Below are 124,635 nucleotides of genomic sequence, written 5' to 3' on the forward strand. Positions count from 1 at the left end.
GCCTGCAGTAAAACGTAGCTGGCTGCGTCTGATTTTTTTTACGTTCTCCATGCAGCACACACGTACCCAGAGCCCTGAGGACTGTCAGAGGCAGGCCAAATATATTTTTTTCCCTTTTTTTTAAAAGGAAAGGCCCACTGCGTCAATTCAATGAATAATAAGTTTAATAACTGTGCTGTGGCCCTGCAAATGTGTCACAGAACTGCAGTGTTGCAGAGTTATTAACTACAGCAGAGCAGGGATTTCCCAGGCAGCAAAGAAATTGGCGCAAGCCTGCAGTAAAACGTAGCTGGCTGCGTCTGATTTTTTTTACGTTCTCCACGCAGCACACACGTACCCAGAGCCCTGAGGACTGTCAGAGGCAGGCCAAATATAATTTTTTCCCTTTTTTTAAAAAGGAAAGGCCCACTGCGTCTATTCAATGAATAATAACTGTGTTGTGGCCCTGCCTACACAATTCTGTCCCTGTAGTATTAATGCAGGGTGCAATGCTCTGCACAGCCGATTTTGAGAAAAAAAAAAATGCAACACTGCTAACAGCAGCCTGCACAGTACTGCACACGGTTAAATGTGGCCCTAGAAAGGACCGTTGGGGTTCTTGAAGCCTACACTCACTCCTAACACTCTCCCTGCCTAACCACCACTTCTGTCCCTAATGCAGGGTGCAATGCTCTGCACAGCCGATTTTGAAAAAAAAAAAAAAAAGATACACTGCTAACAGCAGCCTCCACACGGATAGATGTGGCCCTAAGAAGGACCGTTGGGGTTCTTGAAGCCTACACTCACTACAAACACTCTCCCTACAGCAACTCCAACACAACTGGACTTTCCCTCAGCTAACTCACAAGGCATCTGAGGCGAGCCGTGGGAGGGGCCGATTTTTATACTCGGGTGACATCTGATCTCCCCAGCCACTCACTGCAGGGGGGTGGTATAGGGCTGGAACAACACAGGAGGAAGTTGTAATGCCTTCCCTGTCTTTCAATTGGCCAGAAAAGCGCGCTAACGTCTCAGAGATGAAACTGAAAGTAAGCCGAACATCGCGTGGTGCTCGTTACGAGTAACAAGCATCCCGAACACCCTAATATTCGCCCGAGCATCGAGCTTGGACGAGTGCGTTCGCTCATCTCTAGTTGTAATCAGACTTGTAGCTACGGAGATTCAGAGTCAGCAGTCACAGAGAGGCCCTTCTTCCACATAGGAAGTGACGCTGTATTGCAGAACTTGCATTGGGGGCCCACAACCTTAATGACTAAAGGTTTACTGTGTGTTGGTGACATGTTGCAGTTCTAGTAGGAAATGCTATAAATGATAAGATCTCTGAACTGCTTTGCATATCATCACTATTTTACCCCCAGGATATTTGGGGCTTTCATTTGCTTGCTTTAAAAATTCTGTATTTTTTTATTATGAGCAGAAAAATAACTAAAAGTGTAGAAAAAATATGCATTTCATTTGTTTTTCCCACTGCAGTTTCTTGATTAGTAGTACAATTACATAGATTATGTTACCTTACTTCTCTGAATTGAGTATGTAGCCCACCGCCAGGGCTTGTTATGTTGGGGTGCGTTTTTACTTTCAGTAGCTTTTTTTCACAATCTATAACGTGTCATCGTCCTGTCTTTGTGTTGTGTCACTACACTTAACACCATAATTAATCCAAAAGGTTCACTATTAAAAAATTGGACACCTCAAGCAGGGACGTCACTAGAGTCCTATGAGCCAAAGGGGAAATACTGAATATTGGAACATCACCTCTCCCAGTGTTTGTTGCTTGAAGGAAAGGGTCACAGTGGCATTGCGAAGGTCTATAAAAATGTTTCCACTCTGCCCCCTGAAAGAAAAAAGAAAAAATATATATGTTGACACACATATATGGGGCAGATTTACTAATAATGTCTAATAATTATACAGGGTAGCCATGGACTGACAGTCTAAGGCTACGATCATATCTGTGTTAGGAACCTCTGTTTGGAGTTTACATCACAGATCTGTCACAAAATGCAGATAAAAAGTCCTGCATGCAGAACTTGTCCGGAAAAATCCTGGACAGCTGAAAGGAGACCAAGCGGACATGACTAAAGTCAATGAGTTCCATTTGGCACCATTTGGCTCCATCATAAGATGGATCCAATCGGTCAGGGAATTCTCCTTTTCTTCTCCCATAATGGAGCAGAAAAGTGGAACCCCTGAACACAATTGTGAACATAGCCTTAAAACGCGCCAGATTTATCACAGAGACTCTGCTGGATGATAGATCTGGTGCATCCAGTCTAACTGGTTTGTCTAGTCTAACTTTTACATTTTGGTCCAGAATGATGCATTTGGGCCAAGCACATTTCTGTGAAGCCATACCCCCTTTCTGCAATGCCATGCCCATTTTTCGGAAATAAAAATGTATGAAAGTGTCTAAAATATATCAGAAATATGCTGCAAAGCATGTAAAACAGTTTCCTGGTGCAATTTGAGCTAGGAAACTAGCAAAATGTCAATAGTAAATCAATTCCTATGTGTTTGTGGCCCCGATAAGTGATAACAGTATAGTTAAGTCCAGTGACTCGCAGGTGATGTTCTGTCTGATTAGGTCTTTCAGGTTTACTCTTCTTCTCTATCTAGCCCAGACCACCATGATGACTTCTTTCAATGATAATTCATCACTGCAGATTTTAATGCAGGGCCATTTTTGGATCCTCACGTATCCAGCGCATTCCCACTTCCATGAAGATGCTCAACCCATGTTGCAAAATAACTAATATTCAATAAAAATAATTAACCCTTTTTTCTTCTTAAACAAAAATTGTTTCTTGTCGCCATGTTCTGGCCCCCATAACCTTTTTAGCTTTCTGTCGATGGAGCTGTATAAGGGTTTGTTTTTGGCTGTATTGCCAAGTTTTTGTGTTTCAGGTTCTGATACGCTTTTATAGAAGGAAAAGGAGTTCAATCTAAAACAATTTTTTAAAATACCATAATTCGTCAATTTAGTAATTCATATAGTGATATTCCGTACACTTCAGTTATCAATAGAAACAAAGATTAAGTATTTACATCATCAATGGGCCTTGCAAACGTCATCTGTCCGGACATGAGTTGGGGAAGTCCAAGGAAGACAGAGAAGGCCGCTGGGAAAAAATCCCAACATTGCAACAGTATAGACTACAAAATTCAATAAGTGAGTATACATGGCTGAAACAATACAAAATACTGTCTGTAAATACCCATCTAAACATACTTTCCCTACAATCCACCCTTGGCTAGATGCACTGACTTTTCCTCCTCACGTTAGGGAGAAAAAAGTGCATCTTATAGAGAAAAAATACGGTACATTAGTGAACAAATCATACCACAAAATAAAATGTACGTTAAACAGTGTTAATACATCCTTATCATAAACCAGGGGCGTAACTAAAGGCTCAGGGGCCCTGATGCAAAAGGTGAGCTGGGGGCCCCCCTCTATCTGTATTTGTACCCGTACCCATACCTAAACCATGCTGCACAGAGACATAACTTGAAGCTTCTGGGCCCCAATGCAAAACCTGTAACAGGGCCCCCAACTATAATGCTTTATTCATAGTACTGGGCTACCTATATGGAGAAGAGAGGTCTTATGGGCCCCCTAAGGCTCCTGGGCCCGGGTGCAACCGCATCCCCTGCACCCTCTATAGTTACGCCCCTGTCATAATCTACCATTAAATATTGGGGACGAAATATTAATGGCATCCACTGTGCTTATAAATTAACTAACGCTCACCTTCTGACACCACGGTGTGTATTCATTCGTTAAACCTATTGTTTCATTGTATATGTCCGTGTCGCAACAGTCTATTGCTGCTCCTATTGTCTGAGCATCATTCTCTATATCAAGGGCAAACATACAGGGCTGATTCATTGCGCAGCATGTAATACTAGCCTTATTCTCCTTCATAATCATCGCTGCGTTTTCCCGGGTTGACATTTCCCAGTAATGGCTTATTCCGGTGAAGTTGGCACTTAGGACTTATACACTTGTCATATGCGGTACAAGTGAAATGATCCTGCTTTTTTGTTGTGGATCCATTGCCCGGGACCAATCCCACATTTTATCCGGCTGAGTTAACCGGACCTCCGTCAATTCTCCACCGGGGGTAAGTGCATTTGCCAAATGGACAATCAGTGCCGGAGATCCCAGTGATTGGATCAGTAGCAGCATCTAATAGGATAGACAACACAAAGTTACTCTGTGAGATGACACCGGTCTGCTGGGACATGCTCCCATTTCTCCTGTCCTGGTTTCATTACTAGTAACACATTATCTACGCCTCTAGCAATGATTTCAGCTGCTTCCGGAGGACCTCTGTCTCCCGGCTGCTTTACCCAGATCCTAGCACCAATATTTAAGGGGTAAGTAGAGCCAAAACCTTTATCTCCTCTCACAATCACTAATGTAGAAGCATTTCCCTTGGTTCCTTGCATTTTTGGTTTGGACAATACTAGCAATTGGACTATTCTGTCTTCCTTTTGAATCAATAAATCGTTATAGCCACTGTTTAGCAAAAAGACTTTAATCTCAACTTGATAATCTTGATCAATGTCTCCGCTCATTACTTGAATTACTTTTAAGGCTAGCCCTGAGTGTGGGGCAATTAAACCAAAATAATCTGGGAGCAACTGTCCTCCTCTAGCTGTTCAGATTGCTTTACCAACTGTTTTGACTAATTTCCTCCTAAGCCTATGAATGAAGACCTGCTGCTTGAGGTGTTAATTTATATTGTCCTGATGCTCCTTGTTCTGATTCCCAGTAAATTACAGTTTGGTTTGATGTGCAGCGGGCCCACAGCCGAGGAGATGGTGGGGTAAATAAGGGCCTTGTCACAGTGGCTCTACCATCTTCTCCCCTGGGGGTAGCTAGGGACCCGTCAAAGTCACTGCTGGGGGAGATCACAGGGAAAGTGTAACCAGAGGTTACATGAAATCTTCTTGTCACTCATGACGCCACCATTCCATCCTCTGCGGTGAATCTTGATGGTGAAATAAAATAGTCCACACACAGGGTTACTTTCTGGACAAACCAGGAACGGTCAGTAATGTCCGTTTGCTGTAACTTCAATAAAGTTAAGACTTACAACAGCAATTGTCAGACACAAAGTACACTTCTAGAAGATGGTATGACAGGGAAGACTTCTCGGAGCAATTCAGACAAACCACAGTCCCAGTTATCTGTGTGATCCCACTCCCAGCGACTCTCCTTCTCTCTCCAACTCCAACTACCTACTGATCAGCACTCACACTTCTGGTGCCTTTCTCTCTTAAGCAGTGGTCCTTCTCTCTCTCACAGTGCTCAGTGGTAGTATCAGCACATCCTAGGTAGATTGGATCCAGGCCAAGCAGAAGGGAATCGCTCAGCTTCTTCCATTCTCCACACACAGACCCATCAATGTCTGTGGGGTTCACTCGCTTGCAGACTCTGACTAGCACAGACCCAGACTAGACTCCAGACTCTCTTAGACTGCCTAATATAGCATCCTTTCCAATGCATATATAAAACATAGTCACATGACATACAACAAGATACATTTTCTAGACATAACCCAGATATTAACCTATTCAGTACTGCAGAGGTGCAATACACATAGCGAATGCACACTACACGTAAGACAAGACAAATGGCACGTGACAGACATATAACATTATGGAGGGGTCCGGCTAACTCTGGGCCACTACAGTTGCTACAGCTTTCAAGGGCATTACTGTTACATTAGGAGTAATCATTCTCATTAATGGAGTCTCTTGTTTTCTATTTGGTATGTTATATAAGATATTGAGCGCTCCATTTAAATTATGTCTCCACATTTTGTAGGTTCCATCTCTTAAGTTTCTAAGATGTTCTTTCAATAACCCATTCATCCACTCCACTAAACCAGCAGCCCGTGTATAAAATGGAATCTAAAAGATCCACTCAATATCGGCACAGAAACTAGTAATCTTGTGACCCATTATCACTTTAAATTTGTAAGGGAACTAAGTAATATAAAATTAAATTTTCCAATGTTTTTAATGTACTGTTCACATTTGCCATTTCACATGGATGCGCCAACATGTACCCAGAATACATAACCACAGCCATGCGTATATATACACATCCAGCATCTTGTGGCAAGGGTCCAATATAATCTACTTGCCAAATCAGATCAGGCAATTTACCTCTTGCTATTTGACCTCATACTACCTGTGGTCCAGGTCTTTGCTGTGAATGTTGGCACATGGGACATTTTAAAATTACTTCTTTTACCAGATCTAACCTGATGGGCACCCCTCGGGATTGTGCCCACTGATAAGTAGCTTTTTCTCCAAAATGTCCGTATTTTTGGTGCATCCAGTGAGCCAACACTAAACATTTGTCATCATCTGTATGGGGTTCTTCGGTGTCAGCAACTGATATTTTGAATGTCCACCAGCTATTGTGTTGAAGAGTCTCTCCAAGGTATCTGAAGCACAATGAGCATCAACATGAAACACAGACACATTAACTCTTTGTACAATTGCCATAACTCCTTTCCCTATACCTCTTTACTATACATTTTCCAATCATTTTGAGCCCATGTAGGAAGCCAAATAGTTAAAGGGGTTGTCCCGCGCCGAAACGTTTTTTTGTTTTTTTTTCAATAGGCCCCCCATTCGGCGCGAGACAAAGCCGATGCATGTGTTAAAAAAAAAAAATGTTCAGTACTTACCCGAATCCCCGCGCTCCGGAGACTTCTTACTTACCTTAGTAAGATGGCCGCCGGGATCTTCACCCACGATGCACTGCGGGTCTTCTCCCATGGTGCACCGTGGGCTCTGTGCGGTCCATTGCCGATTCCAGCCTCCTGATTGGCTGGAATCGGCACACGTGACGGGGCGGAGCTACGAGGAGCAGCTCTCCGGCACGAGCGGCCCCATTTAGAAGGGAGAAGACCGGACTGTGCAAGCGCGTCTAATCGGGCGATTAGACGCTGAAATTAGACGGCACCATGGAGACGGGGACGCTAGCAACGGAACAGGTAAGTGAATAACTTCTGTATGGCTCATAATTAATGCACAATGTACATTACAAAGTGCATTAATATGGCCATACAGAAGTGTATAACCCCACTTTCTTTCGCGGGACAACCCCTTTAATCCTTTTGCTATTGACTAAGAGTCTGTATACAAATTATTGTCACCTAATGATTCCTGCCATAACACACTGCACACGGCATACAATTCTGTATATTGACTACTTTTTCCTTCGCCTGTAGTGATTAACATTCTGTTAGCTACTGGCTGATATCCTACCGCTTCCTACACTCTATTATTTCCCTTTAATTAACAGTCATTCACCATGAAGCATCACTCTTGCGCACTGGCCAGACAGAATTGTCCCATTCAGTTGTTGTAGGCACAAGTACTCCGACATCCAGTAAATCCTTTGTTATTCACTAATCTCCTTATCCCTTCCTGAAATTATGTATTAATTCTGCTAATTACTTTGGAACTAGGAGGAATCTTTTTAACTTTTTCCACTAGCACTGGAGCTGCTTCAATATAGGATCTTACTTGTAATTGTGTAGATCTAGTAATTACATGACGTGGGACTCCAAACTGAAACTTACCATCCGGTAACTGCAATGTCATACCTCTTATTATATCAGCTCCAATAATGTCTTAAGGAATTGTGACTATCATTACTTTATACATTGCTGTGGGTAAATTACAACTTTTATGTGACATTTTAATATGTTCCGCATCAATACATTTACTATCTAATCCTGTTATAACGATCTTTTTCCCACTGAAATGTCTTTGGTTTCCATAAATTAAAGTGGCCTCCACCCCTGTGTCTATTAATACTTTGTGTGATTGTTCTCAGCAAGAGAAACCAAGTAATCTTGTAGCTATGATACCTTTTAATGGCTAACAAAAGTACATAATGTTATAGCGAGTTTTCGCACCTACTTAGGGTTCTTCCTCAGCCTGAGGAAGAACCCTAAGTAGGTTTGAAAGCTTGCTATAACATCATGTATTTTTGTTAGCCATTTAAAGGTCTCATAGCTTCAAGATTACTTGGTTTCTCTTGCTAAGAACATTCACATTTTGCTCTACTGGTTAACACGGTGCAAAACTCTTTTCCTATTTTCAATGTTTTTTACGCATTACTGATTTTTATTTTTCTAATTAATGGTCAGAATCACCTGGGGGGTCTATCTGTGTGGAGGGCTTGGCCAACAAGTCAATCATTATCATCATTTTCCTTTTTTTCATCTATTTCTGGACACCTGAAGAGGTATGCCCTTGAGGTGCTTGCTCTATTTTTTGAAGCAGTGCTTTCACATCAGCATAAAGATCCTCAAACCCCGTTGCTGTAGGTTGTGGCAGTGACACAGAAGGAAGGGGCCTCTCTCACTACGTGACCTACTACGTCCCCGCTGTGGAATTTCTGGATCTTTTACAGTTATCTTTTCATTTTGAGATTCTTGCTTGTTGAGGCTTTGCTTTTTATATAGATTCCACATATCATCATCCCATTTATCTGGATCCCAATTCACAATTGTAGAAAGAAAGCCTCAAGTATGTAGAGCTGTTCTATCAGCTAGAGGGGGCTGCTGTGAAGAGTCACAAATCTAGATTTAATTTAGTGAAACAAAGTCAATCCATTACTTTTCTATAAATTAACTTGTTTATTTCTTCTATGCTTTCCTTTCAAAGTAGATTTCAGACAGTAAACTGTGTAAATACCAAAAAAAACTGGAAAAACTGAGGTGTTCTAAAACTTTTGACCAGTAGTGCATGTTCATATAGATACAGTTGAATCCGATCCAGCGTTTTCTTCCAAGTCGCACACTGCCACCAGATGCTGATTTATGTAATTACTGCACACTAATGTATAGATCAACAACATGAGAAAGTATATGAAGAACATCTGATAGATAAGTGAAGCTTGGAGAGAATGTAAGGCCCCAGATTCCTCCGACATATTGGTATATGATGGAAACATTGACAGTGGGGGGGTGCTTGTAAATATGACTCACAGCTCAATCACAAGAGTCCTATTGTATGCACACCAGAAAGCTGGGGTTAATACACTGATAACTCTGCTCCATTGTGTACAGATAGCAAACAGACATACTGTATATTCATACACAGACCCTATTCATTCACACACTGTACACATACACATATAGTGAGTGACCAGGAATGGGGATGACTATGAACGGGGCTATACTGTGGGTCACTTATCACTGTAGATGTTCTTTCCTATGGTGGTCTTTCTTACTATGTCCCCTCACACCCGGCTGTCACAGTACAAAGGATAGAGAACTTGAAGTGGGGTGGAAAAGGTCTCAGTGGAACTGAAATTTGCCAATATGATTATGCCAGGTGCAGCAAGAATGATGAAAGCAGTTGGTAACTGCAAACAGGTATCTCACGTCTACTGATGGCACTGGGGGAAAGCTGCTTTTACATCTGCATTCAGAACCTCCATTTTGAGGCTCTGCCGCAAAATCCGGCAAAAAATGTTGCATAAAAAAGTTCTGCATGCAGGACGTCCTGTAAAATCCCGGGTAGCTGAATGGAGACCCAGTGGACACTATTAAAGTTCGTTTGGCACCATTAGGTTCCATCATAAGACAGATTGGCTCAACCAGAGAATTCCCCTTTCCTACTCCCATAATAGAGCAAGAAAACCGAACCTGAATGTAAATGAGAAAGCACCCAAAAAAAAGGGCATAACCAGCCTCTCAGAGCACAGCCAACTACTATGTAACAACAGCATATATTCAGGCAGAGTCCTTGGGTTAATTCTCTCCTCTCTGACAATAGCCCTCTCTCTGCTGGTATTTTACCTCTAGTTGGGTTCTCACTTGCTCAGCACTGTGACTTCTCACACACTCTGCTTTCCTTTGTGATTGCCACTTTGCCATTGCACGAGCCACAAATATTTGACAGCACTATGGATGATATGTATTAAAAAATAAAAATAAATAAGTTAGCTGTTTTGTATTGTTTTTAATTGTTTTTAATTATTCAAATATTTTAAGGGAGTGATGTAACCCCCATAATCAGGTGATCAAGACTCCTTACGGAGTGGAAACGCGTCCTGTGTAGCCGTCTGACTGTTTTTATGTAGCACTTCATTCAATAAAGGCTTGTTGACACTATCTCTGTGAAGATAGCATTTTTCTGCATCCACTATGGATGATGTCTATTTGGGCAATACCACCTCAGACTTTCATCTTCTGAGTCCTGGGGTAAGAGTTTGTAGGCCAAAGTAGAGTTGGCTTGTTGGCTCACTTCAGTAGTCCTCCCAACCAGCAGAATCTTACATTAGACATCCATGTCTGGCCTCTGGGCAGTAAACCCCCAACATTTCCTGTAGCCTCCTACCCCATCAGAGGCTAAGCTACAACTGTCAGCCATAGCGGTGGGATGAGCAGTGGCTCCCCCCCACACACACTAACAATTAGTATGGTACCCAGTCATTGGCTGACTGTTCCCAGAAGCTTCCAGCACCTTCCAGCGGATTTCTAGGGGTATTCTGGTGATGAAACAGTTTTTTTTCTCAGTTTTCACCCATCCATTACATGGGTAAAAACTGATAGATCACTGGGGGTCTGATTGCTGAGACCCGCATTGATCCAGAAAATGGGGGATTTGTACCCCCCCCCCCCTCCTTTTCTCAAAGTTCAAAATGCATTGTCCCATTTCTGTAGTGTCGTGGGGAATGGAGCCGCTGGTCGCACATGCGCAGCAGCGGCTCCATTCCCCTCAATGGCGCAGGCTCCTGTGTCCCTGCTAGAGACATGTACACAGGCTCCATAACAGCTACATGCTTTTCCACGACCATCTTGGATCTGGGGGCACCGAGTTACAGGCAGCTTCATTCCCCACTACACTACAGAAATGGGACAATGTATCTGGAACTGCGCTATAGTGAAGACACTGGTCCACAATTCTCAGGATCGGTGAAAACTGCAAAGAAAACATCCCATCACCAAAATACCCCTTTAACAGGTGACCAAGCCCTGCGATGGGGAACTTAGGCCTTATAGTGCTGTGTGTACACAGGTTCACATGTTAAAATTTCTGGAAGAGAGGGGAAAGCAAAAACACATAGGATCATCATTGGTGGGGCTGAGGAGTGCAGGGCCATTGAAAACAACATTTAATTGTGGGAAAGCACAGGCTCAGAGGGCATGGAAGAAGGGACAGGAAGGACCACTATTAGGGAGAACCAGGGACACAGATGACCGCTATTACTTGGGGGCAGGGACACATAGGGCCACTTGACTTGTGGGTGGTTAAGGATGGCAGGATGCACACAGGACCTGTATTATTTGGGGAGGGAAGCATGGGCACAGAGGACTACTTTTGGGGAGAAGCAGAGACACAGATGACCACTATTACTTTGGGGCAGGGGCACATAGGGCCACTATTACAAATACTCGGGGAGCAGGGGAATAGAAGACTACTATTACTTTGGGGAAAAACAAAGTGAACATGATCATATTGTGAGGGCACCAAGAGATAAGTATTACTTTGGGGGAACGCAGTGGGACTATGATTACTTTGGGTGGACACAGAACACAGAGGGACCACCATTTGTTTCTACATCACAAGTAGGAGCACTATTACTGTGGAGCACACACAGAATATTATTGCTTTGTGGGGGCAAAAAGGCATCATTTTTACTGTGTAAAAAGGAGAGCAGTTGGCATTTAGTGGGATGCAAAGGAGGCAATATTTTATTGGGAGGCACAAAAGAAATATTATTTTGTGGGGTTTGGGGAGGGGGGCAAGCTAAACTCTATGGGCCTTTAGCTATGCCTCTATTCACCTGCCCCCTCGTTTCCTCGCAGTCCATCCACCACTCGCGGCATTGAGCAGATTCCTTCTCCTAATTGTGTGCATGTGCAGAGATTGTTCTCCTCTCATGATATATGGACATAATTTGAGTTCATGGGGCTCATAGGACGTGACAGGTTCCCTTTAAGTTCAAAGTTTTTAAGGATTGGATGAATAACAGGATTATTTACCGTACAGATATATTTGTAGAAGTTGAGCTGACATTTTGTGATCCTCTTGTACAGGAATGTAAAGTACAGTCCAGGGTGCTTTATAAATAGCTATAACTAAGCTCAGCAATTAGATCTCAGAGGCTCGTTAGGGGGTCATATTCAGCGATGTACTGCAGTCGGTCTTCATATTGAAATACTGTACAACCAGGAGGAAAGGAACTGCCGAATTATATCATTTTATGAAGTGTGGTCCTAAAAATATACTAGATAACCACAAAAATAAGCGTCAGGAAATCTGGGATTATGGCCCGAGATGTTAGAAGCAATTCTTCTCAAAGAACCTGTCAACTATATATCATACACAGAGCACATTATACATCACCAGGTTATACTGAATGGGACTCATGGGTCCAGAATGTGTGATAACTAGAGATGAGCGAGCACTAAAATGCTCGGGTGCTCGTTACTCGGGACAAAATTATTGCGATACTCGAGGGTTCGTTTCGACTAACGAACCCCATTGAAGTCAATGGGCGACCCGAGCATTTTTGTATATCGCCGATGCTCGCTAAGGTTTTCATTTGTGAAAATCTGGGCAATTCAAGAAAGTGATGGGAACGACACAGCAATGGATAGGGCAGGCGAGGGGCTACATGTTGGGCTGCATCTCAAGTTCCCAGGTCCCACTATTAAGCCACAATAGCGGCAAGAGTGCCCCCCCCTCCCAACAATTTTTACTTCTGAAAAGCCCTCATTAGCAATGCATACCTTAGCTAAGCACCACACTACCTCCAACAAAGCACAATCACTGCCTGCATGACACTCCGCTGCCACTTCTCCTGGGTTACATGCTGCCCAACCCCCCCTGCACGACCCAGTGTCCACAGCGCACACCAAACTGTCCCTGCGCAGCCTTCAGCTGCCCTCATGCCACGCCACACTCATGTCTATTTATAAGTGCGTCTGCCATGAGGAGGAACCGCAGGCACACACTGCAGAGGGTTGGCATGGCTAGGCAGCGACCCTCTTTAAAAGGGGCGGGGTGATCGCCCACAATGCTGTACAGAAGCAATGAGAAATATAATCCTGTGCCACCGCCATCAGGAGCTGCACACGTGGGCATAGCAATGGGGAACCTATGTGCCACACACTATTTATTCTGTCAAGGTGTCTGCATGCCCCAGTCAGACCGCGGTTTTTTTTAAATAGTCACAGGCAGGTACAACTCCGCAATGGGAATTCCGTGTGCACCCACAGCATGGGTGGCTCCCTGGAACCCACCGGCGGTACATAAATATATCCCATTGCAGTGCCCATCACAGCTGATGTAACGTCAGCTGTAATGCAGGTGGGCTAAAAATTAATTTGATTACACTGTAGGCGAGGGCCCACAAAAATTGGTCTACCAACAGTGCTAATGTACCTGAGAAAAATTGCCCATGCCCAACCAAGAGGGCAGGTGAAACCCATTAATCGCTTTGGTTAATGTGGCTTAATTGGTAACTAGGCCTGGAGGCAGCCCAGTTAAAATAAAAATTGGTTCAGGTGAAAGTTTCAACGCTTTAATGAGCATTGAAACGTATAAAAATTGTTTACTAAAATTATATGACTGAGCCTTGTGGGCCTAAGAAAAATTGCCCGTTCGGCGTGATTACGTGAGGTTTCAGGAGGAGGAGCAGGAGGAGGAGGATGAATAGAATACACAGACTGATGAAGCTAAAAGTTCCACGTTTTTGATGGTGAGAGAGAACACTGCTTCCATCCGCGGGTGCAGCCTACGTATTGTTTAGGTATCGCTGCTGTCCGCTGGTGGAGAAGAGAAGTCTGGGGAAATCCAGGCTTTGTTTATCTTGATGAGTGTAAGCCTGTCGGCACTGTCGGTTGACAGGTGGGTACGCTTATCTGTGATGATTCCCCCAGCCACACTAAACACACTCTCTGACAACACGCTAGCCGCAGGACAAGCAAGCACCTCCAGGGCATACAGTGCGAGTTCAGGCCACGTGTCCAGCTTCGACACCCAATAGTCGTAGGGGGCAGAGGCGTCACCGAGGACGGTCGTGCGATCGGCTACGTACTCCCTCACCATCTTTTTACAGTGCTCCCGCCAACTCAGCCTTGACTGGGGACCGGTGACACAGTCTTGCTGGGGAGCCAGAAAGCTGGCAAAGGCCTTGGATAATGGTCCTCTTCCTGCGCTGTACATGCTGCCTGATCACTGCGCCTCCCCTGCTACCTGGCCCTCGGAACTGCGCCTTCGGCCACTAGCGCTGTCGGATGGGAAGTTTACCATCAGTTTGTCCACCAGTGCCCTGTGGTATAGCATCATTCTCGAACCCCTTTCCTCTTCGGGAATGAGAGTGGAAAGGTTCTCCTTATACCGTGGGTCGAGCAGTGTGTACACCCAGTAATCCGTAGTGGCCAGAATGCGTGTAACGCGAGGGTCACGAGAAAGGCATCCTAACATGAAGTCAGCCATGTGTGCCAGGGTACCTGTACGCAACACATGGCTGTCCTCACTAGGAAGATCACTTTCAGTATCCTCTTCCTCCTCCTCCTCCTCTGGCCATACACGCTGAAAGGATGACAGGCAAGCAGCATGTGTACCCTCAGCAGTGGGCCAAGCTGTCTCTTCCCCCTCCTCCTCATGCTCCTCCCCCTCCTCCTCCTCCTCAACGCGCTGAGATATAGACATGAGGGTGCTCTGACTATCCAGCGACATACTGTCTTCCCCCGCCTCCGTTTCCGAGTGCAAAGCGTCTGCCTTTATGCTTTGCAGGGAACTTCTCAAGAGGCATAGCAGAGGAATGGTGACGCTAATGATTGCAGCATCCCCGCTCAGCATCTGGGTAGACTCCTCAAAGTTTCCAAGGACCTGGCAGATGTCTGCCAACCAGGCCCACTCTTCTGTAAATAATTGAGGAGGCTGACTCCCACTACGCCGCCCATGTTGGAGTTGGTATTCCGCAATAGCTCTATGCTGCTCATAGAGCCTGGCCAACATGTGGAGCGTAGAGTTCCACTGTGTGGGCACGTCGCACAGCAATCGGTGCACTGGCAGATGAAACCGATGTTGCAGGGTCCGAAGGGTGGCAGCGTCCGTCTTGGAGTTGAGGAAATGTGCGCAGAGCCGGCGCACCTTTCCAAGCAGGTATGACAAGTGTGGGTAGCTTTTCAGAAAGCGCTGAACCACCAAATTAAAGACATGGGCCAGGCATGGCACGTGCGTGAGGCTGCCGAGCAGCAGAGTCTCCACCAGATTACGGCCGTTGTCACACACGACCATGCCCGATTGGAGGCTCAGCGGCGCAAGCCAGCGGTCGGTCTGCTCTGTCAGACCCTGCAGCAGTTCGTGGGCCGTGTGCCTCTTCTCTCCTAAGCTGAGTAGTTTCAGCACGGCCTGCTGACGCTTGACCACCGCTGTGCTGCCGTGCCGCGCGACACCGACTGCTGGCGACGTGCTGCTGCTGACACATCTTGATTGCGAGACAGAGGTTGCGTAGGAGGAGGAGGAGGGTGGTTTAGTGGAGGAAGCATACACCGCCGCAGATACCACCACCGAGCTGGGGCACGCAATTCGGGGGGTGGGTAGGACGTGAGCGGTCCCAGGGTCTGACTCGGTCCCAGCCTCCACTAAATTCACCCAATGTGCCGTCAGGGAGATATAGTGGCCCTGCCCGCCTGTGCTTGTCCACGTGTCTGTTGTTAAGTGGACCTTGGCAGTAACCGCGTTGGTGAGGGCGCGTACAATGTTGCGGGAGACGTGGTCGTGCAGGTCTGGGACGGCACATCGGGAAAAGTAGTGGCAACTGGGAACCGAGTAGCGCGGGGCCGCCGCCGCCATCATGCTTTTGAAAGCCTCCGTTTCCACAAGCCTATACGGCAGCATCTCCAGGCTGATCAATTTGGCAATGTGCACGTTTAACGCTTGAGCGTGCGGGCGCGTGGCGGCGTACTTGCGCTCGCGCTCAAACAGTGGCGCTAGCGACGTCTGGACGCTGCGCTGAGAGACATTGCTGGATGGGGCCGAGGACAGCGGAGGTGAGGATGTGGGTGCAGGCCAGGAGACGGTAGTGCCTGTGTCCTCAGAGGGGGGTTGGATCTCAGTGGCAGGTTGGGGCACAGGGGGAGAGGCAGTGGTGCAAACCGGAGGCGGTGAACGGCCTTCGTCCCACCTTGTGGGGTGCTTGGCCATCATATGCCTGTGCATGCTGGTGGTGGTGGCTCTCCAGCTGATCTTGGCGCGACAAAGGTTGCACACCACTGTTCGTCGGTCGTCAGGCGTCTCTGTGAAAAACTGCCACACCGTAGAGCACCTTGACCTCTGCAGGGTGGCATGGCGCGAGGGGGCGCTTTGGGAAACAGTTGGTGGATTATTCGGTCTGGCCCTGCCTCTACCCATGGCCACCGCACTGGCTCGGCCTGTGCCCATACCCTGACTTGGGCCTCCGCGTCCTCGCCCGCGTCCACGTCCTATAGGCCTACCCCTACCCCTCAGCATAGTGTATTACCAGTAGTGCAGAAACAGAACGCTGTAATTAAATGTGCCACTTATTGGCCTGTGGTTGGAGGCTGACTTCGCTTACGGAACGCCAGGAAATAATTTTGCGCAAGCCTGCTGAAACACTTAGCGGGCTGCGTATGAATTAGGAGGACAACTACCCCCTGCAGAGACCCAGTACACTGAGAACAGTCACAGGCAGCCCAAATACATTTTTTTCCCCAAATGTTTTTGCAAAGGCCCACTGCCTATATTCAATAAATATGTCTTCTATCCCTGCCTCACAATATATGTCTTCTATCCCTGCCTAACCACCACTTCTGGCCCTGGAGTATTACTGCAGGGCGCAATGCTCTGCACGGCCGATATACCAAAAAAATAAAAGTGCAACACTGCAAAAAGCAGCCTCCACAGTACTGCACACGGTTAGATGTGGCCCTAAGAAGGACCGTTGGGGTTCTTGAAGCCTAAAATACTCTTAATGCTCTCCCTATAGCAACTCCAGCAAGACAGCACTTTCCCTAAAGTATGTCAGAACGCATCTGTGGCGAGCCGCGGGAGGGGCCGATTTTTATACTCGGGTGACACCTGATCTCGCCAGCCACTCACTGCAGGGGGGTGGTATAGGGATTGAACGTCGCAGGGGGAAATTGTAATGCCTTCCCTGTCTTTCTATTGGCCAGAAAAGCGCGCTAACGTCTCAGAGATGAAAGTGAAAGTAACTCGAACATCGCGTGGTACTCGTCACGAGTATCGAGCATCTCGAACACGCTAATACTCGAACGAGTATCAAGCTCGGACGAGTACGTTCGCTCATCTCTAGTAATAACGCAAGGTGAACTTCTTCCTCTTCTATAGAATTGTCCTAATTTAAACTGTGCAGATATTGGATATATTAAATGGCATCTGTTCAGTAAGTATTCCCAAAGATCCAATTGCACACATCTTTGGAGTAATTTATGCATTAAGTATTAAAAAACATACATGAGTGTAATAATCCCGTAGCAGTAGCTCTTTAGGACGCTGGTTATGGAACATGTGCCCTCTTTGAGCACCGAAATGCGTTGCTTGCTGTCCTTGTCATTGGAATAAAGGATCATACTTATATCCTTGCTGGACCTGGAGATTACTTTACTGCACAGGAGTTGACACTTCTCGGAGGGGGCTTTTTGCTAGTCATACCCCCCTCCTCCAGAGTAGGTGCCGTTCTTGTTTACAAGCTGCTTCTCTCTATCTGTGCATTCGGTTCTTGCCACATATCCTTGAAGCGCAGGGGAATCTTTTATTAACAGTGCTTTGTGATAATAAGAGTATAGGCAAAGAATATAATACTACAGAATTGGATCTCCCACCCAAAGCAGCCCCCAAGGTTTATTGTTGACCAATGACAAACAAATACATTTGAATAAAATGATCTCCTGGGGTGGAAGTCCATCCTATAAATATATAGAACTATTGAGTCCAATAATAGATAATATGCACCCTAGCTCTAACACTTTGAGATGCTAGGTTTTTCTCCTTGAAAGAATGGTTTATTTTTGTGGTCAAGAATAGAAAGTGTTGTTAAAATAGTTTATAAGAGAGGTTATTCCAATGATTTCTGTGTGGGTGCTGGGTGTTCGGGAATGGGCAGTTGTTGGAATGGTTTATATGAGGGTGCTGGGTATTTAGTTGCTGGTAGGGGTTGGTAGAATGGTTTACATGGTGGTGCTGGAAATAGGTAGTGGTTGCTAGAAGGATTCATCTTTTGCACCTTGTTCTGTTTATTCTAAAATAAAGGAATTTTAAATTCAGAGAAATGGGGTTTAACATTGGAAATTTCCTCTATTGTTCCTGAAATTGTAGAACAGTCCTCAGACTCATTCCTCTGAAAAGGTAAATACATTCTGAGATATTATGAGATAATGAGACATTGCACAAAAACAAACAGGTCACAACCTCACATCCGTTCCTCTCTTCTTGGTGATCTCATATACGTCCTTGTCTTCTTGATGACTTCACATCTGTTCTACTCTTTTTGGTGACTTCCCATCCGTCCTTCATGATAACTTCACATCCATCCTTCTCTTCTTGATGACTTCACATCTGTTCTGCTCTTCTTGGTGATCTTGCATCCATTGTTCGCTTCTTGGTGACATCACATCTGTTCTTCTCTTCTTGGTGGCTACTCATTCCTTCTTCTCTTCTCGGTTATCTCACATCTTTTCTTCTTTTCTTGGTGACCTCTCATCCGTTCTTCCCTTCTTTGTGATCTCGCATTTCTTCTTTGCTTCTTGATGACTTCATAACCGTTCACCTCTTCATGGTAACCTCACAATCATTCTTTGCTTCTTGGTTATTTCACATCAGTTCTTCTCTTCATGGTGACTTCTCATTCCTTCTTCTATTCTTAGTGATCTTACATCTGTTCTTCTCTTCTTGGTGATCTCACAATCCTTCTCTTTTTGGTGATATGAAATAGACAGATTTTCTGATGGACTCCTTGGGTTATAGGCCGTCACTTTATTGTGTTATTGCAGTAGACTTTTTCCTGAAGGCAACTTTTGTACTACAAACTTTGTGGATAGGAGAATGTCCTGCAGGGAAATTTGGAAAGTGTGCAGTGCCATGGCAGATTTTATTCATCCCATGATAAAATAGTTTCTTCGCATTTCAAAAGAGCATTAATATGAGCACTGTATACAGACAACGGGATGCTCAGAAAGGAATCTGAGAGGCCAACTGAAGTACCTGGTACAGTAGCTTTACTTTGCACTGTCTGTGCTCTTGTCGTCTCGGGTAAGACTAGTGTAGTCAATGGACAGCATACAGTATACACATAGTACATTGAGAAGTGTCAACAAACTTGAGTCAGTGTTCCTTCATAATTGTGGATAGTTGCCTGCTGATAACAAATTGTCATAGATCATGGACAAATGGTAACAGAATTTTTGGAAAATGAGACCTTTTATAAATGTGCCCCAAAATAGCAGATTTTATAATGCTTAGAATAACCCAAATATACTTTCCTTTTTGTTTTCTTTTTCCTATTTTTTGACTTGTCTTCTCGTCACTCCTGTCCTCATCTTTCCCTCCTCTTCCACATCTCCTCCTCTTTTTTATATTTTTCCAGTTTCTTTTTTGTTATCTTCTCTTCCTTGCTATCATCCTCATTACCCTCCTCTCTCCTACCTTCACCCCATTTTTCTATCATTCTCCTCATTTTTTCCCTTATCTACTCCTTCTTGTTTTATACCTTCTTCTCCTCTACATCTTTCTTCTCTTCCTCCTTTTTTCGTCTTCTCTTCTTTCTTGTCCTCATTTGCTCTCTACTTTCCTCCACTATCTTCTTATCAACTACCTTCTTTTTACTTTGTCTTCTCCTCATTATCTTTTTCTTCATACCGCACCTTTTTCTTCTCTCCTCCTCTGTCTTTTTCTATGTTGTTTTGTCTTCTCTTCCACCTTTGCTCACTCACTTACTCCAGCTACTGCCCTTTTTATCTTTCTTAGGGCGCCTATCCACTTGCGTTGCCGATTTTCGCACGTGAAAAACGCGGCGTTTTCGCGCGTTTTTTGCGGCGTTTTTGCGCGTTTTTCGCAGCGTTTTTTGCTGCCCTCAAGAGCAATTAGTATAGAATGTGTACTTGTCCATCTGGATGCATTAAGAGAAAAATAAGGAGACATATGCAACTCTCAGTTCCTATGTGAAAAAAACCCCACGAAACGGAAAAAAAACCCCAGATGGACAAGTACACATTCTATACTAATTGCTCTTGAGGGCAGCGAAAAACGCGCGAAAATCGACAACGCAAGTGGGTAGGCGCCCTTACACTGTATTTTTCATTGTCTTCTCTTTTCTTTTCCAACTTATTCATTTTTATTTCTGTATCAATCCATACAAAGGTGAAAAAACTCACTCACTGACTCACTGACTGACTGACTCACCACTAATTCTCTAACTTCCTGATGTTGTACAAATATGAAATTTGGCATGATCATTCTTTAGGTCCTAAATAGGAAAAGTAAAGGGGTCACAACTCGAAAATTCAATGCTAAGTACAAAAGTATTGGCGCCCCTGTGTATTGTACAAAATCTAAGTCTCTAACTTCCAGATATCGTACAAATATAAAACTTGTTGTACAAACGTGAAAGCTGTGCTGTGATTGGTTGTTATAAATTATACCGCTGAGGTAACATGAAAGCTGCGCTGTGTTTGGTTGTTATATATTATACCGCTGAGGTAACATGAAAGCTGCACTGTCATTGGTGGTTATGTATCATACTGCTGAGGTAACATGAAAACTGTGCTGTGATTGGTTGTTATATATTATACTACTGAGGTAACATGAAAACTGCACTGTGATTGGTAGTTATATATTATACCGCTGAAGTCAAATTAAACTTGACTTCATAAAATTTTCCATGCAAGCACCACGTAAATACCTGCATCAAATTAACTCGGCCGAGGTCGGGTATATCAGCTAGTGTACCCTATAATATACTGAAAAACCTAAGAAAAATTCTAAGTGGGAAAAATGCCAGTGTGCTATCTTTTTTTTTTTTTTGTGGGTGGTAGGGTCATGTTTTTATGGCATACATACTGCATAATAGCACGTTAACATGTTATTTAGTCATTTAAACCTTCACTTATTATGGACCTAGAGGTCCAATGGGCATTCTTATCAGTGACTGACAGGTATCTATGACTGCATTAAGGTGGTCCCAAGACATAAGGGGAAAAAAGGGCCAAATCATTTTTCAGGAAGACGAGGGAGGCAACAGGGAAGGTTATAACAATTATATTTCTTATAATAGCTGTGAGTAATAATGGATTCAGAACCTTCATCCTCTACAGCTACAAGTGGTGTAAGTTCGACGCAGAAAGACAAGATTTTTCTGATTGGATATATGTCCCATCAAATTACTGGCAGTAAGCTGCTATCCAATGATCAAGTTTTACACAGTCTGTTTTACAATAAACTCTGACTTAAACTAGAAACAAGCGATGTTGCGAGGCTCACAATCAAGGAAGTTCTATTTTTTTTGGCAGAAGCTAAGATAACTACCAAACATTTGAAAGATTGCATTGCGAAGCTTGAAAAACTTCACGAGGAGTGGAGAAAACTGCAAAAAATGCAAACAGAAGTGTAAGCCAAGCTCAAAGTTAGAAAGTGGAACTTTTTAAGTCAAGCCTTGATGACCTGTTTAATATTACACACCAGGATGTGCTGAAGAACACAAATGAAGAAGACAGACAGTTTTTGCTCCTTCTGAGATAAAAGGGATGTACTGGCTGCATGGGAGGAGTCGATACAAAATTCCTACGAGCAGAAGAACGAAAAGCAAAGAGAAAAGCAGCTGAGATGGTCAGACTGGAAAAATCAAAACTGAAACCTGTAGCTAAGTCTAGATTGTAGTTAAAATTTAGTAGCTAGTACCTATTTGGATCTATTTTTTGTACATACCCAGCACCTTGGTACCTTTGTACCTAAATAAATATGCTTGTTGTTCTTAAGTCACTGTTTTTATTTATGTTTCTAATTGTTTTTGTCATTTTATAGAAGATGTAGAATTTTTTTTTGTAGTGCTTCAGAAGAAGAGGAATCACATCAAATCACATGTTGGAGGAGGGGCAAATTTTTTTTTGTATTCACAAAGGGGTCTGGAGTAAAAGGGAAGGCTGGTCATTATGTCATGTCTGCTGGGTGCACCGTGCTTCAGCACGGATGCAAGGATGGTTTCGCAACCAAACAGGATTTGCTTGAGGAGGTTGGAGACTACTACATCAAAGAACACCGGTGGACCAAAGGGATGTAAACTGTGTACTGGACTCATGGGCAGACATAACATAAGGACTGACTACCAAAACATGCACCATACATATCTACAGACGTAACAGATAGAATTGCTATAAAAGTACAAGGCATTAGTTTGTGAATTGGCCAAGTCACTTAAGCCTATGAGCCTACTTCAAGGCTCCTCGTTGTCTTGTGGGTCCCTACCTTAACAAGACAACTACCAAGTGGAACCTGCCGGCATGTAGGGCAATAGTCCCCATGCTGGAACCTAGGGAAGTACCTCGCCTGAGATGGGAAACGATCTTCAGCAGGACAGGACTTAGCTCACACCAACATGCCAGGAATTTGCATGCGACACAGAACAAGACTGTTCATGCACCTTGTCTGGCCATCTGCATAGACCCAATGAACACATCCCTGTCCACACACACAGAACCGGACTGTCCACATCTCATGTCCGTCCACCTGCACAGACAAACAGGAATCCTCACTGTTCACACAAACACACACAGAACAGGACTGTTAACACCTCATGTCTGACCACCTGCACAGACACAGAACACGACACTGTTCACACAAATACACAAGCTTCTGCATTTTCCTGTATTATATGTAGGAACTTTGGTTTGGATTCCCTATTTGGCTGTTGCATCACCGTTGGTCCAACCCAGAGTGGTTTTCTGAAAAGTGCTGCTGGTATATTCCTTTACTGATTTGCAGTCTGAGTTCTGTCTGTAGTCCTAAGTTTGTGTCTGGATTCTGTTTATGCTATTTGAGCTCTGCATCTGTCTGTGCATTTGTTTTCTGTCAGTACCCATTCCTGTTCATGGTTTGCCCTTGCTTTGGCCTGCATCTGTGTGCTTCTCTGTCTGCTGACAGCCCCTCCATTTGCTACCTCATCAGTGGTTGTCAGGCCTGAGGTTCCAGTGCAGGGCCGCCCTTATCTGGGCAAACACCATGCTTGTAGGTAAGGGTCTGCCATTCCCTCTACAGCCAAGGGCCGGACTCCCTTTTCCTCTCTAACTGAGCTGCCAACCATGCCAACCATACCGGGACCTGTCCAGACTTGGTTGGTTGGTCCAGTAGACCCATATTCCTTAATACACATATAGAACAACAGATTCTAGCAGCACTACCTGACAGTACTTCCCCTTTAAAAAAGGGATCTCTGGACTTTTGGGGCATAAAAAAGAATTAGCCTCTCCTCCAACAGACTCACGTTGCAAGACTTACAGGTACATAACACAGGGTTCTGACGCTAATGGTAAGGCTGGTCATTTTATTCATTCTGTCTTTTCCCTCTCAGAGCTGGGTGTTAGGCATGTTTAGTCTAAAGTGTTTCTCTCACTTTTCCTGAGGATGGTCTGGACATCTGTATTCCCTGTCTGCATCTTATACAGACCCTCTTTCCCCTGCTCTTTGACAGGTGTGGCCTTCAGTCATCTGATGTCTTATGTGTGTGTTTAAGTGGGAGATGCCTGACACTGTTCCCTGTATGTCAGTTCAGCATCTGACTCTTTCTGGATCAACAAAACTAGATGGACATTGTCTTCATTCGGCCTTACAAACTATGTTACTATGTATCATGCTCTACCCCTGCAATAGGTGCGAACATACTATGGGGCAGTGATGGCGAACCTTTTAGAGACTGATTGCCCAAACTGCAACCCAAAACCCACTTATTTACCACAAAGTGCTAACATGTCAGGGGGTGGGGCTTATCATAATATATGATTTTACCACCGTCGTTCTAAAAAGTACCGGGCTGTTTCAAAATAGACAGCGTGCAGATTTTAACTGCTTTTTGGATGTGGAAATGCTGCAGAATGTCCTCAGTAGAAATTTCTGTGGAAAATTCTGCAGCATTTCCGCATCCAAAAAGCAGTCAAAATCTGCATGGTCTATTTTGAAACAGCCCTGCCTATTTCCACCACGTGTAAACATACCCCAGCGGTAATAGTGACCCCCCCTAGCGATAATAGTGACCCCACAGCAATAATCGTGACATCCCACACCGACCCCCAGTATAATAGTGACCCCCCCAGCTGCCCGCCCCCCAGCAGTAATAATAGTGACACCCCCCCAGACGTAATATGAATGACACCCCCCAGAGCGCCCCCCCAGCAGTAATAATAGTGACACCCCCCCAGCGGTCCCCCAGCAGTAATAATACACCCCCCAGCATACCCCCAGCAGTCCCCCAGCAGTAATAATGCCCCCCCCAGCGGTCCCCCAACAGTAATAATGCCCCCCAGCGGTCCCCCAGCAGTAATAATGCCCCCCAGCGGTCCCCCCAGCTGTAATAATGCCCCCCCCACAGCAGTAATAATGCCTCCCCCCCAGCAGTTATAATGCTGCCCCTTCCCCAGTGGTCCCCCAGCAATAATAATGTCCCCCCCAGCGGTCCCCCAGCAGTGACGTCACAGTGTGCATCGGGATCAGCGCAGATAGCAGCACTGATGAGTCAATGCCTGCAGGGGAGCCGCGTCCCCTGCAGGCATTCACTAATATGGTGACCGGCTGATGGCAACGCGTGCCAGCAGGGAGGGCTCTGCGTGCCGCCTCTGGCAAGTGTGCCATAGGTTCACCACAACTGCTATAGGGTTTTATACTCATCTTTCCTGAATGTCAACTCTGATGAATTATGATACTAGAGACCACAAGGAAAGTAAGGGACTAATCACTGGTGTCTGGAAGAATTTCATGTAATTAACATACAATGTGGGATTCATTTCTTTCTGTCGCCTCAAAGATTGTAGAGAACAAAAGGGGCATTGTCAGTATTCCAGGGGTGAGCGGGCCACAGTTCACTGAGGCACACAGATAGAGGAGAATGTTCTCTTCTAACATGAAGTTATAGAGAGAACTTGTGTAATACTCGTATACTGGGTTACAGAAAAGATTGATATGTCTGCCTAAAATGTATCTATTGCATCCACTAACTCATCTCTGCCTATGTTTATAGTGGAAGTATGTCTTTCTATCTCTCTATCTCTCTTTATCTCTATCTATCTATCTATATATCTATCTCTCTATCTCTCTATCTATCTCTCTATCTTTATCTATCCTTATCTATCTATCTATCTATCTATCTATCTTTATCTATCTATCTATCTATCTATCTATCTATCTATCTATCTATCTTTATCTATCTATCTATCTATCTATCTATCTATCTATCTATCTATCTATATTTATCTATCTCTTATCTATCTATCTATATTTATCTATCTCTTATCTATCTATATTTATCTATCTCTTATCTATCTATCTATCTATCTAATATCTATCTATTTCATATCTATCTATCTATCTATCTATCTCTTATCTATCTATCTCTTATCTGTCTATCTCATATCTATCTATCTCTTATCTATCTATCTCTTATCTATCTATCTATCTCTTATCTATCTATCTATCTATCTATCTATCTATCTATCTATCTATCTATCTATCTATCTCCTATCTATCTATCTATCTCCTATCTATCTATCTATCTATCTATCTATCTATCTATCTGTCATATCTATCTATCTCATATCTATCTATCTATCTCCTATCTATCTATCTCTTATCTATCTATCTCTTATCTATCTATCTATCTATCTATCTCATATCTATCTATCTATCTATCTATCTATCTATCTCATATCTATCTATCTATCTCCTATCTATCTATCTCTTATCTATCTATCTATCTATCTATCTATTTATCTATCTATCTCTTATCTATCTATCTCTCTATCTCTTATCTATCTCTTTCTCTATCTCTTATCTATCTCTCTCTCTATCTCTTATCTATCTATCTATCCATCTATCTCTTATCTATCTATCTCTCTAGCTCTTATCTATCTATCTATCTATCTATCTATCTATCTATCTATCTATCTATCTCATATCTATCTATCTATCTATCTATCTCCTATCTATCTCCTATCTATCTATCTCTTATCTATCTATCTCCTATCTATCTATCTATCTATCTATCTCATATCTATCTATCTATCTATCTCATATCTATCTATCTATCTATCTATCTATCTATCTATCTATCTATCTATCTATCTATCTATCTCCTATCTATCTATCTCTTATCTATCTATCTCCTATCTATCTATCTATCTAGCTATCTATCTATCTATCTCTTATCTATCTATCTATCTATCTATCTATCTATCTATCTCTTATCTATCTATCTCTCTATCTCTTATCTATCTCTCTTATCTACCTATCTATCTATCTATCTCTTATCTATCTATCTCTTATCTATCTATCTCTCTAGCTCTTATCTATCTATCTCTCTATCTCTTATCTATCTCTCCAGCTCTTATCTATCTATCTCTCCAGCTCTTATCTATCTATCTCTCTATCTCTTATCTATCTATCTCTCTATCTCTTATCTATCTATCTCTCTATCATCTATCTCTCGTCTATCTCTCTATAGGCCATAATTGGAGTTCATTCTTCCATAGGCACTTATAGTGCTTATTCTCCCTATTAGTAACTCTGCTGCCCATACACGTCAGATACTCATGATGACGTGAATGGTGACATGAAAAGCATGTCACCGCCCAGATGGTCCATCTCCAGCGCTAAACATGGGACATTTTGGAACCACAAGGCACATGTAAAAGCTAGCGGAGCTGCATCAGAGAGGGAGAGCAGACCACCAAAAGACCTGAAGACCTGAGGGAGAGGATGAGGGATGAAGCACCTGGTAGCACATGGGAGATAAACAATCTCCCTCCCCTCAGTGCTTAACATTGTGGCGGCATTGGCAAAGATTTACCATGGGCGCTGCAGACAAGAAGCAAAACAAGCAGCAGCAGAGGATTCGAATACACGTGAGTCAACTACAATCCCCGGTTTTGTGAGAGGTAAAATCCCTGGCCTGGATGGGGGTAAATGGACGCACGGCATTGTGCCATGCTAGCGTTCCATGGTTAAATAATGGCGCCATGGGTTTAAGCTAGGCCTTGCAAGGGTTGATGAGATATGTGATGTTTGTGTTATGTATAAAGGGTTATGTGTGATATTATGTGGACTGGATATACTGATGTGTAATGTATTTGATGTGATGTATATGATGAAGGATGTGTAATGGTGCGGTGAGGTGCATGACAGAGTTGCAGCATGGATTTGAACAGAGTGATGCCTGACGCAGGGATTGAACCACCTTTATTGATGTGACGCCCTCTAGATATTTTAATGACGTCTATCTCTTGTGCAGAAAAACTCTGCTCCTACGGGGAGCATCAGAGATCACAGCCTACGTCCATCATAATTATTATTATATGCGGCAGTTAGACCGGCTTCACACGGGGGAAAAAATCGTGCGAGATTTGTGCATTGCGAGATGCACAGATCTCAAACAAATATGAACCCTATTCTTTTGAATAGGGTCATACACATGAGTGATTTTTTTCCTGTATAGCAGGATATTTCCTGCGATACTATGTGGGAAACACATTGCAGCATGTTCTGTCTGGTGCATGCTCCTGCGTCGTACTGCCCATTGCTTACAATGGGGCCGACAGCAGCATTGTGAGGTCTCTCATTGAAAACAAAAGTTGGGCCAGGGCCATGTCTACCATTATGTAGCACCCACTCTTCATGTTCTAACAGTCTGTAAACATCTACAAAGCGAGGAGACCAATTTCAGTGCCGCCTGAGGGTCTGTAGATCTCGAGCATCCAATATTGACCATCATCCATGTCCCTTGGGCACATGTAATTCTCCAGATTCTTTGAATCTTTTGATGTTTATATGTACTGTAGATGGTCAGATATTCAAAGTCTTTGCTATTTTATGTTGAGGAACATTTGTCTAATATTGCTCCAAAATGTTTAGACGCAGTTTATCACAGATTGGTGCACCTCTGACCATCTTTACGTCTGAGAGACCCTGCCTCTTTAACATGTCTTTTTTATATACAGTCATGTAATATAGCAGGAAATTAACCCTCCATCTGTTTTTCATTACTTCCACTTGCTTTTCTAGCCTTTTTGTTAATCCTGCCCCAGCTTTTGTAAGATTTGCTGCCAAATTGAATCCCTTTCACCTTCTGATATGTTCTATGTTCTATTGTGAATAAAATATGGTTGGATGAGATTTCCAAATCATTGAATTGTTTTTTTTTTCTTTGTTTGTATTTGATTTTACACATTTTGTTTTGGAATTGGGGTTGTACTTAGTGAAGCCACTAGGAATGACAGCAGTTCTTTGAGTTCTTTCTTTGTACTGGCACTGATGTGGTAGCTGTAGTCATCCCACACAAGGAGTCTTTCAAAAATAAAACTGCCCATACTCTTTTTGCAGCTACATAATTGTCAGCTCATCATCCATCCATTCTTGGAACAAGTAATGACAGCATCTTTGATATCTTGTAGCTTGTTCACCTCACGGATGCCATGATGAAACAAAAAACAAACAAAAAAAAAACATTTTAGCTTGTTCCGTCATCTTTTGCAGCAAGAATTACAGTTAAATGTTCTCTCTTGTGGCCAATAGTTTTTACAATAACACTCCTGGAACTTAATGGCTTGACAATAACATTTCCAGGCATGTCAAACCACACTGCTCTCTCATCCATAGCAATAATATCAGAGTCTTGAATATGTTTTGACTATCAGTAATCTGACACAAATATTACAAAGGACATGGGTTTCTCTATTGGTCTTCAAGAATTTTTTGGTCCAATGTGGTCCTTCATAAATCTTTCTTCCTGTTAGCAACAAATGTCTCTCTATGGTTGGCGTCTTCATAAATAAATGATTGTATCAAACAATTGCTTAGCCTTCGTCATATCATTTTTCTGGATACATGAATCGAGTTTTTTCTCTGATATGTGATCCATATGAAAAAGCGATCATCGAGAACATTGCTCACCTTTTTTGATCTGTCACCTTCTAGTTGTTTCATGCTTCAAAGCTTGAAGACTGTTGTACTGTTTACGCCATTCACGAATGAGTTTTGAATCAACTTGAAGATAATGTGTTGCCTGTTCACCTATTCATGCTCTCTAGCATAGTCCACAGCATGAAGCTTGAATGACACATCGTAAGACCGCTTTGATGTTGTAAACTGACCATCAGCACTGTTCAAACTGACCAGGGACACTAACAGCAGAGAATCTAAGACCGTGATTGCTGATCCTTTCCCGTTTATGCCATGTTGAAAGTGAGGCCTGTTATGACCGAAAAAAGGTAATTTCCTGCTACATGACAGGCGTGTATTTGAGACCAACAGCTTGAATAGACATAGGGCTCGGAGTCTACTGCATTTTTCAAAGCCACTGGTATAATACATTACCCAAGTTTGTTTTGCAGATATCAGCTGTTTGCCAGGTCCTATTTTCAGATTTAAACCATTTTCAAATGTCATGTTCCTGAGTCCATTTGCCAATAGCGCCATTCTCCAGTAGACACCGGGCCCCAAGTCAGTTTTGCCATACACCGCCATCCTCAAATAAATGCTGGCTTTGTAAGTCTGTTTTGCAGAACTGGTTTGGAGACCTGGTGGTTATTAAGAGAACAGACCCCAAAGTCAGACGTTTATTAAAGTCTGGTGGCTATTAAAGGTAGGTCTTTATTAGAGGTTTTATGGTAACTTACATTTTAAAAAGGCAGGGTAACAAATGGTGGGTAGAGCCTGGCATTTACAAAATGATAAACTAGAGTTATTCAACTAAAGTTCGCATGTAAGATGAAAGGGAGAGAGGTGATGATTGAGGACATCATCAATTAGGCTGATGGACGTAAAGTGTCTACATAGCGAGACATACAGCCAGGGGCAATGTTAACCCATGTGTTAAAGTCCTCATCAATTTGAATTCCCATATTTTTCTGTATCTGTCATTTAAAAAAAAAAAAATCCCAAACATTTGGATCCATTAGACTGTGATCCAGTTCAGAGAAATGGCATCTTGGAGTAAAGTTTTCTGTTTAGTTTCTGCAATGTATAAGCCTTCAGGGCACCTTCTACACCTTACCTTGTACAGCAGATTGGAGGATGCACAGGGGAAAGCTTCAGTGACTTTATAGTCCAGTTGAGTGTTGGGTATGTGGATGGTGTCTGTTGGTAGAACTTGTGTACAAGTCTTGCATTTTCTGTTGTTACAAGGTAAAGTGCCAGTCTCTGATGGTGATGAGAAGGTACTTCTGACAAGGAGATTCCTTAGGTTTGGTGACTGTTTGTATGAGAGGAGAGGTAAATCCGGGAATATTTCCTTATGTTTGTTCTCTTTGTGGAGTATGGGTTGGATATCAGTAGTGATTTTTCTCAAGATGTTCATCTGGGGTTTGTATGTGACCATGAGGAGCACCCTGCTGTTCTCTGCCTTCTGTTTGTATTCTAAAACAGAAAAGTGTACTGAGGGAATTTATATTGGAGAAACAAAAACAGAGACTACAGTCCAAGATGAATCCGCACAGTCATACAATAACAAAGAATGTTGTCCCATTCATGTCTGATGTAGGATTCTAGCTGCTCAACAGTCCTGGGTCTTCTTCACTGGATACCTTATTTCATAATGCGCCAAATGTTTTCTATTGGTGAATGGCCTGGACTGCAGGCGGTCAGTTCAGCACCGTGACTTTTCTGTAAAGCCATGCTGTTGGAATGCATGCAGTGAGTAGTTTAGCATTGTCTTACTAAAATATACAAGGCCTTCCCTGAAAGAGACATTGTCTGGATCAGAGAATATGTTGTTCTAGAACCTTTATATACTGCTCAATAATGATAGTGCCTTTCAAGATGTGTAAGCTGCTCATACCGTAGACAGTGATGCAACCCCATACCATCAGAGATGTAGGTTTTTGAACTGTGTGCTGATAATAAGCTGATCCTTCTCCTTTTGAATCCACAGAACATGGTGTCTGTGATTTCCAAAAAGAATTTCAAATTTGGATTCATTTTACCACATTTGGCCATTTTCCATTTTGCCCCAGTCCATTTTAAATGACCCTTGGCCCATAAAAGACGCTGGCGTTTCTTGATTATGCTGATATATGGCTTTAATACAAAGCTTTGACTTGAATTTCTGAATTGCACAGTAAACTGTGTTCACTGACAATAATTCCTGGAAGTATTCCTGAGCCCATGCAGTGATTTGCATTACAGAATCATGTCTGTTTTTAATGCAGGGATGCCTGAGGCCCCGTAGATCTTGAGCATCCAATATTGACTGTCAATCTTGTCCCTTGTGCACATTAATTTTCCAGATCAGTTTTTCACAGATTATTGAACATCCGACTATCTTTGTTTCTGAGAGACTCTGCCTCTCTAACATGCTCTTTCTATACACAGTCATGTTACGTTGTAGAAAATTAACCCTCCAACCGTTTTTCATTATTTCTATTTGCCTTTCTAGCCTTTTTTTAACCCCGTCCCAGCTTTTTTGAGATGTGTTGCTGCCATGAGTTTCCAAATGATTATTTTTTTTTAATGAAATGGAAAAATGTCTCACTTTCCCCTTTTGATCTGTGTTTTATATTCTATTGTGAAAAAAAAAATATGGTTAGATGAGACGTCCAAATCATGGCATTCTTTTTTTCTTTCCATTCTACACAAATTTTTTGGAATTGGGGTTCTACTTAGTGCAGCCGAGTTGTATTTTTTTAATTCTTTCTTTGTACTGGCTCTAATATGGTAGCTGTAATCATCCCACACAAGGAGTCTTTTTGAAAAATAAAGTTGCCCATACACTTTTTGCAGCCACTTAATTGTCCGCTCATCATTCATCCACAGGCACACAGTAACAACTTAACTGTATACACCCATGAGGAACTATTTCTCACAGTTTAATGGATCTAAAAGTTTTGTTACTCAAAGAACGTCCATTTTATATCAGCCCAATTAGGCCTGGTTGTATGACATCTATTTTGTGTGCAGTTAGATAGTGTTGATAATTTTTCAGGCCCTCACCTACTTCCTCCCCCCTGCCTGCTGGATGTTAGCATTTAGAAAGATAATTGTAAAACTTCGCCTTAGCTGTGATGTAAATATGCCCCTCAATTCTCCTTAAGTCTCCTGGCTCCAAATGCCTGCTTAGTTAGAATTAGCATTGCTTGATTGCTCACCTCTTAATGGAGTCTCAGTAAGCTCATTCTTCGAAGATAAAAGTTCTCCCAGACGTTTAGGCACCAACAGTCAAATTAAAGGAAAATCTGTTAATAAAAATTCTTGGTCGTGTGAAGGTCCCAGCCCAATATGAATTATATTTTCAGAATATAGTGGGCTAGCTGAACAAAACACATAGACATATTGAGATCCGAAGCCCAGAACACCCCAAACGGCATATCCATGTACCTGGGCATAATTTACGTGTCATGCTTAGTATTACTGAATAGATAAAATCATGACCAGAAATATGCCAGGCACAAATTCCCAATCTTAGGATCTTCTGGGAAGATATGGGAACATTTGGGAATTATTATTTTTCCACAAGGGATGCATGGCCCCAACCCTTCTGAATGACATCAGAAGGGCGGGGGAGGGTGTGTTCTGAGGGATTCTTTATAATTCGGGGCTCCACAGACCCCTGTTGTGAGACTTTAGAGATATGCCTTGGCGTAAGGCTGCTCCCATTGCTTTAGTGACTCTGCACGGATCAAAATCTTGGGCCGGACATTCCAAATCTGGTATCTCTCTTTAACTTTTCTCTTTGTTTTATTTTAAAATACTGTCTTGTTGTGTATACCTGTATACACTTATACTCCTGTGTATCAACCCTTTTGTATATCCTCTGGAAAAAAAATAAAAAATATATATATATATATATATATATATATATATTTGCACTGCCAGTCTTTTTCTTGAATAAATCTGCTATTTATTACTTAAGCCTTGTCTGTTTAAACCATAAACTCTGAAGATTGTGTTCATAATTCATAGTCTGGGTCCCAGCTTCCCTGAACAGCTGGTGGTGGCAGTGTGTGTATGTGAGCAGCATTGTATCCTGCTGGAGTCTCTTAGGCGGGATCAGGGTGTGATTTGTGCTTTCGGTCTGCATGTGGCAGGATCCCGTGAAAGCTGGTTACAAATCCACCTGTAGTCTGGCGACTCCACACTTGCAATCTCACTAGAGTGATCGAACGAGGCCCGGCCGTGACACGTGGTCATAGCGATGAGACGCTCAGAATAGTCGATTTGTGACAACTCAGTGATAGAGGCAGGATCTGTCGGGTCGCCGCTCTCCCATCCGTAACAGTCACTTCTCTCCCTTTCATTTTACATACAAACCATAGTCCTACACCTCAAGTTAATCATCATGTAAATGCTGTACTCTTCCTACCATTTGTCATCCTGCCTTTTTAAATGGAAATTAATCCCACTGTATCTGTTCTGCTGTGTATAAATGTTTTCTCAATTATATTCTGACCAGCTTGATGAAGAGGGCTAGGCAACCTCAAAAGCTTGTATATATAATGTCTCTGATTAGTCAATAAAGGTATCATCTCTTTAACCATTTTGTCTTTTTTATACAAAAGTATTGATATTACAAGGATTGGTCTGGCTAATACTGCACCACCCTATTTCTGTAGAATGATAAACTCCAAATTGTTTGGAAATGGCTTTATAACCCTTCCTATAAGATCATTACTTATGTCTTAATACATGACTGAATGCTCCAGACCAGCAAACTGCCAAAACTTCTGCTTTTATATAGGTGGTCACACTTGCTGATGATCAATTACTTAAGGGCATTCGATTAGTAACATCTGGCTGCTTCTTATCTTGTTAATTCTTAAGGAAGCAATAAAGATGTACTTAATTTTTCACACACTGCTTATGCATTTTGGCCTAGTTTTAGTTAAACAATGACACATTGTATTTTGTCATGTGTTATCTATCTATTAGAGATGAGCGAGCGTACTCGGAAAAGCACTACTCGCTCGAGTAATGTGCTTTATCCGAGTATCGCTGTGCTCGTCCCTGAAGATTCGGGTGCCGCTGCGGCTGACAGGTGAGTCGCAGCGGGGAGCAGGGGAGAGCGGGCGGGAGAGAGGGAGAGAAGGATCTCCTCTCCATTCCTCCCCGCTCTCCCCTGCAGCTCCCCGCTCCGTGCCGGCACCCGAATCTTCAGGGACGAGCACAGCGATACTCGGATAAAGCAAATTACTCGAGCGAGTAGTGCTTTTCCGAGTACGCTCGCTCATCTCTACTATCTATCTATCTATCTATCTATCTATCTATCTATCTATCTATCATACTAAACCTGACTTAATTCTGCACCTGATGGTCATCCGCTAATCCTGCTGAACCAATATTCCCCTATATTTCAAGGAGTAGTCTGACACTTCTCTACACTTAGGGCGCCCACCCACTGGCGTTTGCGTTTTCCGCGCGTTTTTCGCGGCGTTTTTTGCCGCGTTTTCGCGGCGTTTTCGCGGCTTTTCCATTAATTTCCATTGACTTTCATGGGTGCATTAGGAGAAAAATAAGGACACATATGCAACTGACAGTTCCTATGTTAAAAAACGCAACGCAACGCAAAAAAAAAAACGCCAGTGGACAGAAGTACATTCAATTCTAATTGCTCTTGAGAAAAAACGCAAAACGCAAAGAAAAAAAAATCGCCAGTGGGTGGGCGCCCTTACATTGGCTATATGGGCGATGTACAAGGGAGGCCTTATATAATATATAATACCATATCTAATAATCCACTATTTGTATATGACACGTAATAAAATACAACACTTTCCTGTAACTCTTTTATTTGTATTGAATATAATAATAAATCCAAAAGCCGCAGTTTATATAGAAATTAGCAAAATCACAGCAAAATTTATAAAGCCACTGGATGGCTGCCCCCTTCAGGTAGTGTTGGTTACTACATTTTATAGATTGAGATTGGCATTATCATCACACATGAAAAGAACATATTAATTTTTAATCTGGCTATTCACATGAGTGATTTTTCTCTGCAACCAAGCTCATAGGGCTAAAAGTAGGTAACAGATGCCCTTTACGTTTTACATAGGACTGCAGACAAATTACTGGTTGTCTTTATCACAGTATGGATGAAAACAGGTGAAGAAACTCAGAGATTCAGCTCTGCTACATCAGTATGTCCATTACGTATATGGGGCACAGCTGCAGTATTCAGTGTATTATATAGTAGGTGAGGGTATATGTTCTTTATACAAGCAGGTTATAGACCCCTATATAGAAAACCACGTCCCACCTTAGATTTCCTTGTTATATCTATCTCTGGGAAAGATGGTAAAAATCACTATTGTTCCTAATATCACTCTGAAATGTGAACCCCCAGCTTTCCTGGACATGTGAATAGTAGACCTGGTTCTACAGTGATACATCCCTCATAGCACTGGGAAAGTTGAGTGACAAGTAAGGTTACAGTTTCCGCTGGGTTTTGACCCAGACTTCACCATTCAGGCCATTTTTGCATCTGCATCAAAGACTCCAGCACCAATGCAGCATGAAATCCCATTCACAATAGCACAACATGCTGCGCTATTTCATCCGGGAAACTTTCTGCTCACATGCCAGAAGTGAGTGGAAACCCCTTAAGGCTTATTGACATGGGCTATTTTAACATCTGAGTTTGGTTCATGTTTGAAACTAATGGAACTTGGACCCAAAGTCAATATGTGTTTCACATGCGCCTTTTTTTCATAGACCGGTAGTCCGTGTTAAAAAAGTTGCAACGTGTCCTATTCTGAAGTGATTCTTGGACCAAAATCCCCTTTTCAAGTCAATGGATGCCTTTCGAAAAAACAGAATCCATGCACTTGGCACCTATGCGCATTGCATTTTTGCATTCACCCATTGACCTCCCTTTATTTGATGTACATAGAAAACGGAGGACATTCGCGCTTTAAAAAAGCAAATATTGAACAAAAATTGATGTAAAACACATATACACTCGCAGTGAACTCGGACAATGTTTGCACTCGCCCGTGTGAATATTGCCTTGTAGTTAACGGGGTCTGTTTGGTGCTGCCTGGATCCGGCATATGCTGAATCTGGTAATTCTAGTTTTCTAGTTGTTGAGCTCCGAGGTTTGAGCCAAACAATGGAAAGCATTAACGCTAGTGTGAACCTATCCTAAACTAGGCAGCTTTGCCATTCATTAGCCGAGGAAAGCTGGGTCACCATATAGAAACAGTAATGCAGGTGACATTGGTTGTCACCCATTGTGTTCTGTCTAATGGATGGCAATCCTCCCAGGTTCCCTCATCGCACTGTTTAACTAAGCAGGTTTTGTCATGCAGAAGTCTGGAAAAGCTGAGTGACAAGCAATATGGCTGCCATTACAGCCTCCAGTGTAGGTGGTCACCTAGCTTTCCCAAATTACTGAATAATAAACCTTAGAGAGGCATAACTAGGGAGTTTTGCCTTTTATTAGTGAGTGATCTGCCGTAGGGGCCATAGGATTTGTCACCCAGATTGGGGTACTCTTTGTATCTACTTTTGGGTTACATACAATTTGCTACCCAGCTTTCCCAGAGACAGAAACAACATCAAACAGTGAAAGGACGACTCAAGAACTTGACAGGGGGTGTAAGTGAGCGGTTATGTCAGATGAGGGTTTGGTCATTCGACCTTCATGAAGACTTTAATTCATGACCTTGAAAAGCCAAATCGTGGTTGCGGACAGCAGGTATAAGCTGTAATGGAGAGTGGCAGTCCCGTCCGTACAGGTGATCTTCATAGAAAATTTCAAACCCCCAAATGACCCTTCCTCGTGAGGATTCTTACAAAGGTCTGGGCTGCTGCAACCTCGCAAAGCTGTTTTTGCTCCTAGGGGTCAAAGGATTAGAATGTGTTATATAGCAACCCTCTGAGGCAAACGGTTCATCACAGCATGATAAGGCCTCCTTCACATGAGCGTCATTTTGGTGCTCCATTAGCCGTGCTAAAAAATTGTAGTAATGGAGCACAAAATTGCATGTACAAAAAATAGCCACGACCAAGTCACAGCTGTTCTTCGTGATTTTATCATCCATTCACACGCCTAGCTGGAGAGCAATAACACCGCAGTCCCAATATCCCTCGGTTGGCAGAACTAGTCTAAATGCCTCAACTAGAGGCACCTGTCATTGTTTAGCAGCGCTCACCGCTGCTAAAGTCCCTCCCCCTCCATTTTTCGGACAGCTCCCGGAGCCTGCCATAGGAGCCTATGGAGTCTCATCTGTTGGGCAAGTCCTATCGTGACGCAAAAGAAATTTCAGCATTGAAATAATTCGCCTATGTGCCATCTTTGGAAGTGCGATTTGTTTAGCATGTCAAAAAAATCGTTCATATAAAGGAACCTATAGAAAACCATTCATTCCAATAGGCACGATTTTTTTTTATGTGCCTACTTTGCATCAAAATGACGTTCGTGTGAAATAGGCTTTAGGCTATCCTCTGTTATCAGAAAAACTGGATGACAACCCATATGGTGGCCATAATAACTTACATGGATTTTCCAGACTTGGAAGCTCTCAGTAGTTACAGTGTGACATATTTCCATCTGACTTACCTTGGCATCATAGACAGTCCTGCTATTCAGGAGTCTGGCAAAGTCGGGTTAGAACAACTTGAGGAGCGGTAATGGCAGATCCCAGAGAAAATCTAATGATCAGACTCTCCCAGACAATTGAATGGCAAGTTTGTTGTGTAATGAGGGCTATAATTAATTATAATATAAGAATTTTATGCGCTGTAATATACAACCTCAATTCCAAAATCGTTGGGACACGGTGTAAAATGTAAATAAATGTTAAGAAAAAAAGAATGCAATGATCTGGAAATCTCATCTAACCATATATTATTCACAATAGAACACATATTGACTAAAAAAATTGACTAATTTAGAAATTGATGGCAGCGAACGGGCAGAGGCATCTGAGGAGTTGCGAACTAGTTGATTTTTGTTACTTCTGTAAGTAAATTTTTTGATCCCCCATTAGAATGTGCTCCATGCCTGGCAATGCAGTCCAGTGTGCTACTTGTGCAGTGTATGCGGTCCTTGATCAGCCGATCGAGGGTGCATAGTGTTGTGCAAGATGCATGCATGTTACTCATTCGGAAGCACAAATCGTGGCTCTAAATGAGCGACTGGCAACACTGAGATCCATTGACAATATGGGAAGGAGTTTGCTGCTCACTGAGCAGGCATTCGCTGGGGTAGAGGTGGGGGAGGATGGTAGTTCGGAAGAGCAGGGGAAGCAGGCAGCTAGCTGGGTGACAGTTAGAAGGGGTAAAGGGAAGAGAACCAGGGAGGCTAGTCCTGAACTCGTACATCCCAATAAGTTTGCAAAGTTGGCAGATATGGGGGGTGCCATTATAGGATTAGCCCTGCTGCAGCATGACATGCCCTCTGAATGCCAGGGAGATGACTGCTCTAGTAAGAAGGAGAAGAGGAGTGCAGGGCAGGCTAGACAGGTCATAGTGGTGGAGGACACAATTATAAGGGGGATAGACAGGGCTATATGCCACACAGACTAGGATCGTTGAACGGTGTGTTGTCTTCCTAGTGCTCGAGTTTGGCACATTGCGGATCGGACTTACAGATTACTAGGAGGGGCTAGGAAGGATGCAGCAGTCATGGTGCACATTGACATGAACAAATTAGAGGTCAATGGAGGACCCTCAAAAACGATTTCAGGGATCTGGGATCTAAACTTAGGGTGAGGACCTCTAGGGTAGTTTTCTTGGAAATACTACCTGTATCACTAGCCACACCAGAAAGGCAGCTGGAGCTTAGGGAGGTAAACAAGTGGCTCCAGAGTTGGTGGAGAACTGGGTTGACTTTGCTGTTGGCTACAGGCTTTACTGTAGGGACAGGCTGCATCTCAGTTGAGAGGGTGCAGCTGTGCTGGGGAAGAAGATGGCTAGAAGGTTGGAGGAGTGCATTTCTAAATTGCACGGCAAACTGTGTTCATTTCCAATAATTTCTGAAAGTATTCCTGAACCCATGCAATGATTTGCATTACAGAATCATGCCTGTTTTTAATGTTGTGATGCCTAAGGGCCCGCAGATCTCGAGCATCCACTATTGACTGTCGGCCTTGTCCCTTGTACACATTAATTTTTCCAGGTCTTCTAAATCTTTTGATGATATTATATACTGTAGATGGAAGGATATTCAAAGTCTTCACTATTTTACGTTGAAGAACATTTTTCTAAAATGGTCCCACAATTTTTAGATGCAGTTTTTCACAGATTGGTGAACCTCTGACCATCCTTACACATCGTTCCAAATTTTTTTGAATTGAGATTGTCTGTCCATGTCTTAAGGTACCTTTATATAAGGGGTGCAGTTTGTTATTGTTTTGATGTTAAACCTAATTTTAGTGTTTGTCACAGTACTGACTTTTTAAGAAAAGGTGGGAACGGAGGAACAGGACTCTGAATGGGAACTTTTCAGAAGTGGAAGAGACAGAGGAGCTAAGAGTGTTGACAGAGAAAGAAAGGAGTCTCTCTCGTGTTTTGCGCTAAGTGGCAATTGCGGTCCCTCAGTTCATACCATGTCACAGGACTTTTTTGACTGTTTTCACTTTTGGATGTTAGCCATATCCAGGCCGAATTCGGTTACCTATAAACTCTAATATTTCAGGTTTCCTCATATGCTTGGTAAAGGGCATTTGAGCCCAAAATGTTGCTTTGCGTGAACATCTACACTGTCCAAATAAATTTTATGAGCATTCAAAAAAACTACAGTGTGTGAGGTCCAACCGTTTATTTCTGATACCGATAGAGTCTATACATGAGGAGAAAGGGACCATAACCTCCCTTATTGAGCTGGGACTAGCACTTTCCACTCCAGGGCCATGTCAGGCTGTGATTGATCTGAAAACCCGGGAAAGCCCCAAACCAATTACTTGTACCCCTTTACATTTACACAGGTCAACTATCGGTTGAATAACTACACAAAAGAACAAATTCAAAGGATAGTCGTTCAGTGTAAATATGGAAACCAACAGGGTGATGAGTAATAAGTCGCAAGTAGTTTTGCTTCAGCTTAACGAAAAAAATAAGCATTTCTGTCCTTGTGTTCATGTCCTTTTTATTTTTTCCTCTTGTTACTTACTATAAACATTGCATCTTTTTGTATTAAAGCTTAAAACTTTAACAAGTTCAGTCTCTTAAACATCTGAATTTCCTTACAATAAAACAGTCAGTGGTGGCAGCATGTATTTTTGGGATGTGTAGGACTGTTTTGTGGTGTGATCTATGCTCAACCTAGCAAGGAGTTAAGGGTTAAAGGAGTGAATGTTCAAATTAGATTTCCTCCAGAATCTCAAAAAAACATAAATAAGTCATTAATAGAATTATTGAAGACAACTCAAGGAGATGGTAATAAAATGATGTTAGAAGGGTTGGAAGCACGTTTCTAATATTCAATTCCTACATGGGGCTTTGGAGGTGGATAGTTTATGGGAAGCTCATATTTTATGATATCCAGGTACAGTCCTGCCAAGACCTTCCTTCTCATTAAATTTACATTTTCCTGCACTACGTGGTGTGGACTCTGAAATCATAAGGGTGATGAGAGGGCATATAATTACCTATAGGGACATGAGGGGAGAGAGGAGTCTGGGGACACACTGATGTAATCACAAAGACTTGTAGGCCAAGATAGGAGGCCAGACTGCAGCTCCAAGAGTTACCAATCTTCAACTTCAGATACTTACCTGAAGTTGTTCCAAACTGAGAGATGCATTTTGTCTCATTTCCAACACAGTTAATGTACTCATCGGATTCACAGGGATAGTCTTGAAGGCCCTGGCATGTCTTGCAGACAACACCATTCAAATTGGTGGGTGCAGGAGGCACTGACAATGTAGAAACAAAGAGATTGACAGTTCAGGAGAAGGGGAAAAAAAAGCGCTAAATAAATGCTGGATAAATAAAGGATAAGAGATTCAAGACCCAAAAACCTTTATTGTCTTTCCTCAGCTGTGGGGGGAGTCATCCACAGCCATAGTCAGTTTTAGTACTTAGAGCAGTGTTAACTGTAAATATGCTCTAGCTGCAAAAGGAGACTTACACATAAACTCTGGACTACCACTTTAGGTCAGACCCTAGGCCAGATCCTGGCTCTGATAGTGTTGGAATATTGGTTCAATTTGGATAATACTCTAAGGATATCATAGCCTTATCAATCAGGTATGTCTAATTATCTGTAAAGTACCCTGGAGAAGAATATCACATGAAACAAGATGGTGTTTCATGCCTCTCTTCTGTAGCATCTTTATTGCATACATCTTATATTGCAAATTTAGTACTGTCAGGAGCTGATCACGAGCTTACCTCGCCCTGTCAACATCCAATCACAATATAATAAGCATTTAGTAGTGAATCATAGAAAAGGTTATGGTTTCTGCACATTCAAGTATCTATAGTGGCACATTCAGAATTCTTAACAGTGATGTTCTACTACAAGGACATAAAATAATAAAAGTGAGATAATGAAACCTTGAAAGAAAACATCCAGTACATAAGCTAGGAATAATTCCAATACATCTAGAGGCATGACTACAAATACAAGGACATTTGTCTAGTTAAAAAGAACAGTTCATTATTATAATCTGTATCTTTCTACTGATCACTTGTTGATCTGTGGTGACACTGAAGAAGTCATGGGGACAATGTCACACCAGCCTCTTTCGCCTGGCATTATATAGGGTGACAGCTTTTTTCTGCTGCGGAGCTCAATTTGGAATAAATGTTCGAAGTTAAATGAATGAATCTTGTTTTCTGTATAGTCCCAACTTTTTCCACAGCGATTTCAGGTAATTTATTCATTAGTGCCTATCACGCTGGGTACTCATTTTACCAGCCTCAACCTTGAGCCAGCTACCTGAACCATGCAGGGATTGAACTTGCAACCTTCAGTTCACGAGCGAATGCTTAGAACTGCATTTCTGCTGCCTTAACATTCTGCACCACACAAGGCTCCTTTTTCTGAAACATCGCAGCTAGAGATGAGTGAGCATACTCGCTAAGGGCAATTGCTCGATCGAGCATTGCCCTTAGCGAGTACCTGCCCGCTCGGGAGCAAAGATTTGGCTGCCGGCGGGGGAGAGCGGGGAGGAACGGAGGGGAGTTCTCTCTCTCCCTCTCCCCCCCCCCCCCCTGCTACCCCTGCTCACTCCCGCAACTCACCTGTCACCCGCGCTGGCAGCTGAACCTTTTCTTCCGAGCGGGGAGATACTCGCTAAGGACAATGCTCGATCGAGCAATCGTCCTTAGCGAGTATGCTCGCTCATCTCTAATCGCAGCATTTCAGAATAAGACATACAGGGGCAAACTGTGCAAACCTGTCACAGTTTCATGCTGCCCGTAGTTCGTGCAACATGAACCTGGTGACAAGTTCTCTTTAAATAATAATCTCTTATCTCCTAAAAATAGCATAGAAGTTGAAACTTTAATTTCAGGAAAATCAAAGGACAAGTAAGTCTTCAATCCCCATGAAACCCATGGTGAAATATGCATGTGCAGATGCCTGAAAAGAAGGTCTGTGCAGTACATCACCACTGATGTAGCTGATGACATACTCATACACACCAAACATTGAAGGCTCATGGGTTCTGGTTGTGACGTCAGCGGAAATTATGGATATTTGACAGCTCAGACCCATGACCATCCAGTGGATCAATCATGGGACAGTTTTTTCATGACATTTCATGGTATGTCATTGCAATAGTTAAACTGATAACACATATCAGTCTTATACAAAAACTTTTCATAGAAATGAAACCACAGATTTTTATAGAAAATGGCTAATTCAGAATGAATTACATTTAACTCCCCATGACCACTGAGGGCATTGATGCATCAGAAAATTCTGCGCTCGTCCCTGGTGGTCCGGTGTTGCCAGAATCAGTATTTTCTGCCAACTTTGAGCTAATTTCTATGGGTACTTTCTTTATGTACCACACTTCACTGAAAATAAGACTTACCACGAAAATAAGCCCTACCATGATTTTTCGGAGAGGCCTGAAATATAAGCTCTAATCTGAAAATAAGCCCTAGCTGCATTACATTAAAAAAAAGGAATACTTACCTAACAGACTTGATCCAGGTCCTTGTGCTGCTGTCCAAAGCTCCGCCCTGCCGTCTTTGTTACCCACAGAAGATCACTAAAATTCCACCTCCAGGAATCGATGGCTCTGATTGGTTCTTTAATGCTGCTCAGCCAATCAATGCAGCACTTGAAGAACCAATGTGATGGCTGTGATTGTTTCATTGAGCGCTGCATTAATTGACTGAGCAGCGGTCAAAAAAACAATTACAGCCATTGCATTGTGGAGGTAAGATTTATGAATTGGCCAATCTATTCCATGGCTCAGCACATCGGAGCTTCAGAGAGCAGCAGGAGGGACCTGGACTGAGCCTGCTAGGAAAGTATAATAAAACGTCCACCAAAATAAGACCCAGTGCCTCTTCTGGGGCAAAAATTAATATAAGACAGGGTCTTATTCTCAGAGGAACACAGTGGGTAAGCCTACTTACATATAGGGCGGGAAGGCATACAGCGGTCTGTGTAACAGCAGGTGGTGCTGGCCACCATCCTGCTGAGAGGAATACTCAAACTGCCAGATATTGAGCACTGAGAGCGTGTCCCACATCCTCTGACAAATAGTTTTGATATTTGGATACCACCTGCAGAGAGACATAAAGTGAAATGGTGATCCTGATGGTCATGAAAAGAATTCAGCAATGTGGGGGGTACTGTGTGCCATAATAATAACTGTACATCTCAGTTTTCCTAAAACGGTGCGCCAACCCTTGGCATAGACAGTCTTAAATGGGTTTTTCACTGAAAATACTATTTATGACCTATCCTCCGGGTTGTGTAGTGGCCGGTGCTTGTAATTGCAGCCTGGGGTCACATTGATTTCAATGAGAGCTGCAGTTACAAGCACTGGCCACTGTACAAGGGTCAGAGCAGCAACTTCCACTCCAACCCCTGTATATCCCGACATTGTCAGTCAGCAACCGATCAGCTAACCTATCCTGAGGATAGGTCATCTATAGTATTTTCAGTGGAAAACTCCTTTAGAGGGAGACTGTCAACAGGTCTGACATTACAAAATTGCTAACCGCTATTTGTAGGGATCAGGGAACCATTCTAAAGCATACTTGTGTGTATGAGCCTGCAGAAAGATACGGTTTAATCCCCAGAGCCGCAGCAAGTGCCCGCGGCTCTCTCAACTGTGCCGCTAAAGAACTATGCTTGCCAGATCTCCTGATTGGAGGCTACAACTGTCAATCAGAGCTATGCAGAAGCTTGATTGAGAAACCGGGTATTAAGGGGGTTTTCCAGGAAAATGCTATTGATAACATATCCTCAGGATAGGTCAGCAATAGTTGATTGACTGGAGTCCATCGCTTGGGACCCTAACCGATCAGCTGATTAGGCGCCCGCTATCAGTGCTGCTACACACAGGAGTCAGAGTAGAAACTGCTGTTCCAACCCCTGTGTAGTGGCTGGTGCTTGTAACTGCAGGCACATTTCTCATTAATATTAATTAGACCCCAGACTGCAATTACAGCCACTGGCCACTACACAGAGGTTGGAGCCAAATGCTTCCACTCCAACCCCTGTGTATTGTAGCCCTGACAGTGGACACCCAGGAAGGCGGGAGGCAGTTGAGTGCAGACAGAGTTGAAGAGGGGGTTCTGCTTTCTAGATGATGTAGCACCGATGCGACTGTGTGCAGACTGCCTCCATGTAGGCCTGTGAATGGGCAAAAAGCCTTGCCCACTACCTGAATGTTTTTGACTGTTCTGGGCACTTCAGGCACTCTACAACAGGGAATTGTTAGCTGCACACTGAGTTCAGAGACGCAGCAAACAAGGGAGCAGCGTGAGAGCAAAGCAGCAGAAGAGCCTTGCAGAGGCAGCTGATAGCTAAGAGCGATGTGAGTGCTGTGGAGCAATGCAGGGAAGAGGCCCTGATCACCAGGGGCAGAAGATGCAGAATCCCCCGCCATAGATGCTAATCTCCCGCTCCGTCCTGCCCCCTCCTTTTGCTGACAGGAGATTTTCGGCTAGCGTTTTATCGCAGCACAATTGCCGCAATAAAATGCTCGTGTGAATAAAGCTTTCTGCTGATATGTAAAGGGGCGACATCTCAAAGATTTGCCATTTTTGGGGGAACTTTAAAAAATGTGCACAAAGTGTATGACAATAGTGCAAACTGTTATTTACTTTCCATATAGCGATAGCATTGTCTACATACCTATTGAGGTCAGGGCGTACTTCGATATACAGGCATCTTCTGAAGGAGCACAAACGTCGGCAGTTCCTGAACACGGAGCATCAGTTGCTTCAACGCATTGTATACAAGAGAGGGAATAACCTGAAAGGAGATGGAAACACAGAACTTTATAATCTTCTTGTTCAAAACTTTAGTAATATTTAGAGATGAGCGAACGTACCCGTCCGAGCTTGATACTCGTTCGAGTATTAGCGTGTTCGAGATGCTCGTTACTAGAGGCGAGCACCACGCGATGTTCGAGTTATTTTCACTTTCATCTCTGAGACGTTAGCACGCTTTTCTGGCCAATAGAAAGACAGGGAAGGCATTACAACTTCCCCCTGCGAAGTTCAAGCCCTATACCACCCCCCTGCTGTGAGTGGCTGGCGAGATCAGGTGTCACCCGAGTATAAAAATCGGCCCCTCCCGCGGCTCGCCTCAGATGCGTTGTGACATAGCTGAGGGACAGTGCTATCGTGCTGGAGCTGCTGTAGGGAGAGCGTTAGGAGTTAGTGTAGGCTTCAAGAACCCCAACGGTCCTTCTTAGGGCCACATCTAACTGTGTGCAGTAGTGTGGAGGCTGCTTTTTGCAGTGTTGCACTTTTTTTTTTTTTTTGTATATCGGCCGTGCAGAGCATTGCGTCCTCAGTCTGCAGTAATTTTACATAGTATAGGGCCAGTAGTGCTGAGGCAGGGACAGTGAAAAAGGTCAAAAGACGTATACTGTCTATATAGGCATTGGGCTTTTCCAAAAGAATTTGGGAAAAAACATTCTATTTGGGCTGCCTGTGACCGTCCAGAGTTTACTGCGTCTCTGCTGGGGGTAGTAGTCCTAATTAATACACAGCCAGCTAAGTGTTACAGCAGGCTTGCGCAAAATTCTTTCCTGGCTCTGCGTTGGCCGTTACATCACCGCTGTCATCCTGTCCAGAGGGAAACAGTCTGCAGTAATTTTACATAGTATAGGGCCAGTAGTGCTGAGGCAGGGACAGTGAAAAAGGTGAAAGACGTATACTGTCTATATAGGCAGTGGGCTTTTCCAAAAAAAAATTGGGAAAAAACATTCTATTTGGGCTGCTTATGACCGTCCTGAGTGTACTGCGTCTGTGCTGGGGGTAGTAGTCCTAATTAATACGCAGCCAGCTAAGTGTTACAGCAGGTTTGCTCAAAATTCTTTCCTGGCTCTGCGTTGGCCGTTACATCATTGCTGTCATCCTGTCCAGAGGGAAACAGTCTGCAGTAATTTTACATAGTCCAGGGCCAGTAGTGGTGAGGCAGGGACAGTGAAAGAGATATACTGTCTATATAGGCAGTGGGCTTTTCCAAAAAAAATTGGGAAGCAAACATTCTATTTGGGCTGCCTGTGACCGTCCTGAGTGTACTGCGTCTCTGCTGGGGGTAGTAGTCCTAATTAATACGCAGCCAGCTAAGTGTTACAGCAGGTTTGCTCAAAATTCTTTCCTGGCTCTGCGTTGGCCGTTACATCATTGCTGTCATCCTGTCCAGAGGGAAACAGTCTGCAGTAATTTTACATAGTCCAGGGCCAGTAGTGGTGAGGCAGGGACAGTGAAAGAGATATACTGTCTATATAGGCAGTGGGCTTTTCCAAAAAAATTTGGGAAGCAAACATTCTATTTGGGCTGCCTGTGACCGTCCTGAGTGTACTGCGTCTCTGCTGGGGGTAGTAGTCCTAATTAATACGCAGCCAGCTAAGTGTTACAGCAGGTTTGCTCAAAATTCTTTCCTGGCTCTGCGTTGGCCGTTACATCATTGCTGTCATCCTGTCCAGAGGGAAACAGTCTGCAATAATTTTACATAGTCCAGGGCCAGTAGTGGTGAGGCAGGGACAGTGAAAAAGGTGAAAGACGTATACTGTCTATATAGGCAGTGGGCTTTTCCAAAAAAAATTGGGAAAAAACATTCTATTTGGGCTGCCTGTGACCGTCTTGAGTGTACTGCGTCTGTGCTGGGGATAGTAGTCCTAATTAATACGCAGCCAGCTAAGTGTTACAGCAGGTTTGCTCAAAATTCTTTCCTGGCTCTGCGTTGGCCGTTACATCATTGCTGTCATCCTGTCCAGAGGGAAACAGTCTGCAGTAATTTTACATAGTCCAGGGCCAGTAGTGGTGAGGCAGGGACAGTGAAAGAGATATACTGTCTATATAGGCAGTGGGCTTTTCCAAAAGAATTTGGGAAAAAACATTCTATTTGGGCTGTCTGTGACCGTCCTAAGTGTACTGCGTCTCTGCTGGGGGTAGTAGTCCTAATTAATACGCAGCCAGCTAAGTGTTACAGCAGGCTTGCGCAAAATTCTTTCCTGGCTCTGCGTTGGCCGTTACATCACCGCTGTCATCCTGTCCAGAGGGAAACAGTCTGCAGTAATTTTACATAGTATAGGGCCAGTAGTGCTGAGGCAGGGACAGTGAAAAAGGTGAAAGACGTATACTGTCTATATAGGCAGTGGGCTTTTCCAAAAAAATTGGGAAAAAACATTCTATTTGGGCTGCCTGTGACCGTCCTGAGTATACTGCGTCTGTGCTGGGGGTAGTAGTCCTAATTAATACGCAGCCAGCTAAGTGTTACTGCAGGCTTGCGCAAAATTCTTTCCTGGCTCTGCGTTGGCCGTTACATTACCGCTGTCATCCTGTCCAGAGGGAAACAGTCTGCAGTAATTTTACATAGTATAGGGCCAGTAGTGCTGAGGCAGGGACAGTGAAAAAGGTGAAAGACGTATACTGTCTATATAGGCAGTGGGCTTTTCCAAAAGAATTTGGGAAAAAACATTCTATTTGGGCTGCCTGTGACCGTCCTGAGTTTACTGCGTCTCTGCTGGGGGTAGTAGTCCTAATTAATACACAGCCAGCTAAGTGTTACAGCAGGCTTGCGCAAAATTCTTTCCTGGCTCTGCGTTGGCCGTTACATCACCGCTGTCATCCTGTCCAGAGGGAAACAGTCTGCAGTAATTTTACATAGTATAGGGCCAGTAGTGCTGAGGCAGGGACAGTGAATAAGGTGAAAGACGTATACTGTCTATATAGGCAGTGGGCTTTTCCAAAAGAATTTGGGAAAAAACATTCTATTTGGGCTGCCTGTGACCGTCCTAAGTGTACTACGTCTTTGCTGGGGGTAGTAGTCCTAATTAATACGCAGCCAGCTAAGTGTTACAGCAGGCTTGCACAAAATTCTTTCCTGGCTCTGCGTTGGCCGTTACATCACCGCTGTCATCCTGTCCAGAGGGAAACAGTCTGCAGTAATTTTACATAGTATAGGGCCAGTAGTGCTGAGGCAGGGACAGTGAAAAAGGTGAAAGACGTATACTGTCTATATAGGCAGTGGGCTTTTCCAAAAAAAATTGGGAAAAAACATTCTATTTGGGCTGCCTGTGACCGTCCTGAGTGTACTGCGTCTCTGCTGGGGGTAGTAGTCCTAATTAATACGCAGCCAGCTAAGTGTTACAGCAGGCTTGCGCAAAATTCTTTCCTGGCTCTGCGTTGGCCGTTACATCACCGCTGTCATCCTGTCCAGAGGGAAACAGTCTGCAGTAATTTTACATAGTCCAGGGCCAGTAGTGGTGAGCCAGGGACAGTGAAAGAGATATACTGTCTATATAGGCAGTGGGCATTTCCCCAAAAATTTGGGAAAAAACATTCTCTTTGGGCTGCCTGTGACCGTCCTGAGTGTACTGCGTCTCTGCTGGGGGTAGTAGTCCTAATTAATACGCAGCCAGCTAAGTGTTACAGCAGGCTTGCACAAAATTCTTTCCTGGCTCTGCGTTGGCCGTTTCATCACCGCTGTCATCCTGTCCAGAGGGAAACAGTCTGCAGTAATATTACATAGTCCAGGGCCAGTAGTGCTGAGGCAGGGACAGTGAAAAAGGTGAAAGACGTATACTGTCTATATAGGCAGTGGGCTTTTCCAAAAAAATTTGGGAAAAAACTTTCTATTCGGGCTGCCTGTGACCGTCCTCAGTGTACTGTGTCTGTGCTGGGGGTAGTAGTCCTAATTAATACGCAGCCAGCTAAGTGTTACAGCAGGCTTGCGCAAAATCCTTTCCTGGCTCTGCTGTGCGTTCCGTAAGCGAAGTCAGCCTCCAACCACAGGCCAATAAGCGGCACATTTAATTACAGCGTTCTGTTTCTGCACTACTGGTAATACACCATGCTGAGGGGTAGGGGTAGGCCTAGAGGACGTGGACGCGGGCGAGGACGCGGAGGCCCAAGTCAGGGTGTGTGCACAGGCCGAGCTCCTGATCCAGGTGTATCGCAGCCGACTGCTGCGGGATTAGGAGAGAGGCATGTTTCTGGCGTCCCCACATTCATCTCACAATTAATGGGTCCACGCGGTAGACCTTTATTAGAAAATGAGCAGTGTGAGCAGGTCCTGTCGTGGATGGCAGAAAGTGCATCCAGTAATCTATCGACCAACCAGAGTTCTGCGCCGTCCACTGCTGCAACTCTGAATCCTCTGGCTGCTGCTCCTCTTTCCTCCCAGCCTCCTCACTCCATTACAGTGACACATTCTGAGGAGCAGGCAGACTCCCAGGAACTATTCTCGGGCCCCTGCCCAGAATGGGCAGCAATGGTTCCGAATCCTCTCCCACTGGAGGAGTTTGTCGTGACCGATGCCCAACCTTTGGAAAGTTCCCGGGGTCCGGGGGATGAGGCTGGGGACTTCCGGCAACTGTCTCAAGAGCTTTCAGTGGGTGAGGAGGACGATGACGATGAGACACAGTTGTCTATCACTCAGGTAGTAGTAATTGGAGTAAGTCCGAGGGAGGAGCGCACAGAGGATTCGGAGGAAGAGCAGCAGGACAATGAGGTGACTGACCCCACCTGGTTTGCTACGCCTACTGAGGACAGGTCTTCAGAGGGGGAGGCAAGTGCAGCAGCAGGGCAGGTTGGAAGAGGCAGTGCTGTGGCCAGGGGTAGAGGCAGGGCCAGACCGAATAATCCACCAACTGTTTCCCAAAGCGCCCCCTCGCGCCATGCCACCCTGCAGAGGCCGAGGTGCTCAAAGGTCTGGCTGTTTTTCACTGAGAGTGCAGACGACCGACGAACAGTGGTGTGCAACCTTTGTCGCGCCAAGATCCGCCGGGGAGCCACCACCACCAGCCTCACCACCACCAGCATGCGCAGACATATGATGGCCAAGCACCCCGCAAGGTGGGACGAAGGCCGTTCACCGCCTCCGGTTTGCACCGCTGCCTCTCCCCCTGTGCCCCAACCTGCCACTGAGATCTAACCCCCCTCTCAGGACACAGGCACTACCGTCCCCTGGCCTGCACCCACACCCTCACCTCCGCTGTCCTCGGCCCCATCCACCAATGTCTCTCAGCGCACCATCCAGCCGTCGCTAGTGCAAGTGTTGGAGCGCAAGCGCAAGTACGCCGCCACGCACCCGTACGCTCAAGCGTTAAACGTGCACATAGCCAAATTTATCAGCCCGGAGATGCTGCCGTATAGGGTTGTGGAAATGGAGGCTTTCAAAGGTATGATGGCGGCGGCGGCGGCCCCTCGCTACTCAGTTCCCAGTCGCCACTACTTTTCCCGATGTGCCGTCCCAGCCCTGCACGACCACGTCTCCCGCAACATTGTACGCGCCCTCACCAACGCGGTTACTGCCAAGGTCCACTTAACAACAGACACGTGGACAAGCACAGGCGGGCAGGGCCACTATATCTCCCTGACGGCACATTGGGTGAATTTAGTGGAGGCTGGGACAGAGTCAGAGCCTGGGACCGCTCACGTCCTACCCACGCCCAGAATTGCGGGCCCCAGCTTGGTGGTGGTATCTGCGGCGGTGTATGCTTCCTCCACTAAACCACCCTCCTCCTCCTCCTCCTACGCAACCTCTGTCTCGCAATCAAGATGTGTCAGCAGCAGCACGTCGCCAGCAGTCGGTGTCGCACGGCACAGCAGCACAGCGGTGGGCAAGCTTCAGCAGGCCGTGCTGAAACTACTCAGCTTAGGAGAGAAGAGGCACACAGCCCACGAACTGCTGCAGGGTCTGACAGAGCAGACCGACCGCTGGCTTGCGCCGCTGAGCCTCCAACCGGGCATGGTCGTGTGTGACAACGGCCGTAACCTGGTGGCGGCTTTGCAGCTCGGCAGCCTCACGCACGTGCCATGCCTGGCCCACGTCTTTAATTTGGTGGTTCAGCGCTTTCTGAAAAGCTACCCACGCTTGTCAGACCTGCTCGGAAAGGTGTGCCGGCTCTGCGCACATTTCCGCAAGTCCCACACGGACGCTGCCACCGTGTGCACCCTGCAACATCGGTTTAATCTGCCAGTGCACCGACTGCTGTGTGACGTGCCCACACGGTGGAACTCTACGCTCCACATGTTGGCCAGGCTCTATGTGCAGTGTAGAGCTATAGTGGAATACCAACTCCAACATGGGCGGCGCAGTGGGAGTCAGCCTCCTCAATTCTTTACAGAAGAGTGGGTCTGGTTGGCAGCCATCTGCCAGGTCCTTGGAAACTTTGAGGAGTCTACCCAGATGGTGAGCGGCGATGCTGCAATCATTAGCGTCACCATTCCTCTGCTATGCCTCTTGAGAAGTTCACTGCAAAGCATAAAGGCAGATGCTTTGCGCTCGGAAACGGAGGCGGGGGAAGACAGTATGTCGCTGGATAGTCAGAACACCCTCCTGTCTATATCTCAGCACGTTGAGGAGGAGGAGGAGGAGCATGAGGAGGATGAGGAGGAGGGGGAAGAGACAGCTTGGCCCACTGCTGAGGGTACCCATGCTGCTTGCCTGTCATCCTTTCAGCGTGTATGGCCTGAGGAGGAGGAGGAGGAGGAGGAGGAGGATCCTGAAAGTGATCTTCCTAGTGAGGACAGCCATGTGTTGCGTACAGGTACCTTGGCACACATGGCTGACTTCATCTTAGGATGCCTTTCTCGTGACCCTCGCGTTACATGCATTCTGGCCACTACGGATTACTGGGTATACACACTGCTCGACCCACGGTATAAGGAGAACCTTTCCACTCTCATACCCGAAGAGGAAAGGGGTTCGAGAGTGATGCTATACCACAGGACCCTGGCGGACAAACTGATGGTAAAATTCCCATCCGACAGCGCTAGTGGCCGAAGGCGCAGTTCCGAGGGCCAGGTAGCAGGGGAGGCGCGGAGATCGGGCAGTATGTACAGCACAGGCAGGGGAACACTCTTTAAGGCCTTTGACAGCTTTCTGACTCCCCAGCAAGACTGTGTCACCGCTCTCCAGTCAAGGCTGAGTCGGCGGGAGCACTGTAAAAGGATGGTGAGGGAGTACATAGCCGATCGCACGACCGTCCTCCGTGATGCCTCTGCTCCCTACAACTACTGGGTGTCAAAGCTGGACACGTGGCCTGAACTCGCGCTGTATGCCCTGGAGGTGCTTGCTTGACCTGCGGCTAGCGTCTTGTCAGAGAGGGTGTTTAGTGCGGCTGGGGGAATCATCACGGATAAGCGTACCCGCCTGTCAACCGACAGTGCCGACAGGCTTACACTCATCAAGATGAACAAAGCCTGGATTTCCCCAGACTTCTCTTCTCCATCAGCGGACAGCAGCGATACCTAAACAATACGTAGGCTGCACCCGCGGATGGAAGCATCGTTGTCTATCACCATCAAAAATGGGGACCTTTTAGCTTCATCAATCTGTGTATAATATTCATCCTCCTCCTCCTGCTCCTCCTCCTGAAACCTGACGTAATCACGCCGAACGGGCAATTTTTCTTAGGCCCACAAGGCTCGGTCATATAATTTTTGTAAACAATTTTTATACGTTTCAGTGCTCATTAAAGCGTTGAAACTTTAACTTGAACCAATTTTTATTTTAACTGGGCTGCCTCCAGGCCTAGTTACAAATTAAGCCACATTAACCAAAACGATTAATGGGTTTCACCTGCCCTCTTGGTTGGGCAGGGGCAATTTTTCTGAGGTACATTAGTACTGTTGGTACACCAATTTTTTTGGGCCCTCGCCTACAGTGTAATCCAATTAATTTTTTGCCCACCTGCATTAAAGCTGACGTTACATCAGCTGTGCTGGGCACTGCAATGGGATATATTTATGTACCGCCGGTGGCTTCCTGGGACCCACCCATGCTGTCGGTCCACATGGACTTCCCATTAGGGAGATGTACGTGCCTGTGTATACTTATAAAAAACTCGAGCCTGACTGGGGCATGCAGTTTGGGCCGAAGCCCACCTGTATTTAATCAGACGTTAGCTCTGCTGTCCAGGGCACTGCAATGGGATATATTTTTGTACCACCAGTGGGTTGCAGGGAGCCACCCATGCTGTCGGTCCACACGGACCTCACATTAGGGAGTTGTACCTGCCTGTGTATTAAAAACCCCGGTCTTACTGGGGCATGCAGTGTGGGCCGAAGCCCACCTCTATTTTATCTGACGTTACCTCAGCTGTGCAGGGCAATGCAATGGGATATATTTATGTACCGCCAGTGGCTTCCTGGCACCCACCCATGCTGTCGGTCCACACGGAGTTGTAACTGCATGTGTCCACTTCTAAAGAACCCCAGTCTGACTGGGGCATGCAGTGTGGGCCGAAGCCCACCTGCATTAAACATGACATTACCTCAGCTGTGATGGGCACTGCAATGGGATATATTTATGTACCGCCGGTGGGTTCCAGGGAGCCACCCATGCTGTGTGTCCACAGGGACTTCACATTAGGGATTTGTACCTGCCAGTGTCTATGTATTAAAAACCCCGGTCAGACTGGGGCATGCAGTGTGGGCCGAAGACCACCTGCATTTAATCGGATGTTACCTCAGCTGTGATGGGCACTGCAATGGGTATATTTATGTACCGCCGGTGGCTTCCTGGGACCCACCCATGCTGTCGGTCCACACGGAGTTGTAACTGCATGTGTCTACTTCTAAAGAACCCCAGTCTGACTGGGGCATGCAATGTGGGCCGAAGCCCACCTGCATTTAACATGACATTACCTCAGCTGTGATGGGCAATGCAATGGGATATATTTATGTACCACCGGTGGCTTCCTGGCACCCACCCATGCTGTCGGTCCACACGGAGTTGTAACTGCATGTGTCCACTACTAAAGAACCCCAGTCTGACTGGGGCATGCAGTGTGGGCCGAAGCCAACCTGCATTTAACATGACATTACCTCAGCTGTGATGGGCACTGCAATGGGATACATTTATGTACAGCCGGTGGGTTCCAGGGAGCCACCCATGCTGTGGGTGCACACGGAATTCCCATTGCGGAGTTGTACCTGCCTGCGACTATTTATAAAAAATCGCGGTCTGACTGGGGCATGCAGACACCTTGACAGAATGAATAGTGTGTGGCACATAGGTTCCCCATTGCCATGCCCACGTGTGCAACTCCTGATGGAGGTGGCACAGGATTGGATTTCTCATTGCTGCTGTACAGCATTGTGGGCTATCGCCCCGCCCCTTTTAAAGAGGGTCGCTGCCTAGCCGTGCCAACCCTCTGCAGTGTGTGCCTGCGGTTCCTCCTCATGGCAGACGCACTTATAAATAGACATGAGGGTGGTGTGGCATGAGGGCAGCTGAAGGCTGCGCAGGGACACTTTGGTGTGTGCTGTGGACACTGGGTCGTGCGGGGGGGGAGGGGGTTGGGCAGCATGTAACCCAGGAGAAGTGGCAGCGGAGTGTCATGCAGGCAGTGATTGTGCTTTGTTGGAGGTAGTGTGGTGCTTAGCTAAGGTATGCATTGCTAATGATGGCTTTTCAGAAGTAAAAATTGTTGGGAGGGGGGGGCACTCTTGCCGCTATTGTGGCTTAATAGTGGGACCTGGTAACTTGAGATGCAGCCCAACATGTAACCCCTCGCCTGCCCTATCCGTTGCTGTGTCGTTCCCATCACTTTCTTGAATTGCCCAGATTTTCACAAATGGAAACCTTAGCGAGCATCGGCGATATACAAAAATGCTCGGGTCGCCCATTGACTTCAATGGGGTTCGTTATTCGAAACGAACCCTCGAGCATCGCGAAATTTTCGTCCCGAGTAACGAGCACCCGAGCATTTTGGTGCTCGCTCATCTCTAGTAATATTGTATGGGATGTTCACATGACTAATTATCTCCCTACAGATACAGTAGATGTTGTACTGACCCTGAGTTACATCCTTTATTATACTCCAGAGCTGCACTCTCTATTCTGCTGGTGGAGTCACTGTGTACAGACATTACTTAACCTGTGCTGATCCTGAGTTGTGTCATTTACAGCACAAGATAATCACTCAAGATAAGCGATCACCTTGCGCTGTCATCGGAGGATGCAGAAGACAGGCAGGGTTTCCCCGCTTGTCTTCTGCATACAGCTGTTCCCCGCTAGGAGCGCCCGGCTGTTATACAGTAGAGCGCTCCCAGCGAAGGATGCACAAGACAAGCATCTTGTCTTCTGCATCCAAAAGTTTTCTGCTGAGCTGCACCCACTTTTCTGCTGGTGGAGTCACTGTGTACATACATTACTTATCCTGTATTGATCCTGAGTTACATCCTGTATTATACTCCAGAGCTGCACTCAATATTCTGCTGGTGGAGTCACTGTGTACATACATTACATTACTTATCCTGTACTGATCCCGAGTTACATCCTGTATTATACTCCAGAGCTGCACTCACTATTCTGCTGGGGGAGTCACTGTGTACATACATTACTTATCCTGTATTGATCCTGAGTTACATCCTGTATTATACTCCAGAGCTGCACTCAATATTCTGCTGGTGGAGTTACTGTGTACATACATTACTTATCCTGCACTTATCCTGAGTTACATCATGTATTATACTCCAGAGCTGCACTCACTATTCTGCTGGTGGAGTCACTGTGTACATACATTACTTATCCTGTAATGATCCTGAGTTATATCCTGTCCTGCTGTAAGCGTCCACCCTAAAGGGTTAAGATTGCCCTGGAGATGAGAAATCTGGCGTTGTTATCACCTCTAGCAGCCAGTTTGCAAAACTGAACCCATATATTGTCTTCTATTTGTTGTGCTTTGATTGGCTTTCGGGAGATCACATGTTTAGAAGGCCCCAGAAAGCAGGAGGAGAGTGCAGGCACTGAAGTGAGGCTGCAGGAGCTGCTGGCTGTGCATAAAGGGTGCAGACAATACAGAGATCACAGTGAGATCTGAGTTCCTCTGGGGTCACAGAAGGACCTTATTAAAGAGACTCTGTCACCATCTTTTCGCACCCCTCTCTAAATGCAGCAATAGGGAGTGCCTGTCACACTGATTACAGTGATATGCGTGATGTGGGGATCTGTGCAGTAGTTTTGGAGAAACTTGTATTTTATCAGTAGCAGCAAATGCATAGAGGACTACGAAAAATTAGTCCTGGATATTCATGAGCTTCAGGCAACCTCCACCCGCCCTCCAGCCAATGATTGACAGATGGCTGCTTATTACTGTGTATAGAGAGAGCTGCCCATCATTGGCTGGAGTGGGTGTGGCTAGCCTGCAGCTCATGAATATGCAGGACTAGTTCTGTGTCTAGCTGCTACCAATAAAATACAAGTTTCTCCAAAACTACTGCATAGATCTACACAGCAGACATATCAGTGTAATCGGTGTGCCGGGCTCTATTGTATAGTGCACTTAGTGAGCGCTGCAGAAACATGCTGACAGAGTCTGTTTAATTACAAAAGGGGGACAGCATGGTCTATAACTTACTGAGGTGGTCCACTGTGACCCTGCCACCTAAGGGCCGTAGTCAGTCTACCTGGAAGTCTCTGTCTGTCTCATTCACACTACTTCAGTGCAGAGAAGGACTCAGATACATCAGCAGACATGTAGCAGTGATTCTTTCAGTCCGACATGCAAGGATCCCTTGATAATTATAAGCGGATCAGAAAGTGTCCCAGTGGGGGACGGGGGGGGGGGGGGGGGGGGAACCGAAGTGTATCCATTTTGAAAAAAAAAAAAGTTTTACAAAGTATCTATTTTGTATGTGTTTTACAAAGTATTGCTTAAGAATCTGATCAACATATCCGGCTCTCAGCTCTCAGCCACCCACGTAAGATCTGAAGAAGAACACAGCTCAAGCTACACCCTGGAACTGGACTGCTGTGCAGCGAGAACACAAGATCACATCCTGTAAAAGTATGATAGTGTATCGTTATAAGGGGTGTAATTATAGAGAACCGGTGGGACGAGGTTGAGCAACACTTGTGCTTTTGTTTTTAAACTTAAGTTCTTAATATGTTAATATGATGACTTTGATTTCTGTCTAGCGAGGCAGGAAACAACATGAACAGGAACGCCGTCACTTGTTTTTGAGGTACTATATAACTTTGGCTTATTGGGGGAATAAAGAGAACCATTTTGATATATACATCTTCAATGGTGTGACTTCTTCGGCTCTGCAAGCTCACATATCATATTGATTTGAACACCCGAGACATACATAAGGCCCATTTAGACACAACGATTATCGATCAAAAGATGTCGCTAAAGCAGCCCAAGATGAGCGATCACCTTGCGCTGCCAGCGGAGGATGCAGAAGACAAGCGGGGTGACCACGCTTGTCTTCTGCATCCAGCTGTTCCCCGCTCCAAGCGCTCATCTGTTATACAGCCGAGTGCTGGGAGCGGAGGATGCAGAAGACAAGCAGGGTGCACGGAGCGCCCAGCTATTATACAGCCGAGCGCTCCGTGTCGGGTATGGAGAACAAAGCTGGACAGCTCTGTTCTTTATACCCAGCACATTATCAGGGAGTGGGATACAGCTAAAACAATAGTATCAGCTGTATCCCGCTGTGAATCCCTGATAAGACTCATCCTTGTGTTTCAGCACGCTGAAAGACAGCAATGAGCGGAGGCTTAACAAAAACTGCACGATGTCAGTGCAGTTACACACAACGATTGTCGCTCAAAAGATGGCTTTTGAGCAAATTTTGAGCGATAATCGTTGTGTCTAAATGGGCCTTTAGACGTGTAGTAATTGTGCTAACCCCCAATGGGTTGTCTATCAAATACAGGATGGGTCCACCAAGAGACGCTCTTTATAACTGCTCTCCACTTTATCTGAGAAAGGAGGATGCTGAAGAAGACCTCCTCTATTACCCCAGAACTCCCTATTAGGATGAGTGAAAAGACTGCAGAACCCTTTAAAGGCACATATTAATAAATGATAACAGATAGATATGATTAGGGCTGAGCGATTCGGCCTTTATAGATCATTCTTGATTCTAACGCCAATTTTTCTTACTGGCAAACAAAGCTTCTGCACAAATATACCCATGTCGAGCCGCTCTTAGGCCCCATATGTCATCACCTTTACTTTAAAAAGGGACAGTTCTGCTAATATATTGCTATGTATGCAATTCTCTCTCGTAAAGGAACAGTACGGTCGCTCACTCTCTCGATATATCCGAATTGGCCCCCTTCTTTTTCAAATGAAACATCTGCCCCTGCATTTCAGATAGCTGGTGGTCCGTGTAAGGGACTGGCAGGTCACCACAAGTTAAAGGGCTATTCCAGTGAAAACACATTTTTCATCTATGCTCCCTCACCTGATTACTTGTTATACTCGAGAGGTCTCCTCTGTGTATTGCACTTACTTCCCTGCAGTGCAGTCCCCTGCCTGATGCTTATCAGATACCATCTTCATAGAGATTTTAAAGGGGTTTTCCAGGGAGAATACTATTGATAACCTGAAATCAATGCGAGCCATGGCTGCAGTTACAAGCGCCAGACACTATATAGAGGCTTGACCCACAGACCTCCGCTGCTTCCACTCCAAGCTCTATGTACTTGCAGCGCTGACGGCATACCCCAGTGACGGACCCCAGCCAATCAAGTATTGGTGACCTATCCTGAAGATAGGTCATCACTAGTATTCTTCCTGGAAAACCCCTTTAACTTTCGCTTTCACATCAATCCCATGATGCATCAGCACAGCACTAGCCAGATGCTGTACAATTTCTGCCTGCTGGGGGGACAGTTTAATTATTATTATCTTCCATATTCACCTAAATAAACTACAGAGCATAAGCATCCAGTCAGAAGGATGAGCTGTCACTGTGATAATCAGGGGATCTCGTCCTGTTGGAAGATCAAACCTGAGATTTCCTGTTCCAGCTGTGTCAGAAGCCATATTTGTAGGGTCCGGGTACAAAATCCCGTGAATTGCTTCCTCATGGAATAAGAAGGGTCCATAGACTTCCGTACAGGTTATAGCACAAAACACATTCACCTTAGCGGGGGCTGCACATACTCACCACATAGACAGGTAAGTCCCCTCTCCAAGACTCCGACTTTATATTTAACTGAGCCCAAAAGATGGAAGGCAGCTTCATCATTAAACACTAAAGACTCCATGAAACCATCGCTTGCAGACAATCACAAAAAGAATGTTGCTTCGCTTTGTCGTCCGGTTTCAGGTCGGTAACAGTTGCAATCAGTAGAGATAACATTGCAAACTATTCCGCATAATCTACCACACAGTTGGCGGCATGATGTCCAATTCTCTGCTTGCTCTGACGGATTTCGTGTGAAACTTGCACAGACGCGCTCCACCGTTTCCTCGCTTGGTGGACAGATGGTTGATTTTTCCCTACAGATACAACCTTTTTTCTTAAAATTGGAATACCACTTACAAGTTATGCGCCCACTCGGTGGATCTTTACTAAAGATGAGCGAACACCAAAATGCTCGGGTGTTCGTTATTCGAAACGAACTTCCCGCGATGTTCGAGGGTTCGTTTCAAATAGCGAACCCCATTGAAGTCAATGGGCGACCCGAGCATTTTTGTATTTCGCCGATGCTCGCTAAGGTTTTCATGTGTGAAAATCTGGGCAATTCAAGAAAGTGATGGGAACGACACAGCAACGGATAGGGCAGGCGAGGGGCTACATGTTGGGCTGCATCTCAAGTTCCCAGGTCCCACTATTAAGCCACAATACCGGCAAGAGTGCCCCCCCCCCTCCCAACAACTTTTACTTCTGAAAAGCCCTCATTAGCAATGCATACCTTAGCTAAGCACCACACTACCTCCAACAAAGCACAATCACTGCCTGCATGACACTCGCTGCCACTTCTCCTGGGTTACATGCTGACCAACCCCCCCCGCACGACCCTGTGTCCACAGCGCACACCAAGTTGTCCCTGCGCAGCCTTCAGCTGCCCTCATGCCACGCCACACTCATGTCTATTTATAAGTGCGTCTGCCATGAGGAGGAACCGCAGGCACACACTGCAGAGGGTTGGCACGGCTAGGCAGCGACCCTCTTTAAAAGGGGCGGGGCGATAGCCCACAATGCTGTACAGAAGCAATGAGAAATATAATCCTGTGCCACCGCCATCAGGAGCTGCACACGTGGGCATAGCAATGGGGAACCTATGTGCCACACACTATTCATTCTGTCAAGGTGTCTGCATGCCCCAGTCAGACCGGGCTTTTTAATTCATAGACACAGGCAGGTACAACTCCCTATTGTGAAGTCCCTGTGGACCGACAGCATGGGTGGCTCCCTGGAACCCACCGGCGGTACATAAAAATATCCCATTGCATTGCCCAACACAGCTGAGGTAGTAATGTCGTGCTTAATGCAGGTGGGCTTCGGCCCACACTGCATGCCCCAGTCTGACTGGGGTTCTTTAGATGTGCTTTCAGATGCATTTATAATTCTCTGTGGACCCACAGCATGGGTGGGTGCCAGGAAGCCACCGGCGGTACATAGAAATATCCCATTGCATTGCCCAACACAGCTGAGGTAGTAATGTCGTGCGTAATACAGGTGGGCTTCGGCCCACACTGCATGCCCCAGTCAGACTGGGGTTCTTTACAAGTGGACACATGTAGGTTACACTCCGTGTGCACCTACAGCATGGGTGGCTCCCTGGAACCCACCGGCGATACACAAAAATATCCCATTGCATTGCCCAACACAGCGGATGTAACGTCAGCTGTAATGCAGGTGGGCTAAAAATTCATTTGATTACACTGTAGGCGAGGGCCCCCAAAAATTGCTGTATCAACAGTACTAATGTACATCCAAAAAATTGGCCATGGCCAGCCAAGAGGGCAGGTGAAACCCATTAATCGCTTTGGTTAATGTGGCTTAAGTGGTAACTAGGCCTGGAGGCAGCCCAGTTTAACGAAAAATTGGTTCAAGTTAAAGTTCCAACGCTTTTAAGCGCATTGAAACTTTTAAAAATTGTTCAGAAAAATTATTTGAGTGAGCCTTGTGGCCCTAAGAAAAATTGCCCGTTCAGCGTGATTACGTGAGGTTTCAGGAGGAGGAGCCGGAGGAGGAGGAGGAATATTAGACACAGATTGATGAAGCAGAAATGTCCCCGTTTTGGATGGTGAGAGAGAACGTAGCTTCCATCCGCGGGTGCAGCCTACGTATTGCTTACGTATCCTTGCTGTCCGCTGGTGGAGAAGAGAAGTCTGGGGAAATCCAGGCTTTGTTCATCTTGATGAGTGTTAGCCTGTCGGCACTGTCGGTTGACAAGCGGGTACGTTTATCTGTGATGATTCCCCCAGCCGCACTAAACACCCTCTCCGACAAGACGCTAGCCGCAGGACAAGCAAGCACCTCCAGGGCATACAGCGCTAGTTCAGGCCACGTGTCCAGCTTCGACACCCAGTAGTTGTAGGTGGCAGAGGCGTCACGGAGGATGGTCGTGCGATCAGCTACGTACTCCCTCACCATCCTTTTACAGTGCTCCCGCCGACTCAGCCTTGACTGGGGAGCGGTGACACAGTCTTGGTGGGGAGCCATAAAGCTGTCCAGGCCCTTAAAGACTGTTGCACTGCCTGGGATGTACATGCTGCTCGATCTCCGCACCTCCCCTGCTACCTTGCCCTCGGTACTGCGCCTTCTGCCACTAGCGCTGTCGGCTGGGAATTTTACCATCAGCTTGTCCGCAAGGGTCCTGTGGTATAGCAACACTCTCGAACCCCTTTCCTCTTCGGGAATGAGAGTGGGCAGGTTCTCCTTATAGCGTGGGTCGAGCAGTGTGTACACCCAGTAATCCGTTGTGGCCAGAATGCGTGCAATGCGAGGGTCACGAGAAAGGCATCCTAACATGAAGTCAGCCATGTGTGCCAGGGTACCCGTACGCAACACATGGCTGTCTTCACTAGGAAGATCACTTGCAGGATCCTCCTCCTCCTCCTCCTCCTCCTCCTCCTCAGGCCATACACGCTGAAAGGATGACAGGCAATCAGCCGGTGTACCGTCAGCAGCGGGCCAAGCTGTCTCTTCCCCCTCCTCCTCATCCTCCTCATGCTCCTCCTCCTCCTCCTGTACGCGCTGAGAAATAGACAGGAGGGTGCCCTGACTATCCAGCGGCATACTGTCTTCCCCCGCCTCCGTTTCCGAGCGCAAAGCAGCTGCCTTTATGCTTTGCAGGGAATTTCTCAAGATGCATAGCAGAGGAATGGTGACGCTAATGATTGCAGCATCGCCGCTCACCACCTGGGTAGACTCCTCAAAATTACCAAGGACATGGCAGATGTCTGCCAACCAGGCCCACTCTTCTGAAAAGAATTGAGGAGGCTGACTCCCACTGCGCCGCCCATGTTGGAGTTGGTATTCGACTATAGCTCTACGCTGTTCATAGAGCCTGGCCAACATGTGGAGCGTAGAGTTCCACCGTGTGGGCACGTCGCACAGCAGTCAGTGCACTGGCAGCTTAAAGCGATGTTGCAGGGTGCGCAGGGTGGCAGCGTCCGTGTGGGACTTGCGGAAATGTGCGCAGAGCCGGCGCACCTTTACGAGCAGGTCTGACAAGCGTGGGTAGCTTTTCAGAAAGCGCTGAACCACCAAATTAAAGACGTGGGCCAGGCATGGCACATGCGTGAGGCTGCCGAGCTGCAGAGCCGCCACCAGGTTACGGCCGTTGTCACACACGACCATGCCCGGTTGGAGGCTCAGCGGCGCAAGCCAGCGGTCGGTCTGCTCTGTCAGACCCTGCAGCAGTTCGTGGGGCGTGTGCCTCTTATCTCCTAAGCTGAGTAGTTTCAGCACGGCCTGCTGACGCTTGCCCACCGCTGTGCTGCCACACCGCGCGACACCGACTGCTGGCGACATGCTGCTGCTAACACATCTTGATTGCGAGACAGAGGTTGCGGAGGAGGAGGAGGAGGGTGCTTTAGTGGAGGAAGCATACACCTCCGCAGATACCACCACCGAGCTGTGGCCCGCAATTCTGGGGGTGGGTAGGACGTGAGCGGTCCCAGGCTCTGACTCTATCCCAGCCTCCACTAAATTCACCCAATGTGCCGTCAGGGAGATGTAGTGGCCCTGCCCGCCTGTGCTTGTCCACGTGTCCGTAGTTAAGTGGACCTTGCCACTAACCGCATTGGTGATGGCGCGTACAATGTTGCGGGAGACGTGGTCGTGCAGGGCTGGGACGGCACATCGGGAAAAGTATGATACCTTTGAAGGACTCCGTTTCCACAACCCTATACGGCAGCATCTCAAGGCTGATGAATTTTGCTATGCGGACGGTTAACGTTTGAGCGTGCGGGTGCGTGGCGGCGTACTTGCGCTTGCGCTCCAACAGTTGCGCAAGCGACGGCTGGACGGTGCGCTGAACTACACTGGTGGATGGGGCCGAGGACAGCGGAGGTGAGGGTGTGGGTGCAGGCCATGAGGCGGTAGTGCCCGTGTCCTGAGAGGGGGGTTGGATCTCAGTGGCAGGTTGGGGCACAGGGGGAGAGGCAGGGGTGCAAACCGGAGGCGGTGAACGGCCTTCGTCCCACCTTGTGGGGTGCTTGGCCATCATATGTCTGCGCATGGTGGTGGTGGTGAGGCTGTTGGTGTTGGCTCCCCGGCTGAGCTTTGCGCGACAAAGGTTGCACACCACTGTTCGTCGGTCGTCAGGCGTCTCTGTGAAAAACTGCCAGACCTTAGAGCACCTCGGCCTCTGAAGGGTGGCATGGCGCGAGGGGGCACTTTGGGAAACAGTTGGTGGATTATTCGGTCTGGCCCTGCCTCTACCCCTGGCCACCGCACTGCCTCTTGCAACCTGCGCTGCTGCTGCCCGTGCCTCCCCCTCTGAAGACCTGTCCTGTGTAGGCGTTGCACACCAGGTGGGCTCAGTCACCTCATCGTCCTGCTGCTCTTCCTCCGAATCCTCTGTGCGCTGCTCCCTCGGACTTACTGCCCTTACTACTACCTCACTGCAAGACAACTGTGTCTCATCGTCATCGTCCTCCTCACCCACAGAAAGTTCTTGAGACAGTTGGCGGAAGTCCCCAGCCTCTTCCCCCTGACCCCGGGAACTTTCGAATGGTTGGGCATCAGTGACAATAAACTCCTCTGGTGGGAGAGGAACCACTGCTGCCCAATCTGAGCAGGGGCCCGAGAACAGTTCCTGGGAGTGTTCCCGCTCCTGAGCATGTGTCATTGTAGTGGAGTGAGGAGGCTGGGAGGAAGGAGGAGCAGCAGACAGAGGATTCGGATTTGCAGCAGTGGACGGCGCAGAACTGTGGCTGGACGATAGGTTGCTCGAAGCACTTTCTGCCATCCACGACAGGACCTGCTCACACTGCTCATTTTCTAATAACTGTCTCCCGCGTGGACCCATGAATTGTGCGATGACTGTCGGGACGCCAGAAACGTGCCTGTCTACTAATCGCGCAGCAGACGGCTGCGATACACCTAGAACATGAGTTCGGCCTGTGCTCACACCCTGACTTGGCCCTCCGCGTCCTCGGCCGCGTCCACGTCCTCTAGGCCTACCCCTACCCCTCAGCATGCTGTATTACCAGTGATTTGATTTCACAGGCAGGAAATAAATTGGCGCAAGACTGCAGGCCAAATATAATTTTTTCCCTTTTTTGAAAACGAAACGCCCCACTGCCTCTAGTGAATGAATAATCTAAGTTTAATAACTGTGCTGTGGCCCTGCTAATGTGTCACAGAACTTGAGGGTAGCAGAGTTATTAACTCTGGCAGAGCAGGTATTTTTTTCCCAATTAAGGAAAGCAAATGGCGAAGCCAGCAGTAAACCGTAGCTGGGTGCGTCTGATTTTTTAACGTTGTACACGCAGCTCACACATGTCCACAGCCCTTAGGACGGACAGAGGCAGGACAAATAGATTTCTTTTCCCTTTTTTTACACCAAAAGGACCCACTGCGTATATTCAATGAACATGAGAAGTTTTATAACTGTGCTGTGGCCCTGCTAATGTGTCACAGAACTTGAGGGTAGCAGAGTTATTAACTCTGGCAGAGCAGGTATTTTTTTCCCAATTAAGGAAAGCAAATGGCGAAGCCAGCAGTAAACCGTAGCTGGGTGCGTCTGATTTTTTAACGTTGTGCACGCAGCTCACACGTGTCCACAGCCCTTAGGACGGACAGAGGCAGGACAAATAGATTTCTTTTCCCTTTTTTTTACAACAAAAGGACCCACTGCATATATTCAATGAATAATAACTGTGTTGTGGCCCTGCCTACACAATTCTTTCCCTGTAGTATCAATTGAGGGTGCAATGCTCTGCAGAGGCGATTTTGAGAGAAAAAAAAAATGCAGCACTGCTAACAGTAGCCTGGACAGTACTGCACACGGTTAAATATGGCCCTAGAAAGGACCGTTGAGGTTCTTGAAGGCTACACTCACTCCTAACACTCTCCCTGCCTATCCAACACTTCTGTCCCTAATGCCGGGTGCAACGCTCTGCAGAGGCGATTTTGAGAAGAAAAAAAAAAAGGCACTGCTAACAGCAGCCAACACACAGGTATTACTGGCCCTAATTAGGACCTTTGGGGTTCTTGAAGCCTACACTAACTGCTATTTCTCTCCCTACAGCAGCTCCGGTACCAGCAGCACTGTCCCTCATCTAACTCACAAGGCATCTGAGGCGAGCCGCGGGAGGGGCCGACTTTTATATTCGGGTGACATCTGATCTCCCCAGCCACTCACTGCAGGGGGGTGGTATAGGGCTTGAACGTCACAGGGGGAAGTTGTAATGCCTTCCCTGTCTTTCAACTGGCCAGAAAAGCGCGCTAACGTCTCAGGGAAGGAAGTGAAAGTAACCCGAATACCGCATGGTGTTCGTTACGAATAACGAGCATCCCGAAAACCCTAATATTCGCACGAATATCAAGCTCGGACGAATACGTTCGCTTATCTCTAATCTTTACCAAACTTTGCTCAAAAATAACCAATAACAGACTGGACTACATGAAAATCGAGTACATAAAACGTTCTCCAGTCTACGTTGGCAGACATTTTGTCTCCTGGCAATAACTACGTCAGAATAAAACTTTTTGGACCTCATTTAACAAAACTGTCTAGCAGTAAAACTGTCCTTGCTGCCCACAGCAACCAATCACAGCTGTGATTGGTTGCTATTAGTAACAAGGGCAGTCTTACTGTTAGGGTATGCTCACACGGGCAGAAATGAATGGGTTTGTAATACCAAGCCTAACCACTGTAGTGAGAATGGAGCTGCCTGTTTCCTGCAGAAAAGTACATCCACCCAGAAAACAGCTTATTGGTGGAGGTCCTGAGTGACAAATTTCCGCTGATCTACTATTAATGAATTATCCTGAGGATAGGCCATAAATAGTTTACTACTAGACAATCCCTTTAAGCCATTTTCAATTCTGTATCAAAATTTGCACAGCGGCATGCAGATTCTGATGCAGAATTTCCTGCTGTGCATGTTGTGGCCAAATTCCACCCATGAGAAAGTTCCCATAAGCAGCATTCTGTTCACAGGGATTGGAGAGCAACCGTAGTCATATATAAGCAGGGATTGAAGAGCGCGATAACGGTGAACACATGCACAGCCTCTTGGGAGAAAGCATGAACTCTGGGAATTGAATCTATTCTGACTTCTCAAATTCACACTTCTCCAAATTACAATACAAGTGTTTTTCTTCATATAGAGCTCAAAACTATGTTATATAGAATATTATTATGTCATCCAAATAGGGCACTACAAATTCATCCAGAAGATATTGAAAAATATCACTGATAAAACAGACATAGCTGGGGAGCAGGCAAGCGGGGCATGTGCCCCGGGATTGGTGAGGAAGGGGAGGTGCCAGACCAGCCTATAGTCAAAGGAGGCAGTCAGTTCTTCGTAAACAGCTCAAAACTTGCTTCCGATGTTACTCAAGGTGTTCAAAGAATATTAGTATGTCATCCTAATAGGGCACTACAAATTCATCCAGAAGATACTGGAAAATATCACTGATAAAACAGAGACATAGCTGGGTAGCTGGCAGGTGGGGCATGTGCTCCGGGATAGGTGGAGAAAGGGGGGTGCCGGCCCAGCCTATAGTCAAAGGAGACAATCAGTTGCAGGAAATCAGAGAAAGTCTGAAGGACCTTCCATGTAATAATCATGTGACCAGTTTGGAGAAATTGAAGGACTTTTGATGACATTATTATCTTGTGATCAGTCACGTGTGGGAGGAGTCACACTCCAAGCTATGCTATGGGTTTCTTGCAGTCTTTTCAAAAGGAAATAAAGAGAGATAGGTAAGAGAGATCTAATATTTGTGCGGGGGCACGTAGGAAGACACCATTACTAAAAGTAAAGTAAACACTCCACTAAATGTCATCAGTTTAACTCAGGAAGAAGTGTAGAATCACTTTAAAAAGATTAAAATAGACAAATTGCTGGGTCCTGACGGCACCCCCAGGTTTCAAGGGAATTAAGCAATGTGATAGACAGGCCGTTGTTTCTTATATTTAAGGACTTTATAGTAACAGGGTCTGTTCCATTGGATTAGCGCATAGCCAATGTGGTGCCGATATTCAAAAGGGGGTCAAAAAGTGAACCTGGAAAATACAGGCCAGTAAGACTAACTGTGTGGGCAAAATCTGGGTAAAATGCTTGAAGGCTTTCTAAAAGATGTTATCCTGCAGTACCTCAAGGGAAATAGATGTATCCATATCAGCATGAGTTTATGAGAGATCACTCTTTTCACAGTAACAGACTAAAATATAAGTTCTTTATTAGGGGTATATTAAAAAAACATAAATGGGCTAACACACAAACAAAAAATTATATAAACCAAAAAAAATCAGTTACTTTTTGGTATACCACTGGCGTCCACTCAAAGACCGGATATGTGTGTGGGGCCAGATAGCAGATCAGTGCTACAGGTAAGTGATAGGAAGAGCTTAGTCACTTCCAAAAATGGTAAAGATCATGCAGCATCAAGATTTGGAGGTAAGGTGCTCCTCCAACTTGATATTGAGATGCTGCAGTGATCCACCAGAGTGATTGCTGTCTTAGACAGTATCCAACATAGGGACGTGTCAGTATCTCAAACTCTTTGGCATCAATCACGGGCAAAGAGAAAAAGTTTTCCTATAATAAGGATTTTTCACAATCAGACACTCATAGTCGGAGTGTTAGAATGAACTGTGCTCGACGCGTTTCCCCACAATAGAAAAATGTGGTTCATCAGGAGCTCAGATGGGTTCGACAGGCATTCGTATAGCACTGTTTATAGTAATGAATTAGCAAACGATATTTTAAAATGAAGTCAGATAGTACAGATAGTGCAATGACTTAGAGGCAATCTGTATGATTGCTCAGTATATTAGATGCATAGAAGCAAAATTGCGTATTCAGGCATCAACTAAAGAAATACACGTGCACTCCCAGCATTAGTATGCAGAGTATGGTCTCTCTGCTTGATCTTAGTTGATGGGAGCTTATCAGTAGGAGGTCTGAGAGATATTGGCTCAATATATTATGAAAACTGCAGCCAAAGTATAGGCTCCCTGGGTAACAGAGAGCTATAAAGCTGAAACTCTGGATGCAGTATCAGCTTGGCAGTTTAAATGATAGCCCAGTGTCATCAGGACTGTCTCGTCTAGATGATATAACGGAGATAAGAGGAGGATGTTAGGTATATAGGAAAGTGGTCACCATATAAGTGTGGCCGCCTCTATAACCAAACTAGACTTCAGACCCAGGCTGAAACTATAGGCTTAATTTTAAATAGTATAAAGAGCCTCCCTGCATGCTACCAGGTATAAGCCAGCAGCAGGTTTCTCTGATCTACTCCTTCCTACAGAAGATAGTTGTTATGCCCATGCATCAAAAAGTCAAAAAACACCAAAAATAAATAAATATATAAATAAAGAGGTAAAGCCTGTGGCTCTGATGGTGAGCCACAGGAGTAATGCAGGAGTGTATGTGTCAGCCTCTCATATACTGATTACTGGACCGCCTTGATGGGAGGAGAGTAATAAGTGAGCCAATCAGCGGCTCACAAAAAAATAAAGGGGACCCGACTATGCAAATATCCATGCTGCAGCTCTAATCAGAGTGTTTAAGATGTGAATCCACAGTTGCAACATGCTTATCAGCATATTACCGGCAAGAGGGTTAGATAGACCAGTGCATAGCGGTGTCTGATCGCTCACCGCTATGCCAGATTGTTCAGAGATTATGCTAGTAGCTCCTACCGACATAGGAAGCTACTGTGCATGTGTGTGACATCATCACATGGTCACGTGATCGCCAGAGTGGTCACATGACCGCCAGGAAGGTCCTGGTGGCACCAGAGATGGAATGCAAGCCCTATATGGACCGGAGGGCAACCACAGCAACCTGAGCCAGGATTCAAAGTTTAGAGCTGCTAAATAAAGGTGTATTTGCAATGTCTGTACTTTCCTTTATGTATTGTAGTTTGTTAAGGACAAATATAGATGGTACCCATTATGAAGAAGTTCTTTCAGGTAAATATACACATCCAGTAGTATATAATGGTACTTAAATGCAGAATAAATATAATGCCACACAAATACATGTTTAGATGATCTGATATCAAATATGGACACCATAATAGGAAATACAGGCTGAAGGAGAACATGGAACGGTCTAATCGGAGGAAAACATATTAATAGATCTTTATCCGGGGAAAAAAAGCACAAATGCTGTTTGAATTAATCCAGGAAACAATTAAAGCATAGACTTTCATTGAGACCGAGTGGATTCAGACTGTTCATACGAAAAATCCATGCCGCTTCTTTTTGTAACAGCCGCTGGTCCACATTTCCCCTTCTCCCATGTGTGCGTAGCAATTCTATGCCTTGAAATTTTAGCGTATTTGCATCACCATTATGCGTTGACCAAATATGGTCCGCTAAAGGTGTAGATTCTCGTCTTTCTATGTTTCCTATGTGGCCAAGTATCCTGCGCCGGAACTGCTGTATCGTCTTCCCTATGTAGTTTTTTGGGCAGGGGCAGGTGGCCATGTAAATGATATTACGAGTCTTGCAGTTAATAAAGTCTTGGCACTGGAAAGTCTGATTGGAAACAGCACACGTGAAAGAATTAGCTTTTAGAATGAAGGGGCAAGCGGCACAGGTATGGCATGGAAAAGTGCCTACTGGTCTGTTTTGACCTAACCAGGTCAGTCTGGATTCGTCAGGATGTAAATGACTTTTGACGAGATGATCTTTTAAATTGTGGCCTCGTCTGTAAGTAATGCATGGTTTCATAGGTATGTGATCTCTGATACCCGGATCATTTTTAAGAATGTCCCAATAATGAGATAAAATCTCTCGTATCTGCACCGAAGCTGTATCAAAGGTGCCTATCACTCGTGAAGAATGTTCAACAGCCCGTACTCGTGGTGTTAGTAATGTAGTGCGAGGCTGTTGAGATGCATATTGATAGGCTTTCATGACTACGTCCTCAGGGTACCCCCTTGTTGTAAAGCGTTTCATCAGTTTTTTACTTTCTTGGAAAAAGGAAGCTTCATCTGAACAATTACGGCGTAGACGAAGGAACTGGCCCTTAGGAATACAGCGTTTCAAGAGTGTAGGATGGTAACTCTGCCAGCCCAATAGACTATTGGTCGCAGTCTGCTTCCGGTGCAAAGTTGACGAGATGGTGCCATCCTCGTTCTTAGAGATCCGAAGATCAAGGAAGGGTAATGATGTCGGGTGGATGTCACTAGTGACACGTAGATTTAAGGTGTTCACATTTAGTGCATCCACGAAGGTCTCCAAGGATGAGGGAGTCCCCTTCCATAGAACGAGGATGTCGTCTATATAGCGTAACCAGAGGATGATATTGTCGGACCAGAGTGGATTATTGTAAATGACCCTTTCCTCCCACCAGCCCCGCTACAGATTAGCATAAGATGGGGCACATGGCGTCCCCATCGCTGTACCCCTGAGCTGGTGGAAGTACTCGGAGTCAAACACAAAATAATTGTGCTTCAAGATGAATTCCAATAGGTCAACGACACACTGGTTATGGCTATTGTAATGTGCACCCCTTTGTTGGAGAAAGGAAGACACTGCTGTCAAACCGCCGTCATGAGGGATGGAGCTGTACAATGCTTCGATGTCTAATGATGCTAAGATGACATTGGGTTCGATTGTAATGCCATCAAGAATACGCAGGACGTCCATCGTATCTCTAACATACGATCTCAATGAGAGGACGTATGGGCGCAAAGTTTTGTAGTTTGGGTCTTTTTTATTTCCAAGAAAGCCTGTTACAACAAGTTTAAATGAATTCCAGGCATTTTTTTTCTTCCATTTTCATTTTAGTGACAAAGATTTCATCTTTTAAAAGTTTTCTCATGTCAGGCCCAACAAACACTCCCTCTTTCAGCTTAGCATCTGATAGACCAGGAAACTGTTCACAAAGATACTTGAAACACTCTCCTTCTTTGTGTAATGCTTTCACAAACTGTTTCATTAGTCCCAATTTGATATGAAGTGGTGGAAGTAAGATCTTCTTAGGATCCACTAAACTTTGTCTTTCAACATTTTTAACTCCAGGAATAAGAGCCTTTCTGATTGGCCAGGTCTGCTTGACATAGTGTTGTTTCCTGTCACGGCTATCCCATTCACAGAGGAAACATGGAAACTTTGTGTAACCACTTTGTTGACCTAGTAACATGGAAATAACTTTCAAATCCCCACAAATGGTCCATTTATGGTCAGAGCAGCTGAGCTTATTAAGAACAAACCCAAGATTTTCGTAGCATTCTTTCAAATGGACTGAGTGTCCAACAGGCACAGAAGCATATTGGTTACCATTGTGAAGAAGTACGGCTTTCAAACTCCTTTTTGACGAATCTATGAAAAGTCTCCATTCCTCTGGGTCATACGTTATGTTGAACATTTCCATGATTCCAGGTACATTGTTGCAGAAAACTAGTTCACCCTCTTGTGTAAAAAAAGGTACAAATTCCTTTTCTCTAAGTCGGTACCATGAAAATGAAACACCGGAGGCTAACATATGTCTTTCTTTAAGTCTAGACCCTAACACTTCCGCTGAATCCTTTGGTAGGCCCAGATCTCGTACTAAATTGTTCAAGTCTGATTGAGAGAAAAGTTCAGGGTCATTGGTACCTGGATCATAGCTGTCATCATTATCGCTGCTACTATGTGACATTTGGTCTAAATCGTCTAAAATATTGTCCAGGGTATCCGGAGGTGAAGGAATAGGCAAGTCAGGTCCATGAGGAACAGGGCGAATAGCCGAACGTATGTTGGTTGGGTATGAAATGTCCTTCCTGTTTTTTAAATTGAAACCTTGCACTGAACAAGAACAAAAATAACAGTCATCACTGGGATTTTTAGGCTCTCTCCAAACCATGGGTACTCCAAAACGAAATTATTTCTTCTTACCTTGAAACCATTGTCTCAGTTCTTCAACACACACAGAACACACTATATGGGGAGCCCAAGATTTATCTTGGTCCCCTAATTTCATACCAAAGTATGCAAAATACACCTTCTGAACAAAATTAGAAATGTTCCTTTGTTGCTTCTTGACGGTATAAGACCCACAAATATAACAGAAACAGTTAGGAGAGTTGACACATCTTCTAGTAGCCATTTCTTCAAAATACCGTATCACAAAACTGTTTGATGCGTACACCACAGTGGCTGGCTCCACACTGAGTCACTGACTGCAGTCAAGGTCACGCCTAGCAGACAGTTTAGATTCATTGTCGTACGCGTGCCGAACCTGAAAAACCCTGAAAATAAGAAAATTTCAGGTGAAATTTGTGACTTATCTAGGGGTGATGGAATTTTTTCACTATTTTTACTGTAATCAGCCAAAAAAATACTGTTAAACCCACTAATTAAATATGCTACAATTTTTTCATCGCAGACCTGTGTAATCGTTGTGTCTAAACAAGGCTTAACTATCTTTGATCAAAGATCAAGTTGATTTGTGAAAGGTCAGCAGGCTTTGGACAATACCAGAAGGATCCTAATCCTTGCAAACTTGATTGAATCCACAAAAGACCCCATGTTTCTTCTTGCTCTGGATGCCGAAAAGGCATTTTACCATATAAATTGGTCATACGCTTTTGCAGCTCTAGGCGAGATGGGTTTTGGTGTCCCTTTTCTGACAGTCATATCCACATTGTATCAAACTCCTTGGCACGAGTCTGCACTAATGGTGCATTATCAGATGACTTCAAAATTACAAAAAGCAGATCTTCATATTATCTTTAGAATCTGTAGCCCAAGGCCTCAGAGAAAATACCCTTATTAAGGAATACAGATTGGAGACTGCTCCAAGCTAATATCATTATATGCAGATTATATCATTCTGACGTTAACCATCTCTTGATAAAGCTCTGGAGTTCATAAAAGAGTTTGGACTTATATCTTACTACAAAATAAATAGAAAGAAATCTCAAGTCTTACCTATAAATATCCCAGATTATTTGCTATACTATCTACAACAAAAACATGGCAATATGTAGGTATAAAATACCTGGGCATATCAGTTACTGGTCTACGTGAAAAACTTTTTTTGATCCTATGTTGAAAGTATTGCGGGAAGACTCCCAAAAACTCGAAATATCATGGATGGGAAGAATCGCTACCTTCAAAATGCTTTTACTGCCAAAAATTGCTTATTCTGCACCCCCCCCCCCCCTATTGATCTACTATGATGTTTTTTCACGACCATGAATAGAATCTCAATTTGTTTGGGTGAAATGCAAACATTCGCCAACCAGCACCGTACTCACTAAGGTCAAATGGATAAGAGGCCTAGGCCTCCTAGACATTCACGACTACTATCACTTGTTTCTCAACTAGCCCCATAGTGGAGGTCTGAAAACCAAAAATATTGGGTCCATAGTGAACATCATTTAGCCTCCTCTATCTCAATCAGTTCCCTTGTATCATTTGCCTTTACTATCTTATCTCTCTCAACTAACTCAAACTTCCTTAAAAGTTTGGAAAAAAATTCAAGATCAGTCAAAACCACAAAGCGCTCTCCTGAAAGATTACATCACCCAAGATTTGCTGCAATACACCATACCATACCTAAATATTTCAAATTGGAAGAATCTCTTGTTCTGTTTGAGAAGCTCAATATCACCTGGCCCCAGGGAACCAATACAAATATCTGTAAATACAACATTTCCTACATATACATAAACCTCTACTTCTCTGGGGCAATTCAAATAAATTTCATATATTTTCTAAGGGAACTAAAAGATTAAATCCTACAGTATATATGGATTATTACATGATTGTGCCAAGTTCTAAAAATATTCTCTCTGAAAGAGTGGGAAAGGGAGTTGGGCAACAGAGAATGGAAGCAAGCCTTCTATCTGACCCATAAACCACTCAAGTAGAAATATTAATGAAAATCACACAAGGATGGCACTATACGCCAACCTGTCTTTCCAAGATATACTTGAGAATTGTGTCGGCAAAGGACTTGTTATTTGTATAGGGTGTACTTGCTTTCATGGAATTTATTTATTGATGGTTGGCAAGGGCGAGTGCACTCAGAATAGTCCATCCATGAGGTATCGTCCCCTTTCCTCTCTCCTCCTGTATGTGACAGTATTATCTTGTGTCAGGATAAAGAGAAGCCCAGACTTGTGCATCTTCTGCTAACAGGACAGGTTGATGAACACTACCTTAGATCCGTCAGTGTGGTACTTAGAAACATGAGTAGACCACCTTGGAAACTTTACTGAGGTGGACACAAAAAAGCTCTTCAATAGGAATAGCAGGTGGTGCTATTCTAAAATTAGTCCTCCTCTGCTGTTATCTACTCTGTCTCTATATAGATGTCCGACTAGATGGACCGTGTGCTCTCCTCTTACCATCAGTGGACAGATGTAGCCAAGTTTATCCTGACAGTGATAACGTCCTGCAATAAGTTATCTTATCATAAGCTATTGAAAAACTATTGTTATCCTAACACAACCAACGCCTTTGAAAAGCTATTGAAATACCAAATTAACTGTGAAACAGAACATTATCTTAATTTGTTTAGACTCATGTTAAATTTGGTTGCCTCTCTACATAGATGGACCATGTGCTCTGCTCCAGCGCTGTATAAATGGGTTATCCATGGATTTTGACAAGTCGAAAGTCAGCTTCAGGAGACATGTGCACTATCCATGTGTTTCTCCGCTGCTAACGGGACATGTGCCCATTGTTGAGCCCTTTGGATTTGGATATGGTTTATTTGGACACTTTTGAGGAGAATATTCTAAAAACTGTTGCTGGATTCCAAGCCAGCCCCTGCTCCTCTTTAGTCGGACTTGGCAATGGCTTAGCCCTGAGAACGAGGGTGCGTCTGTCACGAACTTTATGTTTGTTGTTCAAAATGTTAAAGCAAGCAAAGCTCCAAAGATTTGGAAACCATCTGTTTTTCATGTTGTGCAATGAAACCGTTTGCAGCATACTAATGAGAACTATCTCCATGTATCGACACAAGCCACTATTGATCATAGTGCAGAATTATATTCATTACCAAGCCTATGGCCCAATAGCAGGTCGAGGAAATGGATTCCTGAGCCCATCCCATGGAGAAGGATATAGCTGATGTGTCATTGGCGATACCTAACAGAGTCTGTAAATAGGCTCAAGCTCAGATAAGACCCCTTTCCTCCACACCTATTGGGAGCCCTGATGCTACCAGGGGACTCCCTCGTTCAACTGATGCAGTCATCAGGATAGGGTTCCTGCCGTAGCTCCACCGCTGACGGACAATATTGTGAATATCAGGGGATACCTCCTCTCTCTCTCATTGCTATGAATGCAGAGTAGGAGCCAATGGGAGCAGCAGCTGCTCTTCCTATATAACCCCTATCCGCCACACCTGCTATAAGTCCTGATGTCACCAGGGGGCTCCCTCTTTCATCAGCTTGGTGGTTCACAAATATTTCGAGGGAAATGTTAAACCAAAATCCTCAAAGTAGAAGGAACAGGATGATATGAAATTCTGTAGCAGCGCTTTATGCGATAACAGAAGCTCAGCAGTAAAAATGAGGACACGGCGCCCACAGAAATGCAACAGCTGTTTGGTGACACATGACACTTTCTCTAGCCTTCACACCCCTACAGGACTAGAGCTTCATTTAAATGCAGGCCCCTCGTTATCTCTTAGCAACATATAAAGAATACAAACACCCTATAAGGAACTTTAAAAACTTATTTCACCAACGTGCGCAGCTCATTTCTCTCATTCAGACCTAATCCCACCCAAAGCATTCGTTTTGCTGAACCCTTTTGCCTCCTGCTGAAGTGACATTTGATATCCGTCTCCTCCACTTTCAGGACATTCCACCTTTTCAATTGCTGTAAATCTCCACACTTTTCTATCACTTTCATGTTTTTCTTTCACAGATTGGATTAGTCCATTCTAGGGACAATGGCTCTTAAATGTTCAGCCAACCACTTGTATAGACAACGTTCAAACTTACCTAGAGAAAATGAACCATAAGGACCAAAAATCACATAAATGAATAAATCTTATTTGTATAGCGCCAACTCATACCGCAGTGCTTTCATGTAATTTATTTATTACCCCCCAGCAAGCTGGGTATTCATTTTACCGACCTCGGAAAAATGAGTTAACCTTGAGCTGGCTATCTGAACCATTGAGCCGCCATGCCATTGCCTCTTCCCTTTCTTCCTGGAGCTAAGCGCCACCCCATCCTGCCTCCCCCCATTGCTGGCTGCGGATCCCCTTTCATTGCAATCAGCTGTAGGGGAGTAGAGAGGAGGTGAGCTGACAAGGGGAAGGGAAGGGGCAACAGCATGGCGCCCACGGCGTATATGCGCCGGGACCCATGCCAACTGAACGGGTGCACAAACGTTAGATTTGTGCGCCCGTTCACGAGTTTTTACACTTCACATCGTAGCGTATATCGGCCAGCCGTGAAAACGGCAGCCAATATACGCTTGTGGCAACAAAGCCTAACATACAGCAAGAGATTGCAAAACATTGTAGAAGCAGATCTATTGCAGCTGACTGAGATTATCCAAAGCATCAACATATACCTTTATCCAAAAATCAAAAGTGGCTGACTGCTGCAAGCAATAGCAGACAAGTTAGGATCTATAAGCTATATTTGCAAATCCATGTCGTTACTTGACTAGATGATGACAAGCTCCATGTTATGTCATCTTTTGTCTATGTCCAGCTGTTGGAAGTATCAGTCTATATCTAATTTTATGATCTTAGGATAAAGGTATGTGTTGATGCTTTGGATAGTCTCAGTCAGCTGCAATGGATCTGCTGCCACAATGCCTTGCCATCTCCTGCTGCATGTAAGTCCCCCTGCACTCGGGCAGAAGTTTCGCGATGGGATTTGCCACAGAATTTCCGCCCGTGCCCGCTGTTGTAGGATTGCATTAGAAAATGCAATCCTATGCAGACAGCCACGATTTGACCGCGTGAAATACGTGCAGAAAAAAAATCGCGGCATGTCCTATTTCTATGGGAGTCTTGGATAGGCCTGCACAGAAACGTCACTAGTGACGCGCCGGCTCCGCTCTGCGCATGTGCTGGTTGGCCGGCAGCCGGCAAATAGCAGAACAGAGTGAGACGCCAGGAGGAGGTGAGCCACAGTGGTCACTGCAGGGGCACGGCTCGCATCCCGCTGTGAGAATTCTCGCAGCGGGGTCCAACCCGGCAGTCTGCAGGAGGCCTAAGGGTGGCTTCACACGAGCGTACGCACACACAAAAACACGCTTGTATTTGCAACAATGCATTCCCTATGGTGTGTTCACATGTCCGTGCTTTACAGGCGTGTGCCTGCAAAGATAGGACATGCGTGCACCATAGGGAATGCACACTTTGTTTTCAATGGAGCCACGGCTGCTGCAGGCAGCTCCATTGAGAACAATGGTCTGCTGGCACCCCTGCATTCTGCTTCAGGGAAGGACTTTACATATAAGCCTTTCTAAAATGTTTCTTTTTCAGGGAAGGGCTTATATGTAAAGCCCTTCCCTGAAAAAGAAACATTTTAGTGTAAATAAAATAAAAAATATACTTACCTGTCCGCAGAGATCCAGCCTTCAGAAGGGGGCCTGCTGTCACATTAGCATAAGGATCATAATATGACAGGGGGCGTGGTGCCTGTCACTTTCCAAAAAGGGGGCGGTTTGACGAGATATATGTTAGTATTACTACTCACATCTCTAATTTTAATCACTTTTAAGTACACATTCTGCTAACAATAAATGCAGAAAACGCACGTAAAATGACCAATCGCAGCCATTTATTTTGAGTTTTTTTCTTTATATCTGCTTCTAACAAGTTTATTTTTCGAAGTAGTATTTCGTCTGAAAGAAAACCCTTTTTTTCCTAAAAACAGGGTCTTCTTCAATTAGATTCCAATTTCTAAAAATACTGGACTTTATAACTTGCGTCAAGGGGCTGAATCTGAAAGTAAAAACAACACGCATTTTTTACCCCTGTGTTGTCTCTTTCTTCTTGTTTTCAGCAAATCAGAGCGGTCTTTCTTTAGACACTTTTTCCATAGCTTTATCATCCAAACTTCTAGGATATCCTCTATTTATAAATTGTTCCTTCAGCTCACATCCTTTCCGTAAATAGTTATTTTCATTACTATTCAATCTTCTCAGGCTGCCTGCACACAACCGGGTCGGATTCCGCTTGCAGGATCCTGCAGCATAATCCAACCCTGTGCCTGACCGGTGACCCCCGTGTACCTGTCCGGGTTCTTCTTATTCTGTACTGCGGATGTGCTGGCCGTCTCGCCGGTGCTCATGCGCAGTACAGATAATGTTGCACCATCGCTAGACGATGACGTGGATCCCACGACCTTTCTGCAATGATGATTGTGGAAGAGCTGCGGGTCAGATGGCTTCCATTGACTTAAATGGGAGCCATCCGCATGGAATCCACCTTCAAATAGAGCATGCTGCAATTCCCCCCCCCCCCCCCCCCCCCCCCGCAAGTGGAAAATTGCAATTGATTACCACTTATAGGCAGGAAGAAATGTTTTTCCATAGCATGCTATGGAAAGTATTTGCTGGGGAATCCGGAGGCGGATGCCCGCTCCAGATTCCGCAATGCAAATTTGTCCATGTGCAGGCGGCCTTAAATGTAAAAATTGCTCGTATGGTACTGCCTATTTTCCACAAGTAAGACGGTAGCTGCTATATCGCAAATATATGTTCTTTGTAATTGGTTTCTTATAACCTTCTGTGCACAAACCCTCCTCCACAAATGTCACCGGGACCTCCAGAAATTCCATACTGCCATCACTAATTTCATAATCAAATACTTTTCATTAAGATATTTCATAAAATCTTTGAATCTGGCTTTTTCAGCATGGACTCTTTGCCTGGTCCGATGGCTTGATAAAGACCGATGTGTGGCCGAAACGTTGCCTGAATTGGCTACATGGATCAATAAAGTTCTTTCTTTTTTTGAATAACTGATTGCACTCATATATGCTGCCACACATACATATTCTGGATGACATCTAGGTTGCTAGTTCACAACCTTTTGTGGCTATTGCATTGCTTGTACTGAGGAGGTTCCTCCCTGATGGGAGTTTTTTTGTAATCAGTGAGTGCTGCGGGCTTCTAGTATTTCTGTTAACTTGAACCCGCCCGATCAATACATATGTCCTCTATAAATTGCAAAAAAACTTTTAAATAAACTGCAAACCAATTTTGTAAAAAAAAAATTTTCTATAAACGCCAAAAATAAATTAGCGTAAGTGCCAGAGACTGACAATCCCATCGCTGTACTCGCTTTTTCATTGTACTAGGTATTACCGAAAGTAAAATAATTGTGTTAAAACAAAATGTAAAGCGTAAGAAACAAGATCATCAACACTTTTGTCTGTTCTTTTTTCCAAAAATACCGCGGACACTTCCGTTCCTTCTTCATGGAGTATTCGTGTATACCAACATATCCGTTTGGTGAGTGCCAGTTGCTTCTATTTCAAGTTTGATACCACTATACATTCCTGGGACCACAAACCCAGCAGGAACCATCCAGACCACCTATTAACATCAACTATATGCCACTCTATCTCAGTCGCTCACAGGCCACCATTATAACTGCTCTTAAAGTCCTTGAACCTACCAGAAATACCCACAACCTACCACCATAGTACAAGGTTGTAGGTACAGTCTCCAGCAGCACACAAGAGAACCCGCAGCCAGGTGGGACCAGAGAAGCCAAAGGATGCACAAACCGCAGAGTGGGGAGCCCCAACCCTTGCCCCCTAAGTGCAATATTTCCAAGGGTTGTTCTGCAGCAGCATATACGGGTGCCAAACAGATGTGATGAAACCTTTTATTCCTCCATACACAAATACAGCAACGTTTCAATCACGCCATGTGATCTTTCTCAAGCCTCCCTCCATATGTGGGGCATATGTTATGAATGGAGGCTTGAGAAAGATCACATGGCGTGATTGAAACGTTGCTACTGCAGAACTACCCTTGGAAATAGTGCAAGGTTATGGTTTTCCTGGTTCGGTCAGTGGTGCCAAAGAGGGGAAGCAGAGGATTCCCCACTGCCCATATTAAGGAACTTATTTTCCCCCATGCTTCTGTGCTCCTAACACCCTTTATAGGGGAAAAAGAACAGCTTCATGGACTGGAATTATCTTCATAAACAAGCCTGCAAAGACCAAAAAGTAGCATAATTCCAGACATACTTCCAATGCCAAAATAACCAGAGGGAATCAATTTATGATCAGTTAGCATAACATACAATTAAACTGACTGTAAAGGATAAAGACAAACGCAGGAGTGGAAAGAAAAAAGTGAGCTTTATTATCCCGTGGAAACGGTTTAAAACGACCACCATCAGTACATGGTTGAGCGTGGCGGAATAGATGACATGTAGCGTTTCTTGGGTCAAAACCAAACCCGGTCCGTCACCATTTCCTCCATTGCTGGTCTTTGTCAAGCAATGGACAAGTGAGAACTCTTCTGAAATCTACATAAGGCAGTCATGCGTTTCATGCCGTTTCTCAGTAAAAAATTACCATTTCTCAGTGTTGTTCATTTGCATACAACATTGCGCTGTATTCTACCTACAACCTAGCAGTTTACATCACTGAAAACAACAGCATCATGTGTTGCAATGTGATTTGTCTAAATTTCTTTCATAATTTGCATCTTGGCCTGATGTTAAAAAAACGTACCTGTTGCCGGGGATTTACCATGCGATTGGCATGGCTGATTTATTTTATTTTGCTGATTGTATTAGTTCACTTGTGTCATTTTTCTCATCAATATACTTTAATTGGACTTCGGTTCACCAACACCTTTCGGCAAATCGGGTGACAAAAGAATGGCATCATTGGTTTTCAAAGGCAACAGTTTCGGCATCATCCCATGAAAAGTGGATGGTAAGCAAGTCCTCTATAAATGTAAGGTGATCTTTTGCCTTTCCCACTGATGCTTCACATTTTTTGGATTCCGTGAGATAGTGATTCTTGCCTGCCTTGTCTCAGGGAGGCGAAGAATGTGTGCAGCAAATCAGAGTCGGCAATCGATGACTGGGGAATAGAGCGGCCATCCAAGAGCAGCAGCAAATTTCTTTATTAGTAAACAGATTGTGATAAGTGACCTTGAACAGGCGACAAAGGCATTGCTGTTGGAAAACATCAGGTCGCTGGTTCATACGTGTGGCCGCTTTCCATGCTTCGGATGTATATAGCGCAGTTGCGACCACAATAGTATTCGGAAGTCATATATTCAATTGTAATGGGAGTGAGAGAGTAGCCGATATAGGATGTGGATGTTGGAAAGTCAACCAAGCCTTCACGATACAATACTGGATATCATGTTCGGCATCCCCATCTTTGGTGATTGCACGGCCTAAGTATGCATTGACCTTTTGTAACCACTGTTGTTGGTTGCCCATGACTGAGGCATTTGTGAATTTGGCGTATTCAACTTCCATAATCTGTGTCTCCTCACAGTGAGGCTTTATTCCCACGAGCGTATATCAGCCGCCGTTTTCACGGCCAGCTGATATACGCTACGATGTGAGCTGTAAAAACTCATGAACAGGCGCACAAATCTATCGTTTGTGTGTCGGTTCAGATGTCATGAGCCCAGGCGCATATACTCCGATGCCACCATGCCGTTGCCTCTTCTCCTTCTCTCCCCCTCGCCAGCTCACTTTTTCTCTTCTCCCCGCTGGCTAATTGCAATGGGAGGGGAGGGGGTGGAGCTAAGCACTGCCCCGCCTACTCCCATTGCTGGCTGTGGACAAGGGGCGTTGAGGAGGCGGGAGCTTAGCTAAGGCTGGTTTCACATTTGCGTTGGAACCTCCAGTCAGAGGTTCGTCCGCAGATCTGGCTCAAAATACTAGAAGCCAGGCAGCTGCAAGGAAATGGAACGGACCCAGTTTTAGTCAATGGGGTCTATTTAAGCACTGTTCGGTTCTGTCCTGAGATTGAGCCATTTGGCTGCAGGAATTCCGCTTTTCTGGTCTCCAAATGGAGCAGAAAAGCGGATCTCAGGCATTCCCTAAGACCTCCACAGTGAATATATGTTCTACTAGAGCTTCGCCCAGCCTCACCCACCAATGAATTGTTTTTAACTGCTTTTTCAAGTAATTAACTATAAAATAAAATAATGTGTAAAGACAATTTACAGGTTACTCTTACACAACATATATGGAGCATACAGTACACTGACAAAAGTATTGGAACCCCCACCAATTCTGTTCTGTCAGTCGATGGTGTGATGATGTATAAGATTTTGTACCTAGAGACTAGAGATGAGTGAGCATACTCACTAAGGGCAATTACTCGATCGAGCATTGCCCTTAGCGAGTACCTGCCTGCTCGGAAGAAAAGATTCGGCTGCTGGCGGCGGGCGGGGAGCAGCTGGGGAGAGCGGGGAGGAATGGAGGGGAGATCTCTCTCTCGCCCCCCCCCCCCACCCCCCGCTCCCTCCTGCTCACTGCCGCAACTCCTGCAGGAAAAGCATTGTCTCACCTTGCCTGGACAAGAGCTGTGCTGTGATGTAAATAACCCCCCATTCTTTCTCTCCCACCTGTGTTTGTTGGGTGGTATTAGCAAGAGGATACAAACCATGCATGTGTTAATTAAGTTTTAGAAAAACCATTCTTTTATTAACTTCCTCTTCCAGACTAGCTGTGGCTAAAAGAATTCATATTGGGGGAATCTTTAATAAGAATATTTGGTCATGTGAAGGTCTCAGACAGATATGAATTAGATTTTCAATCGGGTGTCCCAGCCGGACAAAACGCATCCACTCACGGTGTGTTAAAGGGGTTGTCCCGCAAAATGAAGTAAAGGTAAACACTTCTGTATGGCCATATAAATGCACTTTGTAATATACATCGTGCATTAAATATTCGCCATACAGAAGTTATATACTTACCTACAGGGGGTCCCCCCCCCCCCCCTGTGTTGGTGTCCCCGTCTCCCTGGCGCCGCCCAAATCCTTCTCCTTGATTAGACGCGCTTGCGCAGTCTGCCTCTTCTGTCCCATTGAATGGGGCCGCTCCAGCGTGCTCGCGCCGCACAGGTCGTCTGCGCAGGTCCAATTTGTCGATCCACGGAGCTATACTGCGGTATATGGACTTCCCTATGTTCTGGCTCTCCGCCACCCAGACCCCTTTGGGCCGTGTATCCCAAAATTTGGAAACTTTTTTTTAGATTCTCCTTTTTTTTTTTTTTTAAATCTGCTGAGTGTATTCATACTGTATTCCTTATTCTCCAATGTAACAACCTTCTTCTTTGTATACCTTTGTACATTCTGTATGTATTGCACTGCTAGGCCCTTTTCTAGAATAAGGGCGAGCACCCACTGGCGTTTTTTACCTGCGTTTTGCGTTTTGCGTTTTTCCTGCACAGGCATAGAGATAACATGTGTTCCTGTCCACTGGCGTTTTTTTTGCGTTGCGTTTGCGTTTTTAACATAGGAACTGTCAGTTGCATATGTGTCCCTATTTTTCTCCTAATGCACCCATGAATGTCAATAGAAATTAACGGAAAACGCCGCGAAAACGCGGCGAAAACGCTGCGTTTTTTTCCCGCGGAGAACGCAAACGCCAGTGGGTGCTCGCCCTAAATCTACAACTTATCAGTTCAAGCCTTGTCCGTTTTAACAACGAACAATAATACTCCGAAGATTGTATTAATAATTCCTAAATCGGGTCCAATGCCCGTGAACATTGGTGGTGGCAGCGGTGTATGGGCATTGTAGAGCTCTGGGGTGCGTTAGAACGCATCAGGTGGGGATTTGAGTTTTTGCTTCGCATGCAGGAGCCCCCGAGGAAGCTGGGTACAAATCAGCCTGTATTCTAACGACTTCACGCTTACAATCCTGAGTGATTAAGGACTGAGGTGGGATCGATAGGTATCGTTCCCCCTCTCCCTCTCCTGTGTCCGGTACGTGACAGATGGGCATACGCAAATCAAATGTGTCAGCATTAGGTATAAAGAAAAGTATCATACAAGCATATACCAGTACAGAAACCATCAGAATGCCACCAGATGTAGAGCTGACAATGGGGTCTGGTGGTACGATGTCACCTGAGCAACCAATCAATACGGGACATCGCAGCACTTTTGGGCCTTGCAAAGTTCACTGTTGGCAATGTTGTTCAGAAATGGAAACTATTTAGTGTGTGCAGAGCAGCCAGGTTCAGGGAGACCTTGTAGACTGCCGAAATGTGGACAACAAAGTTTTATACAAGCTGTGAATGCAGCACGCTCATAATCTGCTGTAACACTCGCTCAGGAGGTCTTGCAGGCCATTGGAGCTTCCATTAGTACCAGAAGCCTTTTTAGGGAACTCCATGCAAGGGTTACCATGGACGAGTGGCTGCACAGAAGCCCAAAATCACAGAAGTGAATGCGCAGAGGATCGTTCTTGGACTGTAAATTAGTGGAAGCAAGTGTTGTAAATAGATGAATCACAGTGCACCATCTTCTGATTGGATGGCCACACTTGGATGTTCATGGTTCCCTGGAGAGCGGTTTCTACATGGCTGCATCATTTTAACAGTGAAGTTTTTTTGGGGGGTGGGTTCTGTTATGGTGTTGGGGTGTTTCTACTGGAAAGGACTAGATCTATTGCTTATAGTGAAGTCCACCCTCAATGCTAATGGGTACATTCTGGACAATGTGGCACTACCTATCCTATGACAATACTTTGGTACCGCTCTGTGTCTTTACCAACTTGACCGAACACCATGTCACACAGCATGCAGAGTTGAGGCTTAGTTTGAGGAGTAGAACATCTGCAAACTTCATTGACCAGCCCAAAGTCCAGATCTCAATCCCATTGATCATCTTTGGGACAAAGTAGAACGTCATATCTCTGTATGCCCAACATGATCATGATCCGCGCATCGCTATCTGAAGCTTTCCTTGAGAAATGGAGGCAGAGCTCTCCACATATCTATCGAAATTTGGTGGAAAGAATGCCAAGAAGGGTTACTGCAGTCATTGAGGCCAAAGGTGTTCCAGCACCAGATTGAAAAGTGTGAGTAAAATCAAATTCCATCGCCTTCTAAGCGTATCCCAATAGTTTTGCCCATGCAAACAAGACCTAGCAAAGTAGCTGCTTACTGATTGTGTCGCAGCTCAACATGAGTCGGTGCGGATACGCTATTAAAGTAGCACAGCTACAGTCCAAAGTGAATGGCAGTGACAGCGCTACACAATCAGCATAGCACAGCGTCTGTGCTGTAGATTTAGTGCACCATCCTTCAAGGATGGCGTTGCTACATCTGTGCAAAGATCAATCCAATAAGAATAATGCTGCTTTACACACAACAAACTGGAGACACGGATAATACCTACAACATGAAGGTAAGTGCACATAGCAAGTTAGGTAAATATAAGATCAGGAGAAGCAGAGGGTGTGTACACACTGACTGCAGATCTGAGAGCAGTGCGAGTGCAGAGAACCTGTAAAGACAGCCCCTTCCCCACAGCTAACAAGATGTCCAACAGTCCTAGTTGCTAGAAAAGCTGAATGCCTGGGAACAGGCAGTGGATTGCAGAGGGGCTGTACTTCAGCCTTGATTTACAATGGTAAAACAAAAAAATGTTAATGAGATTACATTACAAGTTTGATGAAACACAGAAGCTCTTTGAAAAGCTACTTAATTTAATTGCAACCAATGAATAAATGCATTGTTAGGCCCATTCATCCAAGGGTTCTTTCACATGGGCGCTGTGACCTTCGGCCGCCTGCATTGCGGCCAAAAGTCGCTTGAGTGAGAGGCAGCCGCGACCAAGTCATGGCTGCATCTCCCGTTTTCTTGCCCATTCAGATGGATAGGTGCGGCGTACATAGGCCGCAGCTCGGAATACTGTCAGCTAAGGGGGGGGGGGGAGTTCAGCTCTGCTAGACTTCCCCCCCTTCCCCCCCCTCTCTTCCCCTTGCCGCCTGCTGGCAAAGAGAAGGGGAGGAAGCTTAGCAGAGCTAGTGGGCTAAATTCTTTCTCCCTCTCCGGCCTTTGCAAACTGTCGGAAAGGGGAGGGGGTGGGGAGGTAGCTTTTCAGAGCTAGTCGTGTTGAGCTCCCTCCCCAGCCTATGGGAGTTGCCGGCAAGGGGAGGGCCTTTAGCAACGCGAGCCACTGCTAAACTCCCTCCCCTTTTCCTGATGTCTCTCCTAGGCTTCCATAGGAGTCTATGGGAATGGCCTGCGTAATAGAGAAGTACTATTTTTTCGTCTGGTGTAAAAGCGGCCGGCCAGAATGTGCACCGCACCCTATGCACTAGCTTTTCTGGCCGACCTATTTTGCGCATCGGAAAATCGCCCATCTGAACAAATGCATTGTAATCCAATTCTTCAGATGGCGGCGACTTTGGGCTGGCTTTTTATCGCGGCAAAATTGCTGCGATAAAACACTCGTGTAAAACTAGTTTAAGCTGTATTTACACGGGCGAGCACAGCATTGGTCGGAAAAAACTCGGACCATTATCGTGCTTGCAAACATGAGATTTTTTTGCTAGTTTTGCAAGAAAAATGCATTGCATTGCTGTACACATACGTTTTTTATGTGTGTGAAAAAAATCACATTAAGCTCCAGTACTTATAATAGTAAAAATTGCATCACACTCACGCATATGGCATGCGATTATGATGCAAGTGCAATGCGGTTTTTCTCTGTCATAAGGAATTTTGGGCGATATTGCCCAATAATAGGACATGCTGCAATTTTTCTATATTGCAGCATGTCCTTGTGTATACCTGTCCTTGTGTATCTTTGTATTAGTATATTGGTAAATATTGCTGCTGGCTGTGATGTCACAGTACAGAGAGAATGTACATAGTGATGTTACAGTACAAAGACAATAGACAGAGGGGGGCGTGGCCTAACCTGCAGAGTGGACGGTCACACTGATCCAGGGCTCCTCAGCCAAAACAGAAAAGTAATACCTTTTCGACATCTTTTGGCACTTCAAGACCCTCACGTGACATGTCTGAGGACTGAGCCATCACTCCTGCAGGTCAGGAAAACAAAAGGAGAGACCCGGCACCGGACTACACAGCATTTGAGTATCAGGGCCTAGCGCCGAAGAGAAGCCGCGGCCTAGATTCCGGGGCTGAGAAGAGGTGCGCCGCATGGAAGAACGCAGAGTACAGCGGAGGCAGAAAGAGGAAGAGAGAGGCAGCGGCTCTGTGCCCTGAAGTGAGCGGGGTAGTAGGAGAGCCTCTTGAGAGGTACTCACCAACTCAGCGGGCACTCGGCGGCACCGGAGCTACAGGAGGAGACGTCCGGACGGGTGAGCGAGACAATCAGAGGAGGAGGTCGGGCCAAAGAGGAGGAACTAGTAAGAGGGGCTTAATACCCCGCGGGCTTCCAGGCTGCTTACCACAAAGGCAAGAGGCAAAAATTAACATCACCCGTATCTCCTGCCTCCCCTCCATTTTCTCTCCCCCCCTCCCCCATAGGAGTGATTTTCCCGCTCGAGCCTCACCACCATCTTCTCCTCATAATAGAAGATAGAGAAGGAAACATTTAAGGGGAATACATTAACCCTTGAGCTCACTCCTTCAAATCACTCAAAGGAGATTGTAAGAGCTCAGCTCCAATTTTTACGGAATTTTCAGAGAAAGTTCTAAACCACAACAATTTTTTTACTATAAAGACTCCCTACTAGAAGGTCTATTTTCTACAATTTTTCTGATTTCATTGCCTCCGGGCAACAAATCTACCATTAATATGGCGGATTGAGGGGAAACTGTGTGGAGGACAGAGCCGTGCCACCTAAGGCAAGATTAATATCTTCACACGCCAGAGCATACTATAAGCACATAGAGTTTCTTACTTCTGCTCACATTCAAAAGAGGTTGGAGATGGTTAAGGGAAATAGGGAATGCAGCTGCGACCCACCCCCAACACTCCAAGGAGGCAAAAGAACCAAGCAGAAATGCAAAAATTCTTAAAGAAAAAGAGCTCACAGTCACCGGGCTCCATGCCTAAATCACAACCAATACAACAAACAATAGAGCAAATTCACCAAGATTCAGAAATTGAGAGCGAAATAGAGGAGGAAGATAGCGAGTTGGGAGAACAAATTTCTAAATCTTTTCTCCAGAAAGCCCTCCTTAAAGTCACTCAGCCAATAATGACTGAATTAGCTGACCTAAAATCTGAACTCCAACATATAGGGCACAGAGTGGAAGATCTTGAAGGTTCATGCTTGGCGATCATTAAACACGCGAAAGCCACTTCCAGGTGGTAGAAGCCCACCGCTCCTATCTAGATCGAGCTCTTACCCTTATAGAGGACCAAGAAAATAGAAGCCGAAGACGTAACATACACATTAAAGGCCTTCCTGAATCTTGGGCTGCAGAATCACTCCGAAAGGTTGCAGGTGAAATATTCGCAGCATTACTGGGAGAGGAGAGAGCCACACATATCCAGATAGAGCGAAGACATAGAGCAATCAGACCCAAACCTAAACTAACGGACCCACCAAGAGATTTAATCTGCGGTCTGCTCTCGTTCATTGATACGAATGCAATACTAAATGCCTCCAGATCTCTACAATCTTTAAAATATAATGATTCTCAGATCCAGCGCCCTCAACGCTGGCAAAACAGCGGATCCTGAGACCCTTACTGGAGGTCCTGAGAACGAAAGATATCCCATACTCGTGGCTATTTCCCTTTGATTTTGCGATCAACAAATCTGGCCGCAGGATCATTCTCAGAACCCAAGAGGATTTAGAGATGGTATGGCAACAACTCGACATTGAACCAATAAACATCCCCTCGTGGATGGATACGCAGTATGATCTAAATATCCCTCTACTACCTGAAGGGGACTCTTGGAAGACCGTCCAAAGATTCAAATCTCCCAAAGGCAAGAGATACCCGACTAAACCCACATCATAAACATTATAATTACCCAGGTTGAGCTCAATTGGAGGACAGGGAGTCCAAAGGATGGACATTAGGGGACTTTGGAGACTGGGGACTGGGGGTGATGGAGCTGGAGAGCTGGAGAGGAGGCTCTCCGAAGCATCTTATGTTCCCGAATTGTGCTGACCGAGTGAGCGAACTTTTATATCTGATATACCGAGTCTAGCCCGCCGACTCGACAATACAAGAATGGTTCTACTAGAGATAAGGGAACAAAGGAGACCACAGAAGTAGATACCAGCCAATAAAGGAGCCCACAGACAAAGAAGACTGAGTTGTGACGTTTTCCATGATCAAGACAAATAACAGTGGCCAGGTTGGGCAAGAGACATGAGACTTTGGGTTCACTGTTGCTGAGACCACCTCAATGGTTGGGGGGCGGCGTGTGGGGCATTGTAGGGCTCCCAGGGGTTGATTGGGGGTTCACCCTCTGCGGCCCTCTGCCTGACGCGTTGCCTCATAGGTCTTATTAGTTGAGCTTTAGCATTGTCTAGCTGTATTCTAACGTTAAATAGTAGACGTGAAGCAGTGGGGGCTAAAAATGCAACTTTGTGGAAATTGTTGTTTTTTACATGGTGTCTCACTCTCTTGTCTCCATTTCCTCTACTTCCTTTACTTGTTCTCTCCCCCCTTTTCTCCTCTCCCCTCGGACTCCTCTCGGGCGAAGAACTTCCATCCCCCTCGGGGGGAACAGAGGTCCCTCAGAGGTGGACCCCGCCAAAGGGAACGCCTGATCCTCCACAGTTGAAGCAAACACAACATGTAGGTAAGACCTAGACATCCATAACAAAAATGCAATACCTCCCAGTCTATCAGTTAGTTCAAAGTTAGGAAGAGCGCCTGCACAAATTCTTCCTTGCCTTGCGACGGTGCTAAAGCGCTTATGTTCCTCCACAGTTCTTTTTTTTTCCCTTCAAAACAAGTTATCCATAGGTCACCAAAGTTGATGAAATAGTATTATTGGTCAAGTGATCTATATTTGACTACTCATTTTACGTTAAATTGTAGTTAATTATTAGATTAACACCAAGGTGCCTATTGGGCACACAATACCCCACTATCCTTCCTCTATCCCCTTAAACAACATGTCTCAGCAACAAACAAAAATACTTTCCCAAATAGAAAGAACAGCTATCTCCTCCTTCAACACAAAAGGCTTAAACTCACCAAACAAACGCCATCATATGATATGGCTTATGAGAAAATCCAACACTAAAATTGCCTTCCTTCAAGAAACACATTTTAAAAGCAATGCAATTCCCAAGCTCCCCAAAAATTATTTCTCACAATGGTACCACAGTTGTAACCCCACCTCAGCAACAAAAGGGGTGTCCATAGCCATTCACAGGGGACTCCCCTTCCACTTGGAACAGCAATATACAGACTCAGAGGGCCGCTTTGTCTTTATTAGGGGCACAATAAATGGAATGCACTACACTTTAGCTTACATATATGACCCTAATGTGCAACAAACAAAATGGCTCGTCGACATGATCAACAAACTGAAATCTTTCGCTGTGGGATACATAATACTAAGAGGAGACTTTAATGTCACTCTAAATCCACTCCTAGACTCTTCAAGGGGTAGGCCCCAGGTCTCGCAGAGAGCACTAAAGAGGATCCACATAGCCCTACAGGAATTGAATCTGGGCGACTCTTGGAGATACAAAAAACCAACAAAAAAGGATTACACCTTTTATCCGTACGTCCATGACTCGCATCAGAGATTGGACTACATTTTCATCTCCACAAAATTATTAAATCTAGTACAAAAGACACAAATTGATAATATTACAATATCAGATCATGCTTCAGTACATACTGGATTAAACATTCTACCAAATAATCCAGGCGAGTGGAGATGGCGCCTAAATGAGACACCACTGAGAGAAGAATATACTAGAAAAGAGGCGAGTAAAAGCCTATCAGAATTTTTTGAAATAAATTCAAGAGAAAATACAAACTACCCCATCATCTGGGAAACGCACAAAGCGTATATGAGAGGGCTTTTCATCTCCATAGGGTCTAAACTTAAAAAACAAAAAGAAATTGATGAGATATTAATTAAGATCAGGTCCCTGGAACAGAAGAAAAACCTGTCAGCTTTAGAAAGAGTACAATCTGAACTCGGTTCCCTCAGAGACCAAGTCAATAGTCTGCTAGACAGGAAATTTGCCAGATCACATTAGATATATAAACACAAGATCTATGCACATGGAGACAAGGGAGGCAAACTAATGTCCTCCCTCATAAAGAAGGCGAGAGAAAAAACCTCTATCAGGGAAATTAAGAAAGAAAATGGGGAAAAAACCAAATCCACACAAGACATTGCTGCAGCTTTCCAAACTTATTACACTAAACTCTACAACCTCGATGAAGGAATGTCACACTCAGCTCTAGAAAATAAACATAAGGAGATGGATAACTTTTTGGAATTACTGACCCTACCCACATTGAGTTCGGAGGAATACGCAAAATTAATAACACCTATTAGCCAAGAAGAACTCATAGAGGTCATAAATAGCTTCCCTAGCGGCAAGAGCCCAGGACCAGATGGTCTCACAATAGCCTACTACACGACGCTACAACAGACAATATTACCCTATCTTATACTAACTCTAAATGCGATCCTAGAGGGCGCGTCTTTTCCTAAACAAGCAGAAGAAGCGTACATCACCCAAAAACACAAAGAGGGCAAAGACCCCACTCAATGTAATAATTATAGGCCAATCTCTCTGTTAAATCTTGATGTGAAGATCTGGGAAAAACTACTTGCACGTAGAATCAGTAAAATTATACCCAAACTAATAATGGATGAACAATCAGGTTTTGTAAAGGGCAGAGAGGGTGTCAGAACCTGCAACTCTCGGGGCCGCCGTGCCCGCACCACCGGTCCTGCCACCCGGGCTACAGGAGTGCGGCGTAGGGGAGCCCCGGTTCTGGTGATCTCCCCGGGCCGCTGTAAGACTGGTCGCCGCCGGGTTGCTAGGGAGGCAGCTGGTGCTTCTAGTCACTTGACTACCAGGCTGGCTTCCCTAGTAACGGTCTGTGCTGCAAGACTGGGGGCGTGCCCCCAGCACCTCCCTGATTAGCCCTGCTGCTGTCAGGCTCCCCGCCCCAATCAGCTTCTGGGGCGGGAGCACTGACAGCATTTAAATATGTGTGTTTTCCTTTCAGGGTTTGCCAGTGTTAGTTTGGTTCTCCAGCTGCACCCGCGTTTATCCTGACTGCTCTTGTGACCTCGGCTTTTCTGACACCTGCTTTTGGACTTGACTACGTTTTGCCTGACCCCTCTGTACTGCGTACCCTCTTGTTGCCTACCCGGATTGTCTGACCATTCTACCGTTGTTTGTCTCAGTGTCTGTTTGTCTCCCGTGTCCCGCTTCCCTAGTGAGGGTAGGGACCGTCGCCCAGTTGTCGCCCTGGGGGTTAGCCCAGGGGGGCAAGTAGGCAGGGACAGGGGTTGCGGGATATCTCAGGGACCCCCATATCCCGGACACTGTCCTGACAGTAACACTGGCCGAACGAAGGTCAGACCCTTGCATCCGCCCGGCGACTTTGAGCCCCTCGATGGAGGCCGTGGCGGCTGTAGCGAACCAGGTCCAGGTCCTTACGACCCTTGCCCAGGACCTAACCGCCCGCTTGCAGCCACGGGAACAAGTGGCAGCTGCAGGCCCCATGCAGCCCTCGTCCGCTCCAGGAACAATGTCAGAAACTCGAGCCACGCTTCCGGATTGCTTCTCCGGAGAGAGAGATCAGTTTTTTGCATTTAGGGAGAGCTGCAAGCTCTACTTTGATCTCCGCCCCCACTCCTCTGGTACTGAATACCAGAAAGTGGGAATCGTAATTACCCGCCTGAGGGGAGAGCCCCAAAATTGGGCTTTCTCGCTACCAGCTGGCTCTCCAGCCCGACTATCCCTTGACGCCTTTTTTTCCGCCCTGGGTCAAATTTATGACGAACCCGACCGGGCGGGCTACGCAGTCTCCAAACTTCTGGCCCTGCGCCAGGGTTGTAAGATGGCGGAGGACTACTGTTCCCAATTTCGTCAACATTGTACGGAATCCCGGTGGAACGATGCCGCCCTAAAAGACTTATTTTTGACCGGCCTGTCTGAGGGTCTCAAGGACCTACTTGTGGCCCACCCAGAGCCTAGAACTCTGGAGCAAGCCATGTCGCTGGCTATTCGAGCCGACCGACGTTTGAGGGCCAGACACGCCGCTCGGACCACCCCACTCCCCACGTCTACTTCTTCGACTGACCCGACCTTTTACCCTCCCACCACCGAGGCCATGGAGCTGGGAGCCATGACCCCCAAGCAACGACGGGAACACCGCCTGAAGAAGAACCTCTGCTTCTACTGTGGGGAGCCGGGTCACCGCATTGCTACCTGCGCTAAGAAGCCACGGCAGGAAGAACTCCCGCTCCTAGGCAGTTGTCGGGGGGACTGTCTAGGAGCCAAGGTACTCCCTGTGTTGTCCAAGATGTTAGTGCCTTGCACCCTAGAATTTCATGCTTTCCACCGTACTGGGCAAGCCTTTGTTGATTCTGGGGCTGCGGCTAATTTCGTTAACTTTAATTTCGTTGCTCAACTGTCCGGAGTTTTGTTACGTTTAGAGACTCCGATTCTGGTTTCAGGAGTGGACTCCACTCCATTGCAAGCAGGGGTGGTTAATCTGGTTACCCCTGAAGTAAGGTTTACGATAGGAGCCTTACACGTGGAAACCTGCACCTTTCTAGTGATGAGAGATTTGTCTGTGGACGTCGTCCTAGGCCTCCCCTGGCTCCGGGAGCACAACCCGGTAGTAAATTGGGACACGTTGGAACTGGTAAAGTGGGGTCCCCGCTGTGTCAACCACCTTTGTGCGGTGAAGGTGGGAATCTCCACCTGCGAGGGGACCCCCCTACCAGAATACCTCTCCGAGTTTTCTGACGTGTTCTCCAAACAACTATCTGAAGCTCTGCCCCCTCATAGGGAATGGGACTGTAAAATAGACTTGATTCCTGGGGCCAAACTTCCTAAGGGCCGCATTTATAACGTTACGGTCCCAGAGAGAGAATCCATGAGGGACTACATCCACGACAGTCTGGCCAAGGGGCACATCCGGCCCTCAGAATCCCCGGTGGGTGCCGGGTTTTTCTTCGTTGAGAAGAAGGATGGGGGTCTCCGGCCCTGTATTGACTATAGAGAGCTAAATAAAATCACAGTCCGAAACCAGTATGCTCTTCCACTCATTCCTGACCTCCTCAACCAGGTCGCTGGTGCCCGATGGTTTTCTAAACTTGATCTCAGGGGAGCATACAACCTCATCCGCATTCGGGAAGGGGATGAGTGGAAAACCGCCTTCAACACGCCCCTCGGGCATTTTGAATACCTAGTTATGCCTTTTGGATTGTGTAACGCCCCCGCCATTTTTCAGGGGTACATGAACTCAGTGTTTCAGGATATCATGGGGGTGTTCGTGGTTGTATATCTAGACGACATTTTGATTTTTTCCTCCGACTTGCCGAGTCACCATACTCACGTTCAGACTGTGCTAGCTCGACTCAGACATAACAAGCTGTTTGCTAAACTCGAGAAATGTGTTTTCGGGGTACAAAAGATATCATTTTTGGGGTATATCATCACGCCATGCGACTTCCAGATGGATCCTGAAAAGGTGAAGGCCATCACGGAGTGGGCCCAGCCAGGGTCGTTGAAAGCCCTTCAACGCTTCCTCGGCTTCGCCAACTACTATCGCAAATTCATTAAAGACTTCTCCGTGGTGGCTAAACCTCTAACTGACCTCACCAGAAAGGGGGCAGATGTGAGGACCTGGTCTTCTGAGGCTCTGAGGGCCTTCGATACCCTAAAGGCGGCGTTCTCTTCTGCACCTGTCCTAGTACAACCGGATCTGTCCAGCCCTTTTGTGGTGGAGGTAGATGCCTCTGAGTTTGGTGTGGGAGCGGTACTGTCCCAAGGTCCCTCCACTCTCACCAACCTTAGACCGTGTGCCTATTTTTCTAGGAAGTTTTCTTCCACCGAACGGAACTATGATATAGGCAACCGGGAATTGCTGGCGATTAAGTGGGCTTTCGAAGAGTGGAGGCATTTTTTGGAAGGAGCCCATCACCAGATCACGGTACTCACAGACCATAAAAACCTCACCTATCTAGATTCCGCTAAGAGGTTAAATGCTCGGCAAGCCCGCTGGGCCTTGTTTTTCTCTCGGTTCAATTTTGTTGTTACCTATAGACCCGGTTCTAAGAATGTCAAGGCTGATGCCCTGTCTAGGAGTTTTGGTTCTCCGGAACCTTCCGAGCCGGAGCCTGAGAGCATTCTCTCCCCTGGGGTGGTCCTCGCTGCTGTCTCCTCCGACCTTTCACCTCTCATTTACGCCGCTCAACAATCGGCTCCTGAAGCCCTTCCGGAAGGCAAATTATTTGTCCCGTTATCACTGAGAATGAAAGTGTTAGAGGAGACACATGCTTCAGTCCTAGCTGGACACCCCGGCATCAGGGGTACTCTGGAGTTAGCGGCCAGACTCTATTGGTGGCCGCACATGGCCAAGGATGTACGGGTATTTGTGTCCGCGTGCCCGGTTTGCGCAAGGGGGAAGAACCTCAGGAGACGTCCTGAGGGGCCTCTTCTGCCCTTGCCCATTCCGTCCAGGCCATGGTCCCATTTGTCCATGGATTTTATTACTGATCTGCCATCCTCGCTGGGGAATACGGTCATTTGGGTAATAGTTGACCGTTTCTCTAAAATGTCTCATTTTGTTCCGCTTGGCAAGTTGCCTAACGCCAAACTTTTGTCTGAGATGTTCATCAAGGAGATTGTTCGGTTACATGGGATCCCCGAGGATATTGTGTCAGATAGAGGGGTTCAGTTCGTCGCTCGCTTCTGGCGAGCCTTCTGTAAAAATCTAAACGTTAATTTGTCCTTTTCCTCCGCTTTCCATCCCGAGAGTAACGGACAAACGGAACGGATGAATCAAGAACTTATCCAGTATCTGCGACTGTTCGTCTCTGATAACCAGTATCAGTGGGCCAACTACTTACCTCTCGCCGAATTTGCTATTAACAACCATGGTAACTCGTCGACCCAACTGTCACCTTTTTTTTGTAACTATGGGTTTCATCCCCGGTTCTCGCTTTCTACTCCTTTTGTCTCGAACAATCCGGCCGCTGACATATCCGCTGAAGAACTGTGCACAGTTTGGGCCCAGGTTCGTAAGAACCTTCAGGGTTCCCAAGAGAAACTGCGTAAATACGCAAATAAAAGACGGACTATCTCTGCACCTTTTGTGGTCGGGGAACAGGTTTTATTATCATCCAAGAATCTGAGACTTAAGGTTCCCTCCCTGAAACTTGCTCCTCGGTTCATTGGCCCATTTACGGTTTCTCAGGTTATCAACCCGGTGGCATATAAGTTGGCACTTCCTGACCCCTGGAAGGTCCACAAGGTTTTTCACAAGAACTTGCTTAAGAAGTATGTGACTCCAGTTCTCCCCACCCAGAACCCGCCTCCTCCCTCTCTGGTACAGGGGGAACTGGAGTATGAAGTAGAAAGGCTTGTGGATGCCCGACGGGTTAGAGGTGGGCTGCAGTACCTGGTCCACTGGAGAGGATTTGGCCCTGAGGATAGGACGTGGGTCCCTGCCAGGGACGTTCATGCGCCACGCCTAGTCCAGTCATTCCACAGGGCTTTCCCGCTTAAGCCCGCACCGGGCCATGGGGGTCCGGTGTCCCCCCGTAGAAGGGGGGGTACTGTCAGAACCTGCAACTCTCGGGGCCGCCGTGCCCGCACCACCGGTCCTGCCACCCGGGCTACAGGAGTGCGGCGTAGGGGAGCCCCGGTTCTGGTGATCTCCCCGGGCCGCTGTAAGACTGGTCGCCGCCGGGTTGCTAGGGAGGCAGCTGGTGCTTCTAGTCACTTGACTACCAGGCTGGCTTCCCTAGTAACGGTCTGTGCTGCAAGACTGGGGGCGTGCCCCCAGCACCTCCCTGATTAGCCCTGCTGCTGTCAGGCTCCCCGCCCCAATCAGCTTCTGGGGCGGGAGCACTGACAGCATTTAAATATGTGTGTTTTCCTTTCAGGGTTTGCCAGTGTTAGTTTGGTTCTCCAGCTGCACCCGCGTTTATCCTGACTGCTCTTGTGACCTCGGCTTTTCTGACACCTGCTTTTGGACTTGACTACGTTTTGCCTGACCCCTCTGTACTGCGTACCCTCTTGTTGCCTACCCGGATTGTCTGACCATTCTACCGTTGTTTGTCTCAGTGTCTGTTTGTCTCCCGTGTCCCGCTTCCCTAGTGAGGGTAGGGACCGTCGCCCAGTTGTCGCCCTGGGGGTTAGCCCAGGGGGGCAAGTAGGCAGGGACAGGGGTTGCGGGATATCTCAGGGACCCCCATATCCCGGACACTGTCCTGACAGAGGGTAAGGACAATGCAGCAATCCTTTTACATTCCATGTATTATGCAAAAAAAATGAATATCCCTTTGGTCTTTCTGGGAATTGATGCTGAAAAAGCATTTGACAGACTAGATTGTGAGAGCAATCTTGCTTAAATTCAATTTCCCTCCTCAACTAATTGATGCAATCTTCTCTTTACATAAAAAAACCACACACCAGATTAAAAATTAATGATATCTTATCTAAACCATTTCACATTACGAATGGTACACGCCAAGGATGCCCGCTGTTTCCCACATTGTTTATTCTAACGCTGGAGACTTTATTGCAAGCTGTCAGAGAAAATCCTAATATACAGGGACTTGAGATAGGTGGGGACCACATTCAAACGGCTGCCTTTGCAGATGATGTTCTTTTTCTGATCTCAAACCCGCAGCAGAGCCTATCTAGCCTAAATCGGTTATTAGACCTCTACGGTGGTTTCTCCAATCTAAAAGTCAATAAAAATAAATCAGTGATAATAAATGTTTCCTTACCCCCGCACAGAGTAGCAGAAATTAAGGGTAACACCCCGTACGTGTGGGCAGAACAGTCCATCGACTATTTAGGTATAAAAATAACAAACAACCTCTCAAAACTATTTGAACTCAACTTCCTACCTCTACTAACAGAGATAACATCTCTACTATCTTCATACAATGTCCCTATCATATCCAGGTTTGGTAGGAAAAACCTCATTAAAACCTAAATATTACCCAAGATTCTTTATAAATTGCAAATGCTACCAATTCACATACCAAAATCCTTCTTTAAAAAATTTAACTCCCTACTCTCAAGTATTTTTTGGAAATACAAACGACCCAGGTTGGCGTACTCACTAATAACTAGAAGAAAACAGTGGGGAGGTGTAGCGTTACTTGATATCAGTGAATATTATAAAGCAATAAATTTAAACAGATGGCTTGATCTAGTATTTCCGATAAACAACCATAAATTGAGAGGGCTAGTTCAGTTGGCACATGGGAAAGATTTCTTAAAGGACATGTGGTTTCCAAGTTCGAGATCATACAGAGCTAAAGACTTCAACAACCTGTTGCGGGGCGTCTGCGAGACCTGGGACTCTGTCCATCAATTGTTAGCACATACACCCTCACCAAATACACCACTATACCTTCTCCCATTCATTAACAAACAACAGGAGACTAGAACACCAGATAATCTATGGGATAGAGTTGAGTGAGTATACTCGCTAAGGGCAATTGCTCGATCGAGCATTGCCCTTAGCGAGTACCTGCCCGCTCGGGAGCAAAGATTTGGCTGCAGGGGAGAGTGGGGAGGAACGGAGGGGAACTCTCTCCCCCCCCCCCCCCGCTCCCCCCTGCTGACTGCCGCAGCTCACCTGTCACCCGCGCCGGCAGCCGAACCTTCTCTGCCAAGCGGGGAGATACTCGCTAAGGACAATGTTCGATCAAGTAATTGTCCTTAGCGAGTATGCTCGCTCATCTCTACTATGGAACATATTTGAGGAGTATTCAATCCTGGGCTTGCAGAGGATTATCCATAAGGATCCCATTACCATAATACATACTCTGGCTCCACAAAGAGACCTGCAGGATCTACATATCACACTTCTCTCGGCGGTAATTTCTAACTTCAAAATAAAACACTTGTCGACAAGGCCGATGACAGACTTTGAAAAATTAATGATCAACAAAAATAAAACCAACAGGAAGATATCTTATCTGACTAAGATCCTTACGGCACATTATGCCTTAACCAGACCTACCTACATTTTCTCATGGGAAAAGGAATTAGATATAAGGATATCCGACACAGAAATCAAGACAATATTGAAAACCTCATATTGGATCTCCCCTTGCGTATGCCTGCAGTAGAACCATTTTAAATTACTAACAAGATGGTATAAAACCTCTGAGTGGCTATTCACGTATAAGTTAGCAGAATCAGACAAATGTTGGAGATGCCAAGAACAAACAGGTTCATATCTACATATTTGGTGGAACTGTAATACAATCAGACCCTTCTGGAGGGAAGTGGAGGGAGAAATTGAAAAGATCCTCAAAAGAAAAATACAATTAACCTCCGACAAAATTATTCTAAATAGACCACAAGAGTCATTCAACCCAAATAAAGACAAGCTTCTACCATTCATGATCGCGGCAGCAGAAGCCCAAATCCCCCTTTGCTGGGGAGGAACAAATCCTCCATCCATAGAGGTGTGGAGAGACAAATTAAATCAAATTTACCATTTTGAAAAACTTCTAAGCTGGTCAAATTTCTCCCACACTTCCTTCCTTAAAATATGGGCGCCATGGGAAAAACATGTTCCACATATGACAAGTGAACTGAAGACTTTTGATAACAAAATTTACAAAATACATAATACAAATTAGCGCCTCCAATAACAATAGTTCCAAAGCTAAAAGGAGATATTTTTTGTCCACATAAGAAGGAACCAATATAGCACATGAGACAACTCCTTCGAAGGAAGGAGCCCAAGGTGTTGCTCGGAACTCACCGCCCCTTCCACTCCCTTCCTGTACTTTCAACCCTTACTCCCACCCCCTCTGATATTACTGCTTTATAATATGTTTAAAAAATGCGGGTGATCTCCGACCCGGCGTCTGCCAAAACAAGCGTCCTTCTCTTCGCCTGATATTTAAACGGCTATAGAGGAGATGCGACAAGATGCTGAGCTGCAGATCAACCAGAAGTTAATAAAAGTTACTTGCTAACATTCTATAGATATTAAAGGGGTTGTCCCGCGCCGAAACGGGTTTTTTTGTTTTTCAATAGCCCCCCCGTTCGGCGCGAGACAAACCCGATGCAGGGGTTAAAAAAGAAAACCGGATAGTGCTTACCTGAATTCCCGCGCTCCGGTGACTTCTTACTTACCTTGTGAAGATGGCCGCCGGGATCTTCACCCTCGGTGGACCGCAGGTCTTCTTTGCGGTCCATTGCTGATTCCAGCCTCCTGATTGGCTGGAATCGGCACGTGACGGGGCGGAGCTACGAGGAGCCGCTCTCCGGCACGAGCGGCCCCATTCAGAAAAGAAGAAGACCGGACTGCGCAAGCGCGTCTAATCCGGCGATTAGACGCTGAAAATTAGACGGCACCATGGAGACGAGGACGCTAGCAACGGAACAGGTAAGTGAATAACTTCTGTATGGCTCATAATTAATGCACGATGTACATTACAAAGTGCATTAATATGGCCATACAGAAGTGCTGAACCCCACTTTGTTTCGCGGGACAACCCCTTTAAGAGTTACTGTGAATAAAATATAGAACCGCATACTGTCTTCTCACAAAGTATGTAAAATCAAAGTATGTATATTCAAAAATCTTATCAATAAAAAAAAGACAATAGACAGTAATGTCACTGTGCAAGAATAAACCCACAGCGATGTCACAGTACAAGGATAGTAGACAATGATGTAACAGTAAAGCAAAAATGTACAGAGTGATGTCACAGTACAAGAATGAACTTACAGAGATACTATACAAAGTGATATCACATTGCAGGAATAATAGGGGGGTTCCATAGGGGGGTTTGTGTACTTTAACATCACGTAATAACTAGAGATGAGCGAGCACCAAAATGCTCGGGTGCTCATTACTCGAGTCGAACTTTCCGCGATGCTCGAAGGGTTCGTTTCGAGTAACAAACCCCATTGAAGTCAATGGGCGAGTCGAGCATTTTTGTATTTCGCCGATGCTCGCTAAGGTTTTCATTTGTGAAAATCTGGGAAATTCAAGAAAGTGATGGGAACGACACAGAAACGGATATGGCAGGCGAGGGGCTACATGTTGGGCTGCATCTCAAGTTCCCAGGTCCCACTATTAAGCCACAATAGCGGCAAGAGTGGGCCCACCCCCTCCCAACAATTTTTACTTCTGAAAAACCCTCATTAGCAAGGCATACCTTAGCTAAGCACCACACTACCTCCAACAAAGTACAATCACTGCCTGCGGGACACACCGCTGCCACTTCTCCTGGGTTACATGCTGCCCAACCCCCCCGCACGACCCAGTGTCCACAGGGCACACCAAAGTGTCCCTGCGCAGCCTTCAGCTGCCCTCATGCCACACGCTGGCCTCATAGCCACACCACCCTCATGTCTATTTATAAGTGTGTCTGCCATGAGGAGGAACCGGAGGCACACACTGCAGAGGGTTGGCAGGGCCAGGCAGCGACCCTCTTTAAAAGGGGCGGGGCGATAGCCCCCCATGCTGTACAGAAGCAATGAGAAATCCAATCCTGTGCCACCTCCATCAGGAGCTGCACACGTGGGCATAGCAATGGGGAACCCATGTGCCACACACTATTCATTCTGTCAAGGTGTCGCATAGCTCAATCGACACTGCAAGGGGAAAGCCGTCTGCGCTCTGCCCCCTACCCAAGTCAGTCAGTGTCTTTGTGCCAGACAGGTCAAACACTGCGATGGGAGCTAAGTTTGCACCAACAGCATAGGTGGGTCCTAGGAAACCCAAGACATGAACCAAAAATTGATCTGACCGGCCAAACATGGCAGACTTGCACCGCGCCCACGACATAGGCCTCGGCCCACAGCTTCAGCAATCCTAGGAAGGAAGCGGACTTTCACTGCACCCAGGAAATAGGCCTCTGCACAAACCCTCAGCAATCGTGGGCCTACAGCGGACTCCTATGCTAGCGTAGCTGTGCACGTCTCATTAGCGCTGTATTGCTCCTGTAGTTTGTCCCAATGCAGTGCCCCGGATAGTAGAGCTAACGTCAGATTAAATACAGGTGGGCTTCGGCCCACACTGCATGCCCCAGTCAGACCGGGTTTTTTTATAAATAGTCACAGGCAGGTACAACTCCGCAATGGGAATTCCGTGTGCACCCACAGCATGGGTGGCTCCCTGGAACCCACCGGCGGTACATAAACAAATCCCATTGCAGTGCACAGCACAGCTGAGGTAACGTCAGATTAAATGCTGGTGGACTTCGGCCCACATTGCATGCCCCAGTCAGACTGGGGTTCTTTATAAGTAGACACATGCAGTTACAACTCCGTGTGGACCGACAGCATAGGTGGGTCCCAGGAAGCCACCGGCGGTACATAAATATATCCCATTTCAGTGCCCAGCACAGCTGAGATAACGTCAGATTAAATGCAGGTGGGCTTCAGCCCACACTGCATGCCCCAGTCTGACCGGGGTTTTTAATACATAGACACAGGCAGGTACAAATCCCTAATGTGAAGTCCGTGTGAACCCAAAGCATGGGTGGCTCCCTGGAACCCACCGGCGGTACATAAACAAATCCCATTGCAGTGCCCTGGACAGCAGAGCTAACGTCAGATACAATACAGGTGTGCTTCGGCCCACAGTGCATGACCTAGTAGCGCGGTTTTATTTAGTTGGTTTTCGGAATGTGGCCAGGATAAAGTGGGCCGTGGCAGGGGGATGGTGGGGGGGCTCTCTTGTTGTGTCGTTAAAGGTGAAATTCTTGGACTGCCACCAGACGAACCAATGCAAAGGTATTTGCCAAGAATGTTTTCATTGCTGGAGGAGGAGGGGGATGTTTTGGAGGCACTATGTGTCCTCTCCACGTGTCCGTGGTTATATGCACCTTAACAGTAACTGCGTTGGTGGGAATGTGGTGGCGACTGCGGACCTAGTAGCGTGGTTTTATTTAGTTGGTTTTCGGAATGTGGCCAGGATTAAGTGGGCCGTGGCGGGGGGATGGTGGGGGGGCTTTCTTGTTGTGTCGGTAAAGGTGAAATTCTTGGACTGCCACCAGACGGACCAATGCAAAGGTATTTGTCAAGAATGTTTTCATTGTTGGAGGAGGAGGGGGATGTTTTTGAGGCACTACGTGTCCTCTCCACGTGTCCGTGGTTATATGCACCTTAACAGTAACCGCATTGGTGGGAAATGGCCTCGCCACCATCATGTCTTTGGGAAGCCTCCGTTTCCACACCCCAGTGACATAGCATTAGCAGCGGTATAGTCAGAGTCCAGAATTAGTAACATTTCAGCGGTAGCATTAGGGACAGGCCCCAGTAACATATCACTAGCAGCATTATAGGGGGAGCACAGTATTAGTTCCACTTCAGTAGTAGTAGCAGTCCATACAGGCCCCAGTAACAATTCCGAAGCAGCAGTATAGGGGGAGCACAGTTTTAGTTCCATTTCAGTAATAGTAGCACTCAAGACAAGCCCCAGTAACAATTCCGAAGCAGCAGTATAGGAGGAGCACAGTCTTAGTTCCATTTCAGTAATAGTAGCACTCAAGACAGGCCCCAGTAACAATTCCGAAGCAGCAGTATAGGGGGAGCACAGTATTAGTTCCATTTCAGTAGTAGTAGCAGTCAAGACAGGCCCCAGTAACAATTCCGAAGCAGCAGTATAGGGGGAGCACAGTCTTAGTTCCATTTCAGTAAAAGTAGCACTCAAGACAGGCCCCAGTAACAATTCTGAAGCAGCAGTATAGGGGGAGCACAGTATTAGTTCCATTTCAGTAGTAGTAGCAGTCAAGACAGGCCCCAGTAAAAATTCTGAAGCAGCAGTATAGGGGGAGCACAGTCTTAGTTCCATTTCAGTAATAGCAGCACTCAAGACAGGCCCCAGTAACAATTCCGAAGCAGCAGTATAGGGGGAGCACAGTCTTAGTTCCATTTCAGTTATAGTAGCACTCAAGACAGGCCCCAGTAACAATTCTGAAGCAGCAGTATAGGGGGAGCACTGTATTAGTTCCATTTTAGTAGTAGTAGCAGTCAAGACAGGCCCCAGTAACAATTCCGAAGCAGCAGTATAAAGGGAGCACAGTCTTAGTTCCATTTCAGTAATAGTAGCAGTCTAGACAGGCCCCAGTAACAATTCTGAAGCAGCAGTATAGGGGGAGCACAGTATTAGTTCCATTTCAGTAGTAGCAGTCAAGACAGGCCACAGTAACATTCCCGTTGCAGCAGTTTAGGGAGATAACAGTCTCTTTCACATTTCAGTAGTTGCAGTATAGACAAGGCCCCAGTTACATTTATGTAGCAAAAGTGTAGGCCAAGCCCACACACCTTGCTGTAGCATGAGTGCAGGTGAAACGCATAAAAATTACTAGGATTACACTGTAGGCGAGGGCCCAAAAAAATTGGTGTACCAACAGTACTAATGTACCTCAGAAAAATTGCCCATGCCCAACCAAGAGGGCAGGTGAAACCCATTAATCGCTTTGGTTACTGTGGCTTAATTTGTAACTAGGCCTGGAGGCAGCCCAGTTAAAATAAAAATTGGTTCAGGTGCAAGTTTCAACGCTTTAATGAGAACTGAAACATATAAACATTGTTTACAAAAGTTATATGACTGAGCCTTGTGGGCCTAAGAAAAATTGCCCGTCCGGCGTGATTACGTGAGGTTTCAGGAGGAGGAGCAGGAGGAGGAGGATGAATATAATACACAGATTGATGAAGCTAAAAGGTCCCTGTTTTTTATGGTGATAGAGAACGATGCTTCCATCCGCGGGTGCAGCCTACGTATTGTTTAGGTATCGCTGCTGTCCGCTGGTGGAGAAGAGAAGTCTGGGGAAATCCAGGCTTTGTTCATCTTTATAAGTGTAAGCCTGTTGGCACTGTCAGTTGACAGGCGGGTATGCTTATCCGTGATGATTCCCCCAGCCACACTAAACACCCTCTCTCACAAGACGCTAGCCGCAGGACAAGCAAGCACCTCCAGGGCATACAACGCGAGTTCAGGCCACGTGTCCAGCTTCGACACCCAGTAGTTGTAGGCAGCAGAGGCGTCACGGAGGACGGTCGTGCGATCGGCTACGTACTCCCTCACCATCCTTTTACAGTGCTCCCGCCAACTCAGCCTTGACTGGGGAGCGGTGGCACAGTCTTGCTGGGGAGCCATAAAGCTGGCAAAGGCCTTGGAGAGTGTTCCCCTGCCTGCACTATACATGCTGCCTTATCTGCGCGCCTCCCCTGCTACCGGACCCTCGGAACTGCGCCTTCTGCCACTAGCACTGTCGGATGGGAATTTTACCATCAGTTTGTCCGCCAGGGTCCTGTGGTATAGCATCACTCTCGAACCCCTTTCCTCTTCGGGTATGAGAGTGGAAAAGTTCTCCTTATACCGTGGGTCGAGCAGTGTGTACACCCAGTAATCCATAGTGGCCAGAATGCGTGTATTGCGAGGGTCACGAGAAAGGCATCCTAACATGAAGTCAGCCATGTGTGCCAGGGTACCTGTACACAAAACATGGCTGTCCTCACTAGGAAGATCACTTTCAGGATCCTCCCCCTCCTCCTCCTTCTCAGGCCATTCACGCTGAAAGGATGACAGGCAAGCAGCATGGGTACCCTCAGCAGTGGGCCAAGCTGTCTCTTCCCCCCCCTCCTCCTCAACGCGCTGAGATATAGACATGAGGGTGCTCTGACTATCCAGCAACATACTGTCTTCCCCCGCCTCCGTTTCCGAGCGCAAAGCGTCTGCCTTTATGCTTTGCAGGGAACTTCTCAAGAGGCATAGCAGAGGAATGGTGACGCTAATGATTGCAGCATCCCCGCTCACCATCTGAGTAGACTCCTCAAAGTTTCCAAGGACCTGGCAGATGGCTGCCAACCAGGCCCACTCTTCTGTAAAGAATTGAGGAGGCTGACTCCCACTACGCCGCCCATGTTGGAGTTGGTATTCCACTAAAGCTCTACGCTGTTCATAGAGCCTGGCCAACATGTGCAGCGTAGAGTTCCACCGTGTGGGCACGTCGCACAGTAGTCGGTGCACTGGCAGATTAAACCGATGTTGCAGGGTGCACAGGGTGGCAGCGTCCGTGTGGGACTTGCGGAAGTGTGCGCAGAGCCGGCGCACCTTTCCGAGCAGGTCTGACAAGCGTGGGTAGCTTTTCAGAAAGCGCTGAACCACCAAATTAAAGACGTGGGCGAGGCATGGCACGTGCGTGAGGCTGCAGAGCTGCAGAGCCGCCACCAGGTTACGGCCGTTGTCACACACGACCATGCCCGGTTGGAGGCTCAGCGGCGAAAGCCAGCGGTCGGTCTGCTCTGTCAGACCCTGCAGCAGTTCGTGGGCAGTGTGCCTCTTCTCTCCTAAGCTGAGTAGTTTCAGCACGGCCTGCTGACGCTTGCCCACCGCTGTGCTGCCACGCAGCACGACACCGACTGCTGGCGACGGGCTGCTGCTGACACATCTTGATTGCGAGACAGAGGTTGCGTAAGAGGAGGAGGAGGAGGAAGAGGAGGAGGGTGGTTTATTGGAGGAAGCATTCACCGCCGCAGATACCAGCACCGAGCTGGGGCCCGCAATTCTGGGATTGGGTAGGACGTGAGCGGTCCCAGACTCTGACTCAGTCCTAGCCTCCACTAAATTCACCCAATGTGCCGTCAGGGAGATATAGTGGCCCTGCCCGCTGTGCTTGTCCACGTGTCCGTTGTTAAGTGGACCTTGGCAGTAACCGCGTTGGTGAGGGCGCGTACAATGTTGCCGGAGACATGTTCGTGCAGGGCTGGCACGGCACATCGGGAAAAGTAGTGGCGACTGGGAAGCCTCCGTTTCCACAAGCCTATAAGGCAGCATCTCCAGGCTGATAAATTTGGCTATGTGCACGTTTAACGCTTGAGCGTGTGGGTGCGTGGTGGCGTACTTGCGCTTGCGCTCAAACAGTTGCGCTAGCGATGGCTGGACGCTGCGCTGAGAGACATTGCTGAATGGGGCCGAGGACAGCGGAGGTGAGGGTGTGGATGCCGGCCGGGAGACGGTCGTGCCTGTGTCCTGAGAGGGAGGTTGGATCTCAGTGGCAGGTTGGTGCACAGGGGGAGATGCAGTGGTGCAAACCGGAGGCGGTGAACGGCCTTCATCCCACCTTGTGGGGTGCTTGGCCATCATATGCCTGCGCATGCTGGTAGTGGTGAGGCTGGTGGTGGTGGCTCCCCGGCTGATCTTCGCGCGACAAACCTTGCACATCACAGTTCGTCGGTCGTCTGCACTCTCAGTGAAAAACTGCCACACCTTTGAGCACCTCTGTCTCTGCAAGGTGGCATGGCGCGAGGGGGCGCTTTGGGAAACAGTTGGTGGATTATTCGGTCTGGCCCTGCCTCTACCCCTGGCCACCGCACTGCCTCTTCCAACCTGCCCTGCTGCTGCATTTGCCTCCCCCTCTGAAGACCTGTCCTCAGTAGGCTTAGCAAACCAGGTGGGGTCAGTCACCTCATCGTCCAGCTGCTCTTCTTCCGAATCCTCTGTGCGCTCCTCCCTCGGACTTACTGCCCTTACTATTACCTCACTGATAGACAACTGTGTCTCATCGTCATCGTCCTCCTGGCCCACTGAAAGCTCTTGAGACAGTTGCCGGAAGTCCCCAGCCTCATCCCCCGGACCCCGGGAACTTTCCAAAGGTTGGGCATCGGTCACGACAAACTCCTCCGGTGGGAGAGGAACCATTGCTGCCCAATCTGGGCAGGGGCCCGAGAACAGTTCCTGGGAGTCTGCCTGCTCCTCAGAATGTGTCATTTTAATGGAGTGAGAAGGCTGGGAGGAAAGAGGAGCAGCAGCCAGAGGATTCAGAGTTGCAGCAGTGGACGGCGCAGAGGACTGGGTGGTCGATAGATTGGTGGATGCACTTTCTGCCATCCACGACAGGACCTGCTCACACTGCTCAGTTTCTAATAAAGGTCTACCGCGTGGACCCATTAATTGTGAGATGAATCTGGGGACCCCAGAGACTTGCCTCTCTCCTAATCCCGCAGCAGTCGGCTGCGATACACCTGGACCAGGAGCTCGGCCTGTGCCCACACCCTGACTTGGGCCTCCGCGTCCTCGCCCGCGTCCACGTCCTCTAGGCCTACCCCTACCCCTCAGCATGGTGTATTACGAGTAGAGCAGAAACAGAACGCTGCAATTACATGTGCCACTTATTGGCCTGTGGTTGGAGGCTGACTTCCCTTACGGAACGCACAGCAGAGCCAGGAAACAATTATGCGTAAGCCTGCTGTAACGCTTAGCAGGGTAATAATGAGCGACTACTACCCCCAGCAGACACTTAGTAAACTGAAGACGGTCACAGGCAGCCCAAATATAGTATTTTTTAACCAATTTTTGTGAAAAAGCACACTGCCTGTGATATAGCCTGTATAAGGATTTCCCTGTTGGAGGATGACTGTGGTTATTTAAAGCACAGTGCAGCCAGAAAAAAATATGCGCAAGGCTGCAGTAATACCTAGCTGGGTAATAGTTAGCGACTACTACCCCCAGCAGACACTTAGTAAACTGAAGACGGTCACAGGCAGCCCAAATATAGTTTTTTTTTACAATTTTTTGGAAAAAGCCCACTGCCTATATAGCCTGGATACCTCTTTCCCTGCCTCACCAGTACAGCCCCTATACTCTGTAAAATGACTGCAGACTGAGGACGCTATGGTCTGCACGCCCGATATATATAGAAAAAAAAATAAATTGTGCAACACTGCTAAAAGCAGCCTCAACAGTACTGCACACGGTCAGATGTGGCCCTAAGAAGGACCGTTGGGGTTCTTGAAGACGAATATAACACCTAACACTCTCCCTATAGCAGCTACAGCAAGACAGCACTTTCCCTGATCTCTGTCAGAATGCATCTGTGGTGAGCCACGGGCGGGGCAGATTTTAATACTCGGGTGTCACCTGATCTCTCCAGCCACTCACTGCAGGGGGGTGGTATAGGGCTGGAATGTCACAGGAGGAAGTTGTAATGCCTTCCCTGTCTTTCTATTGGCCAGAAAAGCGCGCACATTTCTCTGGGAAGGAAATTAAAGTGTCTCTAACATCGCGTCGTGTTCATCTCGAGTAACGAGCATCTCGAGTACCCTAATACTCAAACGAGTATCAAGCTCGGACGAGTACGCTCGCTCATCTGTAGTGATGACACAGTGTAGGTAAAATGCTCAAAGTCATGTCACGGTACTAGAATAGACTCACAATAAAGTCACAGAACAGGAAGAATGTACAAAGTGATGTCACAGTACAGGGATAATTGTGATGTCACAATACTAAAATAGACTCACAGTGATGTCATAGTACAGGGATAATAGTGATGTGACAGTACTGGGAACATGTACACAGTGATATCACAGTACAAGGATAATTGTGATGTCACAGTATAGGGAACGTGTACACACTGATGTCACAGTACTCAAATAGGCTCACAGTGATGTCATAGTACAGGGAGACTTTACAAAGTAATGTCACAGTACAAAAAGAATGTCCATAGTCATGTCACAGTACTGAGATTATAGTGATGTTACAGTATAGAGACAATGCACACAGTGATGTCACAGTTCTAGAATAGGCTCACAGTGATGTCATAATACAGGGATAATAGTGATATTACAATACTGGGAACACGTACACAGTGATGTCACAGTACAGGGATAATTGTGATGTCACAATAAAGGGGACATGTACACAGTAATGTCACAATAAAGGAAAAATACACAGTGATGTTGCAGTACTCAAATAACTCACAGTGATGTCACAGTACAGGGAGACTTTACAAAGTAATGTCACAGTACAAGAAGAATATCCACAGTGATGTCACAGTACTGAGATATTAGTGATGTTACAGTTTAGGGATAATGCATACAGTGATGTCACAGTACTAGAATAGACTCACAGTGAAGTCACAGTAGAGGCAAAACTTACAGAGTACAAGAATACAATCGCAGTACTTGGAGAATATACTGTACACAGAGATGTCACATTCTAGGGAGACTGTACACGGTGATATCAGTACAGCGATAATGTAATCAATGATGTCACAGTACAGAGATAATACACACATTGATGTCACAATACAGGGATTATGAACAGAGTGATGTCACAGAATAATGTATTCTGAGTTGTTCCAGGACAGGGACTGTACGGTGACATCACATTATAGGGTATTGTACAGAGGTGTTTATGTAGTGGCCAGAAGTCTTTGTTGCTGGCCCCTCGATAAGTGTCATACATGAAATGTCTTTTGCAGATGTACTGTGCAAAGTTGTCTAGTCATTTTGTTATGTGTATTGCACAGCAGCAGCAAGTGAGAGGTTAAAGGGGTTGTCCCGCGCCGAAACGTTTTTTTTTTTTTCAATAGCCCCCCCGTTCGGCGCGAGACAAACCCGATGCATGTGTTGAAAAAAAAAACGGATAGTACTTATCCGAATCCCCGCGCTCCGGTGACTTCTTACTTACCTTGCGAAGATGGCCGCCGGGATCTTCACCCTCGGTGGACCGCAGGTCTTCTGTGCGGTCCATTGCCGATTCCAGCCTCCTGATTGGCTGGAATCGGCACACGTGACGGGGCGGAGCTACGAGGAGCAGCTCTCCAGCACGAGCAGCCCCATTCAACACGGAGAAGACCGGACTGCGCAAGCGCGTCTAATCGGGCGATTAGACGCTGAAAATTAGACGGCACCATGGAGACGAGGACGCTAGCAACGGAACAGGTAAGTGAATAACTTCTGTATGGCTCATAATTAATGCACAATGTACATTACAAAGTGCATTAATATGGCCATACAGAAGTGTATACCCCAACTTTGTTTCGCGGGACAACCCCTTTAATGTTTGCATGAGACTGGCAGATGCCTGCAAATGTATCAATATTTGTCTAGTCACGTGATCTATATTGGCTAGACGTATGAGTGATTTGGGTGTAGTCTGGAGTTATTCCATTATCTTCTGGGTTCCTGAGAGAGAGTTCCAGCCACATGGGGGTATATTCAACCCTAATGCGGTGAAGAATGGAAGAAAAAGAGAGGTTTTCTGAGTACCCCAATGCCAGGAGCCAGCAGTGAGTGAGGAGGACAAGGAAGAGAGAGAGAGAGATTGAGAGTGAGCGAGAAGAGACACCCAAGACCACTGTGCAGAAGTACTGTTCCGTGAGAGAGTCTGTGGAGTGACCCTATCCTCCTCGGGAGAGTTCCCCTTCCAGGAGCGGTTCCTAGCATAAAACTGCAACTGCAGGACCCGTGTCATACTGTGTTTCCTCCATGACCTTCAATCTACTGTTTACCTGCACCAGTGTATTATTAACTGTATCCTGATAAAGTTCCAAGTAAAGTTTTGACCGTTCCCAGGGACCTGAGGTACGTTACACAGTTTGTGGCTCCTTTATTTACCACCGATGGTCATTCTGGTGGGTAACAGAATGGTGGCGTCACCCGTGACAACCTTATCTCCTGTTCTTATGTTTATTGGCCATTCCCCTCCTAGGGATGTCCGGAAAAGGCCCAGCGCTGCTCTGGCCGAAGCTATGCGTGTCCCTCCGGGAGGGAGCCTGGTAAGTGCCACCGTGACAAGTGACCACTACCCTCCCAGCTCCTCAACATATGCTCTGTGTCTGGAGTCACCTTATGGTATGCTGAATTTACACAGATCTTCATTTCCATTAAGTTATACAACTTTGTCACAATGCCAGCTCAATGCAAAATTGTGTCATCCAGTAAAAGGTATGCAGTGTGTTAAAGTATACTTCATTAATATGAGTCTATAGTTGAGGGATGGCATCTGTAGGAGGTTTACATGTTTCTAAGATAAGCTAACCCCTTAGTGACCACCCAAATGTGTTTTCACGTTCTAGGTGTCTGGGCTTTAGTCTACAGGACTGTAAAAACAGACTGGCCCTATAGAATAAAGCCCCAGGGTGTGGGAGTGTCACAGCTCCCAGCAGAAATAGAACAATAGCTCTGTAGGGCTTCCAATAGATGGTGCTGCAGAGGCATTGTTCCATCTTTCATTTGCATAATTCTCAAAGGAGCATGGATGAGCTTATGTCTCCACACCCACCCTCTATGTGCTCTCCTTACGGAAAAACGATACCCTTCCTGACCCAAGTACTAGAATAGACATACACTAATGTCACAATACAGGGAGACTTTGCAAAGTGATGTCACAATAGAGGGAACATATACACAGTGATGTCACAGTACAGGGAGCATTTTGGCATAGAAATGGTCTCTCTTAGGGCTCCCACCCACTGGCGATTTTTTTTTCCTTTGCGTTTAGCGTTTTTTCTCAAGAGCAATTAGTATTGAATGTGTTCCTGCCCACTTGCGTTTTTTTTTTTCAGTCCGTTGAAATTTTTAACATAGGAACTGTCAGTTGCATATGTGTCCTTATTTTTCTCTTAATGCACCCATGAATGTCAACGGAAATTAACGGAAAAGGCGCGAAAAAGCCGCGCCCTAAGGGTGACTACCCACTACACTTTTTTTTCACAGTGAAATTCGCAGCGTTTTTTTTTTCTGCAGGGGTCTATGGGACTTGTAATGTTAAAATCGTGATCCCGCACAATCGCAATTTACCGCGAAATCGCAATTTTGCGCGATCGCGATTTTAGCATTACAAGTCCCATAGACCCCTGCAGAAAAAAAAAACGCTGCGAATTACACAGTGAAAAAAAACCTGTAGTGGGTACTCACACTTATTGTGGACTCACACAGATGTATTTACGCGCAAAACACGGAGAATAGAACGTATTCATTTCATCGGGTTCTCACATATTATGCAATCCGTGGGCCAAAAAAAAGCTCAATATGCTCATTAACCCCTTCCCGCTCCTGGACGTACCTGGTACGTCATGGCAGCCTGGTACTTCCCGCAACATGACGTACCTGGTACGTCCTGGAGATAGCGCGGGATCACATAAGATCCCGCGCTATCCCGCAGCGGGAGCCGGCTGTCAGTCACAGCCGGCGTCCCGCTCCAACAGCGGGGGGGCATCGGAGATGCGCCCGCCGCTGTTAACCCCTTCCCTGCCGCGATCTAAGTAGATCGCGGCAGGGAAAGAGTTCACAGAGGGATCGCGATCCCTGTGTGTCTCCGGCCGGAACTCGCGATGTTATCGCGAGAGCCCGGCCTGTCACCATGGCAACAGGACGCCAGACACCGGCGTCCTGTATTGCCTGTGCCTATAATCGCTGTACAAGCGATAAGGCATGGCAGAGCAGTAGCTCTGCCATGCCTTATGACAGCGATCATAGGCACAGTGATGTAAGTCCCTCAGAGGGACTCAAATAGTGTAAAAAAAAGAAAAGAAAAGTGTAAAAAAAAGAAAAATGTAAAAAAAAAATGTAAAAAACCCCTTTTTTTATGCTTTTTCTAATATTAGCATAAAAAAAGGGAAAAAAAAACTAAAACCCCACATATTTGGTATTGACGCGTCCGTAACGACGTGTACAAAAAGTTGAACACGCTTTCTATTTTGTACGACAAAAAGCGTAAAAAAAAACGCTAAAAAACAGAGGCAAAATGCTAATTTTTAGCATTTTGCCTCACAAAAAATGCAATAAAAGTGATCAAAAAAGCCGTACATTTCCCAAAATGGTACCAATAAAAACTACAGCTCGTCTCGCAAAAAATAAGCCCTCATAGAGCTCCGTACATAGAAAAATAAAAAAGTTACATGACTTTGAATGCAGCTATAGAGAAAAAAAAAAGATTTCCAAAAAAAGGGGGTTTTATTGCAAAAAAGTGTAAAAACCTAAAAAAAATATAACAATTTTGGTATCGTTGTTACCGTACCGACCCGCAGAAAAAATTTAGTGTGTCATTTATGCTGCATGATTAACGCTGTAAAAAAAAAAAAAAAAAATCTATGGCAGAATTGATGCGTTTTCTCTCCCTGTTATCATTAAAAAAAAAAATAAAAAATTTACGATATTGTCTATATACCCAAAAGTGGCACCGATAAAAACTACAGATCGCCACGCAAAAAACGAGCCCTTATACGGCCGCGTCGACGGAAAAATAAAAAAGTTATGGCTTTTGAAAAATGGAGATGGAAAAATACCAAAAAATCGGTTGGTCCTCAACGCCAAAATAGGCCATGTCATTAAGGGGTTAAGAGTCTATGGAGGGCGGGGATGCACATCCCATACCCGTGTAATTGTGCAATACGCAACACATAGGGTAATAATTAGGCTGTGCAGCTTTTGAAATCATTGCGCAGGTGTGGCCTGCACTATGTGAATAGTCCCCAACAGTGTAAAAATTATGGTAAGATGTGCGAAAACACATACAAAGATGACTCACATCGCAAAAACGTTGCTCTACCATGTGCCTATTGGAAATATAGCCGTGTGAGTTCGCACTTAGTTGTAGAGCTGCACAACAGCTGCCTATTCTGCTACCCTGGGTGTCTATGCACAATATTGCATTATTCTTGAGTCCAGTGCAACTCCCTTCTTCATGGAAGTTAGTAAGCTGTCATGTTTAGTTCTTCCTAAATATAGATCTAACAGAACAGATGGGCATATTGCATTACTGAATCAGGATATAACACCTGTGTTAATTCTGCAACGCATATAGTTAAACAAGGTATACTACTCCAGTATAAATGATACATCAGTCACACATAGTTAGTTTGGACACTTGCAAGTCAAAATAATGTAGACTCCGAAAGAAACAATAACAATCAGTAAAAAGGTAACATTAAACCCCCACAGACAGCAACACACAAGGAATAGGGGTCACTTACTTGTTGTTGCTAGAGTAGAAAGAACACTGAAGAAGAGAAGACAGAAGGCCATGATAGTTGCGACCAGATACTGGAAAACGAAGATAAAGTCCCCTGTAGTAAAGAAGTGTGGGTGGAACTTGTTTGATGCAGAAGGGGGGGAACAAGAGTTACAGAGCGAGCCAAGCCCGTACTACACACTGAGGAGTGTGGAATCTCCCAGCAAATCACTCAACAGCAAGAAAGGCAGGAAATTTACTGAATGAGTATTTAATGACTTCCAGGCAAAGGATTCTAATTAGCAAAGTTCAAAAAGGTGGAATACAAACAACTATATTGTTTTTTGTGCTTATTTTCTCCTGGAAACATGATCTGCCTGCTCTCCTGTGTGGTGGAGTATATAGATGAGCTGTCGGCTCTCCTGAGTGGTGTAGTATATAGAGGAGCTGTCGGCTCTCCTGTGTGGTGGAGTATATAGAGGAGCTGTTGGCTCTCCTCTGTGGTGTAGTATATAGAGGAGCTGTCGGCTCTCCTGTGTGGTGTAGTATATAGAGGAACTGTTGGCTCTCCTGTGAGGTGTAGTATATAGAGGAGCTGTCCGCTCTCCTGTGTGGTGTAGTATGTAGAGGAGCTGTTGGCTCTCCTGTGTGGTGTAGTATATAGAGGAGCTGTTGGCTCTCCTGTGAGGTGTAGTATATAGAGGAGCTGTCGGCTCTCCTGAGTGGTGTAGTATATAGAGGAGCTGTCGGCTCTCCTGTGTGGTGGAGTACATATAGGAGCTGTAGGTTCTCCTGTGTGGTGTAGTATATAGAGGAGCTGTCGGCTCTCCTGTGTGGTAGAGTATATAGATGAGCTGTCAGTTCTCCTGTGTGGTATAGTATATAGGGGAGCTGTCGGTTCTCTCACCTGTCTGCAACAGGTTGTACTTGCTCCCTTCTTGCATTTATTCCGTATCCTTCCTCAAGCAGCAAATACTTTCCATCCTGAGGCACTTGATCCTAGTGGCTTTTCACTTCATATACAGACAGGAATTAGGAGCTTGGATTATGAAAGTATGAAATCCTCTGCTTTATTTCCATTTGTGCTTGTTACAATCAGGTTACTACGAACTCCCGAGAGACGCGTTTCAATCTCCTCCCATATCATAATCACCATGATTAAGATCTGGGAGAAGATCGAAACACGTCCCCCGGGAGTTTGTAGTAACCTGATTGCAACAAGCATAATTGGAAATAAAGCAGAGGATTTTATACTTTCAGAATCCAAGCTCTTATTCCTGCTAGTATATAGAGGAGCTGTCTGCTCTCCTGTGTGGTGGAGTATATAGAGGAGCTGTCTGCTCTCCTGTGTGGTGGAGTATATAGAGGAGCTGTTGGCTCTCCTGTGTGGTGTAGAATATAGAGGAGCTGTGGGCTCTCCTGTGTGGTGGAGTATATAGAGGAGCTGTTGGCTCTCCTGTGTGGTGGAGTATATAGAGGAGCTGTCTGCTCTCCTGTGTGGTGGAGTATATAGAGGAGCTGTCTGCTCTCCTGTGTGGTGGAGTATATAGAGGAGCTGTCAGCTCCCCTGTGTGATAGAGTATATAGAGGAGCTGTTGGCTCTCCTGTGTGGTGTAGAATATAGAGGAGCTGTGGGCTCTCCTGTGTGGTGTAGTATATAGAGGAGCTGTTGGCTCTCTTGTGTGGTGTAGTATATAGAGGAACTGTCGGCTCCCCTGTGTGGTGGAGTATATAGAGGAGCTGTCGGCTCCCCTGTGTGATAGAGTATATAGAGGAGCTGTCGGTTCTCCTGTGTGGTGGAGTATATAGAGGAGCTGTCGGCTTTCCTGTCTGGTGTAGTATATAGAGGAAATGTCGGTTCTCCTGTGTGGTGGAGTATATAGATGAGCTGTCAGTTCTCCTGTGTGGTATAGTATATAGAGGAGCTGCCGGCTCTCTCACCTCTCTGCAACAGGTTGTACTTGCTCCCTCCTTGCATTTATTGTGTATCCTTCCTCAAGCAGCAAATACTTTCCATCCTGTGGCACTCGATCCTAGTGGCTTTTCACTTCATGTACAGACAGGAATTAGGAGCTTGGATTATGAAAGTATGAAATACTTTGCTTTATATCCAACTGTGCTTTTTACAATCAGGTTACTACAAACTCCCGAGAGACGCGTTTCGATCTCCTCCCATATCTTAATTACCATGATTAAGTTCTGGGAAGAGATCAAAACACGTCCCCCGGGAGTTTGTAGTAACCTGATTGCAACAAGCATAATGGGATATAAAGCAGAGGATTTTATACCTTCATAATCCAAGCTCTTATTCCAGTTAGTATAGAGATGAGCTGTCTGCTCTCCTGTGTACTGTAGTATATAGAGTGACTGTCGGCTCTCCTGTGTGGTGGCGTATATAGAGGAGCTGTTGGCTCTCCTGTGTACTGTAGTATATAGAGTGACTGTCGGCTCTCCTGTGTGGTGGCGTATATAGAGGAGCTGTTGGCTCTCCTGTGTAGTTTAGAATATAGAGGGGCTGTTGGCTCTCTTGTGTGGTGTAGTATATAGAGGAGCTGTCGGCTCTCCTGTATGGTGGAGTATATAGAGGAGCTGTCAGCTCTCCTGTGTGGTGTAGTATATAGAGCAGCTTTTGGCTCTCCTGTGTGGTGTAGTATATAGAGCAGCTTTTGGCTCTCCTGTGTGGTGTAGTATATAGAGGAGCTGTCGGCTCTCCTGTGTGATGTAGTATATAGAGCAGCTTTTGGCTCTCCTGTGTGGTGTAGTATATAGAGGAGCTGTCAGCTCTCCTGTGTGGTGTAGTATATAGAGGAGCTGTCGGCTCTCCTCTGTGATGTAGTATATAGAGCAGCTTTTGGCTCTCCTGTGTGGTGTAGTATATAGAGGAGCTGTCTGCTCTCCTGTATGGTGTGGTATATAGAGAAGCTGTCAGCTCTCCCGTGTGGTGTAGTATATAGAGGAGCTGTCGGCTCTCCTTTGTGGTGTAGTTTATAGAGGAACTGTCGGCTCTCCTGTGTAGTGTAGTATAGGGAGAAGCTGTCGCCTCTCCTATGGGGTATATTATATAGAAGAGCTTTTGGTTCTCTCGTGTGGTGTAGTATATAGAGGAGCTGTCATCTCTGCTGTGCCGTGTAGTATATAGAAGAGCTGTCAGCTCTCTCTGTGGTGTAGTATGTAGGGGAGCTGTGGGCTGTCCTGTGTGATGTAGAATATAGAGGAGTTGTCGGCTCTCCTGTGTGGTGTAGGATATAGATGAGCTGTCTACTCTCCGGTGGGGTATATTATATAGAGGAGCTTTTGGTTCTCTTATGTGGTGTAGTATATAGAGGAGCTGTCGGCTCTCCTGTGTAGTGTAGTATATAGAGCAGCTTTTGGCTCTCCTGTGTGATGTAGTATATAGAGAAGCTGTCGGCTCTCATGTGTGGTGTAGCATATGGAAGAGCTGTCGGTTCTTATGTGTGGTGTAGTATATAGTGAAGCTTTCAGCTCTCCTGTGTGGTGTAGTATATAGAGGAGCTGTCGGCTCTCCTGTGTGGTGTATTGTGTAGAGGAGCTGTCGTCTCTCTCCTGTGTGGTGTAATATAAAGAGGAGCTGTCAACTCTCCTGTGTGGTGTAGTATATAGAGGAGCTGTCTGCTCTCCTGTATGGTGTGGTATATAGAGAAGCTGTCAGCTCTCCCGTGTGGTGTAGTATATAGAGGAGCTGTCGGCTCTCCTTTGTGGTGTAGTTTATAGAGGAACTGTCGGCTCTCCTGTGTAGTGTAGTATAGGGAGAAGCTGTCGCCTCTCCTATGGGGTATATTATATAGAAGAGCTTTTGGTTCTCTCGTGTGGTGTAGTATATAGAGGAGCTGTCATCTCTGCTGTGCCGTGTAGTATATAGAAGAGCTGTCAGCTCTCTCTGTGGTGTAGTATGTAGGGGAGCTGTGGGCTGTCCTGTGTGATGTAGAATATAGAGGAGTTGTCGGCTCTCCTGTGTGGTGTAGGATATAGATGAGCTGTCTACTCTCCGGTGGGGTATATTATATAGAGGAGCTTTTGGTTCTCTTATGTGGTGTAGTATATAGAGGAGCTGTCGGCTCTCCTGTGTAGTGTAGTATATAGAGGAGCTCTCCTGTGCGATGTAGTATATAGATAAGCTGTCTGCTCTCCTCTGTGGTGTAGTATTTAGCGGAGCTGTCGGCTCTCCTGTATGGTGTAGTATATAGAGGAGCTCTCTTGTGTGGTGTAGTAAATAGAGGAGCTGTCGGCTCTCCTGTGTGGTGTAGTATATAGAGGAGCTGTTAGCCCTCCTGTGTGGTGTAGTATATAAGGGAGTTGTCGGGGTATACTATATAGATGAGCTGTCAGATTTCTTGTGTGGTGTAGTATATAGAGGATCTGTCTGTTCTCCTGTCTGGTGTAGTATATAGAGGAGCTGTCGGCTCTCCTGTCTGGTGTAGTATATAGAGGAGCTGTCGGCTCTCCTGTCTGGTGTAGTATATAGAGAAGCTGTCGGCTCTCCTGTGTGGTGTAGTATATAGAGGAGCTGTCGGCTCTCCTGTCTGGTGTAGTATATAGAGAAGCTGTCGGCTCTCCTGTGCGGTGTAGTATATAGATGATTTCTCAGCTCTTCTGTGTGGTGTAGCATATAAAGTACATAGATGAGCTATCAGCTCTCCTGTCCTGTGGTATATAGAGGAGCTGTCGGCTCTCCTATCAGGTGTAGTATATAGAGGAGATGTCGACTTTCCTCTGTCGTGTAGTATATAGGGGAGTTGTCGGTACTCCTCTGTGGTGTAGTATATAGAGAAGCTGTCGGCTCTCCTGTCCTGTAGTATATAGAGCAGCTGTCGGCTCCCCTGTGTGGTGTAGTATATAGAGGAGCTGTCCGCTCTCATGTGTGGTGTAGTATATAGAGGATCTGTCGGCTCTCCTGTCTGGTGTAGTATATAGAGGAGCTGTCGGCTCTACTGTGTGGTGTAGTATATAAAGAAGCTGTTGGCTCTCCTCTATGGTGTAGTACATAGAGGAGCTGTCAGCTCTCCTGTGTGGTGTAGTATATAGAGAAGCTGTTGGCTCTCCTGTCCTGTAGTACATAGAGGAGCTGTCAGCTCTCCTGTGTGGTGTAGTATATAGAGTAGCTGTCAGCACTGCTGTGTGGTGTAGTATATATTGGAGCTGTCGGCTCTCCTGTGTGGTGTGGTATATAGAGGAGCTGTTGGCTCTCCTGTGTTGTGTAGTATATAGAGGAGCTGTTGGCTCTCCTGTGTTGTGTAGTATATAGAGGAGCTGTTGGCTCTCCTGTGTTGTGTAGAGTATAGAGGAGCTGTGAGCTCTCCTGTGTGGTGTAGTATATAGAGGAGCTGTCAGCTCTCTCCTGTGTGGTGTAGTATATAGAGGAGCTGTCAGCTCTTCTGTGTGGTGTAGTATATAAAGGAGCTTTCGGCTCTACTATGTGGTGTAGTATATAGAGGAGCTGTCAGCTCTTCTGTGTGGTGTAGTACATAGAGAAGCTGTCAGCTCTACTGTATGGTGTAGTGTATAGCGTCGCTTTCAGCTCTTCTGTGTGGTGTAGTATATAGATGAGCTGTCAGCTCTACTGTGTGATGCAGTATATGAAGGAGGTTCTGTCTGCTATCCTGTCCTGTAGTATATAGAGGAGCTGTCGGCTCTCCTGTGCGGTGAACTTCGTAGTGGAGTGGTCAGCTCTCTTCTGTGTGGTGTAGTTTATAGAGGAGCTGTCGGCCATCCTGTGTGGTGTAGTATATAGAGGAGCTATCAGCTCTCCTGTGTGGTGTAGTATATAGAGGAGCTGTCAGATCTCCTCTATGGTGTAGTATATAGAGGAGCTGTCTGTTCTCCTGTCTGGTGTAGTATATAGTGGAGCTGTCGGCTCTCCTGTGCGGTGTAGTATATAGAGGAGCTGTCAGATCTCCTCTATGGTGTAGTATATAGAGGAGCTGTCGGCTCTGCTGTTTGCTGTAGTATATAGAGGAGCTCTCCTGTCTGGTGCAGTATATAGAGGAGCTATCGGCTCTCCTGTGTAGTGTTGTATATAGAGGAGCTGTTGGCTCTCCTGTGTGGTGTGGTATATAGAGAAGCTGTCAGCTCTCCCGTGTGGTGTAGTATATAGAGGAGATGTCGGCTCTCCTGTGTGGTGTAGTTTATAGAGGAACTGTCGGCTCTCCTGTGTGGTGTAGTATATGGAGGAGCTGTCGCCTCTCCCATGGGGTATATTATATAGAGGAGCTTTTGGTTCTCTTGTGTGGTGTAGTATATAAAGGAGCTGTCGGCTCTCTCTCTGTGGTGTAGTATATAGGGGAGCTGTCGGCTGTCCTGCGTGATGTAGTATATAGAGGAGCTGTCGGCTCTCTCTCTGTGGTGTAGTATATAGGGGAGCTGTCGGCTGTCCTGTGTGATGTAGTATATAGTGGAGCTGTCGGCTTTCCTGTGTGCTGTAGTATATAGAGAAGCTGTCGGCTATCCTGTGTGGTGTAGTATATAGAGGAACTGTCGGCTATCCTGTGTGGTGTAGTATATAGAGGAACTGTCGGCTATCCTGTGTGGTGTAGTATATAGATGAGCTGTCTGCTCTTCTATGTAGTGTGATATTTATAAGAGCTGTCGGCTCTCCTATGGGGTATATTATATAGACGAGCTTTTGGTTCTCTTGTGTGGTGTAGTATATAGAGAAATTGTCGGCTCTCCTGTGTGCTGCATTATATAGAGATGCTGTCGGCACTACTGTGTGGTGTAGTATATAGAGGAGCTGTCGGCTCTCCTTTGTGGTGTAGTTTATAGAGGAACTGTCGGCTCTCCTGTGTAGTGTAGTATATGGAGTAGCTGTCGCCTCTCCGGTGGGGTATATTATATAGAGGAGCTTTTCATTCTCTTATATGGTGTAGTATATAGAGGAGCTATCTGCTCTCCTGTGTGGTGTAGTATATAGAGGCGCTGTCGGCTTTCCTGTGTGTTGTAGTATAGAGCGGAGCTCTCCTGTGCGGTGTAGTATATAGAGGAGCTGTCGGCTCTCCTTTGTAGTGTAGTATATAGAGGAGCTGTCAGCTCTCTCCTGTGTGGTGTAGTTTATAGGGGAGCTGTCTGCTCTCCTCTGTGGTGTAGTATATAGAGGAGTTATCGGTCTCCTGTGTTGTGTCGTATATAGAGGAGCTGTCGGCTCTCCTGTGTGGTGTAGTATATAGCGGAGCTGTCAGCACTCCTGTGTGGTGTAGTATATAGAGGAGCTGTCAGCTCTTCTGTGTGGTGGAGTATATAGAGAAGCTGTCAGCTCTCCTGTGTGGTGTAGTATATAGAGGAGCTGTCGGCTCTCCTATGGTGGTGTAGTATATAGAGGAGCTGTCAGCTTTCCTGTGTGGTGGAGTACATAGAGAAGCTGTCAGCCCTCCTGTGTGGTGTAGTATATAGAGGAGCTGTCGCCTCTCCAATGGGGTATATTATATAGAGGAGCTTTTGGTTCTCTTGTGTGGTGTAGTATATAGAGGAGCTGTCGTCTCTCTCTCTCTGTGGTGTATTATATAGGGGAGCTGTTGGCTGTCCTGTGTGATGTAGTATATAGAGGAACTGTCGGCTCTCCTGTGTGCTGTAGTATATAGAGATGCTGTCGGCTCTCCTGTGTGGTATAGTATATAGAGAAACTGTTGGCTCTCCTGTGTGGTGTAGTATATAGAGGAGCTGTCGGCTCTCTTGTGTGGTGTAGTATATAGAGGAACTGTCAGCTCTCCTGTGTGGCGTAGTATATAGAGGAGCTGTCGGCACTCCTGTGTGGTGTAGTATATAGATGAGCTGTCTGCTCTTCTGTGTAGTGTGATATATATAGGAGCTGTCGGCTCTCCTATGGGGCATATCATATCGAGGAGCTTTTGGTTCTCTTGTGTGGTGTAGTATATAGAGGAGTTATCGGGTCTCCTGTGTGCTGTAGTATATAGAGATGCTGTCGGCACTCCTGTGTGGTGTAGTATATAGAGGAGCTGTCAGCTCCCCTGTGTGGTGTAGTATATAGAGGAACTGTCGGCTCAGCTGTGTGGTATAGTATATAGAGGAGCTGTCGGCTCTCCTATGGGGTCTATTATATAGAGAAGCTTTTGGTTCTTTTGTGTGATGTCGTAAATAGAGGAGTTCTCGGCACTCCTGTGTGGTGTAGTATATGTCGGTTCTCCGGTGGGGTGTATTATATAGAGGAGCTTTTGTTTCTCTTATGTGGTGTAGTATATAGAGGAGCTGTCGGCTCTCCTGTATGGTGTAGTATAAAGAGGAGCTCTCCTATGTGGTGTAGTATATAGAGGAGCTGTCGGCTCTCCTTTGTAGTGTAGTATATAAAGGAGCTGTCAGCTCTCCTCTGTGGTGTAGTATATAGAGGAGCTGTCGGTCTCCTGTGTTGTGCAGTATATAGAGGAGCTGTCGGCTCTCCTGTGTGGTGCAGTATATAGCGGAGCTGTCAGCACTCCTGTGTGGTGTAGTATATAGAGGAGCTTTCGGCTTTTCTATGTGTTGGAGTATATAGAGAAGCTGTCAGCTCTCCTGTGTGGTGTAGTATATAGAGGAGCTGCTGGCTCTCCTGTCCGGTGTAGTATATAGAGGAGCTGTCGGCTGTCCTGTGTGTTGGAGTATATAGAGAAGCTGTCGGCTCTCCTGTGTGGTGTAGTATATA

General features: G+C 45.8%; 1 protein-coding gene across 3 annotated transcripts; it reads right to left on the reverse strand.

Moving 5' to 3' along the window:
• Positions 1 to 34,992: 34,992 nt before the first annotated feature.
• On the reverse strand, positions 34,993 to 118,077 carry LOC136631999 (uncharacterized). Of its 3 annotated transcripts, none has more exons than XM_066606528.1 (5): positions 117,930 to 118,077; positions 45,497 to 45,616; positions 43,765 to 43,914; positions 40,941 to 41,081; positions 34,993 to 37,059 (listed from the first exon to the last, which is right to left on the reverse strand). In XM_066606528.1, the coding sequence occupies exons 1-5, from the start codon at positions 117,964 to 117,966 to the stop codon at positions 36,875 to 36,877; spliced, it is 633 nt and encodes a 210-aa protein (XP_066462625.1). In that variant the 5' UTR covers positions 117,967 to 118,077; the 3' UTR covers positions 34,993 to 36,874. The 3 variants fall into 3 exon arrangements, with proteins under 3 accessions (XP_066462625.1, XP_066462626.1, XP_066462624.1); XM_066606529.1 differs by lacking the exon at positions 117,930 to 118,077 and adding an exon at positions 116,896 to 117,051; XM_066606527.1 differs by lacking the exon at positions 117,930 to 118,077 and adding an exon at positions 116,011 to 116,193.
• Positions 118,078 to 124,635: the final 6,558 nt, after the last annotated feature.

Source organism: Eleutherodactylus coqui, chromosome 6 (assembly GCF_035609145.1).
Source record: "Eleutherodactylus coqui strain aEleCoq1 chromosome 6, aEleCoq1.hap1, whole genome shotgun sequence".
NCBI lineage: Eukaryota > Metazoa > Chordata > Amphibia > Anura > Eleutherodactylidae > Eleutherodactylus > Eleutherodactylus coqui.

What these genes read in the sequence shown, in the direction of transcription:
- LOC136631999 (XM_066606527.1), bottom strand. Translation starts at nt 116,062, where the DNA reads ATGGCCTTCTGTCTTCTCTTCTTCAGTGTTCTTTCTACTCTAGCAACA. An exon ending in GTACGCCCTGACCTCAATAG is followed by an intron (nt 43,915 to 45,496) that starts GTATGTAGACAA and finishes GTCTCTCTGCAG; the next exon opens with GTGGTATCCAAATATCAAAA. An exon ending in TCAGTTTGGAACAACTTCAG is followed by an intron (nt 37,060 to 40,940) that starts GTAAGTATCTGA and finishes TTTGACCCCTAG; the next exon opens with GAGCAAAAACAGCTTTGCGA.